The sequence below is a fragment of the Drosophila guanche genome, unplaced genomic scaffold (assembly GCF_900245975.1).
Source record: "Drosophila guanche unplaced genomic scaffold, DGUA_6, whole genome shotgun sequence".
Lineage (NCBI taxonomy): Eukaryota > Metazoa > Arthropoda > Insecta > Diptera > Drosophilidae > Drosophila > Drosophila guanche.
In genome coordinates this window covers 6007489-6145227 of record NW_022995747.1, presented here as the reverse complement: position 1 = coordinate 6145227, position 137739 = coordinate 6007489, and the positions used below count along the sequence as shown (strand labels likewise).

Below are 137739 nucleotides of genomic sequence, written 5' to 3'. Positions count from 1 at the left end.
GGGGGGGGGGGGGAGGAGGTGCGGAGAGTGCTGTGTGCTTCTATGTGGCATGTGCTGTTGCAACACCGCAAAACAATTGTCGCCGCAAACTTTTGCGCAAAACAAACAACAAGTAAGGGGACAAATTACAGGGCCAGGGACCAAGTGCCGGGCAGGACATTGCCACTGCTTTGCTGAACATGTGTTTCGTCTGCCACCGAATGGACTGCAGCTAGAGTCCTGGAAGCCCCATGTGTGTGTGTGTGTGTCAACGACGTGGGGGGTCGGCATCAAGCTCTGTGGTCGGGGCTAAAAATGAGTTTAAAGTTCGATGCTGAACCGCATTAATCTTGCAGTTGCAGTTGCTACATGAAACCAGAAGTTGCCATTGGAGTGGGCAATGATTGCATCAGCAAACGGAGTGGTAGCAGCAGAGTTGTGCTGCCTCGAGGGAGCTCAAATTGGATGTGGATGAAGCAGCCGTGTGTGCAGTGATCACTCTTGGATAGTCTCTTGCAGATCTCTCGCCTGTGCCCTTGATCAGAGCGGACCAGACTCTGGGCCTAGTTAATGAATGTCTGAGTGGGGACCAAGTGTCAGTGACACGACACTGCTGCCACTGCCACTGCCACTGCCACCACAGTGCCACACCGCCAGCCGACTGGGTGAGGAGGGAGGCCACGGTGGCCACCCCAAATGAGTTAGTCAGGAAATTGCATTATTTGTCTTTGCCATTTGCCATTGCGGGCAAAAAGCCCGTACAATGCTGCCGGCGACTCAAACTCCACTACGGTACGGTGTGCATCCGTGTGTGTGTTTGTGTGTGGACAATGCTGTGTCGCCTCCCATGAGGCAGTAACTAGTGTGGCTGCCCCTGTCTGATGCGACTGGTGGTGCTGCTGCTGTTTTGCTGCCTCGGCAGCCACTTTAAAATGGCGTGGCTATCTCCGGTCGGACCTCTGTCCTCCCTCCCTTCCCAGCCCCCCCTGGCACCGTCACACATGCGAATTTTCAAACGCTCCGAAGTCACAGCAATCTTTCTGCTCCATTTCCGCCCTCTCCTACAGCTGTTGCTGTTGCTGTTGCTGTTGGTGCTTCTGCCCCCTGTTTCCGGTGCCCCTTGTTGTTGCATTTTAATTGCATGGCTGCCTGGGCCGCTCTGGCCATTAATCCTGCACAAGTTTTGTGCAAAAATTGCGAAAAGGGATTTTTAAAGTCACAACTGTCGTATGTTATCAGCACACCCGGGGAGAGTGCCACAGAACGAGTAGAGGAGAGGCGCACAGAGCCGGCGAGAGTGTCACAGAATGAGGCAGAAAATCAGCACAGACGGAGCTCCACAGAATGAGGCAGAGAGAGAGAGAAAGCGAGAAAGAGTTGAACGGAAGAGTGCTTGAGTCGAGAACTTGGGCCTGTAGCTAAGAGCCTGGACTGACGGCTCAGCGGTGCTTGGATTTAATCGAGTTTACAATTGTTTTGTGGCCTGGCCAGCTCTCCGCCACTGCGACTGCACTCCATCCCGATCTCTCCTTCAACTTTGACCAGTTCGGAGTTGTTCTCCGCTACATCAGCGTTGACCCATTGCCTGGGGCTGACGGCGACTGTTACTTTAATTAAGTTCTGTGTGCTCGCTGCATAAATAAACATGCCATAAACATGGTTGCGGCGCAAACATGTCTGCGACAGCATGGCGCATACGCAATGTGCTCAAAGGCATGCCACAGTTTTTCCACTCTCTTGCCGCTATTGTTGTAGTGCCTTGGCGCACAGGGACCACCACTCTCTAGTGGCCATAATTGGCATTTTTAGACCCTGCCCCTGCCCCTGCCCCTGCCCCATCGAGTGGTGACAGTGCACCGCGACACCCTTTCCCTCCACTGCCTTTTCCTGCTGCGGCTGCCGTTGAATGATTTTCCTGTGAGCGCATTTTCGCGCTTGAATTGTTTGGGACTCGGCTGGGGTAAGGGGCCAGCGGATGGGGGGCACAAAGTTGGCTTAAACTTTTCCACTTGAATGGCAACGGAAGGTTTTATGCGCCTCAGTTCCAGTTGCACTTCCCAGAAACATTCGAGGACCAGCACCAGTTCCACTTTTACACCGAGAAAAATGAGTTATTAAGTATAATGAAAATCTACGGAAACCTAAGAAGACTCGTATTTAAATCATAGTTATCGATTGCTTGCTGTGCTTCGAATAATTTGAACCTATATCCATTTGAAATGTTATCTAAATTTTGCTCTGAGTGCAGCGTCCATCGCGAATTGTGCCACATTGTGCTTCAGCGGCAGCGGCGCATGAAAGTATGCTGAATAAAATTTGTGCTCGGCAACAAATAAATATTTGCCCCCCAAGCCCAGCAAAAGGATTCCATGCCATTCCTCTCGCAGTTTACTGCGCCGTTGAATTTATATTTGCACTTAACAAGAGGAGCAACAAGAAGAGTTACAAGAGGAGCAAATAGCGAAGGAGGAGCAGCAGCATCAGGAGTCACAGGAAGAGCAACTGGAACTGGGAATAGGAACTACTGCAACGACGACAGCTACAACAATAACCACAGACCGGCACCACTTTTCAGAGCGAGAGAGGGTAAAGTTTGTTTGGCTTATTTTTTGGTTACAAATCAAATCCAAAATCGCATTAAAATTGCATGCAGCGGAAAAATTGTGCACCCAAGTCGAGTCGCGAGGAGTTGCATGCGAAAGGAGCCGCAAAACCAGCACCGAACCGCATCGCGTAACCAGAACCAGAAGCCCTGCCACAATAAGAACTTGGAGTGGCACTGTACCAGGAGCTGGAGGAGGTGGAAGAGCTCTGGTGGTGAAGTGGTTCAACTGCTGTGGCTCCTTCTGCTTCTCCTCATCCTCATCCTCCTCCTCCTGATGTTGCTCTTGTTGTGTGAGACATTTTGTTTGGGGGGGAGGGGGGTTTTGTGGTGCTTCAATTGAATTTTTGCGAGACGAAATCACTTCAACGCCTTCGATTTCAATTTCCGCCACATTTCAAATTTGAATTCTCTCTTATTGCATTTTGCCCTATTTCTCACTCGTTGTTGTTGCTCTTGCTGTTGTTTGGGTCCCCCTGACATTTGTTTCCTTTGCGGTTGAGGGTCGCTTTGAAGGTGTTTTCATCGGTACAAATTTAATTTCGTTTGTTATTTTGTGCCCCCAAAAATGTGTATGCTCTGGGACACATTGTGAAGATATTGATCGGTAAATGGCTTTCAATGCATGAGGAGACAATTTTTGGATTGTCTGTGCAGCTGATTAGCTTTGGGGCTACGAAAGTGGTGTCTGAATGTAGGAGGAGGCCTTACAAAAAGAAAGCCAAAGCTGTTCCATGTTAAAATTCGAGTAAAAGTTTATTTATCAATTGTTTGTGGTAAACATACAATACAATAATTCCTATCACAGATTACAATCTCCAATTAAAGATAACTCTTCCATCAAAAGTGGTTAATTTTTCTAAAAATTCTACCTTGTCTTGGCTTTGTTTCTTCATTTCTTTTTTGGTGTTGACTTTTCCTTGTAAGCTTTGCTTTTGCAGTCCTCTTGCTTCCTGCCTTTCCTTTCCTTTCCTTTCGTTGCACATTCCTTCATTCTCTGTGAGTGCCTTTGATTGCTTCATGATTGGACACGCACATGGTCGGAGAGGCTGGGCTTTCTCTCTCATTTAGCGTTGCCTCTGCTCAGGTTGCGTAAGTGAACACCGTATGGAAATGGCCTAGCTGGTCTTTGGGTCTTGGGCTCTTTGGTTGCAAGGGGGAAGCCGCAAGTTAAACAATCCGTGTCCATGTCTACAGCCCCTGATGCGGGGCTTTGATGGCCGCCTATTCCATTATGGCTACTGCTCCTAGAGCTCCTCCTGCTGCTGCCTGCCTGCCTGCTGCTCTTCCTGCTTTGCTTGCCGTCACTAGAGGATGTCTGGCTGGCAGGCTGTCGAGGCTGCTGTTGTAATGGTGCGGCATCAATATATCATTTGTATAACATATCGCAGTCAATATGAGACACGTGTATAAGTATCTAGTTTACTTTGGTTGTGGGTGTGGGTGTGGGTGTTGGCTGTATCAGATTGGGTTTGGATACGAGGGCGTGTGGCATGTGTCGTGTGTCGAGCCTGGAACGTCGTCGACTCTGTGTGTGGCCCGTTGCATGTCATTGTAATGGTATCATGCTGTAACAGATTTCTGTTTACCTTGATTTACATATGCATATATGGATATAAGCAGGGAATAGATGGGAGAGCTGAACCGTGGGAGCGTGGGGGAGCGTGGAACAGAGACAAGCCACAACGAGCGCTGCTCACTCCAGCGTCGCAGCGTTGCACGTAAATGGAAAAGAAAACACTTAAGCATGCACTTAGTCCTTGCGCCTTTCACTCCGTGTCGATGGGCATGGCCGTAAGGGATGGGCAAGAGGCGCTGAGCGATGTCGTGTGGCATGGGTGTGAATAAGCACATATGTGTGACTGTGTGTGTGTGTGTATCTAAGGGTGTGATTGCGGTTGTGTGTGTGTTTGAGGGTGTATCCATGTATGTGTGCTACCAACTGCGATTTATGCAAATTTGTTTGGCTGCTGAGCCAACCCAGGCTGTCGACTTTTTGTTAACAGTTTCTGTTGTTCCTTCCCTTTGTGTTGGCGCTGCTCCATGTCCCATGCCCCATGCCCCCATGCTGCTGCCACACCCTGCCATTTGTGCCCACCCACTAAGCAAATAAAGTTATTTGCATGCGCAAGTAAATCGATTTGTGTATATCAAATTGTGGGGCTTCAAACAGTACGAAAAAAAAGAAGCAAAACACTCACAAAGCACAAATTCAAACAAAACACACACTCGTAGATTGTGCCACAGCTGTGTGTGCTTGCCACAGTGTTGCAGCAACACCAACAGCTTTACACAACAACAACAAATACGAGTAATCTGGCACGAATTTCTATATTGATTGTACGCCATAATCGTACTCCAGGTCGCAGCTCGCAGCCCCACATTTGAATAGTTTTGTTATAATTTTGTTTGCCATTTTCATAATGTATTTAATTCCCGCTTAAACTAAATTTGCTTGCGCCCAAATAACCATTAAAATTGGCTCAAATTTAACCCAAAAAGAGTTGCATAACAGTGGCTACGTTTTGATATAAATTTGTGCATGGTTTTTATGATATTAATTAGTTGATTTAATGACACAAAAGCAATGCCACAAAATAGTTTGCATGCAAAGGAACTGCAACATTCGGCACATAGCAATGCGCTGGCTAATTGCAAATTATTAAAAGTGAGCGCAAGAAGTTAAGTCCATGTGGCTCGTGGATGCTCCACGCGCCATGGACACGGCATTGGCAATGGCAATGGCCATCATGTCAATTTACCAAATTGCGCAAACAAACAGTGTCCAATGGTAGCTGGACACCGCAGAGTGGCGCTACTACACACTCCCCACTCGATTGTGTGCCTCCATCGGTGGCAAAGTCCTCACGCACTCTTCGTAATTGTTGCACGTATGGCCTACAGGACTACAGGCACAAACGAACGCAAATCCTTGCCGGCATCAACATGCTGTGCTGTGTGCCCCATGCCAGAGGCCTTCTTCCGTAGCGCCAAAGCGGCTTATGTCCACCCCTGCCCCCACCAATCGCACTGTGCATAAATTAGCAGCACACTGCCACGTCGCGGAAAGCGCTTTTTAATTATATTTTCGACAATTTGTTTCAATACATGCGCCATGTTTTATTTGCGTGGCTTTGTGGGCGGCTCCTGCGGCTCCGTCCACTGCCAATCCTTCCATGCCACACACCGCTGCGCCTTGTCATAGTAGAGCTCGTTGGCGGGGCAGCGCTTCAGCTGTGCCGCCTGCGCCTGCTCCTTGGAGCACTGCCAGTAGGCAGTGGGGTCCCAGTAGTGCCGAAAGGATTTGCTCAGCTCCGCGAGAGTGCGGCAGCCAGGCTCGCCATTGTAGTCGCGCTCAGACATGGCTGGAAGGGAGAAGAGGAAAGAGTTTCTATAGCTTCGATTTGGTTACAGTTTTTAACCATTTACTCGCTTCGAAGAGATGCTGCGGCCTGATGCTAACTTGATGCAAAGACTGACTCTATGGCAGTTGAATATTATTACAAATGAGCTGTAGATACTGTAGATACGAATGAACTGCTAGCTAAATCGCCTCAGCTGCTTAGCACTTATCAGGTACGATAAAAAGTTACTACAGACAGAAAATAAGTGCGGTTTCGGCAGTTGTTGGCTCTTTGCTTTTGCACTTTATTAATTTCAGATTAATTTTAATAACATTTTGCGGATCTGTGTAGTCCTAGGCCGTGGGCAGAGGCTCGCTGGGTGGCAGGGCAGTGGGCGTCCAGTACCACTCGGACCAGGGCACGCAGCTCTTGGCCGAGTCCAGCCAGGCGGAGGGAATGGGGCAGGCGGCCAGTGTGGCGGGCACACCCTGAGTGCTGCAGATCCAGTAGGAGCTCTTCAGGTAGAAATGGGGATACGTGGCCACGGCTATCTCCTGCTCGGTCTGGCAGCCTGGCTGTCCCGTGGGTTTGCCCACAGATGCGCCACTGCAGCAGCGGCTGCCCAGGCAAAGGACGAAGAGCAGGGCGAATAAATGCAGGAAGTTCATCTTGGTTTTCGAGGTTTGCTTCGAGGTTTTCCTTGGACTGACCTATGCTAATCGCTCCACTCCTCTTTTATACGCTCCCCATGTCGGGGTTGTAATCTTATCGAGCGGAACTGAGGTGCGATGCTGTGGCGGCGATAAGACCGCCCAGTATCTGGCTTTACAGGCCCGCTTTCTGTGTTTGCAATTTGGCAGGCAGTTTATGGCGCTGTTTGTTTGCCCGCCGCTCAGCCGTTCGTTGTTTCTTCCGGCCAAGTGCGCTCCAGGTGGAGCTCCAGGTGCGGAGGACCCAGTTGCGGAGCTCCGCAGCGCACTAATTCCACCCTCTTTGGGCCGCCTTTGCCTGCTTGCATATTCATGACATCAACGGCAGCTGTAAATTATTTTCCAACAGAGAGATAGCCAGACATGGGCATGGGCAGGCCGCAAACAGCGTTCCACAGTCGCTGTCCATGGCACTGCCTCTGCTAATTAATTCAAAACACTGCCTCAAAGGCATTTTTGGGGCTGGGCCAAACAAATTTCACCTGACGACTGGCTTTGGTAGCGCCTTAAGGCATATTAGTGCCTCTTGTCTTGTGTCCCTCCCCCTCTTGAGTAATTGCCGTTGCACTGCCGAGCCTTGCACTGCACTGCCCTGAGCCACGTTGCGTCGAGCCTTCTTCCGGTTGGGGCTTTGGTATTCCCTTTTGCCTTTGTTGCTCATTTTGTGCTCATTCGGCTTTTGTTAGTTTTTGGGCCATAAATTAAATCGGGTTATTAATGTCTGCCATTAAATGAAGCTACGTAGCGGACTGGCTTGCTGGCTGCTTGGCTGTAAAATCCTTGCCCTTGCCCTTGTCCCTGTCCCTGTTCCTGTCCCTGTCCTTGTGCTTGCCTCTTTCTCACACCCTTTCTGCTGTGATTTATGTTAATTCGTGTGGCGTTTGTAAGTATTTTGTAAGTATTTTGAGATTGCCAGGTTGAGATTTCTGGCACTTTGCTTCCATTTTAAAGCCGCCTGAAGTTTCCCTTGGACCCCATTGCAACCATTTATGAATCAATCTTCTGCACTGTCACTTGCCACATTATTTCACGAGAGAAGCGCTAAAAGAGACACAGCCTTCCAATGCAATTAAATATATTGCGTATACGTCACGTATGCTAAAATTTCATTTCACAATTTTTACCAGCGTTTTCCCGTGTCAGTGTTTGGCCTCCGCTCTCTTCTGCTGCAGCTCCGGGGGTTGGAAAATTATTTTACATGCAAATATTTTGTTGGATCCGCACGCACTGAGGCGGGGGCTTGAGGGGCTGAGAGGATTGTGGGGGCGGGACAGGGGCCGCGTGCGGGCAAATTCGAGAAATAAAATTTGCGATTGAAACGTATTTTTTTGCCGCTTATTGATGTGCTCGCCGGCCTGACAAAGCGTTTTGACTGACAACTGCGAAACGAAATAAAATGCTGGCATTCGCACAAAGTGTACTGCATACTGCCGGATGGATCCGGGCGAATCAAAAATAGTGCAACTTATTGCGGCAGGGCGAGAGTCTGCCAACTGTTGACTGGGGCATGAGGCTGGTGGCCTCTCTGCCTCTCTGCCTCTGTGGCTGACAGGCGCGGCATATTGATTTATGACAAATGCTTTGGCGTCAACCGAAAACAGTTTTCCAGCCACCCGCACAGACAGGTGGCAGCGGGGGAAGGGAGCGTGGTCTTAACTGCTGTCAGCAGACACACGTTAACAATTGGAATTGTAATTGCATCTGGCCCATCAACAGATCGTTTAAATATTGTTTTTGGTAACCGCTGGCGATAATCACTGAGAGAAATATTGAGGGAGGAAAGCAGCTGAGACAGCAGAAAAGGCTGCAAAGTGTTTAAATAAAAGCATACAAATGATTCACTTATAAAAGTTTACACAAGTTCATAAAAATGAATCACAGCAGCACATCCATAAGTTCCATCCATCTCCATCATAAGTAGGGTATAAGATAAGTCTCTGCCAACCCAGAGATATGCAAGTACTTACACATTTCCGCTTATCGTTTTCTCGCTTCTTGCGCTTGACATTGCAGACGAGTGACGAGGGACGAGCAAGGGCAGGGCTGCAGCCACTTGAGAACGAGGTGAGAAGCTAATTATGAGCATTGAGAGCACTGAGCTGTCCATCTCTGTGCCAAAGTTAACAGATTAAAGAGAGAAAAACTATTATTAAGTACGATGAAATATATAATAGAAATATGCCCCATGGGTATTCTCAGAGACGGAAGCATTTCTCGCATCACAAATTGTTTTGTTAAATTCCAAACACATTCAAATATATTTCCCACTGCTTTGCAGTTGATTTTTCTTATTCAACTTTATTGTTAAAATATAAAATGCACATTTAATGGGTTTATTCTAGCTCAGGAGTGGTTTTCTCTTCGTCCAGCATGCAGCAATCAGTTCCTCTTTTGTCAGTGTATATTCCCCCATTCGACTAGCACGCCTCCCATCCGGGTGGACGACTGACGGGCTCCTGGCAGGGCTGCCACACCCATGCGATCCAGGGCACGCAGGCATTGAGATCCTGATCGAAGCCCATGTTGGGGCGACAGTACTTGAGCTGCGCCGGCTGGCCCAGGGCCTTGCACTGCCAGTACTTGGTGGGATCAATGCAGTGCCGCTGGGCCATGCCCACCTCTGCGGGATGCCGGCAGCCCGGCTCGTGGGTGTCGATGCACTGCGCTGGCAGCTGTTGGGGCAGCAGCAGGAGCAGCAGAAGTCCCAGGCAGGAGGCGAGCAGCCGAAACAGAGCTGGTCAAAGGGAAAAGTCTTACAATTTGCCAGGCTGTCTGAAGACAGAGATGGAGATGGACAACTTACTCGTACTCGTGCCTTGCTGCGGCATGGTGGCGGTGGCAAGTGATGCGTCGGCAGCGCCCAACGGTGGCATTTATAGGCCCACCTCCACCTCCATCTCCGACCCACCTCGCCAGCGTTCGGGACTCAAGTGGTTATCCTTATCGCAATTGATTCGGGTTCGATGCGCCGCCCGAGGTCGCGGCTTGTGTGATTGCCACTCGGAAATGTTTGCACGCCCGCCCCCGCTCTTGAGGGGCTAAGCTGCCAGAGAAATGGCAGACAGCAGATGTCCGACAGAAGGGGGCTTAAGCCCAAAGCAGAACAAAGGCAGCTTCCTCTTTCGCTGCAAAATTCTACTTTGCTGGCCAATTCCGCTGGACATGCCAAATGCATTTCCAAGCGAACAGACACAATCCGCACAATCTGCGCGCGAGAGGGCAGGGCCAAGACATTGTACTACAAGCAGGTCGTGGCCAGTTTGCATTGCCATTGCCATTGCCATTGACAGCGCAGAGCCAACAAATGAATAAAATTCTCAAACTGTTGCTATGGGTAAAGTGGTTGTTGGCATGGGAAATGGAACGAACTTTTCTTGCTGTCTAAAACACTTAAATTTCAGCTTAAATAACATTTATTTCAATATTTGTTGAGTTTGCTATTGAGTTTGAAATTCAAATTCAAATTCAAATTCAAAATTGCAGCAGTGCTACCCATCATTCGCTAACAGATTACCCACTGTTATTAACACACGGATCCCACTGTTAATTCTAAGAGTGCTGTTAGGCGCAACAGCTGTCTGTACAGAACCAGTTCAATGAGAACCACCAAATGAGCTGGCTCGAAATTTCACGTATTTTATCGATGGCTCAAAATGGTGCATTGGTCGAGAGGGTGACGCATAACGCATTCATAAAAATACTGGAAGACAGAGCAATAATCAAAAAGTTAAGGAATATCGCAAGGTGTGTGACGATGTAAAATGTTCTTTTTGAAATGACCGGTCACCTAAGGCTCCCGCCACAGCCCACTGATTCACCAATAAGATAAAATAATAGCCTAAAGCTAAGAGTCTTGCTTTGGTAGTAACATTAAACAGAATACCAATTTCAACGAATATGACTTTCATCGGTATATTTAATGTATAGTTTGAAAATGTGCAGGTACATTTTGGTATATTTGCGGGGGTCTGGTGTTATGTTTTATCTATACATCCACGGTCACACTGCATCACTATAAAAATAAAATAAAATACATTTAATTAATTGCGGAATAAAAACGAAGCGTGCGGTCAATTTGCAGCGACTGACAGTGACGCAGACGAGCGCTAAAATGCAGGAACCGGGCTGCCCTTGCAACGAATGTAAAGTGCAAAATTCCGCAACAGAAAACAGCGCCACACAAACTGAAAGTGTAGTGTAGTGCCGTGTATAGTGACAGTGAAGACAAGGGGGAGAGAATAAATCTAATTATAACAAAAAGAAGAAAAGTGCAAGCGCAAAGCGAATCCGATCCACACACTCACACATCCCACGAACACTTGGAGCGGCTAATTAGTGGCACAAAAATTAACGATTTTTAGAGGAAAAACACACAAAAGCAAAGGCAGCAAAGGAGAGTCAGCGGCAGCGGCAGCGGCAGCGGCAGCGCAGCGGCAGGTAGAAGCAGTAGCCTTTGCGTGTGTGGCGCGCAAGGCATGGGCTGAGAAGAGGTGTGGCGGAAAGGCAGCAGCAGCAGCAGCAGCATCAGCAGGAGGAGGAACACAAAGCAGCAACATTACCGCACAGCCAGCCAGTGGACGGCTGACGCCTACGTAATGGCAAGCCAATTGGATGCCAATGTCAAGGACGATCTGAAAACGCAATTCGTAACGCGCGAGGGCACCTACCGACTGCTTACCCTCTCCGAATACTCCCGCCCCAATCGTGTCGGCTACAGCAGCAACCAGAGCTCGCCGCAGGTGCGCGTCTCGATTGTGACGCTGCCGAATCCGGCGCATGGCAGCAGCACCAATGCCGGCAACAGCAACACCAACAGCAATGGCAACAAGACCAACAACGAGGCGGCTGCAGCGAGCGGTGCATCACCCACAGCAGCAGCGGCGGCGGCAACCACAACAACGAGCGGCGGCAATCGCGGCACGAACTCCACGGCAACACCTGCAGCATCCACCAGCAATACCACCACGCCAACAACAAGCACATCTGGCGGGGGAGGTGGTGGCGGAGGAGGAAACATCTCCAATGGCGGTGCGGGCGGAGACAACAACTACAACAACAGCAATAGCACCGTAGACGCCCGCCTAGGTGGCGGCATCTCCATGCACTCAATGATGAACGGAGGAATGGGAGTGACGGACCAGAACGGAATGGCCAGCAGCCAGGTCATGGGCGGGGATCGCATCTGCTTCAACTTTGGCCGTGATCTCTATGTGTACTCCTTTCGCGGTGCCAAAAAGGTGAGTGACGTGGCCCCTAGCACTCCCTCCGCTTCTCAATCTCTGGAGGAGCAGTGCATTAGGTCTTATCAGGCCACCGAAGGAGAGAGGAGGAGGAGGGGCACATGCTCTACTAGAGAGCTGCTAGATAAGCGCGCAATTGCATTCTGGGCAGGCGGCGGTGGCAGATTGCACCAGATTGCAATTGGCACACCAAATGGGTTCGCGGATACCCATGCATGCGGGAGGGGGGGTGTGTGCGCTCTTTCATTTCCACTCGTGTGTGCATGTGTGTGTGTGTCCCGCCGAGTGTCCATGTTGTCCGTGTGTGTGTTGGGTCCCCCCTGAGGGTCGCTTAATTTGCTCTACTTCGAGCGGCGTTTGATCAATTCTCCGCTTGTTTGGCGTTTTTATGAATGTTTATTGCATTCGAAGGTAGCCCAGAGATGCACATCCATGCTACAGGGGGTTGCCACAAGTACGCAACTTTCATTTAGATACAGCGAACAGGTGACTATAAGTCATTAAATGAAACAGGTAGAATATCCTAAAATTGCCAGAGTGGCAGATGATCGTCTGCAACGTGGAAGGAATTCGTATTTGCTGAGGCGTAGGCAAGGACAGTTCCTACTACAGTTCCGTTCCGAAGCTCGAGAGATAATCGAGCCCAAAACAATCATAATCTCCCCTCTGTTGGGTGTCTCTTTAGGGGCTACTTAAATCCGATAGAAATCCATCAATTATCACCGTCAGATACTCATCTGTGTGCGGTTTGTGTAGCCAGATATAAAGTACAATGGAAATATTCCATTCCCACCATCATTTGTACTTAGTTAAAGGTGGAAATATCAGCCATCAATTATCAGCTATCTATATCCCCTAAGCCCAGTCTACTCGGAGTGACATTCCACTATACTCATTTGTATGTCTGATTAGTAAGTGTGTGCCATGTTCGTCTTCAACTCAAAGGCATTCCTCAGCTCAGCTCAGTTTTTGTGTTTGCAATCCGTGGCAGCAGCAGCAGCAGCAACCTTCCTCCTTCCGTTTTAGCAGCTGTTCCTATCCAATTCTTTTGGCTTTGCTTGCGTTTCTTTTGCATATTTAGTTATGCCCTTTTGTTGTTGTTGATTTAGTTGCTGTTATCCGCTGTGCTGTCTGCTGTGTGTTATCTGAGAAAACTTGGCAAACGTTTGGCGTTCCGTTTTTATTTTTGGTGCCGCCTGATTCCGGCAACGAGCTGCTAATTTCCATGCAGCCTCTGCGATGTGTTAATTTCTATGTGGATTCGGTTTTCCAGTGTTTTAGCGTCTCAGCTGATAGTTTTTTTTGCAGGGCACGGAGATGAGCAAACCGATCGATAAGAAGTTCTACAAGGGCACCAATCCCAGCTGCCACGACTTCAACTCGAACTCGGCCACGCCCACGGGTGCACCGCTGCTGGTGGGCTTCACCACGGGCCAAATACAATTGGTATCCCCACAGATGGGGCCACGGGAGATGCGGAAGCTGTTCAACGAGGAGGTAAGTGGCGAGTCCATGCACACCGACAATAATTGATTTTAAAATCCAACAAAACTCCTTTACCCAGCGCCTTATCGACAAGACCAAAGTGACCTGCCTGAAGTGGCTGCCGAATTCTGCCCATTTGTTTCTCGCCTCCCACTCCTCGGGCCACATGTATCTGTACAACGAGGAGCTGCCGTGCGCGGCCACGGCGCCCAGCTACCAGCCGTTCAAGATGGGCGACGGCTACACGATACTCACCTGCAAGTCCAAGTCAACGCGGAACCCGCTCTACAAGTGGGTCTTCAGCACCGACAACTGCTGCATCAACGAGTTCTGCTTCTCGCCGTGCGGCTCCCATCTGGCGGTGGTCTCGCAGGACGGCTTCCTGCGGGTCTTTCACTATGACACCATGGAGCTGCTGGGCATTGCGCGTTCCTATTTCGGTGGCTTCCTCTGCGTCTGCTGGTCCCCCGATGGCAAGTACATTGTGGTGGGCGGCGAGGATGACCTAGTGACGGTGTGGTCGCTCCAGGAGCGTCGTGTGGTGGCCCGCGGTCAGGGCCATCGTTCCTGGGTCTCTGTGGTGGCCTTTGACCCCTACACCACCTCCTACACCAACTGGGATGGCGGCGACTTCAGCGACGACGAGAATCAGCTGAACGAACAGTACACGGCCTCGCGGGAGGCCCGCTTCTCCGGAGACTCCACGGCGAACGGCGGCTTCGAAGGCTTCGAAAGGAATTCCACGCCCGTGCATGCGGCTAGGCATCGTCCCCACTCTGCCTCTTTCCGGTCGGATGCCTCGTCGGCGGCGCTGGCGCCGGATAAGCTGGCCATTAGCTACCGCCTGGGCTCAGTTAGCCAGGACACGCAGGTCTGCCTGTGGGACATCACGGAGGATGTGCTGCGGCATCCGCTGGCGCTGCGGCAGCGCGTGAACAGCACGCAGCTGAACGACACCAGCTTCCTGAACGGCGGCATCGATGCGGACGGCATCAAAGTGATACGACCCATTGCCATGGGACATGGGGCTGGAGGCGGCAACGGTGGCAATCATGCGGTGGAATCGGACAGCTGCAGTCCCACCAGAGAGGCGGCGGGTGGAGGAGCCACCGAGAATAGCAACAGCAGCTCCAGCAAATTCTCCACCGCCAACTGCACGATATCGTCGCAATCCTCGAACGCCAATACCCCGCCCGAGGACTGCGAAACGGAGGCGGCCACACCGGCCTCCACATCATCGAATGCGGCAGCAACAGCAGCGGCTGCAACAGCGGTGGCTGCGACAGCCGCTGCTGCACCCTCCAATAAGCAAAACAATCGGACGCATGGAACAAGCAACTCGATCAAATTCCCCAACTGCATCAGCGCCACAAAGTCGGACAGCATCGATGGGAATGTGAGCATCAGCGGAAGCGCCCAACGGACATCCTATGCCACGTCCGGGTACAACAGCAAGACTTCCAACAGCTCGAACAAGTCCTCGAACTCGGGCAGCGGCTTCAGCGCCTTCAACAGCCTCACGCAGCGGCTGTCGAACTTGAATTTCCTGAGCAGCTCGGACAAAAAGTCGTCCACCGTTGGCCACGAGGGCAGCAACTCGACGGCGCATCGGCAGCACCGCAAGGCCATGAGCATGCTGAAGAGCTACAATCAACACAACAATCACAGCAGCAATAACCACAGCAACAACAGCAGCTCATCCAACTTTGGGCACTCCAGCAACCAGGAGTCGGGCGCCGCCATTGGCAGCAGCTCGACGGCGCACAGCTTTGGCTCGCTGAAGCTGAGCAAATCGTCCCACAACGCCTCCTCCCTGGTGACGGCCGCCCAGTCGGCGGCCAGCGTGAGCAGCTTCGATCCCATGAAGCTGATCGGGACACCCGCCTGTCCGCGCTTCGACGAGTGCCCGCTGCTGGAGCCCCTCGTGTGCAAGAAGATTGCCCACGAGCGTCTCACGGCGTTAATCTTTCGTGAAGACTGCTTTTTGACGGCATGCCAGGATGGCTTTATCTATACATGGGCGCGGCCTGGTCATGCATCAGTAAGTTCTCTAACTTACCCACTTTTGTTTTGAATTTTATTCATGTGGAATTTTCCCTCTACTTTTTGCAGCACACCAACCAGCAGCACTTGTCGCCCGGCCAGTCGGTGGCACCTGGTGGGACGGTGATTTAGTAGTGCAAACAAAAAACTATCAGCAGCGTAATCTTGTCAAGGAGCAGAAGAAGCTGGAGCAGGAGCGAGATCGGAAGTGGAAGTGGATGCAGCTGGTGGTGCAGTGCAGTTGGTGATCTAGGTTTAAAAACTAGGCGATTGATTTCGATAATTTATTGATAGGAAAGAGAGTTTTAAAGGTTTTTTATGTTGCGTATTTTGTATTCCAAATGTAGCCTAAATGTAGCACCTCCCCCCTACCCTTCACACACACCCACACATACACACACACTCCTTTAATATATATATATGTATACATATATATATAGCTATGTAAAACATAACTACGATTTATATGCAACAGAACAGAACAGAACAAACCACCCACCCGCAGAGAGCGTGTCAGGTGGAAGGAAAAAAGAAAAACCTAAATTATTAGTTGTAAATGTATTATTTTTTTAGTACGTGGAATTTGTTGAAAACAAATGCAAAGCAAAGCATGTTTATAACTATTTACTAAGCGCCTAGCCCTACAACACAAACACCTACACACAGAGAGAATAAAAGCGAAAAACATAAAGCAAAAGTCATGCAAAAAATATCGAAACTGCAGCAGGAGAGCAAAACGAATGCTGATTTAGCGAATGATTTTCACATTTGTGCTATGAACTGAGGCCCCCTACTAACGTAGCGTAACGTAACGTAAAGAAAGATCGAATGGAAAAAATAAAACTATGAATATGAACTGCATGCATACATACATACATAAATACATGCATACATTTATGTAAACAACTCACGAGAGAACTAAAACCTAAAGCGTAGGAACTGTTATACCTATTACGGACTATTATTATTATTATTATTATTACTACTATTATTATTGTGCATTCTTATGCCTTTTATTTTGATGAAATACCCCTCCCAAAGGCTGGGCTGGGCAGGGGGTTTTGGCATGCGAACAAATTAGACTAAAAAGCAGACGACAGGAACAATGGATATAGGAATATATATCCGTTACATCAGCACACAACCATACACATACACACACACACACACACACACACACAAACATATATATTTTGTAACGAAATCAACAAAAACTAGCGACAAATTGGCAGGGGATCAGTCCCCCCCAACTGAAGGAAGTCGAGTTAAGCTTGTCCGAGGAGCAAACAGCGAGCAGATCAGTAACAACAGAAGCAAACAAACAACAAACAAACCGAGCAACCAACCAGCAACACGTTACAGTAAAGAAAGACTAAAAATTTCAATAAAATTATATATAAAAAAATAACAAAAAGCAATGGATAGAGATAAAGATGATCGATCCGAGAGAGGAGAGATCGGAGAGCATCGATTTCATAGCTTGTATTTATTTATTTTATAAAATGTGCTTCGTTATTAACAAAAATATGTTTCTCTTACGCAAATCTCAGACGCAGACGCTGGCACGGGCATGCGCTCGCTCTCCCAATCCTTAAGTAACAGCTAATCATTCATAAACTACGAAGATTTAACATTCTGGAAATGATTTCGGCTCCTCCCCGGTTTTGTCTGACAAAATTAATCTATCAAGTTGTAAAGTTACAAGGCCTTGGGCACCGATAAGAGTACATCCGATTCGGGTAGATATAAATGCTTTGAGAGCAAAAACGCCAACACTGCCTGACCGGCCACAACCATGAAGAGAAAGTAGAGTTTCCGCTTGCGTCCGCCGCTGTAGTCGAGCTCCTGCGGATTACTGTACGGATCATAGTTGATGGCATTGCTGGAGACGGCAGGCGCGCTGTCTTGCAACAGTTTCGTTCGTAGCGTTCGCAGCTGCAGAGGAAAGGGATTAGATCACAGTGCTACTCCCAAAAGAGAGACTCACCAGAAAGAAACCAAAGGAGAAACTGGTGTAGGTCAAGGCTATGAAGTAGCCAGATCTGTAGAAGAGCGTGCTGAACATCAGGCAGGCCACAATGTTCACGTACTTGTAGCCAGTGAATGCCAGCAGATCCAGGGTCTTGAGACTCGTCTTGATGTTCATCACATACAACGCTATCGAGTAGATGACCAGCTCGAAGATGCTGTAGGCCATGGCGCTGGAGGCCTGGATGCCCAGCTGCTCGGGCGAAAATCTCTTCTGCATACCCAACAGCAGGCCGGCCACAATCACGTAGGTGATGTACCCCATCGTTGGAAGATAAAGATCGGGAGCATTCACATCGTACCTGGGCTGCACGGGATGCTCTTGATCGTACTTCAAGGACCAGTCCTAAAGAGGAATTCAATCATTTACATTAGGGATTTTTCCATGTATGTTGTGCGCTTCTATACCTTGTGTATATACGGAAAGAAGAGCAATCGCAGCTTGCGTCCCACGTAGGCATTGTCCACGGCAAAGTAGTACCGCAGCTTGGCTACGGGCACCCATCTCTCGAACTGATTCTCCACCATCTGCCTTCCCTGATCAGCCAGGCGTTGACCGTACTCCATGGCCATGTCCTGCACGATGGGCTGCTGCAGCATCGCGAACTGCGGAAACTGTCCACCAGGTCCTGCCTGCGGTGCTGGCATTCCGTATGGGGGCGGTGCCCCTCCCTGTTGCGGTGGCGCATAACCGAAACTCTGCTGCTGCTGTGGCGGCTGCTGATAGTTTTGTGGCGCCTGCTGCTGCTGTGGCTGATAGTGTTGCTGTGGCTGCTGAGATGGTGCCACGTTGAAGCCGTAGCCAGTCGACGGAGCAGCAGCAGCAGCTGGGGCTCCGCCATACATGTTGGGGTCCAACATGCCGGGCCCAGCTGTCGGGGGCATGAAGGTTGGTCCGCCCATCATGGGGGCCGACGGTCCCATCGCATTCATGTCGCTGATGCGCTTGTTTGGCCGAGGGCGGCCGCCACCTTGTGCTATTTTCGGAAAGAGGAAAAAAATTCTGATTAGTGGCAGGGCTCGAGAGCAGCGTTGGCACAAAGGAAACGTGGGGAAACAAGTGATGGAAACAAGTAAAATCAAGCTACAACGCAAACAGCGGGAAAAAGGCGCAACAGGACGGATTGGGTTAGTGCGGGATAGAAACAGAATAAAACATTTAACGTTCAGCTGCAGGCGCGGCCCGTTCCGCCAGTCTGGTCTGCAGCGATTCGGTGGAGCGGCGCGGCGGCGGCTGGTCTCTGCCTTCGTGGTATACTTGCTTGCCGTTGCTTGTTCCTTACAGTTTTCCCACTTACGATTCCGCATACCCGCATTTGGATTGTAGTTCATCTTGCACACTCCAAACTCCGGTTGGTCTGCTTATTGGATGCTATGTACTGTTCGTGTTTTTTGATACAACTATTCAAGATTCTATAATTTATGAAATTTTATAAACACCACATCACCATCAGTGCGACCGCTGAAATATCGATAAAACATACCGTCAGACCCTGAAAGTATACCAAAAAATACCATAAACATACGTAGTCTTCAATTATTTGCCTCGATTTTTATGTTATATTTGATATTACTAGCTAGTTAGGAGTCTCAGTGCTACAACTATAATTTTATCAGATTTATCAATCAATTCTACACAAAATTGGCTAGTTTTCACGACTTCCTTTTTGTTGGAATGTTTACAAATTAAGTTTAAAGCAAAAAAAAGGTCAAACAAACAAAATAGCATTAAACGATACGTGAGTGGGAAAGGATTGCTTCGTGTTTCACAATTCGTTGATTGCCAACCAGAAGGGCATTTGTATACCCTACTTTCATATATGAATTTTTAAATTTTAAATCGGGGTCGTCATACTAGACAACATCTGAATTTCAAAACAGGCAAAGACACAGTCAATATCGATATTTTTAATATATCGGAACGTGAACTGTGGTTCGACTGTCAGCGGTGTGTATCGAACCAGCTGTGCCTTTGATTTTGAGCGCATTCTGCGACGCAAAGTAAATAAATGTAATTAAATGGAAAACGCGTTCATAAAAAGGCGCACGCTGACGCTTAGCACGCGGCTGCTGCACAAACGCCACAGCGGTAAGTTTTTGTACGGACCTGGCATGTCTGAGGCATATATAAAGTTAGTTTTTCCAACAGCCTCGCCGCAAAACTGCGGGCGCCCTGGCGGCGGACACGATGTGTCAACAGATGCACCTGCCTCTCCCTCGTCTATTGTGTGCCCACTAGACGATGGGGAGTGTACGCCCCCCAACAAGAAGTCGCTGAGTCTCGACGATAGCGTCGACTTCTCGCCTCGCATGGACATCAGTCTGTCGCCCAATTGCCTCTTCTCGCAGACGCTGGCCACCGAGAGCCCGGAGGTTGGCTGGCGTTGGAACCGCTACAGCAACAGCAACGCCAACGCGAACGTTAACCCCAAGAAGATAAACACGACGACAGACAGCGGCTTTGATTCCTCAGAGCTGGCTGCTGGCAAACTCAAGGACGGCCGCAGGCAGCTGACGAAGGGCTGCGAGGATCGACGGAATCAGCAGGACAACGAGATGTGGCGTGCAAAGCAAATACGCGCACGAGAGCTGCTCAAGGAGCGATGCGATAAGCTGCACCGGCAGCTGGACCAAGTGACAGTGTCTGAGACGCCCAAGCCAGCGATGGCAGCTCCACCCGTGGCGGCACGCACTCGATCTGCCAGCAAGAGACCTGCTACGGAGCCGGAACCTGCGGCGGATCCAGCATTTGCAGACTTTCTCAATGACTCGGAGACGGACATGTTCCTATTGGAGGCCTCGCAGCAGCTGGAGTCGAAGATGGAGACCCAAGTGACCGGATCGACAGCGACAACCACAACCACACCTACCAGCCATCACAAGACAAAGCGGCCCTCCTTCTACATGAAGTTTCTCGAGGATGAGAGCGAGAGCGAGGACTGGCTGTCGGCTCTCGAGGAGGCTGTCGATCAGGCGACCAATCCCAAGAAGCCGCGCACCTCGCTGCAGCGCTACAAATCGATGCCCACCACGGGCGACTCATCTGCCGCGAATAGTTGTGGTGATGGCAACGATGGCAAGGGAACTGCCGCAGGCGCCAGCTCATCGTCTGGTTTGTCCAGTCTGGCAGAGACGCCTCGCATCAAGCGACATGCCAGCTCGCACGCGCTGTCCCCAGCCACGTCGCATGGTAAGTGGTAGCATGAAATCCCATTCCCAAAGGCACACTAACTTATTATAGCGTTCCCTGCAGCGCGCGGCAAACTTTTCGGCAGCCGGAAATGAAACTCGATACTGAATCAGCGCTCCTCCACAAGCGCACATCCCACCAGCCCACCAGCCCACCAGACCACCATCCCACCAGCCTTACGTTCCCCCCACAGCGAGTTCCAATTGTGATGAGAGCAAATGTTAGGTTTTAAGTTTTCGCTTCCCCCAACTATTGACCATTCGGCAGTACTGAGTGTATACGAGATATATAATTGAATTTGTGCAGCTCTGAAGCTGCTTTTGTAAATTTGAATTTAAGGCTAATTAAGAGTTAATTGTAATTGAGAGCGTTACGCGGCCATTCGCCCGCCCATCGACAGTCGTAATGTTTACGCGGCCGTTACCGTTACCGTTTCCACAGCGCATGCGACCGGCCATATGCTCGGCATTATGGGGGGGTGGTCAGTAGGATGCCGCCCACCTGGTCAGGTGGCTGTAACTGATGCAGTTGGCTGCTCGAAATGCGGAGGATTCGACTCCCCTCGGGTTTTAAGTTTAAGCCTTCCTTTGAGTAAAATAATTGAGATGTAAGCAAAGTACTTAAGTTTTTTTTTCTTACACTTTTCGTCTTTAGGGAATATGTAATGTTTATCTTTAATTTGGAATACCCCGAAACCTCTGCTTACATATAATTAAAGTTGGTTAAATTATGTTTACATATAAATGTGGATTGTGCTGCAGATAAATCCCATAAATGAGATGGAAAGTGTGTGCGAGGGAGTTATTGGGAAATGAAATCAAAATGTACTCCCGCCTCGAGCTGCTGCCAGACAATCACAAAAGGCATAAAAGTCGAGAAAGTTTGCTCCGGCTGCAGCTTAAAGGGGTTTTGTGCCGGGCAACAGTTTATGAACGTATTTGGGCTAAGGTCAAAGTTGAAGCCCTTTCGCAGTAGTACTTACTAGCACTCGTAAGAGGGCCAGGCAATTGCGTACGAGGAGAGGGAGTCCCCGTCCTTTATGAATTGCCGTTGCAATGGAGCTGACAAAAGCCAAGTATGCTGCCATATGTTGACGGAGTGCAGCATAAACCAATGGCAGCCGAGCCACAAATCCGAGGCAATAACAGTTTTAGAAGTTTAGAACTCAGTGGGGCAGGGCAGGGATGGGGGATGGGGGGTGGCCCAAATGGTGACGTCTACAAGCTACGAAAAATGCTGCAAAAGCAAAGGCAAAAGCCAGAATGGAAGAAGAGCCAAAAGCCAAAGCTAAAGCCCTGCAAAAAGCAGCTGAGCCAGAGCGGGACAGAAGCAGCGACGAATGGAAACGCGTTGAGTGGGCGCCCAGCGCCCACAGCGGGCGGGAGCCAGAGCTTTCTCAGGAGAGCTTTCCTCCAAGCTTTCTCTTGTGCTGGACATTCATAATGGCGTCTGCTCACGGCGCTGGCAAACAGTTTTCAGCGCGCAGCGCCCAAGTGAAGTTCGTGGCAGCGCACAAAAATCTGCAGGAAGCAAAACACCACCACCGCCGCACAACAACAACGACCATTCGCAGAGAAAGAGAGAGAGAGCCAACAAAATAGGAAAACAAATCCTCAACCACAACAAAGACAAAACTGATTTTCGGTGCATTGCTCCGCGATTCGCGTGGCAGCAGGAATCCTCTTTCGTGTGCAGTGAAGCGCGGCCTTTAATTTTGACATTTACAAGCTACCCAGCCCACCACATTCCGCCGCCCCCAAAAAACGACGACATCGAACGCGTGCTGTTAGCGTTGCCCCATCGTCAGGAAACCATAGAGGAGAACAGACCGGGAGGATATCGCGTGAGATGTTCATTGCCGCAGCCGCCTGGAGCTGCACTGCTGCTTCATGGCGCCTGCTGAGCACCGGGCTGCTGGCCCTCTGCCTGCTCCAGCTGGCCGCTGAGACGGGTGCCGGATCGAGCAGCGGACTGGGCAATCAGGCCGTCTTCACCAGCTCGTTCCTGGTGCGCTTCCGGCGCAACGTTGACAATGACTTCGCCCACCAGGTGGCCGACAAATATGGCTTCGACAATCTCGGGCCGGTAAGTAAACCAACCAACAATCAATCCCCAATGCCATTCCCATTCCCTGTGGATGGCACGGCAGTACACCTGCACTGCAGGCTCATTATTGTATGTTCTAGGAGCCCGCAAGAGTGCGAAAAATCAATTATTTTATTGCCGTCGGCTTGGGCTTTCTGGGCCTGCTTCTGCTGCCAGCCCAAAAAGATGCCGAGGGCGATAGCGGACAACACGACATTGTGCTAACACGCTGCAGTCAGTTGTCAGGCACTACTGTGACTACTTAGGTGTCACAGTGTGTGGGTGCCACAAAGCAAGAATGCACTAAAGAAAAGGGAAACACTTTTATATTGTTGTTAGCGTAAAGAAAGTATAAAATGCCATGGAAACGCTTTAATTTTGTTTTTTTCACAGAATTTTTGTATACCGAAAACACATACAAATATAATTTATAACAATTGCTCAAAGGGAGAGTTTCTTGAAGAAAGAAAGAACATTTCTGAAATATTTTCCCTTGTGTTTACCAAAAAAGTTCAGACAGAAAGAGTTTTTGGAAAGAAAGAGAAACAATTATTTTAACAGTCTGCAGAGGAGAAAGGGACCTGCCAAAAGAAAACTCGAGACCCTTTTTTGTAGAGTGTAGTTTGTGTTTCACTTACAGAGAAACAACCGCAAAAGTTTCCTGGCTTTGGCATTTACAAAACTTCCGTCGGCCGAGAACAATTTCCACTGCATACCCGGCAGGCAAAAATTGTGGCAGAAAATTCGCGTATTGCATGCTAACAAGCCATCGCATACGGGACAAGGTCGCCAGCACCACCTCCACCACCAGTACGAGTTGGGGAACCACCTACATGATTACATATGAGAGAGCGAGCACTTTCCCTTGCCTGCCGCCGAGTGGCAGACAGCATTTTGGGCACACCCCAGTGGGCAGAGACGGCGACGTAATGTGTCTACCGTTTAGAAACTCGTGTCCTCGTCAAGGTACTGCATAATAATACTCGAATGTTGTGAATGGGAACTGCCATTTGACAGCTATTACGCTCACTTGTTGCACACACTGGGATCGGGCCATTACAGCTCCATGGAAAATGGGAAAACTAATAAGTGTGGGTGCCATTCATTAGGGCCGTCAAATAGCATTGCAATCCATCAGGGTCAGTGGAAGGAGCTTGTATTAGGCAAGCTTTGAAGCCAATTACTTTTTTTCTCCTACAAGTGCCACGGCCCACGACCGGCTGATTTATCGGAAAGTTGATACCAAGGCCAACACCTGAGAGCCACTTGGTGGCTCCCCATTATCCATGCGGGAGTCGTCCTTGTTATCTCGGGACTTTATTGCGACATCGATGCTATTTGCAGTGGCGCAATCTCATCTGTGTCGCCCTTCCCGCACTCTAGCTGATTGCATGCCACGGTTGCCATGCCACTGCCACTGCCACTGGGTGTGCATTGCAAAAGATAGCACAGAGTCCGGGTCTGTGAAGAGCGAACCTTTCTGCCACTAATTGCGTGGAGATGTTATGCAGCCCACATCCATGCCACTGAAAGCAGCCCTGCAACAACAGTGGCAACTGCAATTCGACTTTAATTAAACGCCTGGCCTGGCCTGGCTTGGCCTTAGCTCCCCATTCCAGCTAAAGAGGGACATTTAATTAAGCTCGAGTTGAATTCTCGCTTGTTCGTTTAATTTTCGAACTTTCAAACGCAGGGATTACTACTAGTTTATTTCAAGGAATGTTTTATTCAAGCAACCGGGAAAGAAAGTAGACTCCCCAGAATGGCTGAGAGACACACACATCACTGTCAGCAATCGGGACGTGCACGTACTTGCAAAGGGATACACTCAGCGTTTCCATCAATCATAATGTACTTGCGAGTGAATCAGAGATATACATTACCCCCACACCATCAATCGTATTATAGCATAGTGGCAGAGGACAAGTACCAGTTATACAGAAAACGTGTCCATCAATGGCTGAGTTAACTGATTTGGGTGGTACCTTTTTTAAAAATAGACCACAAATTTAATTAGAAATTGCTGCTTGTTGGCTCGTTTGGGTTGCCTTTCGTTTTGGGCTTTAGATAATTGGCCAGCAACTCCCTCGACCCTTGTGTGGGCCGGGCGGCGCGCGTGTAATGAAATTGCGGCACATGTAGCTGAGTTGCCAAAAAAAAGGAAGAGGGAGGGAAGAGCGAAAAAAAGCGAACCAAATCTGTTGCTCCTACGTCAAACGCTATCTACAAATACAAATCAAAATGTATCCTAAACAAAATATTCGCTTTTCAAAGGCAAACACATGGCAGAGAGCAGCGCGGCAGACAGGAGGCAGGAACACGAAACACACTTCAGTTCTCATTCCAATCGATATTGCGTATACGCCGCTGAGTCTTATCTCAGTGTGTTTAGATTTTATTGCCTTTGATGTTACGACCTTATCGGCAGTAAAACGTTAGATTCCGTCAGCTATGCGATTGCCCTGCTGGTGCGAGCAGACGTAGTAGACCCACACAAATCCATATAAATCTCGATCTTCGATTAATGTAATTGCTGTCCGTCCGGCAATTTGAATAAGAAACGCGAGAATGAATGGAGCAGCAGAAAGCGAAAGTCAATTTCGTGCTTAGGTAAATACATATGCTCCCTGATTGCACGCCCCCAGAGGATTTGGCCATGATGATGGAGGATGGAGGATGTAGTCGGATAATTGTATGCTTGTATGTTGCTTGTTTCCTTGTTGCCACAGCATCGGCTAATGCCTCAAAGCGGCTCTTTGCCTTTGTGCTGCTTAAAAGTTTACCTAGGACTTACTTTGTGGCATCGCTGAGCCTTTCAGCATGCACCATGTGCATACAGGAGACAGGAGACACTCGACAGGACACAAAAGACAGGTGTTTGTCTGCGGCTCGGCGTGTGTAATAACTTTAAAAGATAACAAAACCCATCCACCTCGCAGCACCCCCCTTGGCGGTTTGTGAGGCTGCCTCATGAGCCGCTTGTCGTCATTGCGGTGCTGTTGGGAAAATCCTAGCATAAAGCGTTAAGTCAAGGCTTGCCTTGACGTGGCCACTGGCAACAGGGAGCAGGCAACAGGCAACAGGCAACAGGCGCTAGTTCTTGCACTCCATCCAGGCTCCAGGTTCTGCTGTTTGCCGAGCGGTGCTAAGCCCCAAGACTAACCCAGCGACAACTTGTCAGGTGAATATTTATGACAGGACTCTCCTCTCTCCGTTTCCGTCTCTCACTGTGGCATTCAGTTGAATAGAAAGTATCTCCTCAGTGCAACTGTCTCTGAAATGTCAGCGCTCATCAAATATGCATAGCTTTATATTGCACCACAAGTTCTGCTCATAAATTATGCAAGACTGTTGTGACCTTATTAGCAGAGACGACAACTCGTCATCTTGCATGGATACCCCATTTGATTGTGGGACAGAAGCTTCCTGAAGACAAATGTTCCAATGACTCGGTGGCTTGACATTGGGGCATTCATCTCCGTTTCGCCGATCAACGTTCCGTCTTCGTTTGGCTGTGTTTTCCTTTCATTTATTATGCCAAATGAAAAACGAGTTTACAAACTCACTGTGGCCTGGCCACAGCTCGTTCAGAGGTTTGCAAATTAAAGGCACGGACATTTGTAACCCAGGGCGAGCATATGTTGGCAAATACAAGACAAACAAAAGAGGCGGCACACCCTCTCCCGCACACAGATACCAGAGTATTTTTGGTGGACAAACAGAGACGCAGTTGGAGTTGAAGATGGCCAGGGAAAAAGGTCTACCCAGGAGAGAAAGAGAGAGAGAGAGAGAGAGAGAGAGTGGGGGAGAGGGAGAACCCAAAGCCACAGGCACACAATGCCCCTACGCACACACACAAAATGCTCGCTCTATCACGTATACGCAGTGGTGTGTGTACGGGACAAGCCAAGGCGCATTATTTATTTATTTTTAGCTCTGCGAAACTGCTCGACCATCTACTGCCGGACAAAGGCAAGATGGACTCCCCTTGCTGCCATATGACACCAATTTTCTCACAGATGGAAGTCTTACGAGTGCGCGTATCAGCTGGCCTTGAATGCTCTTTCAATAGTTGCGCTAACAAGCATAAATGTATCCAGAAGTAGAGCTTAATAGTCGGTGAACTGGAAAATGCACACACATTTGTATGTGATAGATCCTTAGAAAGGTACATTCAATTCTGTTCCAAATTGAAAGGTGGAATAGGACTGAAATCATTGAATGAACTTCTTCCATGTTCCACACCATTTCCGACATATGCCCGATATATCAGTCATGCTTTTTGTTTGAGATTTCATTCAATTTAGATCCCATTATAAAGTTGATGTTTGCCCAATGTAACTCCACTCTCGGCACATTAACCTGCCTGCACCCGATAACTTTTCACTTTTCCATGAGTCAGCAGTCGCAGTGGGGAACATTTGGCAAATATTTGCCAAGTTTTGTTTGCATTTTGGGATATATTAAATTACATTACGCAACCTTGTCCCTACTCCCCTCCCTTCCTGTTGAACTATAATTTCATAAAATGTGTTTTCAACTATACATTTTGACACAAAGAGCTGGGAGTGGATTTCATTAAGCCCTAATGATAATTAGAAAGTTTTTGGGTTGCGTCTGGGTCTGCCCTGGCCAGCCACAAATAAATGCTACTCATAAATTCCATTATTTTGGTGTCACAGCATTTGGGCTTTAACCAGTTTAGAGACCGGTCAGGAGCAGCTCCTGTGTTGACGAGGTGTTTTCAGGGGCATTATTTTATTCGAGTTGCTAAAAATAGACAAGCGGTAAACAAGCTCAGCTCGGATCAGCTCACATAGTGGAACCAATGGACCGTACTCCACGAGAGGACAGCGGACAGGTGTGCTCCTGTGTGTCGCTTGGAGGTGTCGCTAATGCATGCTCGGGGCCCTCTGGCTGGGGGCAAACAAACCCGTCAGCCGACACCTACCAACGCTGACAGGCTGCCATTGCTGATAAACAATTTAATGTATCAACACTTGAGCTGAAGTTCTGTCAAATATTTTGGCCACGCAACGGCAATGGCAAAGGCAAAGAAAATACTTCAAATGCCATCAAATGCTGGCCAAAAGCGAGGCAACAGACAACACAAAAAAAAACAAAAGTGCCTCGTGCCGGTTCTAAATAATTAAAAAACTTTTTTTAGTCTCCCACTCGTGGCTTCAAATCTCCTCCCATCGTTTCCCTTCCCAAAATGTCTGCAGTTGATAAACGAGTGTGTGAACCGCATTCTGTCTTATATACTTTGTGCAAAGCGGTTTGTAGACATTTTTTTTGGCAAACATTTTCCATTTTGCGTGTGTCTTTTCGGGGAAAATGTCAAAGGGCATTGGGTAAAAGTTTTGTTTGCCATGCGGCAAATTTCATTTTGATAAAAATTAGATGAAAATCTCGAAATTTCATTAGCAAACTGCCAGCTGGCTGAGAGCAGTGGTGAGCCAGAGCCACAGCAAGGAATTACGGACTCCCTTTGTTTGCTTTTGCATAAATATCGCTCATACGCAGTCGCGCTGCCCCCGCGCCAGCATGTCAATGTCACACAGTGCGCTAGATAATTATGTGGCTGGCGGCGGCGTAAAAGCTGTCTTTGTGCCAAATAGTAAAGCATCTTAGGGGTTTATGAAGGGTTGGGTCACACTCTGCTTCCATTTCTGCTCGTGCACGTGGCCTTACATTTGACCCAGTTGCAAATTGTTGCCCGATGGCAGTGTAAACGCTTTTTAATTACGAATATTATAAGTTTCCCCAGCTGCAGTCGTAAGCCTTTACTTGCTATAAAATTGAATACAGTAGGCAGAAGCTTTCTTGTTTGCCATGGATGGAAATGCAGGCGCTCCACCCACTGGCATAATTATTTTTAATTCAATTTTCACTTGAACAAACTCCAGATAGGGGAAACTTTTCCGCAACTTTTCCCATTGTGTGCTCCCTGACAACACAGGTAGACAGGCTGCCTAACCTTCTGGGCTTCTGTCAGCTTCGGGGCTGGCTTCGTGGCCAGCAAATCAGATGCCACAACGAGCGGCACATGCCAAAAGCCTCAATCAGAGCTTATTAGTTCGGTTTCGCGCAGCTGTTTGTCTTTGGTTCCTTCACCGCCATTGTCCTGGCCTTTCAGGCGCATCCTGTTGAATTATTCAGCAGCTCCCTTCCCCTTGGCCCAGCACTCATTTGCATTTCTATCAGTCGTAAGTCGAGACAGTCGTCTAATTCCGAGGCTACAAAAATTTGCATGCCATTTATTGATGCCTTGGATTTGCTTTGTGCTCGGGTATTTATTTATTTCCATTGTTTTTCAGACGTTGTTTTGCATGGAAATCTGACTGGAACTGTCAAGTGGCGGTGCCCTGAATGGACTACAGACAGATTTTCCTTGTGCCCTAAGCTACTGATTTGATTTCCATTGGATCACCAAACCGACTCGTCAGTGGTGATAATTTATGCAAACACTATACAGTCTGTTGCAATGTATTTGCTTACTGATTGATTGATTAATTGCATTTGATGGGGGAGGGTGCGGGCGGCGCTATCGGCCAGAGCGGACAATTTTTCTTAATTAGCGCCATTGCAGTGAGGTCCGGGATTCCAGAGACACGTACACATTTATCACATTGTAACGCAGCGCGTATCTATATGATATGTGTATGGCAGAAGTTATTGGCGGCTAATGCCACCAGAAAAAAGTTCACCAGCTACTGATAAAGTGAATGCCACATAGACCTTGATAAAGTGCTGCTCATGCCCATGCCGCTGACGTCGAACCACTGAGCCGCTGAGGCAGAAATTGATGAATGGTTTTCCCTTTTCGCTGTTCAATATTGGATGTGAATATAAATGCGTGCATGCAGGGATTGTGTAATATTATTTTGTATTGTGGCTCTTATGGAAATAAATGGAAGCCTACTTTTCACTGAGAAGTGCACACACACTCCCTGATTGCCTGATTGATTTCCTGACGTATAATTTTCTGTTTAAAAATTCCTTTTAAGCCAAAGGCTTCTCCGGCAGGATGTGTGTGTGGATTGCACAATTTTCATATTTATGAGCAGATTGCTTTTGCTCCATGCCATCCATGTGGAAGGTCAAACTTAGCACTTCGAATGCACTCTTGATATTTATTTTTAGATGGAATATTCCTTGTGTGGGTGAATCTCAAAAATAGTTGACATTTTCGCAGAAATTTAAGCCTCAATTTCCCTGTAAATATTTCGATACTCTTTCTATGCTTATGGTGGAAGCTTAGGAATTCATTGCTATTTCTGGGAACAAAAGCTAGTTGTGTTTTTTCAACTTGTTGAATGGCCGTCCAATAAGAATTCGATTAAGGCATACAATGGAGAGACAGATTTGAACGAGTTTAAGCTCTTTTTGTGTGTGCACAAGTCCCGAGCCCTTGGGCACACAATAACAATCGCCGCAGCATTGTTCCACCCACTGAAAAATACTCGTACTCCCATCGGATGTATAAATATATCCGTCTATATATATACGCATCCATGGACCCAGGGACATCCAACTATTGGAGGGTGTCAGTGTCATGTACAAGCGCTGCTGCTGTCGTTGCTATTGCTGTCGTCGCTGATGTTTTCGCGTTTCGTGCATTCTGGCACCATTTTTTCATTCATTCATTCACCTTCCATGAATTTTGCGACCAGCACAACCGACCCGACGCGAACCGAACCGAACCCTAGTGGGAATCCATAAATTTCTGTTGCTGACAGGAGATGAAAGATGACGTGTCACAGCGGTGGCGGCTGCAGAGATGTATCCAGTGAACACCCACACAACGTCGAGAAGAGAGAGCATGTTCCTGTGATGTAACAACACGGCCAACAGCTGGCTGGCACTTTCTTTGCATGCAAATGAAAGTCAAGTCTGCGATAGTGTTGTGCCTGTGTGTGTGTGTGTGTGTGTTTGTAGTGTTCCAATCAACAAGTGGCGTCGCTGGCAACGGCTTCTTGACGCTGCCTGATGATCATTAATAAAATTTGCTATTTAAATGCGGCAAGCAACTAATTATAGACACCATTTTGGCAGACCCGACTTAGTGGGGGGAAATGGCGCCGTACCCGTCGTACCCGTTGTACCCGCCACATGAGCTGCTGTTGGGCAAACTTTTTTTGCTAAATGCGTGTGGGCGACGTTGAGCTTAAATAACTCACATAAGCAGACAGAAGCCAACGTTTTGCTGTGGCACAAAAAAGAACAGCTGCCACTTGCCACGCAGTGTCTGTTGCTGTTGCTGTTCAGCTTCTGGGATCACTCTGGCTGCTGGCTGCTGGCTGCCATCCCCGTTATCACCCATTGCGACACATTATATTTATAATGGCGAACCATACACACATTCATACCAACACAACGAGAGTACCAACACAGGCAGACACAATGGCAACAATATGGCTACATTAGAGACCGCTGAGCCTGGTCTGCCTGACTTTGCTGCCACATTCTTCTGTTTTCGCATTATTCTGTTCTGCTCGACCCAACAGTTTTTGTTCTCTGCTGTAATCTGTTTCCCAGCTCCATATGTTGTGCTCATGAAGAATAATCCAAAAATTATGCCACAGCCAGCGCTAAAAATACGTTGGCAATTTATCGGCATGTGGCCACCGTCGCTCAGATTAATTTACTTGTGTATGCAGAAAGTTCCCCAGCGCCCACTGTGCGTATGCGCAATGTTTTCGTTATTTTCTTGGGCATTTCGCGTCGGCCGTTGCTCTATCTCCAGTCTATTCTTTTGTTCTTGTTCCTTTTTGATGAGTTACTTGGGAAGTCCATTAAACTTCGATGTTGGACGCACAGCTGTTGCAGTACCCATTCAGTAATTTACGCTCAAATTAACAGAACATAAAAATAGGCAAGCTCCTGCTGCTGCTCCACTTCCCTCATTAAAGAGGAAAGCGCTCCACGAATGGAGCGAGTGTCAAGCTGTCAGTGGGCTCTGATTGACAACAGTCAACGGATTGATGGCCCTTGAGCTTCGTTTCGCGCCTTGTTTGTCGCCTTGTCAACTAAGTAAACCAAAAAGTGGTGGCTTCTTCTATTGATTTGCCACCCACTTGGGCTTGGCGCGTCTGCTGAATGGCAGTAAAAGTGTCTTCTTCCGCACAATTTCTGAAATATTTGACAAGCAGAATGAGCGCAGTTCTCGTTCGCTTGTTGATTTTACTCTTCTGCATCATTTTTAATTTTCTTTCTCAGAATTACAGTCCCCCTTTTAGCTCGAAGGCAAAAAGTGTTCAGAGTTAGTATGAAAACTGCTGGTCCGGGGTCATCGCTCAGCAGGATAAAACCAGCAATAGCCGAGATATCAGTCGGACATATCCCAACTCTCTTTATTAATATTTAATCCCGCGAGCTGAGGCAGGGCGGGGCGTGGCTCGAGAATACTTTAAAAGGCTGCGTGGGCACACTTTTGCATAAGCTCACGTTGATGGAATCCTGTCAGACAGTAGTCCATCCTGTGGTGGAGTTACTCATTTAGTTAGTCAGTCTGTCAGTCAGTCACTCAGTGGCTTGTCTTAGACAATAACCCGCGTGTGCTTAGCGGCCCTTTTGCTTCTCTCTTTCTACAGAGTTGGTTCAACAAAAGCCTTTCAAGTGCCAATCTACATAAATTCTGTTCTTGCCTGGTTAATGAGTTGCGTCATAAGAATAGACCAGGGAGCAGGGACTAGGGACACCAAGTTCAGTTCGAGTTCGAGTTACTGTTGCCAGGAAATTGATGGTTTTGTCATCGTTGGGCGCATTAATGGATGCTTTATTGTCGCGAATTTGTGAGAGTTAGGTATTAATGGCACTCAGTGCCACACAGCTGCTAATTAATCTCAGTATAAGCCTGAATTATGCAGCCAGCGCAAATAGACGCACAAAAGGGCAAAGTTAAACGAAGCCCAGCAGCTGGGCAATGGCCATTCCAGTTTCCAATAGCAATCAGCCCCAAAAGAGCAACAGTTCCAAAGGCGGAGCACAGGCCCCCAGAACTATGGCACACAGAGAGAGCGAAAGCAAATCCCAAGGGCTTGTCCATATAGACTTTAGCTTGGAGCCAAGTGTGTGTGTGTGTGTGTGTCGAAGGCCATGGAACAGGCCCAGGCCCAGGCACGTTTCGTGGTGAAACTAGAGATTCCTTTCACTGAAATTGCACTAGGGCAAAAAGGAAAATTACTGGGAACTGGCACTGCCTCGAGGAGCGAGGAGCGTGCCCAGCGGCGGGCACTCAATTTACCAAAGCCAACTAATGATGAAGATGCGGCAGATGCTGGGCTTGCTGCTGCTGCTGCTCTGTCGGATCATGATTATGACTGGCAATTTAGAGCAAAATTATGGACATGCACCCACGCAGGATACATATGTGGCAGTCTGTGTGTGTGTGTGTGTTTATCGAGTGGCGAGGGAGTAGCTCCAGCTAAACTCAATTAGAGCGCAATTAAGGGTCACGCTTCTAGGCGTAAAACAAGCTGAGAATTAATGTGTTTTCCTCAATTAAAATGCTTTGGGGTCTCATGTAAGGCTACTTTGTATCTGGATTCATTACAGCTGGTCGGCGCCGACGGACACGAGTATCATTTCAAGCACCGGACCCTGCCGCACGCCCGCTCCAGACGCAGTTTGACGCACACGCGTGCCATCAAGAGCCACCCCTCGGTAAGTCGATTTCCTGCAGCATGAAAAATATGTGTGTATGTGTGTGTGTACAGCCAATCTACTTGACATACTTATTGTCAGCGGTGGGTTGAACATGGCAGCCGTAGTGGGTCATAAAAAGGTGTCCAACGCTAGCAACATTGTGTCCTGCCAAATGCCAGAGTTCAGCCAGAGCTACGTTTCATTTCCTGCTAGAGATGGTTCCCAAAACAGTCCACCTGCCATTACATGGCACGAACATTCAGCTCCGCTTCAATTGCCATTTTCACAGTGTCCGTCCGAACTGCAGGGCGGAACATCGATTGCGTTGCATTCAAATGGGACGTGCGTCCGTTTGCTTTGGGTGGAACGTGCCATTAGGCCATCGACGATAATTAAAATGCAGAATGCAAATGCAAAATGCCGAGGGCAAACAGAGCGTGACAGAGGTAACAGGTTACAACGGGCAGGACAGTATGGAAATTGGCAAAGCAAACTGGGTCGTAGCCACAGCTGCCAGAATGCCAGCAAAAGTTTACAAGTTCGACAGGCATTCAGGCATAACAATCACCCATATGGCCCTGCTTTTGATGTGATGTGTATCGGAATGGGGTGCTGATTGCTGACGTTTCGTTCTTCCATTCTGATGCCACAGGTACACACGGCTGTGCAACAGCCCGGATTCAAGCGCGTCAAGCGGGGGCTGCGACCGGCAGTGCCTGCCATTCATGGCATGAAATTCGATTTGAAGCAGGGGGAGGCCAGTGCCAACCGCATCGATGAGGAGCCCACGGACCCCTACTTTCCCATGCAATGGTACCTGAAGAACACCGGCCAGAACGGGGGCAAGGTGCGACTCGATCTGAATGTGCAGGCGGCCTGGGCCCAGGGCATAACCGGCAAGAATGTGACCACGGCAATCATGGATGATGGTGCGTACTCCTCGAATGTGCACATAAAAATTACATTTACAGCTCTAAATAAATTCAATTTTATCGCATCCCATTCCTGCAGGCGTGGACTATATGCATCCGGACCTCAAATTTAATTATGTGAGTACGAAAAACACACACACAAAACACGGGAGTTTCATGAAGATTTCGTTTATTTATGACTGTTCGGTCGTGAGGTCGGTCGTGGTCGCTGCACTCTCCCTCTCGCTCATTCCCATTCATTTTGAAATCGGATGTCACGGTCAGATGGTCACTTTTAAAGCGACATTCATGCCGGTGATGAGCGTCGCTCCGGGCTTTAATTAAATTTCGGTTTGCTGAGATATTCAATTACAGCCATGTGGCTGTTGCAGCTGCAGCTAAAGCTGTACCTGTATCTGTGTGGAAATCAATACTCAAACGAGCGGCGTGCAGTCCATCAGGATGGCTTGCAGAAGAATAATTGCGCCACCCAATCGAGTGTAAGGCAAACAATCCAACTTTTAAACAGTTCCACAAAAGACTTTCTCCGAAGCCCTAATAAATGTGCACGCAAACTTTGCAGCAAATTGAAGCTGAAAGTTGAAACTTTCCGTCATTAAAACTTTCCAACCTGTACCTTCCGTCAAAGGATCTGCTCCGGCCTATATCCTTTGTACCTTTAAGCCATACTCCAGCTAAATGGAATAATTTAAATACATTTTGCGACTGACTTAATCGACTGTTACATCAAAATGCACTTACCCCGCACAGATACACGGCATACAGACACTTACACATGTTGGATGCTCATTTTCCCGGCTTTTTTTTTTTGTTGCCTTTCAGAATGCCGAGGCCAGCTATGACTTCAGCAGCAATGATCCATTCCCCTATCCCCGCTACACTGACGACTGGTTCAACAGGTAAGTGGGAGGAGCAAAGGCAAATGTGGAGTACCCTTGTCAGACAGACACGAATACACGTAGGCAGAATTATATTGAACTGTTCTGGCATTCCAAGAATCCAGGAGAAATGTACACAAATATTTACGCAATCCGCTGCTCAATGCCACAGCAACAGATTTTTCATTCATTTTCATTTTTCATTTGCATTCTCGAGTTGCACTCTCTGCTTTAATTGGCTCAAACGGCAGCAGCAAACTGAAACTGGAATACTCAAAGTTGTGTAATTGAGAGCAATAAAGCGTACATAAGAGAACTATTATCCATTGGATGCACTTGTCGATTGCGCGTAGATAATAAAGTGTTTAAATGTAATCAAGTTAGCAGCAACCAACCCACAAACTCCTTCAATAGAAGACCATTTCTGTATGCTTGCTTCGTTTGGCTCTTCAATCCCGGCTATTATGATTATTGCATAATGAATAGAGAGGGCTTTTTATTAAGCTTCTTACCACGTAAATACGTAAATATATAACCCCTTGTTTGTGCTTCTCTATCTGCAGTCATGGAACTCGTTGTGCCGGCGAGGTGGCTGCTGCCAGAGATAATGGAATTTGCGGTGTCGGCGTTGCTTATGACAGCAAAATCGCAGGTAAGTGGCTTTTCACAGATGCCAAAGGATTAATACTCTGACATTGACTGTACCCATTACGCATATGGGTGTGCCGCGTAAATCTCAACTAGGGCCGAGGGTAAATCAATTTACGGCCGCAGCTGCGGATACAATCTTTTTTGGGGTGAAAGTAATGGATCGCATGTCGTCATTGAAAGTTGAGCTTCAGAAATGATTTTGCATAAACTTGGGTCACATGGGGACGAGGCGTACACTAACACTCCAAGGACGAGGCTTCGGCAAACAAGTGTGGACATAAATCCTGTCGAATTATCTGTCATTTTTATAACCCGAGTGGGAAAAATCATGTGAAAAATCGTGGAATCGTGGAATCGTTGTGCTCTGGGCCTGTCTCTGTTGCACTGCAACTTTTACGATTGCCATAAAGCTGCGAGTGAAAGTGCCAAGTGGGCCATCATATAAATATTGATTTATAATTTCCGCCATTAGAATTAATGCATACTTATCGCATTCGCCGCAGGCATACGCATGCTGGATCAGCCATATATGACGGATCTAATCGAGGCCAACTCCATGGGCCATGAGCCGCACAAAATCCACATATACAGCGCCTCCTGGGGCCCCACGGACGACGGCAAGACGGTGGATGGTCCCCGGAATGCCACCATGAGAGCGATTGTCCAGGGCGTCAATGAGGTATGCCATTTGCGAAATAATGCTCCAATCCAATGCCCAGTCATTAGTGCTAATCTTTGCCACCACCCGCAGGGTCGAAATGGTCTGGGCAACATTTATGTCTGGGCATCGGGCGATGGCGGCGAGGAGGATGATTGCAACTGTGACGGCTATGCCGCCTCAATGTGGACGATTTCCATTAACAGTGCCATTAACGACGGCCAGAACGCTCACTACGATGAGAGCTGCAGCTCCACGCTGGCATCCACGTTCAGCAACGGTGCCAAGGACCCCAACACGGGCGTTGCCACCACTGACCTGTACGGCAAGTGCACGACCACTCACTCGGGCACCAGTGCGGCGGCGCCCGAAGCAGCGGGTGTCTTTGCTTTGGCCTTGGAGGCAAAGTGAGTAGTCCCCACACTCTCTAACATTATGAACTTATGCTAATCCAACCCGACTCGCCTCGACTCCATTTCGCTATCCGAATCCACGTCCCACGTCCCACGTCCACACAGCCCACAACTCACTTGGCGCGACATCCAGCATCTGACGGTGCTGACATCGAAGCGCAACTCTCTGTTCGATGCCAAGAACCGCTTCCACTGGACAATGAACGGCGTGGGTCTGGAGTTCAACCACCTCTTTGGGTTCGGAGTGCTCGATGCTGGTGCCATGGTGACGCTCTCCAAGCAATGGCATGCCGTGCCACCGCGTTACCACTGCGAGGCGGGCGCGATAACCCAATCGCAGTGAGTTTCCCTATCGTTGCGTGGATTAGGTCAGCCTGTACCCATCTCTCTCTCTCTGTCTCTTTTAGGGCAATTATCATGGGCCGCTCACTGTTCTGGGACATTAAGACCGATGCCTGCAAGGGCACTGACACAGAGGTCAACTATCTGGAGCACGTTCAGGCGGTGATCTCGGCGAATTCTTCACGACGCGGCGACCTTGAACTCTTCCTCACATCCCCCATGGGCACCAAGTGAGTTATCTAACCTGAATCACTGTTACAAGGAGGTTCACCTTATTTCATTCACAGATCCATGATCCTGTCGCGTCGAGCCAACGATGATGACCATCGCGATGGCTTCACCAAATGGCCCTTCATGACTACCCACTCCTGGGGCGAGTATCCGCAGGGAACCTGGAAACTGGAGGTGATATACGAGCCATTTCGACGATAGATTATATTATCTAATCAGTTCCATTCCCCCGCAGGCACGTTTCAATTCACCTCAAACCCGTCATGGTAATCTGCTGGAATGGTCTCTCGTTCTGCATGGCACCAAGGAGGCGCCATACCGCACTCTGCACCCATCCTCGCCGCACTCCAAGCTGGCCATCGTGAAGAAGGCCCACGAGGACAAGAAGATGAAGTAGGGCGGTGCTGGTTCTCCAACCGGCAGGTCCGTAGCGGTGACCATTAGGCAGCTTGGCGTTTCATCAACGAGTGCAGAGAGAGAGAGGGGAAGAGAGAGGTAGAGCTAGAGGGAGAGAGGTTCAATAAAAGTGCTGGCTGTGTTTTATTTTGGTATAGAATTGATTGAGATTAAACTATTGATTTCTTTTACGTATCTCCAATTTGATTTTGACTACAAACTCTGGCAGTTCTCGTGCTTTTGCTTTGCTGAACTGAAAGTTCATGTTTCAATCCGAACTTCCTTCCTTCCTTAAGTGTTTTCAATCTTGTCATATTAGTTGATTGTTTATTGATTCTCTGTCTAACCTTCATTTATGGAACTTGCAAAGCGCACAGTAGAAAATCTATTAAATATACTAAGCTCGAGCAGAAGATCAGAGCAAAACTCCTCATTGAATATCAGAGAGAGGGAAGCCACAATGAGAAACAGGTATAGCAGTTTATAATGTACGCGTATATATATAGCTGAGCGATCGACGGAGGAGTAGGAGGTGTAGAACGAGTATTTAGCATAATAAAACGAAACGAAAACCCTATGTAAATGTGTAATATCTATATGTATACATACCCTAAACTAATTCTAGCTGTGTCCTATGCTGTTAGAATCCTTCCTATATATTTATCTAGTATGAAATACGAGTGTTTACAACATATTTTAAAGCTGCGTATTTTGTTTTTCCATTAAGTATATAAATATATATATACATATAGCCACACACGCATATGCATATTTACCTAAAGATCTAACTAAATCTTAGCTAAAACATACAATGTTAGTCCCAGTAATCGCCAGCAGAACAAGTTTGTTGCCGCTTCGTTTCGATTCGATTCGATTTCGATTCGGTTGCAACTTCCAATGCCGGATGATTCTGATTTCCTTTCGAAGCTCGTACGTGTGAGATGCATTTACATACATAGTTTTCCTTTCAGTTTCTTTCGGGGGCCAAAACCAAACCAAAACCAAAAACAAAACCAAAACAAGCATACATAATGATATAATATTACGAGTAAAGAATTAACAACACGATAAACGATAAAGCGATAAAACGATAATGAGATCACAAAGCGATTGTAACGTTGAACGGAGCGATGGTTATGTTTGAGACATACACAGGCAGAGAAGAGAGGTGTTAAAGTACAAGTTCAGAACAGAGTGTTTAGCATGTAACAGATACAGATAAAGATAAAGATAACGATAAAGATATAGATTGTTTTACCTAGTCTAATAACTAAACGTCAGCGCATTGTTAAAGTTTATGGAGAATGTGCCGTGGAATGGATACAAAATATATAGATATATATATACAACAGCATACACATACTATATGAGTACGTACATGTGTAATTATTAATCGATAAACCATATGCGCAGATGTGGACAGAAACATTATATACATACACCAAATATATAGCTAAACATGCATAAATATATGATCCATATTTATATATACCACAAGAAGTTGATCTTTGATGTTGTAGAGACATAAACACAAGTGCGGTACTCACCCACAGATACAAACCAAACACATTCAGTCATAGATAAAGATGTGTACTAGATGATAGATGTTTAACACACACGCAGAGAAAACACCGATATTTGGGTACATATTTTATGATTTTCCATAGCGTTCAATATGATTTCCCTTCTCTTTTCGGTTTTACCATTTCCATGTAATTGCACAGGAAGATCATTTAAGTTTGTAAATAAAAGTTAAAAAACGGATTGAAATGTGTTTGAATTGGATCTAAAAATAACTTGAGAGCATTTAGGTATGTGAATGGAGACCTTAGATATCCTTGCCAGTAATTTGGGAAGCTTCAAAGCTTCGCACTTTTACAAAGCTATTTTCTCTCCAAACAAACTCTACAAAAAGTGTATGGTAAGCTTTTGTAGTGCTTTTACCAGTTAAATTGCTGACTTGCCGCCTTAGCCAAGTCTCGGGTTCGAGAGAAAGCACAAGAGCCTACATGCAGAAGTGCTTTTCAAGCGATTTCCTGTACCTCAGCAAAAGCTTTAAATATAGAGAAAATGGATAACCTTTATACACATTTCCTTAATATTATCAACATCAATTAATTATGCAGCTCTATTTTGCCCACGTCCCGGACACGCTTTCAAAATATAATTAATGAAAGCCAATTAATATGCCAGAGCAAGCATGTGATAAAGGCAGTAGGATGTGTGCGTGGGAGGGAGGCCAGTGGGATTACTATTGCTATCCATGCCACTGTGCTGTGGCTACTGTTGGGGTCTAGAACAAGTGTCCGGTATATGGATACCATAATTAAGGACATGACGCAATATGCAAGTGTATCTGTCTATTGATCGTGACAGCCATTCATTTCAGTTTATGGCTTATTGATACGCTGGATATTCTATGGATTTTCTATGTTCTATGTCTGTCTATATTTAGAACCTTATGCAAAAAGAACAACAGAACAGTTTCAGTTGTTGACACAACTAATTGCGCTATATCCTGGCAGTCATTTGCGGGCGTGTCCCTCCAACTTCTTGTCCTTTTCCTTTTTTCGCTGTAGCCGGAAATATTTATTAACTAGAAATTGCACAGCACAATGGCAACAAGCAGGCGCACAGGCCGACAACAGGAAGGAAGGAAATGAGCAAACATATGACGCAGCCCCCGACGCACCCACACACACCCACACACACACCCTGAGGAACACACCGACAGGCGCCAAAGAAACGTATACGCAATGTTGTTTTTAGCCATCGGCTGTATAGGCCTTCATAAATCATCTGGCTGCGGGCATATGATAAATTGTCATACTAATTGTTTTTAGCGTCCAAGACAGGCTACGTAGCGGTGCGGCCACTGACCGGGCTGGCCGGGCAAAAAGGAAACGGAAGCATGGAGGAGCAACCGTAATAATATTGTGGGGTTCTCCTGTCCGCCTGTTTTAAAATGCCGATGGCCAAACGATTTTCCAGCTCATTTACTTGCCCTGTCAAATTTTGCTTATCATTTAACACAGCTCCCATTGGTTGAAGAACTTTCCACTTAAATTGTCGAGTTTCTGGTGAAACATTTGGCCGTACACTCGTCACTGCAGATGCAGCAAGTGCAGGCAGACGGTTGTGGTCCTACGTTCAATCATCAATCATAATTAGCCGCTGCAACTGCATGTGCTCATCGATGGTTACAGCAGAACCACAGCCAAGGGCACGCCCAGCAGATTTGCGTAAAAAAAAGGTTGGGTTACATGTAGGCTTCACTATTATGCAAATATTTGTTGGGCTTTTGTTGCTGGGTAACAAGTTTTTGATTTATGATACATTAATAGTGACAGCTAACCCGGTTTTAGGGTCAGCTGGGCGTCACGTCGTCTCCACTAACAGCATCAGCAGCAGCAGTAATATGATGAGCAGTAGAAGCATCCGAAACAACAGCTTCCCCAAAGAGGCAACAGGTTTTTGGTCGAGGCTGCTGCTGCTTTTGACCAATTTCTTTGCGGTCTTGGGACTTGGCTCGGACATGTCTGCTGGACAAAGTATTTGACACTTTAATGAACTGCCGCCCGGGGTCGCGTGTGTGAGCAGTTCATTAATATTAATGCTCTGGGTATTTTGTTTTCTCTCACTCTTTCTTTTTCGTTGCTCGGCGGCTTGCGACATGCGAAAATTGTAGACCAATTCGCTCTGGGCCAGACACAAACGACGATTGCCGGCCATTAGCTAATATTTAGTAATTGCTCTTTAATTGACCTCCAGCTGCACCTCCACCTCCACCTCCCTCTCGCACCATCCATATCCACTGACAAATTGTCCTTATTTGGCTGACAGTCTAATGTGTGTAATAAAGGTCTGCTGACCTTTTGGGCACTCCACTTCAAGCCCTAATTCCGACCGATCTGCTCCTGTTAATGCTGCCATGATTTGTGTATTTGTTGTCCAAAGTATTTTCGTATAATTGCCACGATTATCTGACGGGGACTGCAGTCTCTCGATATTGGGTCAATTTCTGCTGCTGATGTCATGATTTATTACCAAGGACCGGCCAACAGGGGGCGCGCGTGGCTCTAAAGAATTTTAATTAACACAACCACAAGCGAAAGCCCACCCTCGGTGAAATTTGCACAGCCAATCACTCGATTTTGGGGCGAAAAACAAATCTTATCATTCTCGAAAACTTTCGACATGGCGAATTGTTATTGTCATTGTTTGGTCCTAGTTCTGTTTGTCTTCTGGCCAAAGATAAACAGTAAACAAGTGACGGGGGGGCTTTGTCACAGCAACAGCGCCCGATACCCATGGCCAAGGACAACAAGAGTCCTGGCAACCTGGCCAAAACTGAAACCTGTGTGCTGTCCTGGGGCAGTGTATTTACTTTTGGATACGCAGCTTTTTGCGGGTGTCACTGTCAATAGGCTGTTAGATTTTGCCGGTCCCCCCGATAGACAGATACTTTTACAACTTCTAAGCGCATTTCGAATCTTAAAGAACTTGCCATCTCCTGGGCACAAATTAAATGAATTCTCTTAATGGCCAATGGCCAAAATGATTAAATTAGGTGAACGCTTGGCCGAAATACGCCTCAAGACGAAAGCAGGATTAAATTTTTCCTCTAACAAATTATGCATATTTATAAATGTAAATGAAAATATAAATGCTGCCCAGTGGCCATTGTCGACCCCACAAAGACAGGGAACGGCCTCCAAGATCTACGCCCATCTGCCGGATGATCAGCCGTCGGCAGCTGTACTCGTAGTCATCCCTGATGGATGACTCCTCATTATGTGCATAAATGGGTATTGTCCAGACCATCCTCCCTCACACCATCCTACTAGCCTGTTGCTCTGCTGTTGTTCCTGTTCTGCCATTTGGCCCTGTCCTGGCCTGCTTTTCTCTTCTGTTTGATGGAATGTTTCGGTTATTTAGGCAAATAAATCTGGCCATAAGCCCACTGGGAGAAAGTACTTATTGGATTTTCGAGTGCAGAACAAAAAGGGAAGTCTCCCACTCTTTCGAGTTACAATGTGAATGATGTCTGACGATACACCAATTAATATTTCAGCATCGTTTTCCGAGTGTATCCAAACTGGTTTATGATCCATTCAATTGGCAGCCAAATAGCTGCTTGGTCTTTAGCCTGGCCGCCTTTATCAATTAGAGCACATCCTTAACGCCTCTCACACACAAAAACATGAGATTTATGTACAGCAATCAGAACAATTAACTGGACCAGAAACCCTAAACAGAGGAAGTGTGCTCATGTCTGCCGTCCAATGTCCGATGTCTATGTGTGTCTGTGTGTTGTGTTTTTGTGTTTGTATTTGTATTTATTGTTAAATATTGCTTATGCAATGCTCTTCATTTGCGGTGTGTTCTTGTGTGCGTCTCCTGAGAACCATTTATGCCTAATTCATGAGCATTTGTTACCGACTAAACGGAGGCAGAGAGCAAAACCGTATGCCAGATACACAACAGACTCGTCGTAGTCCTAGGTAACCTTGGGAATATCCAATTAGCACAGCTTGACTGGCACTTCTGTTAAGTTTCCTACTTCCAACTGTTGCTAACGAAGCTCCAAAGATAACTGGAGATGGAGTATCAGAGTTGATGGAGATGCCAGATGATGGAGCTGATGGGGCTATTGCTCGGCGTGGATTCACGCTGCCGCAAGAAATGCAAATCGCAATCTCTTCGACTAATTAATTAATTATGCATTTTTTGCATAGTTGTTTTGTGGCAGAAAGCATCGCTTTGATGTCTGTCCGCCCAAACACGAGTAGTTCCGCAGATTTATGTAAGACAAGCAACGCCCTAAGGTTGCAAGCGGCAAACAGAGAAAAAAGCATGAAAATACAAAACCAAACAGGTTGAAAGAGAGCCCCGTGGAAGTGGGGACCGTAACCCAAGACGGGGTTTTGTGTCAACGCTTAAAAGCTCATTTATCTTTGATTAACTGTTGGCAATGCTCGTGGCTCGCCGTTGCAGCAACCGAAGATGAAACCCAAATCGATGCCGATCCGAATCCCGATATCATACTCGCATCTTGCAAGCGTCTCCCATCATTTGTCATATTTTCAATTTCCCATTTCGCTGGTCCGTATAAATATCTGCGAATTCCAAATGCTCAACGCCAGTTACAGACTTTACAGAGTGTGAAACAGATCCTCAGCACCATCAAACAGGCATATACCGAAGCGAAAGATGCGTGGATTTGTGGTAAGCAATTTGAGAAAGTTATAAGTTACCAGTCCAGGAAAACTAAGTTCAGATTTTCCCTACATCTTTTGCAGTTACTTAGTTTCGTTGCTGTGGTGGCAGCTGGTAAATTGGGCTACAATTACCAGGCAACTGCCGGCGACCGCCGCTTTGCTGGACTCATCGATGCGGAAGCCACGGGATTTAGTTCTACAAACGGGGCACAGCAGCAGCAGCAGCAGCAGCAGCAGCAACAACAGTTGCAACAGGATAACCAACAGCAACAGATTCCAGCAGCTGCCGAAGAGTTTAGCAAGGAATTCTTTACTTATGCCGCCCCCGAGGAGGAATTTACAGACCACGATGCCACCGAGCAGATAGCCACCATGTTGAAGCGGAATCTTCGCGTGCTGTTCATCAAATCACCGGAGCACCAAGGCCTCACCAATGCCGCCTTGCAGCTGGCCAAGCAGGCCAGCGAGCAGCGCACGGCCGTCTATGTTCTCACCAAGCAGGCGGACATCGGGGAGCTGGCCCAGCGGCTGCAGAGCGAGAAACAGAGCCTGAACAGCAAGCCTGAGGTGCACTTCGTCAAGTATCGCACACCCGAGGAGGCGGTGCGGGCGCAGCAGCTCATCCAGCAGCAATTCGATGCCCTGGGCGGCTCCTCCCGCAGCTCCGACGAGGGTGTGGCTCCTGTGCTGGACTTTAGCTCGGCTCCCAACGAGCACGGACAGAGTCAGGGTGTGAATCAGGGCGAGGTCGCTCCGCAGTCAAAGTATTTACCATCGGCGTCGCTGCGCAGCAGATAGATGGATAGTAAAAGCTACTAAGATAGATAACCATAGTAACTTAATCGTAGGTCATAGTCTCTTAAGCCTAGCCCTAAAATATACACAAACAAGAAAAGAAAAGAAACCCTTAAGCGACTATAAAGTTTCAAAAGGACACATGGAAACAAACTTTAAGAGGAATTATATTATAAGGACAATGTGCTTCAAAGTACGTGACCACCCATCTGGCGGTGTTCGGTCCTGTCATGTGCCCTCCTGTGCACCCTGGCCCTCTGCCTGTCCGACCACGACTCTGATTTCTATCTCGCATGTTTCTGTCATATTTCATATTTTATGGGCCCGCCGGGCAGATGGCGATGGCCACCCACACTCATGAATAATTTAATAATATCATAATAATTTCGAGTATTGAAAACAATTTACAGTTTGGCCCCCTCCTGCTAATGGCCCCCAGGCTCCACAGGATTGATAAAATATGAAATATGGCCAGTCGTTTTAGCCTAATTAGGGGGCCGTGAAGACAGCTGTCGCTAGCCGAGAATAAAGTAAAGGTGTCTATATATAGAAAAGGTAATTACCCATTGCCAGAAGGAGTGGGTCTACTTGCTGTTCATTTATACGGATTCCAAACACAATTGTTGCCACAGTCGTCGGGAGGCTGGGGGCATTAGCCACGTCTTGTGGTTGCGTAACTCATGGAAACGCGATATAAAACCAAACAAGACTCCTCCGAGTGTGCGGAAGTAGAAATAAAACGCAGTGCTGGATATAAAATGAAGTGCCGACAAAATGTCTGCCATTTGGCTGGCGAACAGCGTCCATATTGGATTAAAGTGTAATTCTTATTCAGTTAATACGAATGACCAGAGCCAGAGGGTCAGCTCATTCGTCCATAACTAAAGCTATCCCAACGGGACAGAGAGAGAAATGCAGAGAGCGACATAGAAGGAAATGGCAGAGTAGAGAAATTGTTGTTTCTATTTGCTTTTGCAATTTAATTAAACAAACAGTCGGCGCTGCTGCGGTTTCAGACAGCAACGGCAATTGGCCAAGGGGAATTGTAATTTGCAGCAAAAACAACGACAGGGCAGGGCAGGGCAGGGCCAAGTGCCGACGTGTTGCCGACAGCTCTAATCCTTTGTGAAAAATTGTTATTGTTTCGGGTTCTCCAGGGTACGTTCTACGAGTGGTGAACAATACACCCGTCCGTCCGACCATCCGTCCGTACGGCCTTTCGCTCTAAATTTAATTGTTCTGAGGTTTGAGGTATCATATCGATTATTTTTAATTGCTCTTTGACATTCCCTCTCCTGCAACCCTGGGGGCACATACTCGTACACAAAAATGTTATTAGTTTGATATGTTTATGAGAGTTTTGTGCCCGAATCCGGGTTGGAAAAACTCACATTAAAGCCGGCAAATTAAAGAGCACAAAGGGGATGAGAAACTGAATCCCCAGCCAACTGTCCACGGTCTACTGTTTATGTCGTTAATGTGACAAAAGCCCCGATTTCTCATCCCCCCCCACAATGGGAGACAGAGCAAAAAGTGCAAAATGTAATTCCGGGCGTAGGACAAAGTGAAAACAGAATGTTGGAATCGAAGTCGGAATTCGGCGGATCACGACAGATTGCCCGGCTGCCACATCATTCATGCCGTTTGCCTCGGAAAGTAATGAAAAACTCGCATAAAACTAAAAGTGGATCGTAGGCCACAGGGGAATGTGTTGAGGTGGCATAAAAATAGTGCTTCCTCCCACTTGTGGGTCTGCCTTCCACTTTTGGGGCTGCGTGAATGATTTGATGACGCGGCATGCCGTGATGACAGCAGCTGCTTGAGTGTGTCTGTTGCTGTCATATCCCAGCCAATTAAGCCAGAAGAAAGGCAGAAAGGCACAAGGCATGAAGGAGCACCAAAAAGGAAAGTTGTGTGTAACCAAAAGCCATCGAAAGCGTGGCCAAGGAGTGTCTGGCATGTGAGTGTCGTCCAGGGGAGATTGCCCTGTGAGTATTAGTCAGGTATCCTTCAGAATCTGCTGCGTGTATCATTATCCCTTTTGTTCTGGCCACCATCCACACTCACCCCCCACAAAATTGATTGTGAATGGCGATTTCCATGTGCTGGTAATTCGGGTACGCCGGGGAGGCCATTACAGGTGTATTGTGTATCTGATTAACTGCATGACGGACAGTCCCCAGACAATTAGCCGCCACAAAGAATCGATTCGTTAATTCTTTAATTCAAGCACACACACACGACAGTCCTCTACTGACACATGAAACATTCAAAGGCCATGCGGCAGGTGGCAAGTGGCAGGGGCTGGGTCGGCTGGGGATCGCCCAAACACTATCGAATTATCGATGACAATAGACTGACCCTCTTTGACACACAAGTCAATCATAAATCGCTGCCACATGTGGCATGTGCGGCAAGGTGGCTTGTGTATTCTGTTTGGCCTAATTTGCTGGGTAACCACTTGACTGCCGACATCAATCGACAAACCCCGAAACTCAATTGAACCGCAATTTCCAAATCGCACCCTAATACACGTAATAAACGAGCAAAGGCCGGGACTGGGACTGGGACTGTGGACTGGGGACGAGGGGCAGCCTTGCCTTCAAAAAGCCGCAATGCAAATGGGAGCGGCTGCATAGAGGCAAGATGCGGGAACTGCCAGCCGCAGAGGCATGGAGCATGGAGAGGGGACGGGGCACAGGCGGAGAGGGCTACAACGAAAGGCAGGCACAAAGCGGAAATGAAACTTATTAAAAGATTTGAATCTAATCGATTTTCGTCCGTTTTACGCCGAAATGAACTTTGCCGTTAGTCTCGTTTGTTCGGTTATTCGGCTCTAACATTAAAGTGGAACCTCCTTTCAAGGCTCTGGCTCTGCTCTCTTACTCACTCACTCTCTCTCTCTCTCTCTCTATCTAGCTTTCATGCCGTTGCTTTTCTCTAAACCAATAACAAACCCCTCCTTGCGATGACCAGCCATAAATTTAATTGAAAACCAAACTGGAAATGTTGTCTGTGACAGAAGCAAGCACATGTGTGTGTCTGCCTGTGTGTCCTGCATGCCTGTCCTTGGATGTGTGGCAACTAGTGACTTTTACTAAATTTGATTTAGTCATGCTGCCAGCTTAAAATGCTGCCCTGGGTAGGTAGCACCGGAAGACGGACGGATGAAGGAGCTGAAGACACACGCGAGACAAATGCGATTTAAAGTAATTTGAATACCGAATGGATTGTGTGCACTTACCGCCACTCACACACACACACACACATTGAGTGCCTCGCATTCGTTTTTTATTCACATTCGCATTCACATGCACAAATCGAGGACAGAGTCACGTCTGGGCAACTGGCAGGACTTAACATCAGTGCCAACCGATGCAGAGGAGCATCAATTGTCTATCTGACCAGGGCGTCCCATCTGACCATCTGAGGTAAACGGTTAAAGCATCGACAGCACTCCTACACTCCTGCAGTCTTGCACTCCTGCTGCTCCACTGATGTTACGCTGCGTTATTGAAATCGCCCGAGCAGCAAAAGTGTTTCAGTGCACTCAAGCGAGCAAATCCACCCATCCCACGCTCCACCACTCCACACAGACTCACTCATTCATACGTACATCGAGCACGTGCCAGCGGAACTCAACTAAAAGGCGGCTATAACCATCCCAGTTGGTGGAAATAGCATTTTTATTTGCATTAGCATACGAGTGCCAGCTGTACATGTACCTGTACGAGTACGAGTGAGAGTACCTGTGCAGGCAGTTAATTAACACGCACAGTTTCCGCAAAAAGTCATTGCATTTGGCATTTAACAAAACAACATTTGTCATTAGCAGCAGAAAAAAACACAACAATCAAATGGAACAACGCCAATTGAAGTGCCAATCAGAATGTGAAATGCGCATCAACTTCGCAGCTTTGTATTTCCTGTGGCATTAATTTTTTGGGCCTTTATCGACTTGTTGCTCATGTGCGTACGGGGAACATAGTTTTTATGGCCCTGAACTTTGGTTACATTCTGTTCTTTTGATTTCATCTGAAACCAATTCGATTTCGAGAATATAATTAACCTTAAATGTACAACACGCCACAGCTGTCTCTGTCTCTGTTTCTGTTTCTCTGTCTGTCTCTGTATTTTTACATGCAGCCTTGTGGCTGTGTGGCTGCTTTTGCCAATCATTTCTTGCTGGCATCGACAGTTTCATCGGCAACCATATAGCTGTGGCCAGAAAAAGGATACACCAGGCTGCGGGTCAATGCAAACACGAGCCATGTGGCTCCACCAGTAATTGAAAAATCCAGCTGCCTTAAATGAAATTAATTTTAACTTAAAGCTATTCAATTACAGAAGAGAACTCATGCCACACAGGGAATAATTTAAATGCGTTTAACAAAAAAATACCACGTACGAGTACATGCAATGACGTCTGATATTTGCTGAAAATCAATATGTGCTCGATAAGCGTGTGTCTATTGTGGCAAGGTTGGCATCTATACATACTCATATATTGTGTGCTTGCTAGTGTTGCGTTAAGACTCCCGCTTAGTCGCATTAATGTCATTCAAAAGACGCGTCTAAGCCGCCGGCACCACCATGCACGATTGCATCCCGCCGCTTACACTTGAGCGGAGACGACTACGAAGACGAGGACGACGATGCTTTGAATTGTTGCTGATTTTGGAGATTTTGCCCTAAATGCTGCTCCTGGGGCTTCTCCAGCTACTGCTCCTAGCTCCTGCTGGCTGCTGGCTGCTGGCTGCTGGCTGCACAAATGGCATACAATACAAGCTGATGTGATGTCGCCGTCACTTGGCCGTGTTGAACACGTTCTCAACACATGTTCCGCATATCGTCTGTGACTGGAGGTGGCACATGCGACCCCGAGGCTGACAGCGAATGAGGAACAGCAAGCGACTGAGCGACTGAGTGAGTGGTTCTACGGAAGTCAGTTTGTATAGCCAGAAATCATTCTAGGACCAGACAAAGCCAGCCATCGCCTCATATGTGCATTCGTTTTTGAGCTCGAAGCCCCCCAGTGGCAGCTTCAGCTTCAGCTTCAGCATTTGCTTTTTGCTCTTCTCTTCTCCGCCATTCCTCTTAGTGCTGTGAAACTTCTGCTTTGTTCGATTTCAATTACTACAAATGATTTCTCTATGTGTGTTTCGTTTCTCCCTTGCAGCTTCAGAGAAGCTTCAGGGTTGCCATTGGGCTGGGGTTTTAGCTCAGTGGCACTTGATTTTCATTGACTTTGCACCTTCATCTGGTTTCTGCTTTCTGGGGTTTTTTCCCCCTGCCTTTTTCAATTGCTTCATTTTGCTTGACTTCTCTACGGGCCATAAAAATTGTACCAATTTGTGTAACAGTGGCGGAGGGGCGTGGGCCGAAGCTTAATAAATTACCTGGAAGCAACTTGTTTACTTTTATGTTGAAAATCACAAACTTTTGTCCCTTTTGGCCATTAAGTTAAATTGTGTGTGTGTGTGTGTTTGTGTGTCTCTCTGGGCTATGTGCTCTGTAATATGTGTATCTGTGAGTGGCATCAAAAGTTGCCCTAGCCTTTGTCCTGGGATCTCTCTCCCCCGCCCCAAATGGTTATCTCATTCACCCGCTTGCCTCTACTTTTTAATTATGTATCACTGTCAGGACACTCGCACACACTCTCGTACACACTCTGCCACACGTACAGTTGCCACAGGACCCAGGGACCCACACGATGTCAAAGTGGCCTGTCAACAGCCGTTGACCACTCGCCCGGGCAATCGAGCGGCCATCGGTGCAAACTTTTGATGAGGGTTGTCATCATCAGCGTCAAACAAATGAAAACATATGTAGCGGCAACATCAGAGGCGGCAGCAGCAGCAGCAGCAACACCCACTGGCCAGAGAGGGCGTCTATATTAATATCAAATGAACTGTAAGCACAATGATGAGGTCGGGCAGTGCGGCCGGCCGTGGCCCGCATGTGGGTTCGACTCTATGGCTCTGATGACTTGGCAGCAGACAAAACTTCATCGTGACAGGTGATAGTGCCCAGCAGTGGCAACAACAATGAAACTTAATAAGATTTTACAAGAATGAAGCCATCATCGAAACGGTCCCAAAATCAACAAGCTAATGTCGAATGAAGTATCATGAGCAGGGCTCTTCTCTGCCGAATGAATGGCTTGATTTATCACAGCTTTATGGATTGATGGAACCGAGATTGCCACGGGTTAAATGCGGATTATATGTGAAATGTATTAATAGGAAAGGGTTGGCTTCAGTGAGCAATCAATAAATTGATTTGAAAATTAATATATTTAATGACAGACACAGAGATAGACATTGTCACGCATGGAGCGGCGATAATAACATTTTTAACGTGTTCATGCATAATAATAGTGTACTCGAAAAAGTACTCGAATGTAGTTTTAGTTTGGGGCCTTGGGGAAAATGCCAATATTCGGAATGTGTTTGAACAACTCTTGACTCTGCCGCAGTGGAAAAATAATTGCGGCTGGCTGCTCAATTTGCAGCAGCTGGGCGTTGCACTCACTGGCAGCAGCAGCACCCGTGGGAGTGGTGGTGTCCGGTCTCTGTCCGGGTTTGTTTGTGGCACATAAATAAAGCAAACACTCGGACAACTCCGGCATCGGGTTCACGCAGTACACAGACACAGACACAGACACAGACACAGACACTGAGTCCGGATTGCGTCTGGTGTGATATAATCAAAGACTATCGCATGGCATACTCCACCAGGCCATACTACTTCCTGAACGTTGCCAGCTGCCCATCCAGCCCATCAGTCGTTCAACTGGTGTGCGAGTGCCGGATCCGGGTGCTCGCTTTAACGCACCTACAACTGACCAACGACTACCCTGACTCTGACTCCCAATGCAAAGTCAACTGCTGGACGGAGGTAACTTCATTAGCACGGACCCTGTGATACGCAGCGAGTAAATTGCTCGTGAAGTTTCTGGACGGACCATTGGCTCCTGCACCGGCCATTCCTCGCAAATCTTTAGACCTGGATCTTTGACTCAATTACTGGCAAGCGGCAAGCAGGTTGTTGATTTTGTCAGCTGCAGTTGACTGCCACTGCCACTGCCACTGCCACTACCATATTCCACGGCGGAAACTTGGTGCCCCATTTATGCATATGAATTTATTCAAATCAGAACCTGGACAGAGGCGAACGTTGTAAGGCGAAAAGTGCCTTCGCATTTGTTGTGGCGCTGGCAGCGTTAAACTATTTTACATTTAGAGCAGCCCCAAAGTTTGGTCCCAAAGCCAGTGGCACCGTCGAAGCCATCGTGGCCACCGAATTCGAGTATATGGCCTGCCACATGCATGCCACTGTGTGCGTGCGTGCGTATGGCAGTGTGTCTGTGTGTGTGTCTGTGTGCTGGCGCTTTGTTCACATGTTTTCACTTTGTGCTTAATTTGCATTTAAATGGTTTTTGCACTTAGGCTATTTCCCGTGTAAATGAGCTTTGTTTGCCGTTGCTCGTTCGCCTAAGCGAGTGAGCCCCCAAAAAGCCTGAGCTGCTGGCCGAGCTTTTGTGTGTTGGTGGTGGCATGCATCGCCTTCTACATTATCCTAACCAAATACTCGTACTCGTCGTGGAGTCTCTGTGTGGCTGTGCGCTGGAAATTGCTTGGGGGCATGCCAGGCGCTTGCTTTTTTATTGGAACAAATTTCTCATGGCCGACGCGGCCAACGCAGGGGTATAACGCCCACAGTGCCCGTGCAATGCCTCCCCCTCGAAAAGTCTTTCCAATTATTGTATTCCTTCAGCTTCTTCAGCTTCACACTCGGTGAAATTCCACAGAAAACCCAAATGGGAACACACCTTTTTCCCCATTGATACGCCCGCGGGGTGGAAGTTTTGTGTTATTAAAATGGTTTTTAGTTGTATTTTAATTGCAAGACAGCTAAATGCACAGAACACAAAAATTACTCGCATTTCAAACCTATCAAATCCTTCCCCGCATTTGCATAAGCAAATATGAAATGGCAATAGGAATAAATAGTTGACTGTTGGCATTTATTCCATTTCGAATTTTCCCATTTTCCACGCTCCGTGCAGACGACCAGGAAAACTAACAGAAAACTCGTATTTGTACAGCGTGTACGGTCGGGTATGGCTATGGCCCTGACCGAGTGCTGACGGGGCTTGTGAAATGATGTGTTTTCCTAGTTTATTTTCAGCTTTATGCAAAACGTGGGGTATTCCATTTCATGGATTTCACTACCTTTTTAGAGCATTCTCCAATTAGTTAAATCGGTATTACAAATGCGAATGATCAGACAGGGATGAGCGTCAGGCAAGAGAGTCAGGAAATCCTGGCTACATTTTTGCTGGCTTATTGTATGCTTCCCTCAACGATGGGTCGCCTAAATTATTGCTCAAATTAGCAGAGGCCACGCCTTTTATGACTTAATACGTTAGACAGAATCTATGTCACATACACAAGCGCAAAACAAAAACAAACAAGAAGTGGGGACCGAGCAGTGACCGACCGTGTTCCCATTTAGCGCAATGTCAACTTTTCTGTTGTGGTCCCTAATGATGACAGCCTGGACTGGCCCGAACCCGAACCCACACGCAGACACACTCGCCGCTGAGCGGCTTTGGCCTGGCCTGGCCTGGCCTGGTCAGTGCACAATGCAGAAACAGAAACCTTGTCCAGAGACCTTGCTGTTCACTTGTCACCGAAGCTATGACAATGATGTGGCCCATGTCCGGCATCCAGCCGGACCACAGCTTGGACTACGACCATAACATGGACAGGGGGTTGATGTTTGCTGTCGTCGCGGAAAGAAGGAAACAAAAGCAAACAGATTTGATTGTTTGTAATTAAAAGTGGACAGACGCGGCGAAAATTAAATGACCATACAGCGGATATGCGAGAGGTCGTACTGCCCCGCTGTCAATAGGGGTGTCGTCCTGATCCTCGTTCGGGTCAGTCTTCCCCTCTGTTTGCGGTTGAGCCGGGCATAAAAGTTTACGGCCAGCCGCCATGGTGGGGCACTGTCGTTAATTTAAAAAGTATAAATCTAATAAAACGCAAACCGCCACCAGGTAAAACACGTGCCGGAGATAGATCTGCGCTGGATCCAAGGCCACACGCGTGGGTCTCTATGTGGGACGACTTAAATGGTTAATTAGCATAAATAATTCCGTGCTCATTTGGCCCATCAAAACTTAAATGTTACGCGAAACATCTCAAGATAGCCACAATGGCAGTCACAGTGGCAGGCCTTGAGGCAGTTCCGTAGGCAGGACCGTGGGATGCCTGTCAACATCTACGTACATACATCAGTGGGAATGAGTAATGGGCTGTCAAAGGTTATACTCACAAACAATCATGGACTGCGGAGGAAGTTGACTACAGAATACGGGTAGAATGTCATTCGTTTGTCTGGATTTTAAATTCAAAGAACTCAAAGAAAGAAACGTCTTTAACCCACTTTTATGCTATGTTTATTCCTATCAAATTTGAAATATAATAGTGTGCTGCACAATTGAGACAGAGAGAGAGAGAGAGAGAGAGAGAGAGAGAGCCATTAAAGTCAACTGCTTAACTAATTAAAAAAAATACACAGCCATTTTCCGAACGTGCCATCAACGGTACCAGGCACCAGGCGCCAGGCCACACTTAATGCATTTAAAGCGGCTGCTTTGGCCGCACTCACACCTAGTCGTACGGCGGCCAAGAGGCCTGGGCCTGCGAGCAGCCTGTTGATTCAGTGGGCACTCCGGGAGAGAGGGGGGTTCCCTGGAAGCGGCGTGGGGCGGGGACCAGGCCAAAGAACTGTTGCCGTAGCGCAACAACTGGCCGGATAACTGAGAGCGAAAGCTTCGCCCGTCCTGAGCTTTCGCTCTCTCGAGCCTCGGGTACTCGTGGGGTGTGTGCACTTTCCTGGAACGGCTCGACTCCCACGTTGGCGGGTGGTGTGGAGGCGTCTTCGTTGTGCGAGTATCCTAGCCCGTCGATTTTCCAGGCTGGCAGTGCGTTCTGTTTCGTTCCGCCTGCCACTTCAGTCTAGGATAAACGCTTGCGACGAGCACAACAAGTGCGCGCATGCAACCAGCCCCGGATCCATCCTCAGTCCGGAGTCACTCGACAGCTCCGCAAGCCTGTTGTATAGTGTAGTGCGAAAGTGAAATTTCCGAGTGCGAAATCAATCAGACGAGTGAGAGTGCCAGTGCAAGTGCAAGTGCAAGTAAGTGAGAGTGAGTGAGTGACTGGCAGGACAACTACCAGCCCCCCCACCCGAATCCCTACCTCCCGGGGATGCGCGATGCGATCTCCCCAAGTTATTTAACTGCGCGCGTGCATCAATCCGGTGAATCAAACATGTAACTCTGCGATCGATATTTGCGAGGTGGTGCCAAAGTAGAACCCCAAAAGCGAAACCAGAAACCACAAGCCACCGATTTGGTGCAACTCGAGAAAGTGTTGCCCGTGATTTTGTGAAGATAATCAGAAGAGGCCTGATCGATGGCCAACAGCGCGTTGTGTTTCAAGAGTTGTGTGTGCTTTTGAGGAAAATCCAATCCACAACCAATTCAATTGCAAAACCTAATCCGAACCCAAAAGCCCAACCCAAAATTTAAGCCCCATTGCAGAGGGGAGGTGCTGCAAGTTGTGCGACGATTTGCCATTTCAGCTGGAACAAACCAAATACAGAAATATGCATAGGTTTTGGATAATCGTTTTACTTTTAGGATTACTACACACAAAGCCAATAAGTAAGTAGAATGCATGCCAAATGAAATCACGCAATCATGTTTCGGTTTCCCATTTTGTGGCTTTGGATTGTGGATTGCTCTTCGCTTTTCGTCCTTAAACTTTGATTGCGGAATGGATTATCAAGAATTTCGGTTGGGAACAACAACAGACTCAGGCCAAGCATCCTGGGCTGGGCTGATCAATATTCTATGAATAGTTTTTCTCAAGTTTACCCAACAAATTTATTTTTACAATTTTGGCATTTAACTTGGGGGTTTGCATATGCAAAAAAAGTTGAGAGCAAACCTGCCGCTGGCTAATTGCAAATGGAGCACAGGCATTTCAGCAGCCGACTCGACTCTGAAAAGAGTCGAATGTCACGCACTAGCTGGGACATGGGGCTGGGGCAGGGGCAGCAGCCGGACACATTCTCAGCACCTGCCAGCTCTGGCTGCTGCTGTGGCTGTTGCTGTTGCTGCTGCTGCTGCTGCTGCTGGTGCCTGCTTTTCCATAAGTCTCATGAATAATTCATGGTGCACGCTTCGATTATTTACTCCATAAACATACTCGTACCGTCACGGTCTGAATGGGTGTGGGAGGGAGTGCCAGTGCCCAGTGCCCAGTGCCCATGCCATGTCCTTGGCTGTTCTACCCGTTTACATGTTTAATTTTAATAAATTGTAAATGGTTAGCTGGCCCAGTTGCAGCACTTGCAAGGCGATGAATGCGAAATGTCACTGCTAATGGGAATTGCCTTTGGCAATTTGATTTGATTAACGACCCAATGAGCGGCGGGAAGTATGCCACAAAATTCAATTTCATTACAGCTTCATTTCGGGAAAAAGTTAATCAAAAACCCAATGAGCAGCTCATAAAACACAACAGCGCGGTTAAGGAGCGCTTCAAAGTATCCCACTCCACTGGATCCTGGCTTCTGACTAACTGACTCCCTGACTCCTGGATTGAATCTATTACACGTTGTCGCTGGCAACGTAATTGCTGAAAAATTAATTCGCCAAAGGAGCGCGGCTGGAGCTCCAACCCAAAGGAGATCATCGTGTCGTAAAGCACGTTTTTGCCATTTTACCCCCAGCCCACAGCTCGCAGCTCACAGCTCACAGCTCACAGCTTCGGCAAAGGAGCTGAGCAAGGATACATGGAGTGGCGTCATATAAAATGCGCCGATGCCACAGTGAAATCAATTTCAAGTCATTAAACGAAATGAATCTTTATGGAGACCATCCCACCCGCCGACCATAGCGATGCCAGTGAAGGGAAAAGTTTCCCCGACCCGCAAAGATTAGCAGCTTCGGCTGTTGAGTGGTTGGTTGAGCTCTTAAGAATTTAAACACGTTGCCATCTCCGACTCCACTTCCTCAGCTTCTGGTACAGCTCCGGAAAGTGTAATCGAAACTGCCCGAAGACACTTGATGCGATTATTATTGATTTTCTGTACTGAAATTGTTCTGATTGAATTATTTATTGGGCGAGTGCCGGGTGTTGGGTGCTGGGAACGCAACGGTGCAGAGTGGAGTGTAGTTCATTAGTAGGGCCACTCGCACTTTTGCACTCACAGTCGGTACTCGGCTGACGGCTTAATTGAGTTGTGAAGTCTGCCGAACACTTATTTACACAAGCAACAAAAGGCGCACGTGACGGGAATACGCGATTCGCATCGAAGGCTCCTTCCTGCCGTTAACCAACTCGTTCACTGTTTGCACTGCTCTTGATGGAATGATGGCGCATTTCATTTCGAAATTAAAGCAAAACATAAATCAATTTGACTAACTAAACAGTAAACTGCATCATGAAATTTACATTTGAATAAATATTATGTCAAGCCACTGGCTAACAGCCACTTCAGCGACGAGGACGACGACAGCTGCAGAGAAGGGGAAGGAGCAGGAGCAGGAGCAGGAGAGGCAACAGCCTGAGGCAATGGCTGGCCTTCGCGTTGTATACTTAATGTGGCCACATGTCCATACAAATGTAATAATTGTGAGCCCCAGCAGTGGCTGGCAGTGGCAAATGCGAATGGTACGACCATAACAAGGCAAGTGTGTGCACTCGGTGCAACCTCAATGGCAGGGCTGTCCCTGCTTCTGCTACTGCTCCTCCTCCTGCTCCTGCCCCGCGGGCTAGCCAGAGATGTGCATGTAATGTAAATGTAGTTGTCTGTGTGGGGACACACATCACACAGGCGACAGGCAACGACAGATCGGAGGAGAGACCCTTATAGCCTGCAGCAGACTAACTGACTGCGTGGCCGTGCCGTGCCGTCCCTGGCCGCCTGCCTGTCTGCCATATGACATGTGACGACTTTGACAAAGCCAGCTCCTCCTTCTCCTTGGGCGAGGGGGAAACGTGCTGTGCAAAGACGCTTTTGGCATATCTAATGAAAGTTTTTTTTAGCAGTCTGCCCTTCGGGCCCCGGCTACAGCCACAGCTACAGCCTCGACTCCATCCACAGCCACAGCCGTTTGACATTGCACTTTAATGGACTCTCCACTCGAAAGAAAAACGCAGAGAAAACTTGGCCTTTCCAATCGAAATAAATATTGTAAGCGGTCCATAAATTGTTGCTTTTGCCACGGGCAAAGTTTCCACCCATGCCCACTTCTCTCTCTCTCTGCTGTCGAAGTTAAGTTGAGTGGCAGAAATCAGATTAAGGCAAATATTATACTCGCACATGGCAGCCAGACTCGCGGAGCCTGCCAAACCCCCCTCATGTCCACAATTTGCTGAAGCCAGCCGCAGGTGAGCGGAATTCGGAACAGGACTTTGAACAATTTTGCACAAATTTGGCGCAAAGACAATCAAAAAGTTATAAAACAAGCTTCGGTAAAAACAAAAGCAATGCTCGAGAGCCGGAAGCTGAATCCCAGACCCAGAACCAAGTTCCATCTCCAATTTGGTGGGGAACTGAGGCTGGCTGGCCTAGGTGTCTCCGAGGCGTGTGTGTATCGGGCTGTAAAAACTTTTGCTCAACTCTCGTTTTTTTTCCATTGTTTCCCAGTGTTTTGGGGCCGTGGCTTTGCAGGCATTGCGCATACGCCGCACCTCACCCCACCGTGCCGCGCGGTCTTATTATCAGCCGCATCAGCGGCGCCCTAAAGTAAATGCAAAGTGTGCAAAGTCTATAAACGAGCGTCAAACTTAAAAGCCCCAAGGTGGTGTCGCCTCGCCAAGGACGACAAGGACTTAAGCTTGTTTTTGGTTTGCCCTGAAGAAAAAGAGAGAGAGAGAGAAAGGAAAAGAGAGAGCAGAGTGAAAGCAGAGTGGAAAGCGAAATGGAGAAACGAGGAAGAGAGCCGGGTTTATCGGCCCAAGCGTGGTGCGGCCTATCAAAAAGTTGCTCACACGACAAATTGCCAGAGCTACATGAGAGGCAGTGGCAGAACCAAAACCAGAATCAGGAGCGGCACCAGGAGCGGCCCCAGGAGCGGCACCTAGGAGCGCGCTTCGAACAACGAAAACGAATTTTATATTTGTGCGTTTCCTATTATTTGTATTATTTATGGTGCTTCTGGCAATGTCGTTAAACGGAAGAGACCATTAAAAATACTTTCCACACGTTCCCTAAATTCTGGGCACAAATATGTGAGTGTGAGTGTGAGTGTGTGGGTGACAGATGCCAGCTGCGGATCACAAACAGGCAAATAAAAATGGGATGCTTCCGCGAAACAATTATGCCTAAGTGTAGGATTTGAAATATTTATGAAGCTTACTTTGCAATACACTTCCCGCACCCTCCCCTCTGCTTCAAGCAGAGCCAATTCGATTGTCAGCTATTTTGGCTGTTCGGCTGTAAAGTTGCACAAATAAAAGTCAAAGCGGCTTGGAAAAACTATTAAGATGTCAGCAAATAATTACGCATGAAAGCAGCTGCATAAATCTGGTCGCCTTCCATTGCCAAATCCGCCACTAAAACGAACTGAGCTGGAAACTGCGGAGCCACCGAGGCGTTGCCTCCGAGAATGGCCATAATGCGACACTTGAGGAAAAGCGCTTCAGCTTGCCAGTCACTGGATGCTGGATGCTGGATGCTGGATGCTGGGTGCCGGAGGTCTGCCGAAAGAAAGCACTTTATCAAAAGGGATTTGCGAAGCTGGCCCCAAACGTAGAATCGGATGCATTTGCCCTACACTTGTCCTGGGCACCCGGCCAAGGACCCGGACCCGGACCCGGCCCCAGACACTCTGGCGTCTCCACTTGGGCTCTGCTCTGACAGTTTTGTAATAACAATGACCGCAAAGGAACGGAATCGATTTGCCATTTTTCACTAAATTTATGAGTTTATGAAGAATCATCCTTGTTGTTGGCAGCCGTTGACAGTAAATCGCGCCCCAGTTTCTTCATGAGAAATGCTGATGATATTTATATTTTAATGCCTGGACTTGAGAACTTTTTTGGCCTGAACTTCAACGCCAGAGGTAGCCTTAATGAGCCTTAATAAGGCGGCACGATCCAGGAAACAACTGCAGTATAAATCTCGGCGAACCCAAATCAGTGGACCCGACCCGACCCGACCCCAAATAAATTTCGTAAAAATCCATAAATTGCCCAGCGACACGCGAGGGTCAACGAGTGCTGACAAAAACAGAAAGGAAAGGCATAAAAATCCACCAGAAAACAGCAAAATCGAAATGTAAACCGGTCGGAAATGCACAGTCGATAGGATACGATGCGATGTCCAGCGATGCGTTAATTATTCAGGACCATAACCAGGCCCACATACCATGAGCCATGAGACAAGAGCCTAGGGTGTAGCGGGCAGGCGTTAGGCCACGAAGTGCTGGCCGCATTCATCATTATACACAGTTTGATTTTTGCCACAAAGTTTTCAGCCTCAAAACTTTTGACAAAGGTCGAGAGCAGTTTAAATCCGAAGCCAAAGTCAAAGTCAAGCGCTCCCGGCCATTCCTACAAAATTAAGGAATGATCCTCCCGCCTGCCACCAGCCTGGTGGGAGCAAAGTTTCTGCTTATTTAAGGTTTTAAGGGATTTGGGCGGAAGCGCACACAAATACAGAAACAGCCGGGATCAAAGGCCAAAGTGATGGCGCATAAATTTCTGGGCACAATCCGAAACAGCTTAAGCCATAAGCGAGGTGGTCAAGAAAACAAATGACAGCAAAACGCATAAATTGAACTGGCACACGGTCCCGGTCCCGGTTCTATTCAAATGCGTAGAAGTACGTTTACATTCGGGCAGTTATGGGAAAAGTTCAATCTGTAAATGTCTGCGCTAGTCATTAGGTTTCGGGTTATGGCCCGAGTATTTGTTGGCTCTGCGGTGAGCCAGCAGAACAGAGCTCCATGAATCACCGAAAACAACATTCTCCCCACTCAGAGCAGTGTCATAACAATTTAATCACTGCCAAAGCCTGGGACAATTTAAAGTCACCGACTGAGTATTTTATTTTATTGCCGCGATACGTACACAGGCCCACGATATAAAGCCGCATGGTGCACATCCAAGCGATTCGCAGCCACCAGTAGGCAAAATTAATTAAAAAAGCCTTGTGTCTGCCTGTGTCTCTCTTCTGTCTCCACCTCCCACAACAATATCTTCCCTTCCCCTCCATCCCTGTCAAGCAAAATAAAAACATGTCTAGGCACTAAAAAGTTTATTATTGTAAGCTTGCCCAAGTAAAAAAGAACTCGCATTAAATGCCCGAAAAAAGAACGTATCTGCGAAAGAGTGGAGCGGGCTGAACGGAAAATTAAACAGAGTCGGAAATGTCACACATACACCTACATGCCGCACCCACTCGCGTCCCACACTCACAGCCACACGGAGATACAGCCAGGAGGCAGGAGAGGCCGAGTGAGAAGTCGGGCAGCCAGCAGGCAGCAGCGAGTAGTCGGGCAGCCAGGAAGCAGGGTACAAGAACAAACAAACAATAACGACGGCAAATGCCTGGAAAAAGGGCTAGCAAAGTTGGCCCACTGAGCTTCTCGCTGTGCCAACAAACAAAGACAAAAAAGACAACAAGGGAGAACCCAGAGTCGACAATGGGATACCCGCTGTACACATGAGTTTGGCCAATTGGCAGTCAGACTTTGGTCGATGGATTGAGTCGAAGCACGTTCTATAGGACATCAAAAACTATCCTTAGCTATCTAGTCTCGCTGGTAGATCCAAAGAGATTTTGAGAATTATTTCTAGACTTGGATCTGGATTTCAGTTATTCGAGAGATCATTTCTATGGCAGCTCTGATGAATATGCCCCGCATGGCAAACACATGGTACAAATCATAATACCCTCTTCAAGGGTACACAAAAATGGGGAAAAAACGAAGTAAACTACACATTTTTATGATGCAAGGGGGGCGCAAATGAAAGGCAAATGTTTTGTTTTTGCACTCGTGTCTTTTCCTTTCCCCTACAAAGGCTTGCCTGTGTGTGTGTGTAATTTTCTTTCACTGCATGGCTGTGTGTGTGTGCGCTCACTTGAAAGTATTGTTAACGGGACACATAAAAGCAGTGTATAGAAAAGGCAAAAGGGGAGCGCTGAAGCTCCACAGACCCGTATGAGTGGGCGCCCCGAAGTAGGCAATAAAACACTAGCCAAAATCTTGACACGCGCCCCAAAACGCATGACAAACAATAAGCTGGACCCCGCCCCGCACCGATTTCTCGGTCGAACTGCTTTCAGCCTTTTTTATGAACACCAGAAATGAGACAAATAAAATGTGATTACTGCAAATTGAGTGAGTCGCACGAATTGTGTGACAAGCGGCCAAAACAACTTGCAGTCTGTCATTCGCCGAATGTGTGAAAAGTTGAATATAAATCTGCAAATTATACAGAAACTGTGAATGGAGCAAGTGAGAAACGCCGAATAGTTATGCTGGATGGTGGAGCAAATCCATAAATTATACAGAATACAAAATCTTGCTTAAGTGCTGCTGTATTAACACAGATTTTCCATTTAGCCATGCTTAGGACTTGAGCAGCTGAGCAATTTAGTCTATGGCACATATCTTCGGGCATTTCGGAGCATCGGAGCATCTAAAGTTGCCATGCAAATCGGATACATGTGTCTACTTATCCCAGGGCACTTTGTGTAGTATTATGCTTTGCTTACCCCTCTAACAGAAAGCACAAAGCAGCTGCTTAATTAATTGGGCTGACTCTTCGTGTCCTGATGCCAATGATGTGGCTCCTTCTGCTCCTGGCTCCTGGCCATACTTCTGAGTGTGTGCTTGTGCGAAAGGCCAATAATTTATCCAGCTGGAGGAGGACTGTGCCGTTGTGTAATGATTGTGCGGCTCTCCTTCTCTCTCTCTCTCTCTCTCTACAATATCCAAGCCATGCAGTTAATATGCGGCAGGTGACTCAGCATATGGGTACGAGAGCTGCTAATGAGCACCCATGGAGGCTGAGTCGATGGAGTTATGCCAGTGCGTGGGAGCGCCTTTCCTAACACGATTTTGGTGTATGAATAAAATGTTTCGTGCGTTAAATTGAATTAATAATGGTATTATAGAAGGTTTATGAATATGCACTTTCGTGCCTGCTTGACTTGTGGTCCGTGAGTGCCGGCGTAAGCGTATTCTTTGCCCCTCCTCAGCGCCTTATTAATTGCCTCATTTGCGATATTTAAGCATACTACGGATCCAATTAAAGCACAGCTATTGGTATTGCTTTTCTTTTCTCAGCTATTTGCTGGCCATTTAAAATTCAGTGCCAAACACTGAACAAAATCCACGCTAAGCGTTCGGGCTGAGGCTAAGCTGCTTATTATTCCACAAGCTATAGGGCTGTTCATAGCCTCGTAGCTCCATGGCTCCTCTATGGTGCCATAGCTCCTCTCTTCATGGCTGCTTGGGAGACGGCAATCACGGCGTCGCTCAATAATTGTATATTATATAAGGGAGAGCAGAAGTAAGCAGGCGGCAAAGCGGCAAAGCACAAAGCCAAATACGCGTCAATTGGCAGCCACATGCGCACTCAAGTAAACACAATCCTCAAGGAATTACCAGCTGAATAATGGGGCAGCAACAATGGGGCTGCCTCATAATAATGGAATACGTGGATTTAGTGGGGAATGCACGGAGTCAGTGGCAGCGGCAAAAATCAAATATAAATAAATAACAACGAAATGTGTGCAAATTAACAGCAGCAATCGAGAAGGACTGCAAATGAGGTTGGCTGTAAGCAACCACCCAGAGACATTTTTCCACTTTCAAACTCAAAAACCCAAGTTGGAGCACACTCAAGTGTATGCAGCGACGAGTTGGGAAAAGGCGTTTTGGGAATATCCTTTGCCAAAAAGGAAACGAAGACAAAAGCAAGAAAAAGGGGAAACTTTCCACGAACACCGACGCCAGAGACTCACACAGACAGGGTGGTAGAGAGAGAGAAGGACTCACATAAGGACACACTTGAATGGCTGGCACTTCTGTCTTTGTAATTGCGGCCCCAATGCTAATGCCTCCTTGGGGCTGGCCAAAATGAAAATGCGTAAATTATTGATTACGATCGCCAGAAATCATGCAGTCCAAATAAAGGCCCAGCCACTCGCCATGCCCATACCCATTCCATGGCATTCCATATTCATTCTGGTGTATATATATATATAGCTTTTTTTATGATGCCCTGAGCTGATTGTTACGCCTTTTGTGCGTATTGTACACACACACAATGTGTGTATGGGGTTCCGGGTTGGATAAAAATAAAAATATTCCTGCCCTTGGCTCTGGACGAAGGACCCCGAAATCGGTGACGGGAAGCAATCGCATAATGAAGGCACTTTACATAGCCGCCCATAGCCGACTGGGCGTTGATTTTTTAATGGCGCCTCGGGCCAGCGGGGAGCAGCAGCAATTGGAATTCGGATTGAGATTGGCATCGGGATCGGAATTGGAATGCAAACAAAGGCCAGTCGGCATTGATTGTGCAAGGACTTTTGTCGTACGCGCATTGTTTCAACAAGTTCTGGCCAAGGTTGACGAGGGTTTTGCTGTCGCCCAGAGCTCCACGAGTGCGCCGCTTGGCTCCTTATTAGCACTGTGCAAATATGCCATTGCCTTTGCCTTTGCCTTTGTCTTTGTCGCTGCCTTGGCCAATGCGCCATACGTGGCTCAACTCAGGGACCAATGCGCATTTTCCGTCAGTTCAGAGTCACACGGCAAATGTCCAGAATGTCCATTCTGGATGTTCAATGTGTCTGTATCTATGTTTGTGTTTTTGTCTGTGTCGCCTCCACCACTTTGCGGCAGACATTAACCAAACAAGTTGTCAGGTAGGCAGTCGGGCAGGAGGAGGCCTGTGGCAAGCAGGCAGGCAGCAGTCAGACGACAAGCGGCAAAACCAGGTGCGGCAAAGTGTCAACGAAAATTGAGCTCAACATATTGATCAAAAAACCAGCTGAAAATTCCAGTTTTTGTCAGCCGTAGACTTTGATACTCTTGCAAAACTTTTGCATCTATATGATGAAACTCGAATTGGTTGGAGTCTCTTTACAGTGTTTACAAAACATATCGCCTCACTTTGAATCAATTTTATTGATACCCTTTGCAAGGGCAACAGAAAAATGAGACAGGAAAGAACGCTCAACAGTGGTGGGTCAAGCATAAATGTCAATATCATCAGCCCTGCTCGGAAAATGCTGCAGGCCCAGTCGCGTCATCCCCTGTTCTGGCAGGCTCTGCTCTGCGCCACTTCGGCCTCAACCCATGTTTGTGTCAGTGGCCTAATGTCTGTGTAGATTAGAGATTAGGGCAACTTCAAAAAGCTGCCCAGGATGATATTCTTTGGCCGAACTGTGCTGCGTATATATAACATAATTGTGACACTGGCTGTGACTCTGGCTGTGGCTTTGGCTCTGACTCTGGCTCTAGCTCAAACGTGATGGCGGTCAGGAACGGATGGTTTGGACAGCGCACGTGGCTGGGGCCTTGTCATTAATTGTCAAGGTGGGCGTTTGCCACCAGACACTGCCTCCTACATCCCCATTCCCCGGCCTATTGTGCTGTCCACCTGCGGTTTCCCTACAATCGTCATTTGTTCTGTGTCCTGGGGAAAAGTTTGAAAGTTTTTTGAAAAGCGGTAAAACAGCTGCGCGTGTCGCTTTTCCCACATCGTCGTAGTCGCGAACAAAATAATCAAAAAAATAAATAATTTTACCCACCCTTCTCGCATTTAATTGTTTTCAACCAGACTGGTTGGTGTTGTGGTGTGTGTGGCAGAGTCGAAATTGAATCGGATTTGGTAATAAACAAATCGTGTGGCATCCACCGAAATGTGCGGCGTGGAAAAATGTCAAATTCAGTTTTTTTGTCGGGTTTCTATGCTGCTGCTCGTCCGGCCAGCTGTCGTGAATGATTTAAATGTGTTTGCCAACCCGACCCCAATGTGGAATGTGTTTTTGTGGCACATGAATAAATGTAGGCACCGGAAATGGGACGCCTTTTGTGAGTATTTGGCGTATTTCTAAATGAAAATTGCATTTTTTCGGGGTGCGCCTCGAACTCAACTGTTCAAATGTTCAAATGCAAATTGAAAATGTTTATTACGCATCCGCGGCATTAGCCAGCGTACAAAATGATTGAAACTGAAGCCGAAGCCAAGCAGGAGCCCATTAATAATAAATAATTCTCCTTAAAAGTAATTTAAGTATATTTATGTGTGGTCGTCGCGTCGCTGGTGGCGGCGTCGTCAGGGTTTGCTTTTCATTTCTTTAATGGTCTGCATCTTTACGAGGCAGTGAGGAGGTCCAGGTCGCGTTCACTGAGTCGGCAACTGTTGGCCAGTCATGTACACACACACAAATACACTAGCAACACCAACTCAAACCCGAACACAAAGACTTTGGGTCGTGGCGCATGTCTAACACTCGTTATGAGATTCATGGCCTACATGTGTTTGCTCCATGGCCTTGTAAATGGGCGCGGGGCGTGTTACCGGGCATGTACTTTACGTGCCGGGTAGCCCTGTGGGCGCTACTGGGGCTGTGGCTGTGGCTGGGGCTGGGGCTGGGGCAGGGCCTAGGCATTAGAGGACGTCCCTGTAGCCGTAGTTGTGGTTGTAGTTGTGCAGCCGCCAGCAACAGCCCTACCATGAGGTGTCCTTGAAGCCATTTTCTTATGCTCGCACTCGTAGTCGTACACACACAAACGGATTCCCTTCCCCTCGCCATCTCCTTCTCCTTGTTCTTCCCATTTCGTCGTAGTCGCTGGCTGGCAGGACCGACGAGATAAAATTTTCAACCAGGAAGTTGGCTTCCTGTGGCGCTCTGGTTCTGCTTTTGGCTCTGCTGCTGGCTCTGGCTCTGGCTCTTACTCTGTCTCTGGCAGTGGCCCTGGCCGGTGCGCAATTTTCTTTCATATTTTGTTTTGGGCATTACATTGGCTACTTTTTGTCGGTCATGGTGCCTGAATGCCTCTGTTTGTGTGTGTTGGCGAGGGCACAGGATGGTGTGTGTATGGCTGTGGGAGACATTCGCGTTGGCTATTTTCATTTTCATTTTCTTTTGATTTTGATTTCATTCATGCAGCATTCGGCTTTGATTTAATTTCAAAAATGTGACTAAAATGTGCGAGTGAAAATTACAGAATCAAATAAAAGATTGCCTCTTGTGTACGGCAATTCAATTTGGAATCGTACGCTTAAAGCCAACGCAGCTTTAACAACATTTCTTCTGCAGCTTAGATTACCTTTTGGCCAGAGTAAAAAGTAATTTGTATTCACTGGTAGTTTCACAATTTAAAACTCTCTTCTATTCCCAGGGGATCTACTGGGGATAAAGTTTTTCCATATACTCGTTCGTTCGTTCGTTCGTTCATGGTGTATGAATATTTTTCCATTTCCAATCTGAAATTACAAGCTCTAAACATGCTCAAGGATACGCTGCTGCTGCTGCAGGGCCACGTCCAGGCATTTTTCTTGCGTCCCTCCAATGTTGCGTGTCCACCACCCCGCCGCCCCATTGTGTTGGGCAGGGTCCGCTCCTTCTCTTTTCCTCTTCCCCGCTTCAGATATTTGAATTTCACGCGCGCATACACTGGCAGGGATAAACTGGATTTATATCCGCTAATGCCTGTGATTTGTTCTATAAAATTACTTTATGCCTCCAACATGCTGGCGGACCTTGTTGGGGTTCTTTTGTTTTCGGCCCCAGCAGGGACAGCCTCTACTGTGGGCCTCCAAAGCCAGTGCTTACATTTTCTGAGCGAACGCCTCTGCAGCATAACGACTTATGGCTTTATCCTTTTTGTTGGCCAAGTGTGGGTAAATGTCGGGTAAATGTTGGGTGTCTGCCATTTTATTGTTTGGCTTATGTTCCTGATAGTGTGCGTGCCAGCCTGAAATATACTCCTACTCCTCTCTTTGTATACATATGTACAAATGTATGTATAGTAGCTCTGTTCATGTTTGAGGGGCTAGAAAAATGTTGTCTTCTGTGCGGTCAACTTTGAAACATTTGCGGACTTTTGCCGCCCGAATGGTTCTGTCAGCCATGACTTGCCGGATCATTTCCTGGGCTCCCAATCAAGCATACATTTGCATAGGAAAGCCACATGGCCGCAAATCAATTAGAAAATGGTTGGTGTCCGTGTCCTGTCAGGCTAAGACACTGGACGTTCAAAAATTATTGGCTGTCACGCTCGGACGCACAGCTCGGCCAACTTACTGGAGCGAGCAGCACACAAACGACGGTAATGAGGGCAGGAAATCAGTTTTGAAAAGTATTTGTTGGGTCGGGACGGACAGGACGGAAGGCCGGTTTGGCAGTTGCACGTGTCTAATGAACACCATGGAATGCGCTCTCCTAAGTCGTATTTTGTATTGTTCCGCTCCGTTCTGTTCTGCGCTACACCCTACCCTGTCTGCCAATCAACCATAATGGTTTGAGTCTGCTCAAAGCGCCGTGGGGCTTCTAACAGCCTGACTGACAGCTGGACGAGGTGGCAGTCGGACAGACAGACAGGAGACTGTGGTCAGTTGTGGCTCGAGTTGATATAATTGCGTTTTGCCCCGTCATTGCAACAGGCGTCGGGCATCGACCGACATATCCTGGCTGAAGTTCATCGTTCATCGAGCTTGAATCATCGATGGAGAAGCTGCCAAAGTGCAAATATTGATTGGGAAATCAGTTGAAAATGTTCATACAAATGCCCGGACAATTATCTTTACATATGTTCGAGTCGTTTAAGTGTCCTGGGGCTGTTTGTGTTTGCTGCAATTAGCGGTGTGGCATCGGCAAGGTGTCAGTGGGGCAACTCTTTAATTATTGCGGCCTGTCGCTCCTGCGGTTCGAGGGCAATCAATCACCTGACCAGCTCAATAGTTCTTAAACTATCCTCTGGCAAACAATAATTGACTTTAATAGTGCGCTCATTAATCATGGCATTTACCACTCAACTCGAAACAATTCATTCGAATGGGCTGGATAAATGCTCAAACTTCAGAGTGCCGGTCTGCCATGTTGCCAGGTTGCCCCGGGGGTCAAAATTGAAACGGAGAGAATATCGTAATCGTAAACTGAGTATTATGATTCGTATCTGTGTAATGTCTGCTGCCCTCTGGGCATAAATTGACTATGGAAACGTTGGAAAGTTCTTGCTGATGAATCTCTCCGAAGCACTTAAAATTGATATGACTTCGAATTGGATTTGTTGTTTCATTTGGCAATAAATTTCAATTGACTTGGAGGCCTAATCTAGTTGTTAAAGTCAGAATGGAGCATCCCGCGAAGCAACAAAGTTTCTGCAACAGTTGCCCAGTGCGGCTTGTCTCGGGGCTGGAGCGTTGATTAATGTTGATTGATTGATTATTTGCGTTTTTCTGACATGATGCACGCTTTATTGTCGCTCAGCGCGTGGAAAATCATCAATTTCCGCTTGTAAAAAAATACAACACGTACAACAAAACGTAGCTGCTGTCAAAGCAACCTCGTTTTTTCCATCTATCCATCCATTCATCCATCCACCCATCCAACCATCCACCCATTCAACCATCCATTGAGTCACTCAGTCAGGCAGTGAGATGGCAAACGGAGGAGAGTAAAGCCTCCTGCCAACGCGGCTCGTGGCTTGTTGCACAACCCAAAGAAGTCGCCTCCTCCTCCCCTTTTGCCGGGACATGTAATGAATTTTTTTTGTGCGCCCGTCTGGCAGGCAGTCAGCGGAGCATAATTGCGGTTGCTGAGCTCCTTGTCAGCGGCTCGTCGTGCAGTTCAAATTCGTTATTTTGCTCTGTTTTTCATTGTCTTTCCTTGGATACATATTGGCCAGCTGCCAGCTGCCAACTGAGAACCGCCAACCGAATAGCCGCCAGACGAAGTCTTCCTTCTGCAATGTGCCATCTCCCATCTGGCAGTCGGGTAAAAAATGACGTAAAGTATTGCGACATTAATGTCAAAAAAATCGACATGATTATAAAGCCTGGGGGCTGTCGATCTGGCTGATTCTGCAGGGCAGAAGCCAGAAGCCAGTGGGGTCGTAGCTCTGTGGCCCAGCAGCCTCTGGTGTCTGTTTGCTTCCTCCTTCCCGTGGTTCTTCTTGTCTGCTGCTTTTGCCTGTGGCCAGATGCCCGTGCCTCTTGCCTGCGGCTGACGGTTGCGGTTTTGTCTACCGTAGAGTCTTGGTCTGGGTCTGGCTCGGGGTCTTGGTCTGGGTCTAGGTCTGGCCGGGCAATGATTGAATTTTCGTAAATTTCGGCTCGTTAGCGTGCGGCACGAACACGTACGTCATGCTGGGGGCAACGGTGGCAGACCGGTGATGGCATTTTGGCCATGTTTATGCCATATATGGCAAGTGGCAACAAGTTGCCAGCTGTTACCAGTCCAACAATGCCCTATGCCCTGCAATCTACACTCACACCGCGCTCACACTCGTACTGGCACTCGCACTCGCACTTGACAAGCTTCATTTCATTGGGTTTCATTGTTTTTTTGGTCTCACGTTATCCGATTATTTCCATATTTTTCGCGCTGTCAGACACGTTTTTTACTTACTCAATCGTTGACATTTTGCGTGACTGACGATGGACGCGTGGTGTGAATAAATGAAAATGAAAATGGAACCGAAATTGGGTGGGCAGGGCCTCCTCCAGCCCTACCATGGCAATGTGTTCGCTAGTCCTTTGCCACTTTGTGTCTTAATTATGATTGCAAAAGGCGGAAGCTCCCTGGCGGCTGTTGCCACATGGCATATTAAATTATCGATTTCCATCTAGCAATTTTCCAAAAGTCTTGCCAAAGAGTCCATTGGGAAATTATGTACCAGGAAAATGGAAAATTTGCGAAGAGTTCACACAGATTATAGCTATGCAAAAGAGCTCATAAAATCAGTGTCAAGCTACAGCATTTAACGTACACGTTATATGGTTTGAGCACATACTAAATGTCAACAAGTGCCTGCAAAATATCCAATGCAGACATTACACATACGCAGCGGGTGTCCGGCGGAGTGGTCTGCCACGAGCGTAGAGCGTGGAGTGTGGAGTGCGAACAAATATAAATTTTTCAATTTTAAAGCTCAATTCAGTGCCGTCACCTGTCGTCGTACGTGCCGGCCACTGGAAGCAGTGGAGCAATAAGGCAGCCGGAAAAAATGTCGTTTAAATGCCACCTTGCCCCACATGGCATCACCGGAAGGCGAGTGCAAGAGACCGAGTGCAAAGCGGGGCACAAATATTTGACACCTGAGCAGCCAGCCAGCCGCTGGATAGCCTGGACTCCCCCCCTGGCATGCAGGCGTAAAAATTTCTCATGTGCACTTTGGCAAACAAATTAAGATTTATTGAGCCAGGGCGGGGTCACAATCCTGGGAGGACCATGTCCAGTAAGCTGGCAGCTCTGAGCGGGAGAGCTGTGTCTCCTCTTTTATTTGCACAGAAGAATAGTCGAAATATTTGAGGGTACGGGTCCGGCAGTGGCACTTTCAATTGCCAGCATATTCTGGGTATATGTATTCTTCGATTTCCTTTTTGTGTGGCCAAGCCCTTTTAATGGGTTTTCAATTAAGCCACAATTGGGCGAGCATCGATGTTCATGATTTTCATTGTAATTGCCTTTTCTTGCGCACATATGTACATACGTATAACCGAGTCTTTCTGCTTGTTTACCCTCTGCCCACAGATGGACAATCGGACGTGGAGGTGCAGCTGGTGGTGCCCCGGTATGTGGAGCGCGGCTCGAGCGCCACCTTCAAGTGCCGGCACAATGTCCAACCGGAAATACTCTTCAAGGTAAGTGGCAATGGATTAGAATGGGCTTAGCCCATTAGCGTGGCGTGACCTGGATGCGGCCATGCATGGATGGGTGGGATATAAATTATGGAAAGCGCATTAAAAACTTTAAATTGAAAAATAAAAACTGCAGCCCCCTCACTCACATGGAAACTTTGTTCGCCTTGTGCTATTTTGTGGGCTAAACTTTCCGGCACTGTGACAAACACAACCGAACAGAACACGGACAAATTTCAGCAAGTTTCGTGCCGCAACTTTGCGGCAGTCAAAGGCATCCCGCATCGCGAACGCTGTGCAGCAAAACAAACTTGCACTCAGAGTGCCATTCCGCGGAGCCATCGAAGGGATCGCATCGTAAACCGTTTACCACTTCCGCGTCGCAATATCGGCTCCTGGCCCATGGCTCCTGCTCGGTGTGTTGTGGCAATTAATTTCACTTCAGTTTACTTAATTCCATCACGAAACATCAGCAGACACGCACTGTCGTAGGCGAAATCATGACCAAGCCCTCGACGCCGCCTCCGCCTCCGCCTCCGGTCCTGATCCGTGTCCCGCTTCGTGGCAGCCGTGGAATTTATGGCAAACATACTGCCCCGGTCACCGAGTCCAGAGCAACTTGACCGCATAAGGGCCCAGTGGCCCACTGGCCCATGCGCTCAATTCCGCATACTTTCAATTTAGTTCGGAACTTTGTGGCAGGGGCGCACTTTGGAACTACAATTCACACACAGCCCAGCTCCAGCGGGCATTCCGACTCAAGGCCAGCGCCAGAGTACGGCCAGAGAGAAGCCTCCTCTGCTTCCAGGTTAACGTTAGCGGTTGACGTTGACGTTTTGTTCCCTCTAAGTACCATAAAAAAGCGTACAAATTTTTATGGCACATCAAGGAGAAATGTCGTGGGCAGCGGCAGCCAGCACTGGATTACATTACTCAAATATTGATTTTTTTTTTGCTGTTTCCCCCGTGAAACTAAGATGGATTTAGTGCGCTAAAGTTGATTATAGAAATGAGAGGGGGGGAGAGAGAGCTGTTCCATTCTGCTGAATGTGCTTCTGTTGCTTCGTGTCCCTTTGTCCCTTTACGAATCGGGATCCGGGGCAACTTTAAGCTGGCTTTGTGTATGTCTCATTTGCATGGAAATTTTCGTTCGTGTTCGTGCGACGCTCCGTTGGCGATTTGCCGCCAAAGTGTCAGCGAACAAGTTTAATGCGCCGCTGAGCCGCACAAATGTAAAATGAGTTCCGAGGGGTTGGCCACGGATCAGGATCAGGGAGCACAGACCACGCACCAAGGCAAACATGTACAATTAGCGGGCTAACCAAATAACCAAACAGTCAAATAGCAGAGCGACGCCTCCGCATGCAGATGTAAAAATTCGTTTATACGGCCAGTTGTGGCCAGTCGAGTTGTGGCCAATGCGATGGCTAATTAGTATAATTAACAATATGCTCGTGAGCGCCACCCGATCTCATTCGAATTGTGGACCAAAGCGTGGCAAATTGTGTGGAAGTGGCACTAAAAAGGCAATTAAAACGCAAATGCGAACACTCAGCCGCTCTACACATGTAGAGCATACATTTTTGGGTATTATTCGTACATTGTACAGCAACAAAAACAAAATATTTATGCACACAAATTAAATAAACTAATTACGCCATTAACCGGTGGGAATCGTCGCTAAAATCGGGGCCAGTGCACATTAATGTGCTTTTGATTTGACTGCCGCTTGCCAGCCACGACACTTTTCAGCATTTTTGTGACAAGAGAACTGGGAACAAAGCGCGGCTCGCACAAGTACGAGCAGGAGTATATGCGGGCTAATAAGCACAAACATCAACAAGAACAAAAGAAATAAAGTCGAGCACTGGAGCACTGACTGAATGGGTCTCCGAGCAGCAGACACGCCAAAAGCAAACACATGCAGGCTGCCGACTGTCGGCTTCTGGCGACTCCTGCGCCGTGGCGCGACTCCTGGGTTGGCAAATATTTGGAGGTGGGAGTGGGGAGAGTCCTTTGTTTTTCATTACTCTGAGAGATCCATTGGCAATATTATGACGATACGGCGGTGCTGCATGTCAAATCGAGGGAAAATGTTTGGAACGACCACAAGTGGTTGATAAAATTTGATGCGTGTCTGGCGGTCCTAGAGTGCGGTAATGGCCGCTCGGTCGCTCACCCTTGCTGCCCGCTGGCCGCAATGTTTGTGTTTGTGTTTGTGTTTGTGTTTGCCCTCTCATTATATGGCAATGGTCTGTGTGTATGCTTTATCGATTGACCCGCACAACAAACGACCCGAAAAACGCTAAGCACACACACAAAAACAGTGATCAGTGGCCACGGGTTGGCTGAGTAATGGCCAGGCTTGCGGTAGGCATTACGCATACGCCTCGCCTGCCGCGGACACATTCAATGAGCACATTAATATTATTAAGTTGCGTGCAATCAATGCAATTTGTTGGTAGCGTGTCAATCGGCCAATCAGCAGCCGCCCGGGAGACACACGTGGAATAACTGAGTGAGTGGAAACACGGACCACTGTGCAGAGACGTTGCTCCCCAGGGGGCCAGCTGGATAAGACCATGTCCAATAAGAGAAATAAATTACTTTTCAGCTTTAATCCAGCGACACAAGAACGATGCACAAATACGATTATACGTTGGGGCTGGCGTTAAAAAATATGCATAATAAATAAAAGCTCGGTGTAATTAAAAACTGGCAACAAGAGCCGCCGACGCCGCACATCCGGCCACCATCACCATCACGATTACCATTTCCATTGCCATCCGGGCCGTAGTCCGGAATGTCTCCCATTCTGTCCCTCAGTTAGTTGTAAGTTGAATGTGGAAAACTTGCGCATGAAAATTAATTTCCATTTTCATTATTCATATTTGCCGTTGTGACGTTGGTTGCTTTAAGCCTCTCCTCCCTCTCGCCATCCTCCTCCTTCATCTCTCTCCATGATGCAACTTTTTGTGTGCCATCCTTTTGCGCTGCAAGTGGCATTTGTGCGAGTAGATTTTGCTTTTAATTGCAGGGGTGACATGCGCAAAGTCCCCCCCTTCATTCCGGCATTGTGCCAGTGCCAGTGCCATTGCCATTGCCATTCCAATAAAAACATTTTATTATTTACAGTTTTACAGTTTAACGCGCAAACAATTCGCACAGCATCGTTCTGTTTGTTGCAACTTGTTGCAAAGTTAAATTGAATCGCCAGGGGACACGGAGATGGAGGTGGACGTGGACGTGGACGTGGACGTGGAGATGAAGGGGGAGCTCAGCTTACTGGCATTCGAGTTGTGCAATTTAAACGGTTTAATAATTTACTTTCGCAACATTAACTGATCCCCGCAATGTTGTGGGGCGTTCAAACTTGACACATTCCATCACTGTCAGACACAGCCATGGATTGAATTGATTCTGAGTCGAGATTGGGGTTTCTTTCCATACGTAACCGCTTTTCGGGGTTGTATATTTTAATATAAACCAAAATTTGTTTTGCTTTTGCAGGTGACATGGCTGAAGGTTGACAAGGGCAAGTTCTTCGAGTTCATAAATGGACGGAATCCGCCATTCCGCAACTCCACCATCGAGGGGGCCGAAATTGACGTAAGTACATGGCTGGGCGTCTCCGGGCAAAGTGCTCTCCGGGCCGTGCACACTTATTTACTCAATCATCATTATCGCTGTCAGTCGGCACTCTGCAGACGGGGTAATTGTCCTCAAATTAAGCATTGAAGAATGGTCTAGTAAATCGCAGCTAATTGGTAGACACTTGCCATATATCTAAGAGCACAATCAATTGATTTGCCAACGAACTCTTTGTGTCTTTAAATCACTTTCTCGGTGTCTCTCTTACAGTGGGACAACTCGAACGAGCAGCAGGTGACCCTCAAGGACGTGCAGTTTGATCTTTCTGGGCAGTTTTACTGCGAGGTCTCCACGGATACACCAATCTTCACCAAGGCCAGCGCCGATGAGCTGATGAGTGTGTTCTGTGCGTAACAATTATCGCCACCGTATCATGAGGTCCACTCTAATTATTGTCTCCTTTCCCATCCATCTCCATTTCCGTCTATCTGTCTATTTATCCACACATCTATCATGCAGTGCCCCAGACGGGTCCGCCCACAATTAAGTTTCGCAAGCGAACGCCCTTTGCGGTGGGCGAGAAACTTTTCGCACTGTGCAACACAACTCGCGGTCGTCCTGCCCCGCACATCACGTGGCTAATCAATGGGAAAAAGGTGCGTATGCGTATGATATTTGAAACCATCTTGTCCTCGTCCTCGTCTCGCTTGGAGGATCCACCGCAATTGGATTGCGTAACTGTTGCTCGCTTGTTTCCCGTAATCAAAGTCAATTTGCAATGCGATTATTAGCGGGTATCACATGTTCCGGGGGGTGGTGGCCATTTGGTTAATCAGCGGGATAATGCACTCAAAATTACTGTCAGGGGATGCGGCAGTGGCAGTGTCAGTTGCAGTTGCAGTGTCCATATCCATGGGAGTCGTATGCATGCAGATTAACATCAGTTTAAGCCGTTTTATAATTATGGCCTACACGAGCAGTCAGGGCAGCTTTCATTTTAATTACAAAAAGGCCAAAGCCAGATGCTGCTGTGCTGGCAGTAAAACAAAAACAAAAAACACAAAAGGAATACACAACCAGCGAGCGAGAAAAGGAAATGAAATTTAAATAAATTTATTATGTCTGCCAGTGGCGGATGGAATATGGGGAAAACTCTAAAATGAAATTTATTCATAAACGCGCCCCTGGGCCACCAACCAACACTGAACACTGAACACTGAACACTCACCCCATGGACCCTTCATGGACCCCAAAAATGTGCAGCAGTGTGTGGGTGTGTCCTGGAGAGCAGATGTGGAACTGACCCGCTGTGCCATGATCCATATTTAATTGAAGCTGCACGCTGGATGGAGTGGTGGCAGGTCCCAGCAGTTTGACATTGAAGTGACTTTTGTGCAAAAGCGTATTGTAGCAATTACAATGAACCGATGCCCCAACCCAACTAAATTTTAAACCCCTTGTGTTTTTGTGTGTGTGTGTGTTGTTTCGGCAGGTGGAGGAGAAGTACGTGCGCACTCATCATGTGTTCTCGTTCAACGGCAAGCACCAGCGACGCACGCAGCAGCAGCAGCAGACGCAGCTGAGTCAGCAGCAGCTGCAGCAGCAGTACTATCAGAATCAGTACTACAACCAGTACCATCAGCAGTACCACATCCCAGTGGGTCAATTCATGGACCGCTATGACAAGAGCCTCCGTTGGCCGGCCGGCGCACGTGCGGGTGAGTACAGAGGAAGAGGGAGAGGGGAGAGGGAGAGGGTCCAGCAATGGTAATCACCTTTTTTGCTACCTTTCTGTGTGTGTCGTTATTTGAGTTCCAAATTGAGGAGAGTGGCGGAGGGACACAGAAAGAGTCGTCAGATACCAAAAACTGCTGCAGCATTTACGTTAATTAGGTTGTTTGATCACTCACTGCTGACCTGCTCCTTGTGCACTCTTTTTTTGTCTGTCTCTGCAGATGAATTTCCGCACTTTGCCGCACACCATCACGAGGGGCACCACCATGGTGCTGGGGGTGGAGGTGCCGTTGGCAGCATATACAACAATCCGTTTGGCTCGCTGGCCAACTACCATGACGTGGGCGAGTTCCATGAGATACATCAGCGCAACTATGACATCAACAAGAAGAAACTCGAGCTCAAGAAGCAGCAGCAGATGGAGCTGAAGAAGCACAGGTGAGTGTCGAACGGGGGGCCGGGACGGAGCCCATTAATCACGTAACCTGACCCCTAACGGCATTACCCCAACCAGAGAACGCGATCCGAACCATATTTATGAGCTACACAAATTAAAAAGCTTGCAACTTTCAGCCACGAGCAAAGCTTAGCAGCTCCTTTCCCCCATTCGACGCAGAGTTCCTGGAAGGACTAGAAAGGAATGTGAAAAGTTTCCCTCTGCCAGACAAGCTGCTCAGTGGCAGTGCCCAGCGCAAACTTTTCATATTCTTATCAATTTCGCAGGTTGCGTGTGTGGCGTGTTTATTAAAGTTTTCTTATCTATGGTCTGAAAGGATTTTGCACCGCTAAGGCCAACGGGCTGTTGGCACATTGTTGGGTCTGCTGGCTTTGAGCTGCTTGTGGTTGTGGTTGTGGCTGTCTGACTTCCTAGTCTTCCTTTGCTTTTTGTTGTGCAGCACATAAATAAATTCTGTGGCACGGCTCCCCTTTCCGTTACGGTATTCGAAATCTTCACGTGGCGCGATTGGATGTGAAACGTAAATGAACGCAATAAATTATTTATGATCACCTGTGATATTAAAAATCAAGCACACAAACTTTTCCAATATAACAACTTTTGGCTGCAAGTGTGTATGGCAGAGGGGGGTCGATGAAGGTGTCGGGCTGAAGGCAAGTGGGCGTGGTGTCAGTTTAATGAAAGCCACAAGTCGCTGCGAGTTTCCACGAAGTGTCTGCTGGCTGCTGGCTGCTGGCTGCTGGCTGCTTCTTTGAAGTTGCCAGGTAGCGCCTGATATTACACACACGCTGCCAAGTGGCACGTGGCACGAGCCACGTCTCTCACTTTTTGGGGTATGGTGCGTGGTGAGCTTCACAAAAATATACTAAGTTCATGGCCCAAATTGAAAGCAGCCTTGGCCCTGTGGGACTATTCTGGCGACTGGTCGTTCGGTTGGTCCACTATTCCCTGACAGATGATGGACACTCGAAGTGTCAAGGCCTCTGCTGGTAATTGGTAAATGAATTTGCCATTTAAGGACTGCCTGCTTCAGCTTTGCCTTTGCCTTTGCATTTGCATAAGCTAAAAAGTTGGGAATTTCTCGAACGCCTCCGCCATAGAACTCCCAGTTTATGGCCGCAAAAAGTTCCAGCTTGCCATGTGTATGTGTGTGTGTATGAGGGTGTGCGGAATAAACCCACTTGGTTAATTTGCCATAAAGTAAGAACCATAATTTACACCCGTGCCATTTCCTGGGCGGGTAATCAGCAGACGCTAATTGCATTTGCCGTAAGCAGAAAACGAGGCAGCAGCTCCGAGTGCTCGAGCCAAATGCGAAAATGTTTTATAAATAATTTCCTCACAACTCAGAGGGCCACACTCATGCACACGTATGGTATCGTACGAGGCAGTGGCTGTGGGGAGGAACTGAAGAACTAATTTCGCTGAAAACCAAATGGCAATATGAAATAAATTATATGCAAAATTTGCAGAGGGCTTACGAGCCAGAAGCCAGAGAGCCAGAGAACCAGAACATCGCAGAAGATGTGCACTACACATCGGAAGGATTTGTGCGGAGCTGTGCAATAAATTAGATTAAATCGTTAACCTGCTGGAAAAGCCATTCTCTTTTTTTTTAGCCAGACAAACACCTGTAGACGGCTGTAGACGGTTATGGGTTTATGTGGGCGTGATTTCACACTCGCCCTTAACTGGGAAACTGTGGAAACCTTTGTGCCATAAAAGCATGTGAAAAAGAGTTGAATATTTTAATGCAGCATGCAGCAGTCTGGCGTAAACTCTGGGCAAAAATGGATACCCGTAAAGTGCATATGCAATAAAAACAGTACAAAAGTGGGAAGAGAATATATCGAAGCTCTATATACCCTGACAGATCTAAAGTTTACAAAAATGTTGTGCAATGACATAGCCATGGCAGCACATTGTTATCCCTTCCAGTTGGAATAAGTTCATTTGCTTCCTTGCAAACACCTGCCAAAAGTAAATAAACCCTTCTGCTGTACAGGCAACAGCAACAATTACAAGGACGAGCAGCAGAAACAAAAGTGGCGAAGGGGCGGCGGCAGTGGCAGTAACAGGCAGGGCAGGCAGCAGGCAGGCAGGGCTGCATTTATGTGCATGCCAATGCCAATGTGCATAAATTCCCTTGCATGTGTTTGTGTGGCTGTGTGTGTGTGTGTGAGTGTGTTTATTCATGGGTGAGAGTGTGGGCTGCTCGGCCGTCCAGGCGTAGAATAAACTGCGCTGTTTATTAAGTTTATGCCTTATGCGCCTCTCGAATGTGGGTGGCCGGGTGGATCGGTGTCGCCTCGCAATGTGCTGTGCGCCTGACTGGTGACTGGTGGCATGGCGAAAATATTCATGTTATTTTATGCAAATGCAATGCTAATGTCAAGCCCACCGCCAGACAAAAGCCACGCCTTGGGGCAGGCAATGCACTGCCTACGCCCACCGCAAGATTTATTGCCCAGCAATGGGGTTACAGCATAAAATATTGAGTATACGCTGAGTGCCGTGTGCCTTGTGTGTGTGCGAAATAAGCCAGGCAAAGTAATTAACCGCTTAACGTGATTAGTGACGACTTGGGATGCCGACAAACAGGCATCGTCGAGTGCCACTCAAAAGCCGGAACATCAAAATGCTTTCATACACTCATTGCCGCATTATGAAGCTGAATACTTGCACAACAATTCGTTATTGTTGGTTGCTCGCTCTCTCTGTCACTGGCTCTGGGAGAGCAGCTTGAAATGACTTTAAGAGTGCAACATGAAAAGCACAAAAAACAAAAGAAGAGCTACAGCCATGAGGCAGGGCAACAAAAACAAACAGCAGACGTTCTTCCATGGTTATAAAAGGCATAACACGTAGCTTAGGATGAACACTTGCCGGGGGAATGAACAACGAGGAGGAGATACTGGAATAGGGACCAAAGGATACCGAGCAAAGACCCGACACGGGCAAGGACATGGGCCGGGGAATGGCGCATTTCATGCAGTCAAAAAGTAGTTTACACGTTGTTGCACAATTTATGTTTGTGCAACACGTAAGGCCTTTTGTGGCAGAGGCTCATCTGTGCAGGCCAGCCAGAGCACAGCTGAAGCCAAGCGTTGTGCCTGGTTTGAAGGTCTGTTTCTACTTTTGCTTCTATGGAATGGGAAGTGTCGGTGTCTAGCTGCAACTTGGCTGACTACTGCCTTTTATTCCAACCGTTTGCCTGCCCTTTACACACTTCCTTTGTGCCGAACAGGTAACCCCCACACACACACACACACACACACACACACACACACACACACACACACACACACACACACACGAGATCCGAAAAGCAATCCAAAAAGCCAGCAAACGGCAAGCTAACTCGGCCACAGGAAACTCCTCTTTAATAGGTGCTGTGGCTTGCCCACTCCTGCTCCAGTCTGTTCAAATGGAGGTTAAGCAGTCCCCGTTGAGTAGTGGAGCTGGCACTCGTAGATTGCACTTTGTTCATAATGAAATTCCCATTAAAAGTAAATTTCTAAATTATTTTGAGAGATGTCTGGGCAAGTACCTAAACAGCAACTGTTCCAGCGAAGGACTTCGGCACTTTCGCCAAATAGTTCTCAGGCATCCACTGCTCGAGGAAGAAATTCCCAAGCACAAACAAAGGCAGAGCCCGAGCCGGAGCGCCCCTAAATGCAGCTGGTAATTTTCATTTAATTTCCAGTGTGCGTTTCCTTCATTCTTCGCTGCTTCCTCTATCCCCAGACCTGCCCAAATTGCCACTGACTTGACCCTCAAAAGGGCGGCCATTAAATGTCGCGACTCTGGTCGTGTATTTGCAGCGCCAGAAATTGGCTGGCCGTGTGGCTGCGGCGGTAATTAGCTGCTTTGCTGGCCCTGATCGCGTGTGTGGCTGTAATCCTTTAAGGCGGGTCAACGGTGGCCAACGTTGACGTGCCATAAGCCGCGGCAATAATAGTGCAGGGCTCCAGGGCTCGAGGGTTCGATGGTTCGAGGGGACAAAGAATTAGACAAGGCCAGCAGCTCAGACGCCGACACTGGGCCACTCGGATAAGGGACCGACCGACCGGTCACTTAAATTTACGGCAACTTTTAAACGCGTCCAATGCCAATGCGCTTTTAGTTTTAATCGCAAGCTGAGGGCGGACTCGGAGTCGGGGCAGAAAGTCTGAGTAAGTGGCTCGTCGATAGCGCGACTACAAGACGTCGAAATGGCGTGCCCCATTAATCTCAACGCGAACAGCAACAAGAGCCGCAACAAGGATAAGAACAAGCGCACACATTAAAATTAAAGTTCTATTTAATAACGAAGGGAGAGGGGCTGGGAGGGTACTCCACAATTTGGCTAATTTGTTAATAAGGCTAGAGACTTCGGGCAACTATTTGACCTTGTTCACAGGCAAGTAAGTGGCCTGAGGAGCGGCCGCCGCGGGTGGTATGTAGGATGCGGAGGGAGCCTCCAGCTCAGCGCCAATGTTCGACACACTGCCAGACGAGGCGACATTGATATTGGAGGCACGACGCTCATCCAACAACTGCACTTGCTGCTGCTGCTGTTGTTGCTGTTGCTGGAACTGCTGCTGGCGCTTGGAGGTAAAGTCCAGCACTGGGGCAACGCCTCCATTGTGAGACGCAGAGGAGCCACCGAGGCGCTCGTACTCCTGCTGGATGGTGCGCTGGGCATTCAGAGCATCCTCCGGCGTGCGGTACTTGACAAAGTGCACCTCGGGCTTGCTGGCACTGACATGGTTGAGGTTCTGCAGCTGGTTGGCCAGGCTGGAAAGGTCACCCTGCTTGGTCAGCACATAGATGGCGGTCTGCTGCTCGGCGGCCTGCTTGGCCAGCTGCAGGGCGGCGTTCTCCAGGCCCTTGTTCTCGGGGGCACGGATGAAGACCACGCGCAGGTTCTTCTTCAGCGAAGCGGCCAAATCACTGACGCTCTTGTTGTCCTCAAAGTCAGCCTCTGGGGCGGTGTAGGTGAAGAATTCCTTGTTGAATTCGGTGTTGACGGGTGCGTACTCATTCGAGTAGCCCCCAGAGGAGCCCAGCGATCCGGCAGAAAGGGAACCCCCCGAAAGGCTGCTCCCCGAACCACCAGAGAATGAACCTCCAGACAGAGAGCCGCCAGACGTGCCACTCTCTCCGCTTCCGTAGTTGTAGCCGCCCACATCCGCCCTCACTGCTGCTGCTGCTGCCAAGAAGGACAGAACCTGGCAAAAGAAATCCAATCCAATGTATAATCCAATTGATTGCTGCTTCGACCCAACTCAATTTCACTTACGATTAATCCACGCATTTTGTATCGGTTTTCGCCAAACTCTTTTTCGCTGCTAAAGGCTGTCAACGCGTTGGTGGGCACGCCTCGAGGTGTTAACGGCTAATGCTGTGACCCCTCCGTTCGATGGGCGTTTTTATAGCCCAGCCCAAAGCGAGGCCAAGAAGAGATTCGATGCGGCTGTGTCTGTAGCCATTGCCGTTGTCTTGTCTCGATTATCCGCCTCAGCCACAGTGAACCGCAAACCGTATCCGCCAGCGAATTAGTTTTGCATAAATTGAAAGCGTATTGCCAATTTCTCTGAATGAAATGCAAATGCAAAGTGGAGCTGATACTGATGAGGCTGGACAGCGATAGGCCAAACATATCAACGTTCCAATGGAGCAATGCTAATTGATTTGCATAGCTGGCTGTTTTGTGGATGCGTAATTAATTAATTACCAACATTACAGAGCAAAGAAGCAAGAGCAGAAAAAACGCAGCCCAAATAGCAAAACAAAAACAAAACAAAAATAAATAAATCATTTACAATGTCAACAGCACAGACATTGGGGCCCATTCAGTCATTCATCCATCCATCCAACCAGATATAATTCTGGAAATGATTTGCAAAACTAAAAACTAATTAATGCGGGCAGTGGAAACTGGCTACAGCGGACCACCAATCATGTTCCCCTTTGGCTGGCCACTGTACAAAATGCATGACTGTTTGAATCTATTTCGTAAAAGCAAGAGCTACAATACACAATACACATGTGGGCACAAAAAGACCTATTTATGCAAATTAGATAGCGTCGCATCGCTTGCGGCATTTATGGTTTATGGTTTATGGTGTAGAGTTTCGGTTTTTCTGTTGTTTGGTTATTTGGCTTGTTGTTTGCATATTATTGAAGCATTTATGATAACATTTATTGTGGCTGATGAGATATGACTGATTTATTCCATTTCATAACACAATTTGATGTCGCCAAGTGAGAGAACTCTCCTCCATACCGTGGTGTACAAATCGATTTTAAATTATATTTTTAGAGAGTAAATTAGCTAATTGATGGATTGAAAGAGCTCTTCTACAGCTTTATATTTTATTAGTATTTTATTTAGTTTGTATTTGGATACGAAAATATTTGGTGTAAGACTGCACGATCCTTCGGCTAAAAATTTGGCAATTGCTACATCCCAATATCTCTTTTTTTCCAATTCATTGATTTAATTGAATATTTTTTATTGTATTCCACGAAGCGGATTAGGATGTCGATATTGCTCGAACCATAAGAGATTTCAAACAGTAATTCTACATTAGATATACATACATTTTACACGTGAAACGTTTCTACACAACCGATCTACGGTGGCGCCACTCGTGTCACACATGTGTCGCCGTATGTAAACTATATGTGAAGTGAATGTCAAACTGTTAATACTCTTAAACTGTTATGCATACGCCAGCGGCATTCAACTTAATTTCTCTGACAGGTTGTTTCGTTTTGTCTTTTGCCTGGAAGCGCTGCCTGCCAATAGAAATGCAATCAAGTTAATTACGGAAATATGCATTTTTCAAGTCAAACATGAACATGCAACTCAACTGAACTGAACTCCCTGTGATTGACGATAAATGGCCAATTACGGCAATTACCCGGTTCATGGCCCCGCGGGTGCAACTTCAATGTCCGCCTGTCGCGTGCAATATGTGCAAAGAGATTGCTAGAGAGAGTAAAAGAGAGACAGAGAGGGAGAGTTGGTGTGGGAATACCAAAATATGTACACAGCATTTTAGAATAATTCGATTTAAAGTTAATTTATGAAATTGTTGCTGCTAATTGGTTGTGTTAAATGATGGAATTCTTGCATAATGAACAGCATTTTCCGCTTTGTTTGACCTCACACAGTCTACCTCTAATTAGTTGCATGCCCCATCTGCGCGTGGTTGGACTGACACGCATGCAATTAATACACTTCTAAATGAGGTTTGCCAAGGGCAAACACACACACACACAAATACAGAGAAGTACAACTGACTCGCACGCGAAATGTCCGATTCAAATGCATTTACATCACAATACCAAACAACTCGCGCGTCCTGTCTCACGTCTCTCTCTCTCTCTCTCTCTCTCTCTCTCTCTTTCACTGACTCTGGCATTTTTTGACTTGTACACGGGTACAGGCAGGAGGACCTGCCACAGTGCCAGGAAGCGTAGCGTAACGTGGAGGCATGGCCAGGGCTTGTGGCACTTTATAGTGCATAAATTATTCAATGGGCCGCATGCCACAGCGAGTCAGAGACGACAAAAGGAACTTCACTGTCAGTTATAATTTCACACGCGTTGCCGTTGTCAGTTTCTGTTGTTTTCTTTGTTGTGGCTGTGTTGGTGTTGGTGTTTGTGTTACTGTTCTTACGATATGCTACGCCACACGATGCGACGCATCTAACCCAGTTTTAAGGCCATTTCGTGGCTCACTTTTGTGCGCGCGCATCCGATCCCAGCGTTACATTTTGTACTTGCTAGGGTCGACACTGACTTTGGCCTGGTTCCTGTACGCGTTACCCGTTCCCGATGACGAAGCATTTTACACCCCTGAATAGTTAATACAAATTAGCTGGCCCCAGGCAACTACTTTCCAGCGAAATTTGCATGCGTTGTGCCATGTAATTTAGCAGAGACGGCGATAGTCAGTACAAGAGTCAGGGCCCTGCTCTTGGCCCCCTCGGGCTAAGCTTTGATTTTGGCCAACTGTTTTGGGCTATTGTAAAGTTAACCTAGCAAAAAGTTGAACTGGTAATCTGTGTGCTCTGCTTTTGCTGTTGTTTCGAGTTGGTGCTGCCAAGCGGTGGTTCGCCCAAGTTCCGGTCTCCGTTTCCAAGACCTCTTTCTGGGCACAGCCGCATAAGAAATTCATGGTCCTGCACGCCGCCTTTGCGCCCACCTAAAATGCTTTGCGTGTTCCTGCTAACTGGACCGACAGAATGTGCTCCGTCCTCTGTTCAAATATTGGAAATATATTTCGGGCTCTGCCCGCTCTGCCGTGTCCATCATAAATGACTAAAAGGTTTTGCTACCTTTGGCTCGTTTGTTGGCGTTTCGCAACTAAATTAGGTTGCGGTTTCTGCTGTGGCCCAGAGACACATAAATATGCCACTCCAGAGAGACAGAAAGGAGCACCAGCAGCAACCGTGGGAGCAACCCCAAATGAAACTACATGACTTATCAATTAATTAAGCGAATTTCTCAAATTATCACCCTGGGCCCGGTCGCCCCAAAGGCTGTTTTGCATGTCAGTGGAGAGTTAAGACATTTGGCAGTTTCTTTTCCTTACTTGAGTGGAATTTAAAGTGTCATGCCAGACAGCAGTTTCATAACTTGGGAACACACTGCCAGGACTTGAATATTCCACGACTGTACTGTACTCTGTGTGTACACCGGGGGCCACATTTCCGCCTGATTTGAATTGCTTGGCAAGTTTGTTATGTTTTGAACTTGAGCTTCCTGCCACGGGTGCTGATGCTGTTGTTTCTTGCTGCTCGCTACCCCTTCCTGTCGCTTCTCTGCCGTTGTTGTCGCTACCGGTGCTGGTGCTGCCTCTTCCTGGGAAAAGTGCGCTGCATAAGGAATTTTATTAAGACAACTGTAGCAACAGCAGCAGCATCAGCAGCAGTAACATCAACAGTAACAAGAGCTCTACGTTGATGATGCTGAGACTGGGACAGGGGCAAGGGCAGGAGCAGGGGAAGAGACTGGTGCTGCAGCTGGTGCCGCTGTCTTGGTTGTTGCTGTCATCAGCCAGCGTCGAGGAGCCAGAGCTGTCGAAGGCTTATGCGGATGATGTGCATTTGCGTTGAGTTTTGCCCAGCATTTGTTTGCTCCCTTAGTTTAACTGGCTTACTGCTGCCCCGAGCTGTCGGTTACTCCGCTACGCAGCTACGCTACAGTTACCGAGCTACCGGCTATCCCTTCGTTATTATTGGTACTCGTACTCCTACTCGTATCCGTACTGTTGCTGTTGCTTAAGTTTTGGCCAAGCTGCTGCTCCTGCTGTTGTTTGCTTTTGGTGCGTGCCAGAGTTTTGCAATGAATACCCTGCAAGGGTGTTCGAGGCATTCATGGCTTGTAAGCCGCAGTTGCAGCAACTTTTAATAGCAATTCAAATCCTATTTTATTTGAAAACCTTAAGGAATGCATAATGTACATCGATTTTTGTGTGTGCTCTTTATGATTATGCAATGGGAATGTTCTCCATATTGCTGGCAGCGCATCCATGTGCCGTCATATGCTCTCACAATTTGCATGACATTTTCCCCATCTCCTCTCTGGTTGGCAAGTGTTCTCCGAACACAGAGGAAGCATACACCCTCACACTCACACACATTGCCCAAAGATTGAAAGAGCAGCAAGCTTTCGCACACAAAAGCAACTTTTTGCTGACACCTCCTTGCTTTATCTCCAGGAGTCCTCCTTTCGGCATCCGTTGCCTTAGTTCATTCCGCTCTTAGCTCTCCCGCTGCTGCTCCCGCTGTTGCCTCTGCTGCTGCACTTTAAGCCAAATAATATTTAAATATAATTTTGCTAAAATTCTATGCCATTTACTTTCCAATTTGCATAAGCAGGCAAGTCTCACACACACACAGAGCCAGAGGATCTAATGCCAGCGAGAACGGAAGACCAGAGCGAAGTGATATGCAAATGAAATAATTGTTTAAATGTGACGGAAGTAAGCTCTGCCCTGCCCTGCAAATGGCATTCGAAAACGAGTTTGCCACAAAATCTAATGCTGTGTGCTGATGGCCCGTAAAGTGGGGGGTTCGGGCCATAAACTAACACAGCTGACAATTGGTTTTAGCAGCACATTCGATGCATTAAACTTTATGGTATTCACATTATTTGCTCAAGTGTCTGGGCACGCACGTCGCACGGGAAACGGCACCCAGGTGTATGTATGTGTGTGCGTGAGTTTGCTCAGGTAATTTCGCTGTCATTTTGCATTTGTAATAAAGCAACATGTCGCCACACACCCACCCACACATCGTCAGAGCACCGCTGTGGCAGCCTAAACCCAGCGAAGCCCAAGGTAATTACAGGGAGGGAGATCTCTCCTCGTGCCACAGCCAGCGGAACTGAACCGAGTTCATTTGTATGCCGTTCAGGTCTCTTATCAAATATGAAGCAAAGTCGTAAAAGCTAATTAGAGTTGGAATGTCTGTGTGTGGGAAGCAGAAGCTGCTGCCGCCTGAATAATTCAAACTAATCGGCCAGTAATGCAGGCGAACCATTAGAAAGCACGCCCATAGAGCGGCAAAAGTTTAATTCAAATGATCAATAACCAAACACACACACTCTTCGCTTCCATGGCAACTTGTTTGAACTGAAGAAAAGATTTGTATTTGTATGAAACTCGCTCGATTATCAATTATTCTCGGGGTCTCTGCTGGAAATTATGACAGCTCGCATCTCCATTCGCCTGGGATTCGTTGTGCAGATGTTCGTGCCTCGAATGTGCTCTTTTTTGCCTCTTATTTTGCTTTTCACGTTGCCACACATCAATCATAAAATGCAAATATTTACGATTTTATTTGTGTGCAAATTGCCGACCCCACGACCATTAAACCGAGGCTCTAACTTTCCACACTCAATCGAATGCCTCCCCTTTTTTTATTGCAGGAACAGCAGCAGCCGCAAGTATCGGCGGCACATCAACGAGAATGCCCTCGGCATCATCCGGAGCACCCTGAACAGCGGCGGCTTTGGCCCACAGGCGCCCAACATTGCCAAAGAGCTGGGCATACCCTCGAATTCGGGGCCCATGAATCAGCTGGCGGCCGGCTACCAGCGTCCGCTCTCCCATCCGGGCGGCGGCAGTGGCGTCGCAGCAGCCGCAGCGGCTGTCACAGCAGCCCAGCAGGAGAAGGGCATGTTCAGCATCAGTCAGCTGAACCTGGAGCTCACCGACGAGCATGTGGGCAGCAATGGGCGCATGGAGATCACCTGCCTGTCGACGATACCGGCGACTGTGGGCCAGGGCGAACAGTATGCCGACTACAAAACGTATTCCGTAAAAGGTGAGTGGTGGCAACACAACGCGGCGTATGCGTGATTCGCATGAATTGTGCACGTGTGTGGGTATACACATTCGGTTTATTTATTCTGTAATGTAATGCTATGCAAGCACAATACTTGCTTTGGGCCACACTCTCGCAAAATGACGAGCCGTGAGCTCATCAAAAAATGCTCGCTCCTCACACGGGGGAGGCACGCGCGACAAAATTATGAAATGTAGAAGAGAATCACGGATGGAATTTTCACAAAATAAATTAGCATGATAATGGGATGTTGCTATGTGTTAGGGGTACAGTATGTCTGTATATGTGTGGTGTGCCTATTGTTATTTCTCGGGCTGTCAGAATGTCTACCGCCAGCTGCCAAGAAATGTATAAACAAAAGTCAACTTGGTCTTTTGTCGGTTCGTCTTTTTGGCATATTTGAAATGTTTTCCTTGTTTGCATTGAAGTTTGCCGAGAAGCTTTTGGCAAGCTTCTTGTCCTGTATCTGGCATAAGACTACACTAAGAAAAAAGGCATCCCTAATTAATATTATACTTCCCCAAGTTCAACTAACATTTTCTCCGTGTGCACCGAATGTTCGTTTAATTTCGACGTACGCCCACACCTAGGGTGACAGAGGGCAGGACACAAACAGAGGTTAATTTATATATCTGCCGACAGTGTTTGCCTACAAGCCGATTGTTAACACTTGCTTCCTCCAGGCAAGTCTCCGAGTCGTTGACTCGACTCGGCCAGTCAGTATTGTAAATTGTCCTGAATTGTACGAAATAATTTACACATTACCAGGCCCATGACTCACAGCATTCGTAGGTCGCTGGTCGTCGGTTGTAGTCCCAGGCGTGGTCTAGCCGGAGGCAACTCCTTTGTCTTTCGACCTCTTTGCCGGTCGAAGTGGCTGCCAAACTGTCACTTGAACCAAGGGGCGTATGCGTGTTATTTATGTTGCGTGAAGTGCGTCATTTGTTTCGGCCACTTCGCCGCCGAGAATGCTCCTTCACACTGTAATTGCTTCTTATGCTGCCCTAAGGGGCTGCCATCAGTTGGCTGCCGCTGGTCGCCTTGTTTATGCCAAAACTTTTCAGCGGCTGATCGGCGGAGACCTTTTGGCCCTGTGGCTCCACACTTGGCTAGTCACTTTCAAGGGCTTTTCAGTGATTTAAATTATTCAGCTTACACGGGGGCGAGCTGCTTTTGCAAATTGATTTGCCTTTTTTTACGGTTTGGGCAATCATCCTGTCAGTCCTCCCTGTCGTAATGGCTTTTAGTCTCTTCAATTAATTTCGCCTGCCAGCCTTGACCGGCAGCTCCAGCTAGCCGGCAAGGACACTGGCATTTCCTTTCACCTGATCCCCGCATTGTTTATCACATTCTAAAGCCCCATAGTGTACATTATATTTATCTTCTATTTTCCGTATTTCTGCAGTTGAGGTTGAGCGACAATTGGCCTCCTCCACGTCAACGGCAGCGCCCAGCATCGGTATGGCGGCACTGGGCAACGGCAATGGACACGGGAACGAGACCTCGGCTGGCTCTGTAATGCCACATCTGTGGTCTCTGGCTCAGATTCTGCTACTCATGCTCCTGCCCCTGAGCTACTAGGGGCTACTAGTCTAGGTGCAGCAGCTGCTGGCGAGAAGCAGACCACCGACATACCAAGCCATAGTTACGCCAAAACAAAGGACACCCACATCATCATCATCATCATCATCATCGCCAGCATCAAGGGCAGTAGCTGTAGCAGCAGCAGCAGCACAAGGAACAGCAGAAGCAGCAGCAGAACTAAGTTGGGTTTTTGTATAAATTGTACACCAAATTTTTTATTTATTTCCATGTGCATGAGCTCGATTGAGCAAGAAAATTAGCACACCACAAAGAAATTAAACCAAAGAAGGGGGAAAGAGCGATGCAGAGCGAGTGGATTTAGAGGAGAACTTGTACAATTTTTGTGCGGCTCTCCTTGGAAGCCGATTTAAATAGTTTACTTGTAGATAATTTGAAATTGCCTAGGGGCAACGTGTGTTGATATCCCTTCCCCCTGGTCTTTTTTATATTTTTTGTGTGGCCAAAATGCCAAAGAAACATGTTTTTAATTAAGTTGCAGTCGGTCCGGACTGTTGGACTGGATTGTGTGTGTGAAATGGTTTGTCCATTTCCCATTCCATTGCAGTCGCAGTCGCCGACGGACATTTTTTGTAGCGCAAAGAAATTTTTGTATAGCTAATTGAACGTAAGTTTTGTGGTGAAGCTCGCCCCATCGGGCAGTCAGCTATTCCAACTGATCAAAATAAAGTTTTTGTGCTCTTCAAGGTCAGTGCACAGTGGGTGTGGGATTCCACCCACTGAATTTCCATCGCCGGCCTTGTCAGAAATTTGTGCGGCAAACGAAAAACGATTGAAGTAAAGTTTTTAGGCGTTTCCAAGCTAGTCAGTCGCTACGAAGCTTGTACCTAAAATGCATCGCATCATCCAAATGCAACAGCAAACAGATGAACAAATGAACAGAAATCCCCATCCCCCTGCCCAGAGGCACACAAACAATTTAGCGAAATGAAAGTTATTTTTTATGGTGTTTGTAGCGCTTCGGCTAGTCAAGGATGTGGATGTGAATGTGCATGTGGGTTAGGCCACTGAGGGTAAGGCTAGGATTAAGGCAAACTGAATTTAAGCGTCAGCCACATTCCACTTAAATACGAGTACCCGGAGTACCCTCCCTCCCCGGAAAAGAAACCCAGAGAAAATTAAACGTTTAAATGTAAAATAATTAGACAGTTAAACCAAGAAGCTTACAAAAACAATCAGTGTTGAAAACATTTTGAGAAAACCAAAACAAAAACAAAAAACGAAACGAAACAAAGAACACGAAACACAAGACACAAGAAAATGGCGTCTCAATGGGCGCGTCTGTGGCGCGTGGCGCGTGACGCGTGGTGAACCCCCGAAAAGGGTCAACTCCGAGTGGGTTGGACCGGCAGGGTTAATGGGTTTACCCGGGTCAGAACCAGACCCAGACCCAGACCACCGCCACAACACATTACGACGCTTATTTATTTACAAGTATATTCATTTGGTCCTTCATTCTCTTTTCGTTGTGTGTGTATAAATGGTAATCGTTGCAATGGATCGTTTAGAGAGTAGTTAGGAAAATATTTGCCATTGCAATTAATTGTGTTTGTAAACGTTTTCGTTACGTATTGTTTTTTTAGTTGTTGGATCCTAGGCGTTCCCACTTGAGAGCAAGTGCGGATGCATTACGTGTATGTAAGTATATATAGGAGAACCTTTTTCAAACGCGCTTTAAGTGTCTACGTATATTTGCTAGAGAAGAATTTTAAACACATACATGCAACACACATACGAGTAGCATACCAATGTAACTATGTAAAGCAAGAAGATAGCGACCGGTAGCAGAAACGGTAACACGAACCACAAACAACACCCAAGAAACAACACGGCAAAGTAAATATATGTAAAGCAATTAGCGGACTAGTCTATACCCATACATACTATACCATATGCCATATACCTTATACTATATACGTGTACGTACATATATGTACACACCCTACCTATACATGAGCATCTGTTTTGTGTGTATGTGTGTAATTAGGCTTATATTTTTGACTTCAAATCGACGGCGAAACGCAACCAAAACCCAAACTAATATTAGTGTATAGAATTTAGCCTGCAGAAGCGTTCTCCTAAGCGAAATCAGCTAAAACCAACCGATTGACAATTACCAATTAAATGATTGCAAAACTAAACACTTTTCCTCCCAAAAAACGGTTGTTCAGTGTGACCGGAGCTGTAGTACATAGATCTAATGCGAATTCGATTTCGATTTCGATTTCGAGTAGTTTCACGTCCATTTGGCGGCGACGGAGGAAGTGCAGGCAGCAACCGGATATTGCTTGAACGAACTACAACAATTTTTTATAAATGAAAATATACTATAGTTATGACGACGATAACGTTAAACGGTAACGGTAACATCAAGTAAAATAATATTAAAAACAAAGAGAATGAAAACAAAACAAAACCAAAAACAAAGTTCATATTACATATAAAAATATGGCTAAAATGTCTTATGCAGGTATTGACGTCTTCCTATGCTACGCTGTCTATTATTAACTGAACAAATGAATTACATTTATAAATTATACATTATGAATAGGTATGCATACAAAGTTTACTGTATGTGAAGAAGAAAAAAACCAATGAAAAAAACCAATAAAAAAAAGAATGAAATATTAACACTTATACACAAAAAAATGATAATGCTTTAAGATCAAATAATAAGTTATTTCTCTTTAAGTTTAAAACTGTTACTTATTTTCCATCATCAAGACTATTCAATTGTGAATAATTTCGCTTGATTTGTGTACGATTATCCTGGGAAGTGGTTCCCCGTTTGTTATGGGTTTGAGACTCACTCGTAAATGTTTCCCACCAATCTATAAACAAGTGCAAACACATCCTAACTCTCAGCACCTCATAACGCATCGACACATATACAGTTTGCACCTCCCAATACCCATCATAACTCACTCCTTACTCAGCACTCTCTCTTATTCCACTTGCAAACATATATGAATGTATCTGTTGTATCTGTCTGTCAAATATGCAAACTGTGCGTTGTCCACCAGTCAGTCGTCTCAGTCCGTTGTCCTAACATACATTGTCTATACATATGTAGCTCTGCATGAATATGCATAATTGGTAATGGGCCAGCTCTCAGCCATGTGTATGCTAATTATTGTATGTGCCATGCAGGCACTCTCTATCCAGCGTGTAAGTGTGTATTTATGTAAAGAAAAAAAAAGCATTCATGTAAGTGTCAAGTGCAAAGGAAACACAAAAAATTTATGATATTTGTAAAGAGCAAACTAACGTACATTAAGTGTCGCAGCAATTCGTAAAACATATCATAAATGTTGTAACATTTTCTCTATAACATATGTCAGTAACCTAAGAGAGAGACAAGTGACATTTTTCATGACTTACATATGGCTTTTGTCATTTAAATATCGTTTATCCACGCAGCCTCTCCTCCGGGAGCAGGCAACATAGAAAATTAATGTACATGGATATCACATTACATATATTTGAAACACTGTGTTTTGATATGACAAAAATAGTATTACAATGCCAGACAACAACTCGTTTCGTTCGGGGTCTGTGCCTCTCAGTTACCTACATCATTTCACTCGCATCAAAATCTTCCAGTCGCACATATCATTGCAAGAAATTATACAAAAAATATATATTTAAAATATGTATGTATACAGAAGGAGATGACAAAAAGGTGTATACAAAAAAAGATATATATATATATATTTATACATAATTACATACATACATGAATACATACGAGTACATATGTGTATAAACATTTATAAATGAAGGCAGACATAATTTATTAATTTTAAACACTTACACCACAAAAAGCTTTAACTTTATCATTTCCATTGTTTGTCGAGCATTAATATATTCCCATGCACATACACATGGACATACATACAAACACATTCAATATTGTACGACTTTATTTGACTTAACCCCATTTGTATTTGTATAATAAATATTTTACTGTAAGAAACGGTCTAGATAAATAGCATAATTCGAGGCTAACACGAGTGCGGATGAAACTGACGAAACAAAAACAAAAAACCAATGAGGAAAAAAGACAAATTAAAATTGATAAAATAACGAACATATTTATTTATGGATACAGACATACCAGTACCAGTACCAGTACCAGTAAAAGTAACAGTTAAAAAGTGTAATTGTTGAGGAGAAAAAATAAACGCAACCTATGCAGATTATGCGCGATCGTAAGCGTGGAATATTTGTGTGTATAATTGTACTAATATTAACATTAAATTATTAACAAATACGAGTGTACGTATGTACATTGTCAACGCCGAGCAGGAGGTCGGGCGTTTGATTGACGATTGTGCTGTGTGGAGCACAAACTAAATGTAAAATTTAAATGTAAAAAATACCAAAAACCCTAAGAAGTATAACGAGAACAAGAAAAATTAATTACAATTACAAACTCAACCCAAAATTATGGCGCCTACTGCTTGGCCAATCTGATACACTGAAGAGATATACAGCATATTAAATATACATACAGAAATACGAGTACGAATATTTGTGGTAAAAAGAGAACGAACTAAAAAATAAATGTTGAAAACAAGAGTCCAAAGGCGTTTCATTTAGGGACAGACCAAAGAGCCGGCAAACAAAGAGCTGAAGGAGCACACACACAAAAATGGCAAATGTGGAATAACACACAACGAAGTGGCAGCCACAGAGAGTGCCACAAAAATCGAGCTGAGTGGGTAGGGCTCTTCCCTGGGGTGGATGCCGGGAGACAGGATTTTGCGGTGAGGGACCGCACAAGTGCGTTAAACAAACTTGCGTAACTTTTTGCTTGACGAATATCCTTTTAATCCTTTTAAATGTGCAGAGAAACTGAAGCAGCAAGAGCTGGAGCCACAGCCAGGCCGGAATGGGACGTAACTGTTGTCCTGCGAAGTTCGTAAATAAAGGCGGGCCAAGTAAGGACACATAAGGTCAAAAGTCCCAGCAAAATTACCAAAGGGGGCCAACGTAAATATCCTGCAATAATCAACGAAAGGATAAGCTACGAAATAAATGGCGAATCAAGGGTATCATGGCCGTAAAACACACCCGCCCCAGAGCCTGAGCCAGAGCCTGACTGAGGACTGGGGTCGGGGCCACAAACAAAGCCCAAGACGCAATGGTCGAGTATTTTCTTGTTCCTTCTACTCTGTGATGTCTCTCGGCCTCGTCTCGTCACGCCCCTCAACGCCACAAAGGTGCAACGGTCCTGGTTGGCTCATTACGGAATCAAAGCCCTGTACACACACAAACACTCACAAGAAAGGACATCAGCGTGTGGGTGTGTGTGTCTGGTGACAGATGCGCGCTATCGATTGCGAATTCATGTGGCAAGCAAGCTGAAAGCCAAGCTGTAGGCTGGAGCAGGGAAAGGGACAGGGGCACGACAGCCAAACGACAACGTTGCATGGAAATGAGCAATTAACGCCTGGGCATCGTTAGGCCAGACCAATCTGGATATCGACGAATCAACAGATTTTCTGTGGGCCCATCAAAAGGGTTCTCTGCTACTGATCCCAGTCCTGCTTCTGCTCCTGCTCCTGTCTCTGGCTCTATCTTTGTCTCCTGTGTCCTGTGTCTGTCTTGATTAAGGTATAAATATTAAATCAGCATTGGATGCGGCAGTAGTGGGAGCTGCTGGCAGTAAGCTGCTGCTTCTCCTGCTGCTCTTGGCCTTTGCTTTTACTGTTAATGAGCCATGGCCATGGCAGCGACGGCAGCGAGGAGGGAGCCAAACAGGATGTGGTTTGTTAAGAGGCTCGTTCGTTGCTTAATTATACATGGCAGCGCCTAAAAGTCGCCTAATTAATATGCAGCAGTCAGCCAGCGGAGAGTGGCACGGTTAATGAGCCGAAACTCCCAGCATGTGTGCCACGAAGTTTCGACAGTCAGTCAAGCGTCTGTTTGTCATGCACACATTGAGATGCCACAAGGCAGAAAGCAAAAGCAGAAGGCAGAAGGCGTCCTACTAGAGCCTTGAGGGCTGCCGAGGATGTTGCCCGAAAATAACTCAATTTTCATTGAGTGGGCCGGCTCGAGTGCTCGCGTACCCGCTCATGGGAAACACCAATAAACACTTTTTGCAACAAATCCAAAACCCAAGTCCCGCAGAAGCAGGCAACCACAGGCAGGGAGCAGCGACAGGCGCAGTAAAACTTTTTGACAGCGACAACATGGCGTACAACTGCCAACTGCAAATGCATTTGGATGTGGCCACGGTTGGGGGGCTATAGTTTGGGCTTCAGCTCTCGGCTTGGGCTTCGGGACCCACAGCCCACAGCTCATTGCCACCTGTACCTGTATGGGTGGGTGGTTCAGTTGGGTGTGTGCTGTGGTTGCCAAATTAACAAAAGCGAGCTGCAGCGACTCCCGTCCCCGAACTCCAGAAACTTTGTTGCCTGCAAAGAGGAGACTAGCTGCGAGCAGGGGCCAAAAACAATAGCGACTGCAAAACTGTCTCGAGCACATTTCAATTTGCGCTTATTCCTACGATACGAAAATTCCTGCCCTACAAAGTTGCCGCCTGCATGCGGACAAAAATGTCAAAATATTTAGTTGTACAACAAAACTTTTGGTGCAGCAGAACGCGAGCGCTTTCAGAAATTGAAAAGAAATATTGGTTAGCCGAAAAGGGCGGGCAGGAGAAGAAGCAACAGCGGGCGAAACTTTCGCTCTGCGAATTAAATCGAAATAAAAATGTTTGTTGCCTGCTGCCTGCTGCCTCCTTCCTGCATGGGGAGCATTGTTTGCTTGCAATTTGCCTCTGTGCCACCCTGCCACACTGCCACACCGCAATGGCTGCTGTGTTGTTGGCTCACCGCAGCTGTCGGCTGTTGTGATTGAAAGCGGCACAATACCCGTGCTCCTGTTTTGCAAACAGTTCCATAATACCAACGATTTGTATTTGGTTTTTGGTTCTACGCGTACAAAATATGGATTTGATTTGGGTTTGTGAGCGAAGACGAAGCCCTGCAAAAAAGAAAACCCACTTGAGCGGGGCTCTGTGTAAAAAACTCAGCCCAAAATCGGGCTATGCTTTTTTCGCTACTCCAGAAACGGGCTCCGGCTCGCAAGCGAAACTTCTTTTAGCGTTTGTGCACAGACTTTTGGGCCACTTCATGCTAGTGCCCCGCTCAATTGTCATTACCGCTTTTTAATACACTTAACGCAAACACATTATGCACCAGGGGTACGCGGTAAATCACATTTATTGTGTTGCAGCTAAACAAATTTACGCGCACCCCCGAAATGAATTATGTAATAATACTTTGAAAAATATCATAAAATGTGTGATGTATAGTTCTCGCTTTGTGAAAACAGTTGTGGGGCGTCTTTTTGTGCCACCAAAGCTTTTCAACTTTGCGGAAAAAAATGTGTGATATCTTTCTGGGTGTCAAACGAAGCTTCAGCTTCAGCATCAGCATCAGCTTCAGCGTCAACTTCAGCTTTGCCTTGGCGACAGTTGAGAGCGCAGTGAATCTCGTTTTAATAATTTATTTTTGAGCGCACAGCAGGCTTCTCATTAACACACAAATACAGGCGCAGAATGACACACACACACACACACACACACACACAAACAGACACACACGAACAGACAGCAGCAGCAGCCATACGCATAGAACACGCACTTGGCAGCCTCGTTGGCGTTGATACGGTCGGCTGACTGCTGCATATCACCTTAATTACAGGCAGCAGTCTGGGCGCAGTCAGACGGCAAATGGCAGACAAGCTAACAGCGTTTATGGTGGGCCAAATTGCCATTCCCCCCCCAGCCATCAGCCCCCCCCACTCGTACAAGGCATATTGTCGTTGCCGTTACGCTTTAGCGATTCGTTACTGTACTCGACAGAAAGAGCAACGGATTCAGTTTGCACTCGACTGCTGATAAGCGTGCGATTCCTGCAGGGGCCTCCACTTAGCGCACACACACACAGAGACACAGGCAAACAGCTGCCGTGATGGCCATGAATACATGCACCGTTGGGTTGCGTTTATATCGGGCTTATGTTACATCTAAGTGAAATTTAAGGACTCCACTCAGCAGCTTACCAAATCCTCGGCATAGTTCATGGGCAGCCCTGATGTGGTGAATGGTGAATGGTGCGGGGGGCTCGTGGTGGCATTTCACATGATGAGTTTGCTTTTCACGGAAGCAGGAAGCCATCAAGGCACACACCCACTCACCGCCACACTCTTCTGTACACTCATCCTACATCTATTCACACACAGATACACAATCATGGCCGATGAGTGTCAGCTGGCAGAACAGAACAGAGAGCAGATCAGAGCCTAGCAGCCCAGCAGCCCAGCAGCCCAGCAGCCCTACAGCCAGATTCCACCTGCAACAGGACGTTGCCACTTACACGGACCATAACTGGCAATGGGCAACCCAACGAACCGGCCCCGAAAATGATACAAAAACCAGTGAAACCAGTGGAATGGCTCGAATGAGAACCGGGCCTAGACCGGGCCATTGTGCAGCCACTTCATTTCGATTCTAATAACTCCAATTACAAATGGCGGATGGGATAAAGCCATTGTGCATATGCGACCGAAAGGAGCGAAGGGTGGAATATCTGTGTGTGTGTGTGTGTGTGTGGGTTCGTTTGCCATGGTGGAGTGGGCTGGGGGCGGCTCAACTTGTTGCTGGACTTTATGCCATGCCAGCCGCTTTATCCAGGCTATTATATCAAGGACTTAATGTGAAAGGACAATGCACAGCCACACGCCAATGCCCCTGCCATGGCCATACTCGTTGCCGTTGCCATTGCCATTGCCGTGGGCTGGGATTTGCCTCGCAAAACAAATCGCACATAACAGGAACGGAAAAGGGACGAAGGGTCCACAGGCAGTGTGTGGAAATTGCAGAATGCCCACAAAGATTCACACAATTAGCCCGCCACTGAATGAGTTTTCCAGCCGCAGACCAGACCAGAGACAGGATTCAACATCGGAAATTTGTCAGTTTACAAATTTTATTCCTAGACTCTTCACTGGTAAGGTGGGGAGGGGTTGCTTAAAGCTAATATAATGGAGTGGGAAGGGTAATATTCAATGTGATCGCTTAGGAAACGTTACCGTGATGGAAACTCTAATAAGGTGTTTACTTCACGCGGAAGCGACGCAGAGTGGGTGGCAGATAGTCCTGGGAAGACACCACATTGGCGGGCAGGTACTCGGAGCTGGGGCTGTGCGACACGCTGACGGGTGCCGATTGGGCGGCTGGCGAGGCAAAGTTCAATACTGGAGCACGACCCTCGTTGGAGATGCGGGAGACGCCGGGCAGCTGGTTGTACTGGTTCTGGATGGCCAGCTGGGCATTGGCCGCATCCTCGGGCGTGCGGTACTTGACGAAGTGCACCTCGGGCTTGTTGCTGGACGTGGACTTGAGGGCGTTCAGCTGCTTGGCCAAATTGGCCACATCGGCCTGCTTGGACAGCACATAGATGGCGGTCTCCTGCTGGGCGGACTGCTTGGCCAGCTGCAGTGCTGCACGCTCGAATCCCCGGTTCTCGGGTGTGCGGATGAAGACGACGCGCAGGTTCTTCTTCAGCGAGTTGGCGATCTGCTGGTTGTTGACACCCTCATCGAACTGTTCCTCGGGCGCTGCGTAGCTGTAGAACTCCTTCTGAAACTCCTCGATCAGAGGCGCTGGCTGGGGAATGATGGCCTGTTGGATGGGTGCTTCGATGGGCAGCGAGAGCACCGCCTCACCACTCTGCACCTGCTGCAGCTGCTGCAGCTGCTGCTGCTGCTGCAGCTGCTGCTGCTGCTGCAGCTCGATGGGAATCTGTCCGCTGCCTGGCAGGAACGAGAGTCCCTCATCGGCATGGCCCACGGGCTGGTAGTTGTAGCCCAACTTATCGGCACTGCAGCTGGCAGCCAAGAGGCACAGAAGCTGTGGAAATAAATAATAAATCAATTCCATGATAAAATCCACAAATATTTGACTTACAATGAAGGCGCGCATTTTGTGTGTTTGGGTTGCTGCTGGCTTGGAGGTGACAAGATGAACTAATGCTTCAAGTTCGACAGAGTCTGGCTTTTATAGGCACAAACCACGCACTGAGAGAGGGAGAAAAATTCATCCATGCATTGATTCCCCCCACCCACAACCCCAAATGAGGGGAACGCCTGGTGCGGTGTGACCTTGCCGTTGTTTTCGATGCCATTTGAGGGTCATTAAAATGCCTCAACCATTTAAATATGCAAGCGTCTTCCCTTACCTAGGCTTAGGCCTAGACCTGATCCATGATATGTCTTTGACTTGCCTTTTCTTTTGATTTAAATGCACTCTACGACATTTATAAATATGCATGGATCGAGCGATCTGCGATTGCGAATGCTGCTGCTGCTGCTGCTGCTGCCACTGCCACATTATCTAATTGATTTGTGTTGGCTGCGACAGGCCATAAAACAGACTTCACAGTCGATGCTCCACAGCATCGGAGCAGGCAGCAGCAGCTGGCTGCCACTCTGTTGAAATGCCGTGGAAAAATAAACAGCTACTGGCTTTGCCGATAATATCTGGAAGTTTGCTGCTGGCTTTGAGTTTTTTGGGTCCATGCCGCTGCCCAGGCCCAGGCACTTGCCTGTCGACTCGACCCGACTAAGCCGGTAATTATAATTTTCATAATTTTCCACAACTTGGCTTTTTCACTGTGCTGGCTGCTAGCTGCTCGCTGCCGGCTGTCTGTTTGCTGTTGCCTGTTGGCTGCTCCCATTCGCCGCGGACGTCAATCTCTTTCGACGGTTCAGTTAATGAAGTTCCTTAACTAATTTAAACTTTTTGGCATCGTTTGATGGCCAAGCAAAGAAAGAATTTAACATTTATTTTTTATCAACAGCTGCGTGGGCCGAGGCCTGTTTTGAAGATACAGATACAAAGAGATAAGAGATACGGCGCAATACGGGGAACACCCAAAACTCATAATTACAATTTCCACTGTCAAGTCGCTGACTACGAGTGGCACTGATTTCATGCCAAAGTTTGGTTTAAGCAGGACTGGGCTTGGTTGATTGAATATTGATTCGAAAACACTCCTCTCTGCTCCCACTTGTTCTATTTTCTGTGATAGTATATATCACATATACTCGAGGGAAAGTGAATCTATAAAGTTTCGGCTACTCATGCTGCTTATTATCCCCCCTGTAACCCCTGCCAGCAAATATGGCGCCAAACTGCCGCCTAATTTGGGGTATGGCGAGCTCTGTAAAAACGGAGAAAAGATTGAAAAACACGCAAACTTGGCAGCTGCTGATGCTGGAGGGAATCCGATCCAAGAGTTGGACCTTGGACACACCTGTCCCAAAACTGCAGCCAGCCATGAGTAGTCGTCCTGGCTGCCACCGGCCTCCGGCCAGGATTAAAGCAGTTCGTTCTCGCTCTCTGGCTCGGCGAGGAGGTTTCTTCTCAATCTGCTGCTGTTCCTGCTCCTCTCAAGCAGAATGTGAGACCGGCAGCTTTGACGTGACTGGCAAACTTTTTGGCAGGCACCGCTAACGAGCGACGCTCCGACTGCTGGCTCGAAAATGCTTAAGCTAAAACTTGCTCAACAGATTTGCAGTGGCGGCGGGTGCCTTTTTTTACGGCTGCACTTCAGCGTGTCATATGGCAATGGAGGTGGAAGTGTGTGTTTGACCTTTGGCACTAAAACAATTTGCAAAGCGAAATGATGTCAGCCTCAGTGTCCTCCAGCTCCTCGACAGGCTTCCTGCTGTTTCTGCTCCTCCTCCTCCATCTAGTCGTAATTTAGTTGAAACATTCTTAAAGAAGCGCCTGTCGTAAAACCCGTGGCGACACCCAAGTTGGGGGCCAGCGGATGCGATAGCGTTGCGGCAGCTCATGTGGGTTGTGGGGGGGGCCGGGGTGCGGGCTAACTCCGAGCGCAGCTCATTAAAAAGTTTCCCAGCGACAACGGCAACAGCGGCAGCAGTGGCAGCAGCGGCGACATTTGCACAAGAAAACGAAAACATTTGCATGGTTGGGCGTTGGAGGAGTTGGATACCAACACCTTAATGATTATCCAAGAGATACTTTGAAGATACTCGGCATAATCCACGAAGTGTGTGTGTGTGTGTGCGGGCACTGGGAGAACTCAAAAGTAAAATGTTACGGTCTGGGGCCAAGCCGTGTAATTAATTATTCATAATAGCAACAAGAGCTATAGATAAACATCGGCCACCCACTGGGCCATCCTTTCGCTTGGCGCTACAACTAAATGTTTTTTGATTGAAATTTCAATTAAATTTGTTTACCAAGAAATGCAAAGCGAATCCTATCCCCGAAATACATTGAGTAATTTATGGGCTTTGCGTTGTTTTTGGCGTTGGTTTATTTTCCCATAAAGCAAGGGAGAATTTTCACTGAAAACTGAGTAATTCAAACGCCTCAAAAGTTTGTTTTTATTTATTAATTACAATTAAAATTTAATTTAGTTTTTTTGCAGTCTTTGGCAGAGGCTCTTTTCTAGTCATGTCCTAGCTTGAGTACCTTCCTGGCGGCAGGTATGCCCGGAACAGCGCCTGCAGCCGTGCCATCTCCAGTTCTGTGGCCTCCTCGTGCACTTCATAGTCGGAGCCACCTTTCGGCAGGATCTTGAAAATTACTGGCTCTGGCTTTTGGCTGATCTGTGGAGCAGGCTGTTGGATGAACTGCGGGGCAGGCTGTTGAATGAACTGTGGAACCGACTGCCGTGCAGTTTGTTGCTGCTTCACCTCGAAGACATCGGCAGTCTCGATGGCATGGCTAATACTGTTGCCGGGCAGCCGATCGTAGCCGTTCCTCAGGCTTGCCAGTGCCCGTGTGACATCCGCAGGCGTTCGATACTTGACAAAGTGCACCGACGGCCTGTGCTCCGCCTGCCGCTGGATGTCCGCCTGCTGTTGGGCCAAGGCTGCGGTATCCGCCTGCCGCTGCAGCACATAAATGTCCAGTGGATTCTGTGATGCCAGCTGCTTGGCCGTCAGCGTGAAGAGATTCGTCTCCGGTGTGCGAATGAAGACGACCTGCTGTGGTGGCGACAGTGCCTTGGCCAGCTGCCGAGCTGCCTGCCAGGGCGCTGACTGATCCTCATCCGGCGGAGCTGCATAGGTGAAGTATTCCGTGGACAAAGGGCGCTCCTGGGGTGGCAGATAGGCGTTGTTCAGGGCATGGCTAATGCCAAAGAGCAGTGAAATTGACTGTGGAGGGGAATGGTTATTCTCTGGTTCGATTTCATGGCCTTCATCCCATTCCTACATACCATTAGGGTGCGCATTGCTGAGAGGATATTTGAGGTATGGTTTGGATGGCGGCCTGCCGCGGCTGATTTTCACCGCTCGAAGCTCTGTTTGGTTATAGTCTAGTCACAGCAACAAAACCATCCTTATATACGACACAAACAACAAAATGTTCGAAAAAGAGCTGACTTCTCGGCAGCGTCGTCGCTCTTTATGATTATTTCGTTGTATTTAATTTTTTTGCATTCGTTTTTCTTTTTATTTTATGAACTTATAAAAGATTTTTGCAAACGTTGCCTCTATGGGCTCTGGCTCCAGCTCTGCTCTGGTTTTGTGTGTCTGCTGCTCCGATTATCCATGTTAATGTCGTTCAATTTTGAAATGCAAATTCCCCGAGACAAAAGCCAAAGCCAACATACTATGTGGAGGTCCGAGCCGGGCCCGACGTGAACTTGAATTTAATTCGCATAAAATTTACAAATGAGCTCCCAATTTGAATTAGTTATCAAATATTTTCATATGCTATTGGGGCACACCATTGTTGTCGCCTGTCATAGACATAGCCATTTGTTGTGACTGCTCCCCCCCAACTCTCTGATCTCTGGAGGCTTACACCTTCGCAGCTTTACTTTCACTTGGAAGATATTTTTATGGTCAACGTTTTATGGCTACCTCATTCGTTAATTTACACGTCATTTTTATGCCTTTTTTCTTCTTTTTCAGAGTCTTCTTTTTGTCATAAGCAAACGAGCAGCTACTAGGCCCGGTTCGGATCTGATAAGCCGCTTAACGAACAATTTACAACTCGAGCCGAGCATCGATCGCATCCGTTGAGCCCTCGCTTAAGAAGCAAAAACACTGGTGGCAATTCATTGATCTCTCGAGTTTTATTTGCAGCTACAACTAGATACACACAGGGGCAGTCTTATGGAACTATTTTAATGTCTTAATTAGCGGAGAAGGAGGGTTAATATCTAGTGATGAGCGCGTCTGCGGCGCCTGGAGGCTTGCTGGGAGCGGTAGTAGTTGGAGGAGCTTAATTCTGTGGGAAAGACCATGCGACTGCCCGAGCGGCGTCGCTCGTTCGCTCGGAATCCAGTGCGAAGCGATCTGCCAGATCGTTCGTCTAAATCGTCGTAGTTGGAGCCGAGATCCTGCTGCGGCTCAGGCAGCGGTGGCAGATCGATCTGCCCCAGTGTGGACCCAGCTCCCGCCGCATTGTAGCCCTGAGCAATGGAGGCATAGTTGGGCAAAGACGGGAGATATGCTGCTGCTGGTGGTGGCAGATAACTCGATTGTGGAGCTGGTGGCAGGTAACTCGACTGAGGCCGAGGCAAGTAGCTTGGTTGCTGCGCTGGTGGCAGGTAACTCTTTTGCGGCAGAGGTGTCGGCAAGTAACTGGTCGATGGGGAAGGTGTTGGCAAGTAGCTGGACTGAGCTGTAGATGCTGGCGAGTAGCCAGGCGGCAGCCGCGATGGCGGTGATTGTGGCTCTGGATAATAGCCCTGCTCCTGCTCCTGCTCCTGTTCCGGCTGTGGCTGCTGCTCCGGATAGTAGCCCAATGAGGATGCCTGTGCTGCGACCTGCGGGGAGCCCGTCCCGCCGTACTGCGCCTGAATGTGCTGCTGTGCCTGAAGTGCCTCCGCTTCCGTCCTGTATTTGACAAAATGAACTAGGGGCTTGTGTTTGTGCTGCGTCTTCAGGACGCTCAGTTGGCTTGCCAGTTCGTTCGAGTCCGTCTGCTTGTTCAGCACATAGATGGCGGTCTTATCATCGGTGGTTTGCTTGGCCAGTGCGTTGAGGGCACCCACCACGGCCTTGTTTTCCGGCGCCTTGATGAACACCACCTGCAGGTTCTTCTGCGAGAGGGAGGCCAACTTGGTCTCCACCTGGTCCGCCTCCTCGCTGGAGTCGTAGGGCGCCTCGAAGGCATAGAAATGTTTGTGGAAATCGGCATGGTCCTCGTAGTGTTCATTAGCTAATGTTGGATAGCCAGCATCCCCAGAGGCTGCTTCGTTGCCATAGTCCTGAGCTGCAGCTCCATAGCTGTTGAGCGGAGGAGCATTGGTCTGCTGGTACTGGTAGCCCAACTCTGCCGAGCAGCAGCAGATGCAGAGAGATAAAAGAAACTAAAATATATTATATTAATAATCAAATCTTTAGCTGTCATTCCATAGTGTTCATTCCGCTTACCACAATTCCCAGCATGATATAACCACTGCGAAGAGCAACAGGCATTTGTCGTACCATCCAGCTGTCCCGAAGCGTTTTATAATCTTAGCTCGTCTCTGAACCCCCACCAAATTCGGACTAATGGTCGCCCCTCCTTATAGGGTAAATAGTTCAATGTCGCACTACGAATTTCGCCAGCTATTCCCAGACGATTACAACATTTCGCATTAACATTATTGTATTTATTTATATTTATTTTTCTTTTGGACTTGTCTCGAAAATCGCAATACTGACCATTCAACAGAGATGGTAATCTCCACATGGAGAGGGAGATGGGTCGCAGCAAGTGCGTAGGAACAGTGGGAAGGGAGGGAAGGGTCGTTCGGTTCTATGCCCTACAGACAAAGACGGCTTACAGGCGATGACGCAGCACCGATGCGGGCAGGTACGAGTTCTTGGGAGAGGATGGAGCAGCCACTGGGCGAGCGGGTGCCCGAGAGGCAAAGTTCAGCACGGGGGCAACGCCGCCGTTCTGGATGGAAGAGGATCCTCCGAGCTGATCGTACTGTCCCTGGATGGCCTGCTGGGCATTGGCAGCATCCTCGGGTGTGCGGTACTTGACGAAGTGCACCTCGGGCTTGTTGTTGTTGTTGTTGCGGATGGAGTTCAGCTTGTTGGCCAGATCTCCGATGTCAGCCTGCTTGTTCAGCACATAGATGGCAGTATCCTGCTGGCCGGCCTGCTTGGCCAGAGCCAGGGCAGCGTTCTCCAGGCCCCGGTTCTCGGGTCCCTTGATGAAGATCACGCGCAGAGCCTTGTTCAGGGAGCTGGAGACCTGCTCGGAACCGGCTGGCTCATTAAATTCGCTCTCATCGGCGGTGTAGGTGAAGAACTCCTTCTGCAGCTCGGTCTGGGGGGCAGAGTAGTTGGGTGCGTCAGCCGAAGGAGCGGCTTCGGGTGCGCTGCCAAAGGACTCCGAGGGGGCATTGTATGTGGGCTGCTCCTGGGTGGCAGCTGCCGCTGGGCTGTAGGACTGTCCACCAGTTGCTGGAGCGGAAGCAGCCTGATTGTACGATGGTCCGGCCGCAGACGGCGCATAGGAGGAGGGGCCAGTGGAGGCGGATGGCTGATAGTTGTAGCCGAGCGAGTCGGCGCTAACAGCAGCCACAAGGCACAGGGCCTGAAGAAGAAGGATGTTATTTATAAGTCTCTAAATGTTCGCCGAATAATTGAGAAGGACTTACAATGAGCAAACGCATCTTGTGGGACTTGTGTAGGTGGATAACTCCGATCGGTTTGCTGGGTAAACTTCGAGTATGCTGATGTCACAGACGCCCACGTCTTTTATGCCAAAAAAGTTTGATTGCAGTTTGCAACTCTCCTAATTAGCATTTTTCCCATTTATTTTTGCACCTCATTTGGAGCAGGTCGAAGCTGCTTGTCGCCATTCGCTGGTCTTTCTGGCCAATTCCCACTCGCTTTTTGCTCACTTTTAATGTTTACTCTTTACTGATTTTGGAGTATCGCTGCCAATCGTTGGACTAAGTCTTAGTCTCAGTCTTAGTTGTGTCTCTGCTCTGCGCATCGTTATCGGTTTTTCGTGCTTCTCTTGGCTTTGTTTTTTTTTCTTTTTGCATAATTTTATATGATTTTTCTAACAAACTCTGCTGGTGACTCTGCTGCTTATGCTAATCAGCCGTAGTGGGTGCTCTTGAACAGAGCTGGCGATGTCCACTTTGGCTCTTTGTTATTGGCTGGCTGGCCATTCATCCGACCGCTCTGTTATCACTCATACATTATGTATTACCACGATCTGGGCTTGAAGCATCTTGGTTCCGTCTTGCAGTTGCCATAAATTCACGCGCTAATAGTTTGTCTAACCTTTTACTTCGCGCAGATTAACATTTTAATTATGATAAAAAAATTTCGTCGATTGTTTTGCTGCCGCCTGCCTGCTGCATTCAAGACAACAAAAAAATGTAAATTTGTTTTTATTGATTTCCACTTGTATTCCATTTGGCGCCGTCGCTTGGGAGTTTTTATTGCCACTCAAGGCATGTAAAATACGCCGAGATCTGCAATTTTTCAAACCAATTTCAAGCGAGTGACTAATCAGCGTCCACCCATCGACATTCACTTTTGACACTGACAACTCCATTTCCACTCCATATCCCGCACCTTTCACAGACAGTAAAACACTAGATTGCTTTGGTTTAAAATATAATTGTATTTGGGTCGATCGACAAATCAATAGATAACACAAGAGCTAACAAATGGCAGATGGAAGAGCTCCAGAGGCTGGAGCCAGGGCTGTGGCGGAGGCTGAGGCTGTGGCCTTCCTAGTAACGGAAGCGCAGGCGACGCAGCACCGACGAGGGCAGGTACGAGTTCTCGGGGATCTGGGCATTGGGCTGACGCACCTTCGAAGCGGAGGCGAAGTTCAGGGCTGGGGCAACACCACCATCGGTGGCCTGAGAGGATCCACCCAACTGATCGTACTGAGACTGGATGGCGCGCTGTGCGTTGGCAGCGTCCTCGGGGGTGCGGTACTTGACGAAGTGCACCTCGGGCTTGTTGTTGGTGTTGCTGCGAATGGCATTCAGCTTGCTGGCCAGATCTCCGATGTCAGCCTGCTTGTTCAGCACATAGATGGCAGTCTCCTGCTGGGCAGCCTGCTTGGCCAGAGCCAGAGCAGCGTTCTCCAGGCCACGGTTCTCGGGTCCCTTGATGAAGACGACACGCAGACCCTTGTTCACAGAGCTGGAGACGCGCTCCAATGCCTGGGGCTCATCGAAGTCCTCCTCGTTGGCGGAGAAGGTGAAGAATTCCTTGTTGAGTTCAGCAGATGGAGCAGGGGCGTTGTAGCTGACGCCGCCGCCAAGACCGGAGGAGCCAAGGCCGGAAGATCCCAGACCGGAGGATCCCAGACCGGAAGATCCCAGACCGGAGGAGCCAAGACCAGAGTAGCCAAGACCGGAAGATCCCAGACCGGAGGAGCCAAGACCAGAGTAGCCAAGACCAGAGGATCCCAGATCGGAGGATCCAAGACCAAGTCCAGACAGGTCGCTGGAGCCACCGCTCAGACCGCTGTCCAGGCTGCCGTAGTTGCTGCCGCCTCCTAGGCCGCCTCCTAGGCCGCCTCCTAGGCCGCCTCCTAGGCCACCTCCCAGGCCACCTCCCAGGCTGCCTCCAAGTCCTTGGAGTCCTCCTCCGATACTTCCACCGCTAAGGCTGCCGCTGCCAGGAGCAAAGGAGAGGCCGGCGTTGGAGTGTCCCACCGGTCGGTAGTTGTAGCCGAGCTTATCGGCGCAGGCGACTGCCACGAGGCACAGGACGATGAAGGCGCGCATCTTTGTTCTGATGTTCTACTTGGAGCTCTCGATTGAGAATGATGTCGGAGGTGGTCGCTGGGCCATTTATATACATGGATGTCAATCAGAACAAGCGCTTGACAATCATGCTAGAGATCACGATAAGGTTCGCTTTGTTTTGGGGCCAACCTGTTTTTCTTTTCTTCTTGTTTGGCGGCGTCTATTTTGGCCTGGTCGCAGCTCGCAGCCCAAGAAGAGCCACAACAACAACACCAACAACAATAACACCAAAAGTACAAGCAGCGGCAGCGTCGCTGGCATCGTTGGCGGTGGTGGCGTTGGCGGCGACGGTGTTGATTAAAATTTGATGAACTTGCAGCCTACAATCCGTCGAATCTTTATGCAAATCAGCTCAGTCGAGCCACAAAGGGCTGGGCGTCGGCAGAAGCTCCAAATTGTTCGTCTGTGCAGTAGCCAGGTTCCTTTGTTCATTCATTTTGTTATGCAAATCGCTTAGCTGCCCCGTGCCCGAGCGATGATTGAAAGTAAGACTGAGTCTGACCAATGCTTTTGAGGCTAATTTTCCAGCTTAATATTTTTAAATTGCTCCCCACCATGGATTTGGCCATTGTCAGCTGTCGTCTGCCGTCTAATGCAATTTGTCAAAAGCGGCAGATTCAATTTGCCGAATGCGTGGGCCCCACTCTGAGTTGGCAGCCAGCAGATACGCGATAAGCCGTGTGTTATACACCGGGTTATACAAAACGCTGCCAGCGAACATGTTATATTTCCGCTCATTTGCAATTTTCATAAACAGCCTAGCCGGCGGACTCATAATTCAGCACCCGTCGGACTCGTTTGCCAGCCCCACCCCAGCCCCAAACTGCCGAATGGAGTTCAACAAATACGACAACACGGAATCCATACATACCGGCTCGGAAACTCGCAAAATACATTCCGAATTTCCATGCTGAGGAATGTTCGTTGAGCTGAGAAGATCCGCAAACTATTTTTTGGCCATTTAGAATTAACAAACAAATTTATTTTCGTATCATTAGCAAAAACAGAGGAACAATAAACAAAGGAATGTCGGAATGCCCAAGACTGAGCTTCGGACTGAGAACTTAGAATCGCAGACGACGCAGAATGTTGGCCGGCAGGTAGGTGTTGCCAGGCGTCGGGGGTTGCACATAGGAGGAAATTGGAGCAGTGGCCTCAGGCAGGCCGACGGGCACGAATGGGCCCTGAGAGATGCCAGCGCCTGGGGCAGCGGCAACTGGAGCTGGCGCGCTCGATGCGAAGTTCAGAGAGGAAGCGACGCCACCATCATGGGCCTGGGAGGATCCTCCGAGCTGATCGTACTGTCCCTGAATGGCCTTCTGGGCATTGGCCGCATCCTCGGGTGTGCGGTACTTGACGAAGTGCACCTCGGGCTTGTTGTTGGTGTTGCTGCGGATGGAGTTCAGCTTGTTGGCCAGATCTCCGATGTCAGCCTGCTTGTTGAGGACATAGATGGCGGTCTCCTGCTGGGCAGCCTGCTTGGCCAGAGCCAGAGCAGCGTTCTCGAGGCCACGGTTCTCGGGTCCCTTGATGAAGACGACGCGCAGAGCCTTGTTCAGGGAGCTGGAGACCTGCTCGGAACCGGCTGGATCGTAGAAGTCACCCTCGTCAGCGGTGTAGGTGAAGAACTCCTTCTCGAGCTCAGCCTGGGGAGCGGCATAGTTGGGGGAACCCGAAGAAGAGGCTCCAATGGGACCATCGATCGGTGCAGCGAGTGCAGGAGCAAAGTTAGGTGCCTCGTTGCTGGCCAAACCCGATGGCTGGAAGCTGCCCGAACCCGACGGCTGGAAGCTGGGGGCATCATTGCTGCCCAATCCCGATGACTGGAAGCTGGGTCCCGCTGCAAATGCGGGCGCCTCATTGCTGGGCAGGCCGGATGGCTGGAAGCTGAGTCCGGAGGGTGAGTGGGCCACCGGCTGGTAGTTGTAGCCCAGTTTGTCGGCGCTGGCCACTGCGGCGAGGCAGAAGCAGAGGATGAGGGAGAATTGACGCATGTTTAGCTGGCGGATTTGCGGTGGAGTGTGGTGCTGGTGGCAGATGATTCTTTGGCTTTTATGCAGATGGCTATGTGAGGCATTTACTGTTATGCAAAAGCTCTCGCATAAAGCAGTCTAATTATGGTCGCCAAAGAGCCCAAATATGCATGAGATCCGCTTGAATGCACTGCTCAGTGTTGGTATCCGTGTGGCTTGGCAGGAAGAGGCATGGTGTGTCCATGCTGTCGCCATAAAATTCATATTAAATTCAATATGCGTATGTGCTGCTTGAATTAATAATTTTGCTTATTCTTATTCGCGGGTCAACCTTGCCAAAATTGGCAGCTAACACAGCCTTATCGTTGGAATCAATAAATTCCAACTAGAAACAAAAAGATATGCCAACAGCGCATCGTAAAAAACCGATTCGGGTCAATTTCATAGCCTCTTACTCAGCTGCACACCCACACCTGTTCCCTCTTGCCCCTAGCCACAGGGGACAGCCCTCGGGGGAATGACAAGTGTCGCCCACAATTGGTCCGCGAGCAAACAAAACGTTTGGCAGACCGTTTCATATGCAAATGAGGCGCGCCTAGTCGCGTTTTTGGTTTATTTGTTAGCTGTCTGCCAAAAATAAATATTTTAACGATTCGCGAAATTATTATTGCCTTTTTCAGCGGCTTTGTTCGCTTTGTGTTTTTTTGTCCACTTGTATGCTCGGATTTATGCAAATGTTGCGGGTGGAGGCGACCTTCCGCAGTCGCAGTCGCAGTCGCAGCCGCAGTCGACGCTCGTCTGCGCCGGAAGTGCGACTTCGACTTCATCGCTAAATATAGCCGCCATCTCCTTTCTGCCCCTCAGCATCTACTCCTAATTAACAACTGCACTGCAGCGACTTGTCAGCGTCAGACAAATAAGACAATCTGATAATTGGGCGATAAAGCGTATTAATAAATTACTTGGCGTCATCTGATTTGGCAATCGGAATCGGAATCGGAATCGAAATCGACCGTTCTGGCTATCAGCTAATTTGCATTCCGCAGCCAGCCTTCCACAAAACATGATTTCATATCGCGAAAATGCTATGCAAAAATGTCAAAAATTCCATGCAAAAATTTGCAGCCGCAGCAGCAAATGGCAGCGTGACAAATCATAAAATACAAATACATATAAATATAATAAAGAAAACGTTTTTTAAGCAGTTTATTTATGCATTTTTAAAGCAAATTTAGACTCTTAATATTTCATATCTATTATAATGCAGTTTTAGATCACGAATTTCGCCGTTTTTTGGCAGTTCGAAAAATTGAATCTTGCACTTATAAAAGCTCAGAGGGCGCCCAACAAAGGCAGTTACAAATCATCTCTCCAATCCACCAAATCACCAGTCGCACACCACAATCCAAAATGCGTGCCTTCATCGTCCTTTGCCTCGTGGCCCTGGCCAGCGCCGACAAACTGGGCTACAACTACCAGCCGGTGGCCCACTCACCCTCCGGACTCAGCTTCCAGCCATCCGGCCTGGCCAGCAACGAGGCGCCCGCATTTGCAGCGGGACCCGGCTTCCAGCCATCGGGATCGGGCAGCTTCCAGCCTTCCGGATTGAGCAGCTTCCAACCGTCCGGACTGAGCAGCTTCCAGCCATCGGGATTGGCCAGCAATGAAGCGCCCAACTTTGCGTCCGCACCCTCTGCACCGATCGATGGTCCCATTGGAGCCTCTACATCCGGTTCCCCCAACTATGCCGCTCCCCAGGCTGAGCTGGAGAAGGAATTCTTCACGTACACCGCTGACGAGGGTGACTTCTACGATCCAGCTGCCTCCGAGCAAGTGTCCAGCTCCCTAAACAAGGCTCTGCGCGTCGTCTTTATCAAGGGACCCGAGAACCGTGGCCTGGAGAACGCTGCCCTGGCTCTGGCCAAGCAGGCTGCCCAGCAGGAGACTGCCATCTATGTGCTGAACAAGCAGGCTGACATCGGAGATCTGGCCAACAAGCTGAACTCCATCCGCAGCAACTCCAACAACAAGCCCGAGGTGCACTTCGTCAAGTACCGCACACCCGAGGATGCGGCCAATGCCCAGAAGGCCATCCAGGGACAGTACGATCAGTTGGGTGGATCCTCTCAGGCCCATGATGGTGGCGTCGCCTCCTCGCTGAACTTTGCCTCGCAGCCAGCACCCGCACACGAGAATATTGGTGGCTCTGCCAGCGCTCCAGGCGCCAGCTACTTGCCCGCCAACATTTTCCGCCGTTACCGTTTCTAGGTTGGAACTCAGAACTTGTTGATTTGTTGCTTAGTTGTCTTGTTGCTTTATTGTTTAAATAAATGAAAATTTTAAAGAAATTATGAATTAGTTTGTTCTGTTGATAAATGAGTCGCAAGCGTAAGGATTCGGATGGAAGCACCTAAAATGTATGGAAAAGATTTTGGCACTCTTTTGTGTTTATCCATGAAATTTCGTATTACTTGGAACCAAAAATAAAACATCATTCCTGTCTGAATGACTGAATGGAATGACTCCTAAACATATGCTTCAAAAAAACATCTTGCCACCAATTTAAAGCTCGAATAAAATGTATTCATATTTTATTTTTGTTTATTTAAGATGACTTAATAGGATTGAAATCATAAAATATTATCATAAAATATTGCCGGATCGAGGTGATGTCAATTCTGACATGGTTCCTTTATAAATAGACCAGAGAGTTGTGGCGACTGAGACTCGGAGAGACTAATGATGTAATCTGAGTTTTCGTCCCATTCAGAACAGAATGATGTTACCAGGAGAGGTCAGGTCGGTGTGCCAGTGACGCAATTTGATGTTGATGGCACTTATATTGGGGACTAGTGTGGAATTCCCCAGCCGATACGAAACCAGTTTCCAGTCACATACGTGGCCGAATGGCGAGTTCAAAGAGCTCTTCCGACAGCATTCTTTCTGACGTTGAACCGCGAGCAAGAAACTTGTTCGAATTCCAAGTCACTTTCGATTCTTGGCGAGGCAGAGATCCATAAACAATTAATGGAATCAGCATATCTATAGATTAGTGTTATGGACTTGTAGGCGGAACTCCTAGAATGCAACGCATTGTTGTGGCATTTAACGACCGCGAAAACATTTATTGCCGGCTATTACTTTTTTTTCGAAACGAGTTCGATAGTTTTGCAGCATTTTCCCAGCACTGTCGAATGTCAAATTCCAATTCCAAATCAGATCGCCCAAGAATAAAAACAGGCGCCGGGAACCGGTCGTCCCAAGCGCCTCTGCATTTGAACAGAAAGTCTGGGCACGACTGGCTGACTGGATCGGCTCTCTATGGAGGAATTAGATAGTTTTGCATAATCATTTCATAAGCGCAACACTTTGCATAAAAAACTAGTTGAGTTATGAAGCGAACCCGATCGGGAACCATTTCGTCTATTGTTCTAAGCCCGATCCCGCTGCGGTTCTTCCGTATAAAAGGTGCTCGCCGCAGCCTCAGGATTCAGTCTTGGCTTTTCCTTTGTCTGTTCACTACACCTCAATCCACCTCAATCGACAATGCGTTTCCTTATCGCTCTCTGCCTGATCGGCGCAGCATGCGCCCAGTACAACTACGGTGCCGGACAGTACACTGGCTCCGCCTCCGAAAATGTTCCCAGCTACTCCGGTGGCTCTGACACCTCCTACGATGCCGCTCCCAGCAGCCAGAGCAGCAACTACGCGCCCTCCAGCGAGCTGAACAAGGAATACTACACCTTCCAGGCTGATGAGAACGATTTCGAGGATCCTCTGGCCGACCAGAAGATTTCTGGCTCCGTGAACAGGGGTCTCCGCGTCGTCTTCATCAAGGGACCCGAGAACCGTGGACTCGAGAACGCTGCCCTGGCCCTGGCCAAGCAGGCTGCCGAGCAGAGGACCGCCATCTATGTGCTGAACAAGCAGGCCGATATCGGGGATCTGGCGAACAAGCTGAACGCCGTCCGTCAGAATGCCAACAACAAGCCCGAGGTGCACTTTGTCAAGTACCGCACACCTGAGGATGCTGCCAACGCCCAGCGCGCCATCCAGGGACAGTATGACAACCTGGGAGGATCCTCGCAGTCCATCAACGGAGGCATTGCCAATGCCATCAACTTCGCCTCCCAGGCCCCAGCGGGTCCCTCCCGCCAGTCCGGTGGCAACTACTCGCCGCCCGGTGCCGTGAGCAACTCCTACCTGCCCGCCAACATCCTGCGCCGCCTGCGCGTCCGTTAAGGAGTTGAGAAGGAGCTCCGCCCTGATATTGTTGTTGTATATAATGCCCCGTTGTACCAATTTTTAAACGAATAAAGACAAAAAACGATGTAAACCCAAACACCCAGTCGATGTGTTCGTGATCTTGTGTAATAGTTGTGGCGGTCGCATTCCTCGCATTCAACATTGCCGGCCGCATTGTGTGCGGTTATTGCATTTTTATGCTCATGTTTTTTATTTTGATCGATTTTCCTTATAATAACGTTTATGCAAAGCCGAATTGCTCGGCTCCGATCGCACACAAAGGCCGAGCGCGCGCGCTGCCTACTTTGTAGGCGGAAAAAAAACATTTAGCCGCGTCATCGCTTTGTCTTTGAGAAGCTGCGCAGACAGCCTCGAAGACAGACTTGTATAAATAATAACCGCCGTCGCAGAGACACTCAGAAGCCAACCGTGCCTCAAAGCAACAGAACCAAAGCAGCAGAATCCAAGATGCGCGCCTTCATTGTAAGTTTCCCGGCAGGATCAGCGCCCAAGAGCTGTTACTAATGGATTACTCTCGCCCACAACTTACCATAGGTTATGTGCCTGATCGCAGTCGCCTGCGCCGATAAGCTCGGCTACAACTACCAGCCCGTGGGACACTCCAACTCCGGCCTGTCCTTCGCTCCTGGCAGCGGCAGCATCGGCGGTGGCAGCATCGGCGGTGGCAGCCTCGGCGGTGGCAGCCTCGGCGGTGGAAGCATTGGAGGAGGACTCCCAGGAATTGGAGGCGGTCTCGGTGGTGGCAGCATTGGCGGTGGATCCCTTGGCGGTGGATCCCTTGGCGGTGGATCCCTTGGCAGTGGCAGCATTGGCGGTGGATCCCTCGGAGGTCTGGGCAGCCTTGGCGGTCTGGGCGGCCTCGGTGGTCTGTCTGGCGATTCCCTGAACGCTCCCCTCTCCTACAACGCCCCTGCCCCAGCTGCTGAGCTCGAGAAGGAGTTCTTCACCTACTCTGCCAACGAACAGGACTTCGATGAGCCCCAGGAATTGGAACGCGTCTCTAGCTCTGTGAACAAGGGTCTGCGCGTTGTCTTCATCAAGGGACCCGAGAACCGTGGACTCGAGAATGCTGCTCTCGCTCTGGCCAAGCAGGCTGCCCAGCAGGAGACCGCCATCTATGTGCTGAACAAGCAGGCTGACATCGGAGATCTGGCCAGCAAGCTGAATGCCATTCGCAGCAACACCAACAACAAGCCCGAGGTGCACTTCGTCAAGTACCGCACCCCCGAGGACGCTGCCAACGCACAGCGCGCCATCCAGTCTCAGTACGATCAGTTGGGTGGATCTTCCCAGGCCACCGATGGTGGTGTTGCCCCAGCCCTGAACTTCGCCTCCGCTGGCCCAGTGCGTCAGGCTACTGCCCAGAACCCCGACAACTCCTACCTGCCATCTTCGGTCTTCCGTCGCCTGCGCTACTAAAAAGTGATTTGCTGAATGGTTTCGAGCCATCGAAACTACTTCTGGTCCTTGTTAAAGAGTTATTGTTGAAACTTATTGATAAATTTAAAATAAAATAAAATCGAAAAACAAATTTAAACAGTTTTGAGTAATTAGAAGATGAATCGTTTGGGTGGTTTCATCTGCAGAAATTTGATTCTCATTTACAGCCTACTTATTTACAGCCGACTTATGGCTCAAATAATCTTGGAAAATGTAGGACTTCGAATTTTGACTGTTTTTTGCCAAATTAGTAAGGGGTAAGTCGTGATTGGGTTTCGGGCAGGCTAAAAAATATTTTGAGAAATTTATTTTTACTCAAAATTAAATTGTAAACAATTTATGGAAGTTTTTGATTATAAATAAAATGAATGATTCATGTCTATGGCATGTTCTAAATAAGTGCCTTTTCATGATCATTGAGTATACTATTCAGGAAAAGATTTTATGCATATTCTTCCGTCTTGCAATATTTTGGAATTCGATTGTCCTTGGAGGTCGATGATCCAAAAAATGAGTATTATATTAAGCCAAATCATTATCGTTCAAAGTTGAAGCGAAACTCGAACTAAAAATAGCTGGATGAGTCAATAGATAAATCAGAGAGGCGGCAGCTGAGACACCTCATTAGATGCACCCACTAATTATGGGGCTTGTGTCATGCCCATAGATCAAAACCATAAAGATGTGTCGAAATCGATTATGATAGCTAAACGATTGTCGGTTTGCGGGAAAACCAAGTGCAGATGTCCTACATAAAACAAGCCGATTAGCCTTGCGGAAGAATTTGAGGCAAGAGATATTTATTTCATATAATACATAATTATGACCCATCTGCATGATAAACTCATTCCGATGTGCTCGCGACATATTAATTTTATAATTTTATATTAATTCTTGTAAAATTATTGAATAAAAACTCGAATATTTGAATAACCCAAAGCCACCACCAGCTGTCGCTGTCCAATCGGCAGCGCCACTCCAAGCCTCTGCGCTGCCCATCTAAACGCAACAAAAATTCCATTGCGACCATAAAACCAAAGAGGCAAAAACCTTTGTAGGCGGCAAAACACAGTGGCATCAAAGCGATCTCCGTGCAGCGGCGACGCCGCGTCGGCATCTTTGTCTTTGTCAGCCTCGAAGATGGATTTGTATAAATAATAAAGATCGCTCCCATCCAAATACAGAAGCAGTTCATATCTCGCATTGAAAGAACCAAAAAAAGAAGCAGCAAAATGCGCGCATTCATCGTAAGTCCCACAGTCGCCTCATCGCCTGGATAACCATGGATAACCCTTCCCCTCTTCTTCTCTTCCTCTGTGCCACAGGTCTTGTGTTTAGTGGCAGTCGCCTGCGCCGATAAGCTCGGCTACAACTACCAGCCCGTGGGACACTCCAACTCCGGCCTGTCCTTTGCTCCTGGCAGCGGCAGCATCGGTGGTGGCAGCATCGGCGGAGGCAGCCTCGGCGGTGGCATCATCGGCGGAGGCAGCCTCGGCGGTGGATCCCTTGGCGGTGGATCCCTGGGCGGTGGCAGCATTGGCGGTGGATCTCTCGGAGGTCTGAGCGGCCTTGGCGGTCTGGGCGGTCTCGGTGGTCAGTCCAACGATGCTATCAGCGCTCCCGTCTCCTACAACGCCCCTGCCCCAACTGCCGAGCTCGAGAAGGAATTCTTTACCTTCACTGCCAACGAACAGGACTTCGATGAGCCCCAGGCTTTGGAACGCGTCTCTAGCTCTCTGAACAAGGCCCTCCGCGTCGTCTTCATCAAGGGACCCGAGAACCGTGGGCTCGAGAACGCTGCTCTGGCTCTGGCCAAGCAGGCTGCCCAGCAGGAGACCGCCATCTATGTGCTGAACAAGCAGGCTGACATCGGAGATCTGGCCAACAAGCTGAACTCCATCCGCAGCAACACCAACAACAAGCCCGAGGTGCACTTCGTCAAGTACCGCACCCCCGAGGATGCTGCCAACGCACAGCGCGCCATCCAGTCTCAGTACGATCAGTTGGGTGGATCCTCTCAGGCCACCGATGGTGGTGTTGCCCCAGCCCTGAACTTCGCCTCCGCTGGCCCAGTGCGTCAGGCTACTGCCCAGAACCCCGACAACTCCTACCTGCCATCTTCGGTGTTCCGTCGTCTGCGCTTCTAAATGGATTCCCAGGACTTAGCTTAAGTGTGAACCGTCTGAAGAAGCGACTCACGACCGACTCTTATTGTTAAAAATTGTTGACTAATGCATAATTAGACGAATAAATGTTATATTTGACCCCGAAAAAATCAGACAAAGGTGTTCTTTTAATGTTTCGTTAAGTGCCCGTTTTATTGCCGGTCTCTGCTCTGAATTTTAGTGATACAATAAAATCGGAGTCGTGATCTCGTTTGCAAACGGATTCGCTAAAAATATAGACAATGGCCTTCAAACTATAAATAGTTGGAGTTAGTTCGAGCTAGAATTTAGAGTGGCTTCATGGACAGGTTTCTGCGAAGAATGAAAAGAATTCTCTTTGAGCTAAACGCTATTGACAAATTCCTTTCCTGCCGTTCCGAACAAATTAGCTACAAGATTACTCGGTGATCAACGCCCACCAACCTAGGCGCCGGGGAGACATTAATTCCGTACTCCCAGTTAGCCGCTTGACTAATTCCCCGCCGGTGACAGCTGAAGGTCTTCGAGCTGCCAACAACAGTTAGGTGACCTGGTTTCCGATGTGGTGGTGTGGTGTCTGTGTGGTGGCCCCGCCGTGTGTCAGGTACAATTAGAAAGGAATCTCAAGTGCAACCCACATACGAAGACAAAGCGGAGAAGATTTATGCTCGATCGAAACCTGATTAGCCATAAAAACAGAAATCTAATCATTAATTTTATTAAGCTGACGATCACTTTTTTGTTGAAATCATTAACAAATAAGCGGTTCTGTATACATATTCAAGCATATTGCGTGAGCCGATCTCTGTCTCTTATGCATGAATTATAAGCCAAATATGGGTGAATCACGGCTAACCAATCACCGCTCGCAAATCGCACCATCGCATCACCTCAGAGACTGGACTCGGAATTGGAATCGGAATGGGAATGGGACTCGGAATTGAACCTCCGAGTGCAGGTCGCATTCGGGCTAAATGGCGGCGCTATTGAAGCTGTCTCTCTGCTCAAAACAATGTGTTAAAAGTGTTAAGAGCGAAATGATGTTAGCAGATTAACAGCATTCCGAAAACCCGATGGCCACTGGCCTTTGGCCATTCACGATTCGCGCTCGGACATCGATCGATCGATGCTCGTCGTCTTCAGGCCAGAAGCGACGGGAACGCAGCTCCGACCCGACCATACACATGCTCAACGACGGCTCAATTCGACCAGACTTTCTGGTCTAAATTAGACTGCGCGTTGGCGGTATAAAAGCTAGCTAATGAAGATACATCCCGCATTATATTAGAACAGTTCGGCAGCGATAGGACAACGACAACATCAGAATGCGTGCATTTATCATCTTATGCTTTGTGGCGGCTGCCAGTGCTGGACGCTTGTCCGGCTACAACTACGGACAGGGCACAACTGATGGCAACATTGGCGCCCTTGGAGGTATTGGAGGCATTGGAGGCATTGGCGGCGGTAACATTGTCGGCGTCAGCAAGGGACTAGGTGGTCCAGTCAGCTATAATGCTGCTCCCCAGGCCGGAGTTACCAAAGAGTTCTACAGCTTCTACGCGAACGAGGCTGACTTTGAGGATCCAGATGCACAGAGGAAGATCGCCGCCTCCCTAAAGAAGAGTGTGCGTGTCATCTTCATCAAGGGACCCGAGAACCGCGGCTACGAGAACGCTGTCCTTGCCCTGGCCAAGCAGGCCGCCGAGCAGAAGACCGCCATTTACGTGCTGCACAAGCAGACGGACATCAACGAGTTGGCCAACAAGTTCAATGCCGTTCGCCAGAACGCCAACCAGAAGCCCGAGGTGCACTTTGTCAAGTACCGCACACCCGAGGACGCTGCCAACGCTCAGCGCGCCATCCAGTCGCAGTACGACAACCTCGGTGGATCCTCCCAATCCATCAACGGAGGAGTGGCCAAGGCCCTGAACTTTGCCTCCCGATCTCCTGCTCCAGTCCGTGCCGGTCGGGTGCAGGCACCCAACAGCGACTACCTTCCCGCCTCGATCATCAATCGCCTGCGCCACTGAAAAGCTTTCCACGAGTAGGATCCATTTGTTATTATAGGTTGTTTTCGAATAAAAATTGATAGAGTTTTGTTTTTAGTTTAAATTATATTGAGTTTATTTTAGTAATTAATTATAATATTTGAGAGATTTGCAGTGTACAATTTATACGGCAGATCAGCGTTCGGCACGTCACATGTTTTCGTGCTTTTGTTTGCACAGACAACAGAGCCGAAGTCAAAAACGTTTCTTGCTTCTCTGCCGCTGCGGCAGCCGAAGCAACTGTGCATAAGCCATCCACGAAGTTCTTGTTGTTGTTTCTCTGCCGCTGCGGCGGTTCTCTGCACATAGGCCGAAGCCACACGAACTTTTTACGCTGTGCGTGCACCGACTGCGCTGCCCGAGATGTTTTCTTATGCATAGCATAAACATGGCATACGACGCTACCGGCCTCTTATCTAGATTATCTCTTACTTACATAATGTAAAGACAAGGCGGTTCGCAGGCATCTACACCAGGTAGAAACTTTGGTTCTTCTTAGATTCTTGATTTAGAGGCTGCTCTGAAGGTTTCCCCTGAGTCCACTTTTCATCGTTTGTAAAAATTATTGCCCAAAGTCCGCAAACCTTCTAGGGTGTTTAAATAAACATTGCTTTTAAATGGTAAAAATTGAAATTTATTTATGCATTAGTCAACAATAACTAGGATTTAAAATCAGTCAAAGATCGCTGGAGTTTTCGATTCAGAATTACAGAATCAAACGAGCAACTTAGACGCGACGGAACACCGAAGACGGCAGGTAGGAGTTGTCGGGGTTCTGGGCAGTAGCCTGACGCACTGGACCAGCGGAGGCGAAGTTCAGAACGGGGGCAACACCACCATCGGTGGCCTGGGAAGATCCACCCAACTGATCGTACTGACCCTGGATGGCGCGCTGTGCGTTGGCAGCATCCTCGGGGGTGCGGTACTTGACGAAGTGCACCTCGGGCTTGTTGTTGGTGTTGCTGCGGATGGAGTTCAGCTTGTTGGCCAGATCTCCGATGTCAGCCTGCTTGTTCAGCACATAGATGGCAGTCTCCTGCTGGGCAGCCTGCTTGGCCAGAGCCAGAGCAGCGTTCTCGAGGCCACGGTTCTCGGGTCCCTTGATGAAGACGACGCGGAGGGCCTTGTTCAGAGAGCTCGAGACGCGTTCCACAGCCTGAGGCTCATCGAAGTCCTGTTCGTTGGCTGTGAAGGTGAAGAATTCCTTCTCGAGCTCAGCAGCTGGGGCAGGGGCGTTGTAGGAGACGGGAGCGCTGATACCATCGTTGGACTGGCCACCGAGACCGCCCAGACCGCCAAGGCCGCTCAGACCTCCGAGAGATCCACCGCCAATGCTGCCACCGCCAAGGGATCCACCGCCCAAAGATCCACCGCCCAGGGATCCACCGCCCAGGGATCCGCCTCCAATGCCGCCACCACCTAGACCACCTCCCAGTCCTTGGAGTCCTCCAATGCTGCCACCGCCAATGCTGCCACCGCCGAGGCTGCCACCACCGATGCTTCCACCGCCGATGCTGCCACCGCCGATGCTGCCGCTGCCAGGAGCAAAGGACAGTCCGGAGTTGGAGTGTCCCACGGGCTGGTAGTTGTAGCCGAGCTTATCGGCGCAGGCGACTGCCACCAAGCACATAACCTAGAGAGGAGGAGAATCGTCAGTTTAATCCTTGGATATCCTGCAATCTGGGGCAGTCCTGGATACTTACAATGAATGCACGCATTTTGAATTTAGTTCTTTGACTTCGACCACTGAGTTGTGTCTGACGTTTGCATCACCGAAAGGTCCAGTATTTATACGAAAACCACCGATCGGTGTCACTAGACTGCGCTCAAGCTCAAGTTCATGCAGACATTTGCCGTAGCCGGAGCAGCCTCCGTGGCTGGCCGTGTGTGTGGTTGTTTCTGCCTTTTCCTCAGCCGCTGCCGAACGGCTCAGCCCGGTTCGGTCTTGGGCTTGGGCTTGGGCTTGTAGCATTTTGCAGCGACTTCTTCTGCTGCCTTTGTCTCTCAAATGACTGGCTATCCACCAGAGTGATAAAACAATGGCGCCATCGATGCGGACAAAGCGCATTGCCATCTTGCCGCCCTATTCTTGCAAATGTTGCTGCCATCGTTATGGTAATTTTCCAGTCTCACAGACAGATACAGAGCCAGAGCCAGTACCAACTACAAGCCCTAGCTGGAGCCCAAGAGCGAGTCGCATTAATGCGACAACCTTTGGCGGTCGCTCAGATTGTAAATCGATGGGCAGGTAGGCTCGGGTCGTCATTAGAGCAGCGCAGATCAAAACTTGTTCAGCAAATGCCACTATAAATGGTCATGCTTTCAATAAAAGAAATGTTTTTCTTCATATTTTATATGCTAAAACATTTGGCGGAGCATCAAAACGAGTTCGAGTTGTCCGAGACGAAACTAGACGAGAGACCTGCTCGGTTTTTCTACACTTTTTAGTTTGTATTCAGCCGCATATTTCTAGCTGGGAATTCCCAAACGATTATTGCGTCCGCTGTCCACTTTTTGTGGTATTCGATGTTCGATATTTGGAACCGGCTGGCTGCTCTCTCGCTGGTCTTTCCGACTTATCAAGTTACATTGAACGGAATGCTGACTGGGTGGCTGTGTGGCTGTGTGGCTGCTGGCTGCTGGCTGGGGAAACAATGGATGAAATCAATTTTCGCCAGCCTTTTTTGCCCATCCATTCATTCATCCATCCATCCATCTCTCTGCCCATCTACCTGTCCGTCATCTCATCCATTTAACCTGTAGCAAAAAACACACGGAGGTGGCTCTGTTCGGACAAATAGAAGCCATAAAGTTAACAACCGTTGCGACCTTGAGCATTTTTTACTGTTGACCAGAAATAGCCTGGAGCCAAGCGACGCGGCGGTAATCAGCTGGCGCCAGGTGACCAATTCATCTGATCAGCGATTATCACGTTTTTCATCATGGTTTATTGATATCATAAAAATTATTGCCTTTGCGTATTGATACACAAAAATTTCGGGTGTAGAAGGAGCGAAATAGCAACAACATTCGCAGAAAACTGATTCGATTTGCATAATTAAAGAGTTTCGGCAGAGAAGATACCCAAGATCCATATTTAAGATAGACGAATAGTTGGTGACTATGCCAGGCCGTGCTTATGACTAACATATTGATTGATATCATGGATAACTATAGCTGGTATGAGTAACCCGAGGATGGGGGTCATGGAGCAGGCCTATGCCGAGTCATTCATGAGGTCACATCTTTCGTTCTATATCTTCCTAGGTCCCCCTCCCAGCGTGCTCAGCGGAATCTAATCAAGGTTCAAAATCGAACTCACAAACAATTTGTCTTGTCTTTGTCTAGTCCAAACAGCCCGAAACCCAACCCAACCCGATCCCATCAAAGCGGCTACAACTGTTTGCTGATCTACCACTCTCCATGTCGCTGGTGGCAATGTCATATGCAAACTAAACAAATGTAAACCTAATAAAACAAACCAGCCACAATTTCAAGGTCTCGGGCGCCACACGCACATAAAAGATGCACGCAGCAGCGACATAAAAATGGACAAGATGCGAGGGGAGAGACACCGCTCCCTCAGATAATAGCGGTCCGACAACGTTGGCGTATCAATAAATAAATAAAAAACAAAAATCGACCCAGCTCCGGGAGGAAACCCCGTAGTCCGGAGTCCGGAGTCCGGAGTCCGCAGTCCGTACAGCGCTTTATGCAAACGCCCTTTGGGGTCAATCGATCTATTTACAAAATCTGTCACTGTTGATGTTGTTTTTTTTTGTGGCTCCCTTTCTTCTGAACAATAAGCCTGCCCCCTATATTATTTTATTGCCATTGTAGCGACAGAAACAAAAGTAAAATTCGAAACAGAAAACTCAAATTATATGGCATAATAGCTGTCAAACAGGGATGGGACGTGTCGGGGCGGGGCTCGTCTGTGTCTTTCAGGTGCAAAAACCACTAAAACGAAACTGTCATCTCACATCATAAATTGGGTCATTAGTAAGTTCCGTAAATCACAAGGTTTATGTGCAATAATTTGCACTTTGTCGACTTGTGGTCCGACCAGTTTGTTTGCTTCTTGACTTTCTTTTGCAGAAATATTTGTGAGGCCGCCTTTTAAGAACATTTGATTATATTTCAAACAGATATTTCCGCATACCGCACCAAAAAAGGCAAAACAAAAAACTGTTTTGTTTCGCTAAAAGACGAACAAAAAAAAGACACAGCCAGTTGCCAGTTGCCAGTTGCCAGTTAGCCATAAAATTGGCCGCTGTCTGCAGAAAAAAAGAGATATGCAAATTTATTAAATTTGATATGCAAATAACGCATGGGATAGCAATTATTGCAAGCGAAAAAAAGTAAAACGAAACGAAACTAAAACTGAAACTGAAACTGATAAAAGATTTTAATAACTGACCGGCCGAGAGTGCTGAAAGGAATAAATCAAATCAAATTTCACCGAGCTGGCCAATTTGTTTAGCAAATTGTATTATCGTTCAAAACTTTTTGTATTGACAAACGAACTGCAACAACGACAGTTGATGATTATTATCTCTCGGTTATTGGTTTTCAACGCCAGATTATTTATTAAAAAGCAGAGCGAAAAGAAGATTTCTGAACTAGTGAAAACAGCAAAGAGAAGGTCTCTGCAAATTGGCAACAGAATTGATGTGCCGTGATTCTTGGAAGTTGATTTGTCCTTATTATCGCTGTGCTGTTCTCCTTCTGACGGGTACGAACAGGAGAAACAGTAGCAGAATAAATTCCAGGCTTATTGTTGGCGCCCACGGGGAGGCAATAGATTATTTTCGAGGCCTCCTTAGTGCGCGTCTTAAGCCCAGATGTAGCTGAAGACACAGTGCTCTTATGTCCGTGTATATGCAGTGCATATTGTCGACGACACTTGAGCTTTGCTTTTTATTTTAATTGCAAGCATGCCTCTTGTTAATGCCGGCATTATGTCCTGGTTGCCGCTTTACGAGCAGCAACAGACAACGGGAACAACGGGAACAACGAGAACACAGACAGCGGATTTTAAAAGTGCGAATTGTCGTTTAATTTATTATGCAGCGAGTGGCAACGGCTTTTAATATGAATATTAAACGTACAATACAAAGCACTAATTACAAATACACATGCATACACACACACTAGAACAGTAATTAGAACACACACAGACACATAGAGCCATGCACATTGTAGTGTGCGCCCATTCGCGTCTCTCTGGTTGACATAAATTTGGCGCTACACTGCGTATGCGTATACGTAATGAAAGCCATAAAGAGAGCACTAACAATTAAGCAGGGCGGACGCACCATTGGGCTGCATAAACAAGAACAGACTGTTGGCCTCAGGCCAGAAACGGGTTGGCCATATACTGGCACTGTAGTAGAAACTGGTTGACTGTCACCTGGCCGTTTCCCCCTCAGAGATCGCACGCACACCCGCAACCCACGAAATTTATTGGCAACTTGAACTTGAAGATGTCGCCAGGCTGATTTGCATTTCTAATGAATGTCCACAGCAGCACAAGAACTCTGCCGTCTGCAGTGGTCAAGCGGAGAGCTTTGTAATCAAACAGTCAGGGGATTAACATATTTCATGGCTCGAGTGGAGGCATGCACCCCGTCGAGACTGTAAGGCTGTGGGAAGGCTATGTATGTTGACATAAATTCACCAAATATTTGCCCAGCTCTAGGCTGCTCTCTTCTTTTAAACACTGGTAATTGAGTTAAATATGTTCACAATTAAGCCAGGCGATGGTGGGGGACTGTATTCTTGTTACATTCTCAAAGACTTTCTCCCGGGAAGGGGCTGAGGCATCTAATGTTTCGACAATGTGCTCGAGTGTTTGCCTGTTGACAACAATTTGGATTTTTAGCATGCTTCCACTTGAGTTGTTAAATATTTCTCTGCAAGTAATTTCATCAGCCCGTTTGGAATTTGATTTTACGGCAGGCACGACTTTAAGTACGAAGAATGAGAGGGAGAGTGAGATTACTTGATATCCAAGCGCTTTAAGGAGCGACCTTGCTGGATGCTGTCATCTTGCTTATTCCTGGCTGCCACTCACCACTAGCTCCGCCCAGTGGCTCATTTATGCGTTACACATGACAATGAGACGCAGTCCCTGCCAGTTCCGGGCACATTGCCCGCACTTGTCACGTTTGAGTCAATGAACATGGGGTTAGCTACCGGGCTGGGCTGGGCTGTTCTGGAGTTTAGGGATGGAACAACAGTCTGGAGCTGGGACCGTGTTAAGTGCTGCCGTGTTGTTCCGTTAAAAGTGACTTTAGCACGTGTGCCGTCAACGTCAGATCAGCATCACCATCACCATCAGCTACAGCTACAGCTTGAGTCCCGAAATCAACATGCAGAAGGACTCGCACCATGGCAACCGTTGGGGGGAAACTAGCAAACGATCTAATAACAATTCCTGGAACGTAGTTGATGCCGTTTGAAGTTGCTGCTGCGATGTTTGCGTGGTTTAATCAATCAGCAAACTAGTTGCACGTGCCAGCCAACACACACTCACACAGTCCCTCGCTGGCCCAGCCCCACATTAGGCAGAGCCCTGGCTAAGACTTTGGTAATTTATGAACTTGGTCAATGCCGACGGAAATGGAAACCCTTGGCTTAGCCCCCCATAGGCTTATTATTGGAAATTTCATAAATTATTAGCTGAGGTTATCATGTTTTTGCTCAAACGTCAAAAGGTCTCCTTTTTTCCCCTTACCCCATCGATGGCTTATGTCTCCCGTACGTGAGCAGGTGACAGATCTGTCAGCGGTGGCAGGGAGGGGTATCTATGTCTATCCAGGAGACGTACAGGAGACTGTTTGTTCCTTTGGATACTTTTTTTGCCCTATCAATAAGCCTCACAGGTCGCAGTTGTTTTTCTATTTTACCGCGTGTCACGTATCAAATTTATTACACACAAAAATTCTTCAATTTAGCAAAGGACCTCGCTGAAACAGAGGGGTTAGACTTTACCAAAATATGCGCTGATGGAGCTGTGGCGGTGGAGGTGGAGTTGGAGATGCTTTTCCCCAAAGACCAGGGTAAACTATTTAATTAGCTGACAAGACAAAAGCCATTCGATGCGCCGAAAAAAAAGCATCGATTGAATTAGTATACGACTCGGAAACTAGTAATGGAAGGACGAAAGTCAAGTTTGTGTGGGATGCTCAGGATTACTGGTGGCTGGATGTGACTCGGTAAGTGCCAGTCCCTAATCTGGCCAGCATTAAGCCCTGGAGAACAAACAGCCGTCGAATGTCACTTGACTGTCTGTCTGATTGCGAAACAAATAAAATATTTGGCCCAAAAAGAATGGGCAACATCGACCGACAGCCGGATGGCCGTGACTGACGCTTATCAATATTTGCACAGTAACGAGGCGAGAATTTCTGGCTCATGGTGCACGGCTTAGTGAAAGGCAAATAAGAAATTTCAAAGTAATCAAAAACTCATTGTGCTGCCATCTCACTCTCCCTGCGCTGTCTCTCCCTCTCTGTTCCTTCAGGGCTGGGGAGATGCTGATGTCGAGCGTGGGGTGCCCGCCCAGGCAACTATATTTTTATGGCCATGCTTTGGTTATTGCAAATTGCAAAAGTAAAACGCCTTCGCACACATTGCCACTTAGCTCGGCATTCAATTGCCGTTAAGCGTTCTGCCTGTCCCCCTGCAACAGCAGCAGCAGCAGCAACAAACAACACCACGAACAGAACCGAACAACGGGGAACAACGAGGAACAACAGTAATGCCAACAATAAGTGTGTGTTCTCCTAAACACGCCTAACGCGTCTGCCACGCCTCGCCAAGTTTTTAAAGAAAGCATTTCTCTCTGTGTGTGTGCGTGCGTGTGTGTGTGTGTGGCAAGACATTTTTATGTTTATAGTGTCCGCCCCACCACCACCACCATTGACACTTCTTACAAGAGTGTGGGCGGTCGGCCTCGGATGGCATTTTGTACTTTAGATTTCTTCGTATTTTGTATTCGCTTTGTTCGCTCGCATTTTCGTACGCTTTTATATTTATTTATATGAAAACTTTGGCCAGCAATTTGTGAGTACATAAAAGAAATTTGCTTTACGCTCAGCTATTTTATAAAATTGCCACTTAAACTTAAAGCTTTGGATGCTCCCAGCCCCCCCACTTGCTACTGGATACTACGTGACGACCTTCGTCCTTACTCGTCCTTGGAGTTTAATAAGCAGTTAAAAAAGTGTTGCCCGCCAAATGACATTTCCGCATGTCAACCGCGAGATACGAGCCACCCAATTTATTGCCAGATACGCGGCACTCCCGCTCTCGAAATTGCAGCTGCTGTGATTAGGCTCCCCGAATGGATGTCATTTGGGTTTGATGGGTCTGGGTCTGGGTCTGTCGAGTGTGGCAGAGCCTAAGCGAAAGATTGGCACATGGTAATGACTGTATTAATGCGCTGAGAGTCGCGTTTGCCAGACATGATTAATGTCACCCCCCACAATTGGGAATAATATGGATACATTTGTGCCTAAAACTCGGCTGGAACTAAAGACTGAGTTCATTGAAACACAAATATCATTTCACTCGACAGTTGGGTGTTCCAACTGACCAACCGAACAGCCGATAAGCCGACCGAGCGAATAGACGACAACTCGACCACTCGACCGCTCTACCACTCTACGGGTTTTGTGCGGTTCTGTTCGAGCGTTGAGCAAATATAAATTTATTGATCCAAGCAATTATCGTTAATTGGGTAAATAAACAATATTTCAGCGTTCGCTCTGCCATGTCCCGAAGGCAGGTGTGGTGTGTGTGTGTGTGTCTGAATGTGTCCCCTGGATCTGTGTCATTGGCCTGGTCTCGACTGCCCTGCGGTGGCATTGCAAGTGGCAAATGGTGAATGGGAAAAGGGAAAAGGGCGGAAGGGACAAAAAGGAGAGAGCCAACAACAGGCAAAACATCATTAAGCTCTGGCAACGCCCTCAATTGCCAGAAAATTCAAGTGTCTGGCTGGAGTGGCTTAAAGTTGAGGCAAGCGAAAAACCGAGCAACGAGCAGCATAGTTGTCGCAAGTGGCACTAAATCAAAACTGAAAGTAGAGTACGCAACCGAGACCAGAGACCGGAGAGAGAGAGAGAGAGAGAGCGACTGATGAAACGACACTGCCACTGGCCAGTGTCTCGAGTTGTGTCTCCCCAGAACTCGAGTTACGGACACATTGATGTATTTTATGTGCGTGCCAACCAGCCAGCCAGCCAGCCAGCCAGGCCGGGTACGGATGCGGATGCGGATCCGGGAAAGACAAACTGAGACGTGGAAAGGAATTACAACTACAAGTTGGCGTAATTTATATGCAGACATGGACATGGCCATCGACATGAACATGGCCATGGTTGGCACATTGCGAGACACACAATGCTGTGCAGCAGCAGCAGCCGGAAGCAGATCGAAGCAAAGTGCTCTCAAAAATATTGTTGCAAAATCTGGAGTACGACTCCCGAGAGCGTGAGCAAGAGGACTATATCCCCGGGAAATGAATGCCACTTACTGCTTTTAATGCAATGCAAAACTTTGCGGTTCCTCAATTTAAAAAGTATACAAAAAAGCTTCAACATGAATTTGTATGACATGCAAATGATCCACCGCCGACCCCCCACTGGCGCCGACACTGTCTGTGACTCTGAATCGGACTCTGTACCGTATATACGCACTCTCTCCGCTTGACTATCACCCACTTGGCTGACCTGTGTCTGGGGAGGGCATATGCAAATGGAGTTCCGCACGAAAAATAAATGTTTATTTTTGGAGAATACTTTAGTAAAACAACCACAAATAAAAGTCAGAAATATTGTGGCAGCAAACAGCAACAATTAAATGTTGATTAGCCACAAACTGAGGGAGTGACACGCCTCAGACGTCGTGCACCATCAATTTGCGTTGACAGTGCCATATGAGTGTCCTCCTGGAGTTCGCCTGTCAGCCAAAGATTACGTGCCACTGGCCTTGTGCCTGTTCTACGTTCTTCATTCTCCATTCTTGGTGTGTGCAAATAAATGAAATCAGCAGTCGATGCTCAAAGAACTGCGACTGCGACGTACATGTGGGCGGCACCCGCACAATCATGCCTCACCCTCTGTCGCTCGTGCCTTCTGCCCCGCTGTCTCTGTGCCACTGTGGTGCATAAAATAAAGAAGCTGCCACGCACATAAAAATGTTCTCTTAACGCAAGCCTTAAATTGTTTTATTTTTTTCGCACACACTTTGCCAAGGCGAAGACGACACACAGCGTGCTCAATAAACTTTACGCTGTGTGTATTAAGTTCTGCAAAATGACAGGTGGAAAATGCAGGTAGGGTAGGTAGGTGTTCCTGTGTACATACCTCGAGTATGGATTGAATTTACAATTCCGAGTAGGTAATTTAAGGAAAGGCACAAAGGCTACCAAATGGCAGGGGAATCCCATTTCTCTCTTGTGAAATTGTGGACGAAAGTGTGAAAGCTTGTATAACAATGGCCTTGGACAGCTTCTAATTGCACAAAATTTATGAAATGCCATTTTTAGCCGAGTCAAAGCACCGGCCGGCAGCAGAAGCCCCAAGCCCCAAGTCCCAAGCCCAAACCCCTTTGCTTTCTGGCTATGTGGATGCTGTTGCAAATATTTTGTGGCTGCGGTACCTGTGCCAGTCCCCATACCCCCATCCCTTCCTGGTTTGCGGAACACGTCAACAGCAGCAGCTGCATGGCTGCAGTCTTAAATAATTAAAAGCCAAGTGTTCCAGCAATGAAATATCTGGCAGGCAGTGGCAGTGGCATGTGCCCTGCATGAGCGTGTTATCTGCCACTAAGTAATGGCAACGCCCACAACGCCAAACAACTCAAACAATCTTGACAAAGAAAACAAATGAATCTCATTTCCGACAAATTTGAGCTTGAGCAAAAAGATTTGCCAAACGCCAGCGCCAGTTCCAGTTTCAGTTCCACTTCCTACTGGGGAAAACTATGAAAATTGCTTAACTTAAGTCCGCTGACAACTTATTTGTTGTGCGTCGCATTTGCTGGTTTACGGGAAAGCCGCAACTAATTACAACAAAATTGTCATTAGTTTCAACTTGTCGGCCGCCGCACAGCGGACAAAGTTTTTGTTCATGTTTTGCCACTTAGTAGTCTCTCTCTCTCTCTTTCTCCCCATCGTTGGCACTTCCTATCCTTCCACCCATCGGCGCCGCCATTGCCATTTTGCAGCCGTAATTTTTTGCGCGCTTCCGTTTCCGTTGCCATCGCCAGAGTCAGAGCTACCGCCTGCGCTTGGAACATTGCCAGAGCCACTGCCTGCACTTGACTTTTATTGGGCAAGAGGAGGAATCGCACAGCTACAGTCACAGTCACAGTCAAATTCACAGATACATTTATAGAGTCATTCTGGCTGCATCCTGCAATTGAATGTCTGCCCCGCAACAGTTGGCATTGACCACATTAGCGTGCCTGGGCACGGACGCGGCTCGTTGACAAATGAATTATGAACCTTCTGCCGTGCAACAAGTTATGAAATCACCTGCCCGATAAAATGAATTTATACATTTTTATTTCGCGCCAGCATTTGCAATTGTTTTCCGCAATTGCTGTGGGCACAAATCAATTATCTTTTGATGCGAATACAAATTAGATGATGGCTATATTCCCGTGTAAGCAGAACCGTATAGGTGGGGGGGGCGCTGCAAATGTGATTCATGGCCAGAGGGGTTTCAGCTGAAATATTCTAAACGATTTTTCACTTTTGTTCTTTTGGGTGTGGAGTGCCTGAAACAGCTGCCGATTTTACGCTTAAATTCGATTTGGCGAGATTCGTTTTAATATTTCAGCAGACACTGTGCACTCGATCAAGATGATTTATTTTGTAGCCCCAGCGAGCAACTAGAAATTCCCCAACTAAATGGCAAGGAAAGTGCACTAAAGCCGGCAATGTCGCCGCTTTTTATCAGCCAGCATCCGCATCCCAGCCCGCACTGCCTGCTAGTTCTAGTCGTAACCCAAATAGTTTTAGAGACGGGCGGTGGGCTCCATGGGCGGGGCAACAAGGTTGCGTTCATGCAAAATCAAAAGCAAAGTTTTTACGGGCCAAAATGGAGCACAGCTTGAGGCTAGATGGGGTGGTGGCCATGTGGTGGATGGTAGCTGGTGGCTGGTGGCTGGTGGCTGGCGTCTGGTGGCTGTGCGCCTGCATAGGCGACATTTGAAAACTTTTATTTGAAGAGTGCGGGCGCGTGTGAGCTTAAGACACTTTCAGCACAATCCATCATTAGGTGGGAGCAGCGGGTGGTGCATCCCAAGGAGCAGCAGCATCAGCAGCACAGCAGCTGCTGTTGCCTTCTGTCGTCTCCTTCCGTTTCCTGCGAATCCTCCAGCGACAATATTTTTCAATTTTCTCCAGCAATCGAGCGTTGATAACAAACTAATGTTGAGTGCAGTTAAGTTGCTGCTGCTGCTGCTTCTGTGGCTGAAACAGACAGCAAACAGGGCTGAAAGCTGATGAGAAATGAAAGCAGCGGGTTATCGGACCTTCATCGCAGCATTTCCCACAGTCGCAATGGTCTGGGCTTCGCTGGGTTCATTTTTCCAGCATTCCTTTCAGCCGAATCGCAAGTGGGTCCACCCAAGTAGGAGTCTGTTTTTGTGTTCGGCTGACTCCATCCGATATCCACGTAATAGCAATCAGCGAATTTCCATTTTCATTCATTCCCAAAACTCGTGATATTTAAATGCGCGCAAATGAATGCACGACTCAGTTGGGCAGCGAAATGAGTGTAAGTGCTTTCCATTTGAACTCGCTTAATGTTGGTTTAATTAAAAAGAGAAAAGAATTTACAAAAATATATGTATATGTATAAGTATACGTACAAGTGTGTCGTTTACCAATGAAAAACAATGAACATTAAATGGACAATGGAAAAACAACGAGTTCGTCATCGCAGTTGCTGCTGCTCTTTGGTGTGTTGGCTTCCCTTTCCTTCCCTTCCCTTCCCTTCCCTTCCCTTCCCTTCCCTTCCCTTCCCTTCCCTTCTCTTCCCTTCATTACCCGCATTTAAATCAGTGGCCCAGTATAATCACAATCAAAATGTATGCAAATTGCGCTGAGTGGGGCATGGCTCCATCCAATTTAACTGATTTTTTTCCAACCCCCCTGCCAGTTGATGAAGAGCCGGGATGAACAGGAATGCAACTCCAGACAACGCAGCCAATCGCGCGAAAGGTTTCCACGTATGTGTGCATGAAAATTAATTAACAGCGTTAAGTTGGATGGAAACGAAATGAAAGGAATTTACGTTGGAATAATTAAAATGCTGCCACAGTGCAGGGAGCTGCAATAGCTGCAGGAATAGAATAAGGAATTGTGCTGCAGTGGAACTGGAATCAATTTTGGAATTTTTGCAGCTAACTGCTGCTCACCCATGAATTATGCTTGGCTGCTTCCGTGGCCGTGTCCGTGTTCCTTACTGTTTCTTGCTGCCTGTCGACGCCTCATTACCAACGGTCGCTCATCTCTGTCCAATCCTTGCCAACTGCACAAACACAGATAAACTTTTACGGTGTGAGGAGCAAGCTGTGCGCTCTCTCTTCTTTCGCGTGTCTGGGATCCGGTTACGGATACGGGTGCCTGGCTCCTAGTCCTTGTTGGTGTTTGCCTTTGGAGTGCACTTTAAGCACCGAAGTTTGTTAATGCGAATACGTGAGCGTTGCTCAGATTCACGGAAAGCGGCCCATCAACTTAGAACTGGCAGCTCCATCGACACGTGGTCTCCACCTCCTGCCTTAGGATTAGGAGCAAAAGTTCGAGGTGCTGGCAAAACTATTCAGAAACAACAAAGGAAACGAGCTGTCTATTTTCATTTTCGTTGAAGCAAATGTCGGAAATCTCGTAATGCCAGAGATGCAGCAGCGGCTCCTGCCCTCACCTGGACACACAGCCAGCTCCTGGACTCATTATTAATGTTCCAACTTCGATATGCCTCAACCTCCATCCATCCCCGTCTTAGCTTATGTAACCCAAAATGGGTGGCATCATTGTTACGCCAACTACTACTACCATGGCCGCCAGCTAATGATGGCGGAGTGGGCCTCTCTCTGCCTATGCCCAAGTGTTGGGTGGGTGGTTGGTCTTGGTCTTGGTCTTGGTGTCAGCATTAATAAATTCTGCACGTACTGAGCCCTCCATATAAATCTGTTTCAAGCATATCCTTGAAAATTGCAATTGCAAAGCAGCAGTTGCCGCCGCAGTGGTGCGAAAAAGAGGAACAGCGCAGAGCCAAGACAGGCAGGCAGCTTAGAAAAAAAAATAGATTTGGTGTGGGGCACAAATGCAGGCAACAAAACAAAAGAGAAAAAACTGAACGCGCCGCTTTCCAGGCTGTGAAAGAACAAAAAGCAAACTTCCAGTCAACGGAAACAACGGACACGACGACGAGGACAACGACGATGTCGAAGACGCCGAAGTCCCTTTTGGGGACCTGCCCCACGCAAACAAAAGCAGAGACTGGGTGTGTGGTGTGTGCTCTGTTGTGGGTGTGTGGATAAAGCCACGGATAAAATGTCCTTTGAAGGGGAAAGGCCAACTGCAACAGTTTGTGCTCACTTCCAGCGCCTGCGCAGCTCTAGCCACCAGCCAGAAACGGTCCGAGCAACAGCAACAGGCTGAAGAGCAGCTCCACACACACACACACACACACACCAAAATAAATCTAACTGAGAGAGAGGGGCTGTGGCTGTAGCCCTGCCTGTGGCTGTATAAAAATTGCAATGCGAGCTATGCATTTATATGCGATAGTCCATGCCCCAATGGCCTGTTCATGGTAGATACGTTTATTCGCTCTCCGTGAGACCGAAAGTTCATCGAATTTGATTATTGTTTTCCATGGATATTTCAGTGTCGGAGTGGACTGCTTCTGGCGCTGATAAAGTGCTTGATAAATGAATCTGCCCGTTAGGCGCAATGGAGCTGCGCTCCAATGCAAAACCAACTAAACTTTCAAACAAAACGGAATATTATGCAGCGGCACAAGTCCGTGTCCTCCTTTGTCTTGGGACTTGTGCTTGGTGCCCGATCCACGGCTCTCTCTTTGTGGCACCAGCCAGCTGCTGCTGCTGCTGCTGCTGCTGCTGCTTCTGCTGTGCTGTGCTTATTTAATATTTATGAAAACGCATCATCTGCACAGCACGTTCCATTATTTGCCAGATAACTCAGCAACGGGCGGCGGCAAATAGCACGCCAAGCACGCGTCCAAGCACCACCGCCACAGTCTGTAGACTCGCAGACTAGCTGCCACCTCTACCTGGTCATAGGTGGTGTCGCCGCCTTCTGCGTGTGTCTCCGCCATGTGTGGCGTGGCTGTGTGTGCTTGCTGCACAAACAAACAGTGGACATTTTTCAAAAGGTTCGACGACTAGCAGCAGCATCCCTACAGGATTTATGTGTGTAATGTGAAAAATTCTTAGCAGCAAATGCTGTAAATTTATGTGTGGCACCCACTCGACCAGAATGTGTGCTGCTGGTGCCTGGAATGTCTGTGTGTGTTTGCCCGAGGATATTTGTGTTTAACCAAGCATAATCCTATTAAATGTGACAGGGGACGACAATTGGCCGGATTTTTGGCCACGACAGCGATGCTTGTACTCGCCCTTGCAACCAACATCCGGAGGGGGCAGCCATCAGCTGCATTGTCAGACCACGACCACTGGACTGTATTAAAATATGACAAACTGTTTTTGTTATGTCCCCCCCCCCCCCCACAGCTACACGTCTACACTGACAGAAATAAAGGGTTACAGTTGGACATTAATGGTGCTACGCATTAAAGAAATTGTTTCAAGGGGAAACTCTTACTTTTCCCGAGTGTATTTAATGGACGATATGTCTGCGTGTGTGTGGCTGCCACCCCCAACATCCGAAATGAGATTTTGATTAATGCGTCGAGCAGGGGTTGGATGTTGCGGCGGTTGCATTAGCGTCATTGCCGAAATGCCCGCAGCACTGGAGGAGCAGCTTCTGCATGTGAAGGGCTCCCCAAATGCAAATCCAAATGCAACTGCATCAAGTGGCAAAAGAGGGGGGCTCAGGACGGTCAAGGGCACGCGGAGGGAGACTCCCACATTCATTTGTCTTACTCATCGCAGCGCAGGAGAGTCGAGAGCACCCAGGAAGCTGCCAGGCACAGGAGCATTGCACTTGGCACATGCAACATGCAGCAGGCAGCAGGCAGCAGGCATGAGTGCAACATCTACGTCAGCAGACTCCATGCTTTCCTCAGAGCATTCAACAGAGCTTAATTCAATTGGTGGGCATGGAATATTTAAAATGCTGACGCAAGTGCACCTCAGTGTAAGTCTCTTCCCCTCTCTCTCTGCCTCTGTCTTTCATATGTTGCGCACTCCAAATCGTATTATGCAGCGTGCACAAAGTAGGCAACGTGAGTTGCCCCCATCCCATCCCTTTCCGCCTGCCCCAGGGACTCTACACGTTTGCTTTCCGCTCCAAACTTATCCTACGCATACTCGCGCACTCGT

The 137739-nt window shown here is 47.8% G+C and overlaps 21 protein-coding genes across 27 annotated transcripts; 9 read left to right on the top strand and 12 right to left on the bottom strand.

Moving 5' to 3' along the window:
* Positions 1-5622: 5622 nt before the first annotated feature.
* Positions 5623-8024, bottom strand: LOC117583434. Its single transcript, XM_034271733.1, has 2 exons — positions 7760-8024; positions 5623-5946 (listed from the first exon to the last, which is right to left on the bottom strand). Exon 2 carries the CDS (start codon positions 5942-5944, stop codon positions 5702-5704), a length of 243 nt encoding a protein of 80 aa, XP_034127624.1. The 5' UTR covers positions 5945-5946; positions 7760-8024; the 3' UTR covers positions 5623-5701.
* On the bottom strand, positions 6197-6652 carry LOC117583433. Its single transcript, XM_034271732.1, has one exon. The coding sequence runs from the start codon at positions 6591-6593 to the stop codon at positions 6279-6281; it is 315 nt and encodes a 104-aa protein (XP_034127623.1). The 5' UTR covers positions 6594-6652; the 3' UTR covers positions 6197-6278.
* A 1008-nt stretch (positions 8025-9032) lies between the features above and the next one.
* LOC117583122 lies at positions 9033-9469 on the bottom strand. Its single transcript, XM_034271313.1, has 2 exons — positions 9439-9469; positions 9033-9369 (listed from the first exon to the last, which is right to left on the bottom strand). The coding sequence occupies exons 1-2, from the start codon at positions 9461-9463 to the stop codon at positions 9053-9055; spliced, it is 342 nt and encodes a 113-aa protein (XP_034127204.1). The 5' UTR covers positions 9464-9469; the 3' UTR covers positions 9033-9052.
* Positions 9470-10624: 1155 nt separating this feature from the next.
* LOC117582772 (WD repeat-containing protein 20) lies at positions 10625-16217 on the top strand. The gene is made up of 4 exons (XM_034270737.1): positions 10625-11872; positions 13184-13372; positions 13440-15401; positions 15473-16217. The coding sequence occupies exons 1-4, from the start codon at positions 11231-11233 to the stop codon at positions 15533-15535; spliced, it is 2856 nt and encodes a 951-aa protein (XP_034126628.1). The 5' UTR covers positions 10625-11230; the 3' UTR covers positions 15536-16217.
* A 653-nt stretch (positions 16218-16870) lies between these two features.
* LOC117582773 (protein YIF1B-A) lies at positions 16871-18896 on the bottom strand. Of its 5 annotated transcripts, XM_034270740.1 has the most exons (5): positions 18694-18890; positions 18170-18408; positions 17840-18136; positions 17391-17777; positions 16871-17338 (listed from the first exon to the last, which is right to left on the bottom strand). In XM_034270740.1, the coding sequence occupies exons 1-5, from the start codon at positions 18761-18763 to the stop codon at positions 17102-17104; spliced, it is 1230 nt and encodes a 409-aa protein (XP_034126631.1). In that variant the 5' UTR covers positions 18764-18890; the 3' UTR covers positions 16871-17101. The 5 variants fall into 5 exon arrangements, with proteins under 5 accessions (XP_034126631.1, XP_034126634.1, XP_034126629.1 ...); XM_034270743.1 differs by having other exon boundaries at positions 17840-18408; positions 18742-18896; XM_034270738.1 differs by having other exon boundaries at positions 17840-18408.
* Positions 18897-19366: 470 nt separating this feature from the next.
* LOC117583426 lies at positions 19367-21237 on the top strand. Of its 2 annotated transcripts, none has more exons than XM_034271723.1 (3): positions 19367-19520; positions 19581-20621; positions 20673-21237. In XM_034271723.1, the coding sequence occupies exons 1-3, from the start codon at positions 19451-19453 to the stop codon at positions 20714-20716; spliced, it is 1155 nt and encodes a 384-aa protein (XP_034127614.1). In that variant the 5' UTR covers positions 19367-19450; the 3' UTR covers positions 20717-21237. The 2 variants fall into 2 exon arrangements, with proteins under 2 accessions (XP_034127614.1, XP_034127615.1); XM_034271724.1 differs by having other exon boundaries at positions 19368-19520; positions 20685-21237.
* Positions 21238-22105: 868 nt separating this feature from the next.
* On the top strand, positions 22106-39615 carry LOC117583282 (neuroendocrine convertase 2). Its single transcript, XM_034271515.1, has 12 exons — positions 22106-22706; positions 33267-33374; positions 34009-34285; positions 34368-34405; positions 35111-35187; positions 35730-35818; positions 36321-36496; positions 36569-36882; positions 36994-37227; positions 37296-37460; positions 37518-37635; positions 37697-39615. Exons 1-12 carry the CDS (start codon positions 22470-22472, stop codon positions 37856-37858), a joined length of 1995 nt encoding a protein of 664 aa, XP_034127406.1. The 5' UTR covers positions 22106-22469; the 3' UTR covers positions 37859-39615.
* Positions 39616-44070: 4455 nt separating this feature from the next.
* Positions 44071-44876, top strand: LOC117583228 (basic-leucine zipper transcription factor A). The gene is made up of 2 exons (XM_034271447.1): positions 44071-44085; positions 44160-44876. The coding sequence occupies exons 1-2, from the start codon at positions 44071-44073 to the stop codon at positions 44874-44876; spliced, it is 732 nt and encodes a 243-aa protein (XP_034127338.1).
* A 10027-nt stretch (positions 44877-54903) lies between these two features.
* On the top strand, positions 54904-93160 carry LOC117583307. Its single transcript, XM_034271551.1, has 9 exons — positions 54904-55614; positions 71688-71797; positions 75305-75403; positions 75656-75791; positions 75905-76041; positions 76878-77103; positions 77341-77557; positions 88506-88903; positions 90330-93160. The coding sequence occupies exons 1-9, from the start codon at positions 55557-55559 to the stop codon at positions 90503-90505; spliced, it is 1557 nt and encodes a 518-aa protein (XP_034127442.1). The 5' UTR covers positions 54904-55556; the 3' UTR covers positions 90506-93160.
* On the bottom strand, positions 81901-82945 carry LOC117583308. The gene is made up of 2 exons (XM_034271552.1): positions 82861-82945; positions 81901-82789 (listed from the first exon to the last, which is right to left on the bottom strand). The coding sequence occupies exons 1-2, from the start codon at positions 82873-82875 to the stop codon at positions 81959-81961; spliced, it is 846 nt and encodes a 281-aa protein (XP_034127443.1). The 5' UTR covers positions 82876-82945; the 3' UTR covers positions 81901-81958.
* A 6362-nt stretch (positions 93161-99522) lies between the features above and the next one.
* On the bottom strand, positions 99523-100648 carry LOC117582941. 2 transcript variants are annotated; one of them, XM_034271047.1, is made up of 3 exons: positions 100512-100648; positions 100330-100454; positions 99523-100296 (listed from the first exon to the last, which is right to left on the bottom strand). In XM_034271047.1, exons 1-3 carry the CDS (start codon positions 100524-100526, stop codon positions 99660-99662), a joined length of 777 nt encoding a protein of 258 aa, XP_034126938.1. In that variant the 5' UTR covers positions 100527-100648; the 3' UTR covers positions 99523-99659. The 2 variants fall into 2 exon arrangements, with proteins under 2 accessions (XP_034126938.1, XP_034126937.1); XM_034271046.1 differs by having other exon boundaries at positions 99523-100454.
* Positions 100649-103016: 2368 nt separating this feature from the next.
* LOC117583227 lies at positions 103017-103815 on the bottom strand. The gene is made up of 2 exons (XM_034271446.1): positions 103801-103815; positions 103017-103738 (listed from the first exon to the last, which is right to left on the bottom strand). The coding sequence occupies exons 1-2, from the start codon at positions 103813-103815 to the stop codon at positions 103037-103039; spliced, it is 717 nt and encodes a 238-aa protein (XP_034127337.1). The 3' UTR covers positions 103017-103036.
* Positions 103816-104751: 936 nt separating this feature from the next.
* On the bottom strand, positions 104752-106015 carry LOC117583226. The gene is made up of 3 exons (XM_034271445.1): positions 105994-106015; positions 105257-105869; positions 104752-105094 (listed from the first exon to the last, which is right to left on the bottom strand). The coding sequence occupies exons 1-3, from the start codon at positions 106013-106015 to the stop codon at positions 104752-104754; spliced, it is 978 nt and encodes a 325-aa protein (XP_034127336.1).
* Positions 106016-106228: 213 nt separating this feature from the next.
* On the bottom strand, positions 106229-107858 carry LOC117582883. Its single transcript, XM_034270956.1, has 2 exons — positions 107194-107858; positions 106229-107129 (listed from the first exon to the last, which is right to left on the bottom strand). The coding sequence occupies exons 1-2, from the start codon at positions 107206-107208 to the stop codon at positions 106362-106364; spliced, it is 783 nt and encodes a 260-aa protein (XP_034126847.1). The 5' UTR covers positions 107209-107858; the 3' UTR covers positions 106229-106361.
* A 298-nt stretch (positions 107859-108156) lies between these two features.
* Positions 108157-109327, bottom strand: LOC117582882 (spidroin-1). Its single transcript, XM_034270955.1, has one exon. The coding sequence runs from the start codon at positions 109297-109299 to the stop codon at positions 108289-108291; it is 1011 nt and encodes a 336-aa protein (XP_034126846.1). The 5' UTR covers positions 109300-109327; the 3' UTR covers positions 108157-108288.
* A 1057-nt stretch (positions 109328-110384) lies between these two features.
* On the bottom strand, positions 110385-111314 carry LOC117583116. Its single transcript, XM_034271301.1, has 2 exons — positions 111145-111314; positions 110385-111063 (listed from the first exon to the last, which is right to left on the bottom strand). Exons 1-2 carry the CDS (start codon positions 111312-111314, stop codon positions 110385-110387), a joined length of 849 nt encoding a protein of 282 aa, XP_034127192.1.
* Positions 111315-112668: 1354 nt separating this feature from the next.
* LOC117583225 lies at positions 112669-113561 on the top strand. The gene is made up of 2 exons (XM_034271444.1): positions 112669-112844; positions 112938-113561. Exons 1-2 carry the CDS (start codon positions 112704-112706, stop codon positions 113559-113561), a joined length of 765 nt encoding a protein of 254 aa, XP_034127335.1. The 5' UTR covers positions 112669-112703.
* A 1238-nt stretch (positions 113562-114799) lies between these two features.
* LOC117583467 lies at positions 114800-115625 on the top strand. Its single transcript, XM_034271775.1, has one exon. It carries the CDS (start codon positions 114840-114842, stop codon positions 115533-115535), a length of 696 nt encoding a protein of 231 aa, XP_034127666.1. The 5' UTR covers positions 114800-114839; the 3' UTR covers positions 115536-115625.
* A 314-nt stretch (positions 115626-115939) lies between these two features.
* LOC117583205 (glycine, alanine and asparagine-rich protein-like) lies at positions 115940-119146 on the top strand. Its single transcript, XM_034271411.1, has 4 exons — positions 115940-116021; positions 116094-116975; positions 118163-118246; positions 118325-119146. The coding sequence occupies exons 1-4, from the start codon at positions 116007-116009 to the stop codon at positions 119144-119146; spliced, it is 1803 nt and encodes a 600-aa protein (XP_034127302.1). The 5' UTR covers positions 115940-116006.
* Positions 119147-120323: 1177 nt separating this feature from the next.
* Positions 120324-121209, top strand: LOC117583045. The gene has a single exon (XM_034271207.1). The coding sequence runs from the start codon at positions 120469-120471 to the stop codon at positions 121171-121173; it is 705 nt and encodes a 234-aa protein (XP_034127098.1). The 5' UTR covers positions 120324-120468; the 3' UTR covers positions 121174-121209.
* A 593-nt stretch (positions 121210-121802) lies between these two features.
* Positions 121803-123041, bottom strand: LOC117582940 (putative mediator of RNA polymerase II transcription subunit 17). Its single transcript, XM_034271044.1, has 2 exons — positions 122895-123041; positions 121803-122824 (listed from the first exon to the last, which is right to left on the bottom strand). The coding sequence occupies exons 1-2, from the start codon at positions 122907-122909 to the stop codon at positions 121919-121921; spliced, it is 921 nt and encodes a 306-aa protein (XP_034126935.1). The 5' UTR covers positions 122910-123041; the 3' UTR covers positions 121803-121918.
* Between the last annotated feature and the right edge of the window lie 14698 nt (positions 123042-137739).

Bases quoted from the DNA above. Each gene is read 5' to 3' on its own strand.
- LOC117583426 (XM_034271723.1), top strand. From the start codon at position 19,451: ATGGAAAACGCGTTCATAAAAAGGCGCACGCTGACGCTTAGCACGCGG. The intron at 19,521-19,580 runs GTAAGTTTTTGT...TTTTTCCAACAG, and splicing joins GCTGCACAAACGCCACAGCG to CCTCGCCGCAAAACTGCGGG. The intron at 20,622-20,672 runs GTAAGTGGTAGC...AACTTATTATAG, and splicing joins GTCCCCAGCCACGTCGCATG to CGTTCCCTGCAGCGCGCGGC.
- LOC117582772 (XM_034270737.1), top strand. From the start codon at position 11,231: ATGGCAAGCCAATTGGATGCCAATGTCAAGGACGATCTGAAAACGCAA. The intron at 11,873-13,183 runs GTGAGTGACGTG...TTTTTTTTGCAG, and splicing joins CCTTTCGCGGTGCCAAAAAG to GGCACGGAGATGAGCAAACC. The intron at 15,402-15,472 runs GTAAGTTCTCTA...TACTTTTTGCAG, and splicing joins CGCGGCCTGGTCATGCATCA to CACACCAACCAGCAGCACTT.
- LOC117583122 (XM_034271313.1), bottom strand. From the start codon at position 9,463: ATGCCGCAGCAAGGCACGAGTACGA. The intron at 9,370-9,438 runs GTAAGTTGTCCA...CCCTTTGACCAG, and splicing joins GCAGCAAGGCACGAGTACGA to CTCTGTTTCGGCTGCTCGCC.
- LOC117583226 (XM_034271445.1), bottom strand. From the start codon at position 106,015: ATGCCTGTTGCTCTTCGCAGTG. The intron at 105,870-105,993 runs GTTATATCATGC...GCTGCTCGGCAG, and splicing joins GCCTGTTGCTCTTCGCAGTG to AGTTGGGCTACCAGTACCAG. The intron at 105,095-105,256 runs GCCATCGCGGCT...GCCTCAGTCGAG, and splicing joins TATCCAGAGCCACAATCACC to TTACCTGCCACCAGCTCCAC.
- LOC117583434 (XM_034271733.1), bottom strand. From the start codon at position 5,944: ATGTCTGAGCGCGACTACAATGGCGAGCCTGGCTGCCGCACTCTCGCG.
- LOC117583282 (XM_034271515.1), top strand. From the start codon at position 22,470: ATGTTCATTGCCGCAGCCGCCTGGAGCTGCACTGCTGCTTCATGGCGC. The intron at 35,819-36,320 runs GTAAGTGGCTTT...CATTCGCCGCAG, and splicing joins TTATGACAGCAAAATCGCAG to GCATACGCATGCTGGATCAG. The intron at 37,461-37,517 runs GTGAGTTATCTA...TTTCATTCACAG, and splicing joins ACATCCCCCATGGGCACCAA to ATCCATGATCCTGTCGCGTC.
- LOC117583467 (XM_034271775.1), top strand. From the start codon at position 114,840: ATGCGTTTCCTTATCGCTCTCTGCCTGATCGGCGCAGCATGCGCCCAG.
- LOC117582882 (XM_034270955.1), bottom strand. From the start codon at position 109,299: ATGCGCGCCTTCATCGTCCTGTGCCTCGTGGCAGTCGCCTGCGCCGAT.
- LOC117582773 (XM_034270738.1), bottom strand. From the start codon at position 18,763: ATGAACTACAATCCAAATGCGGGTATGCGGAATCGTAAGTGGGAAAAC. The intron at 18,409-18,693 runs GCAAGTATACCA...TTCCGAAAATAG, and splicing joins TAAGGAACAAGCAACGGCAA to CACAAGGTGGCGGCCGCCCT. The intron at 17,778-17,839 runs GTATAGAAGCGC...ATTCCTCTTTAG, and splicing joins TCTTTCCGTATATACACAAG to GACTGGTCCTTGAAGTACGA.
- LOC117583205 (XM_034271411.1), top strand. The intron at 116,976-118,162 runs TAAAAAGTGATT...TAAATAATAAAG, and splicing joins TCTTCCGTCGCCTGCGCTAC to ATCGCTCCCATCCAAATACA. The intron at 118,247-118,324 runs GTAAGTCCCACA...TCTGTGCCACAG, and splicing joins GCAAAATGCGCGCATTCATC to GTCTTGTGTTTAGTGGCAGT.
- LOC117583045 (XM_034271207.1), top strand. From the start codon at position 120,469: ATGCGTGCATTTATCATCTTATGCTTTGTGGCGGCTGCCAGTGCTGGA.
- LOC117583116 (XM_034271301.1), bottom strand. From the start codon at position 111,314: ATGCGTCAATTCTCCCTCATCCTCTGCTTCTGCCTCGCCGCAGTGGCC. The intron at 111,064-111,144 runs GTCATCGGGATT...GGGTTTGGCCAG, and splicing joins GCAGCGGGACCCAGCTTCCA to CAACGAGGCACCTAACTTTG.
- LOC117583433 (XM_034271732.1), bottom strand. From the start codon at position 6,593: ATGAACTTCCTGCATTTATTCGCCCTGCTCTTCGTCCTTTGCCTGGGC.
- LOC117583225 (XM_034271444.1), top strand. From the start codon at position 112,704: ATGCGTGCCTTCATCGTCCTTTGCCTCGTGGCCCTGGCCAGCGCCGAC. The intron at 112,845-112,937 runs GCAGCGGGACCC...AGCAGCTTCCAG, and splicing joins GCAACGAGGCGCCCGCATTT to CCATCGGGATTGGCCAGCAA.
- LOC117583307 (XM_034271551.1), top strand. From the start codon at position 55,557: ATGCATAGGTTTTGGATAATCGTTTTACTTTTAGGATTACTACACACA. The intron at 71,798-75,304 runs GTAAGTGGCAAT...TTGCTTTTGCAG, and splicing joins AACCGGAAATACTCTTCAAG to GTGACATGGCTGAAGGTTGA. The intron at 77,558-88,505 runs GTGAGTGTCGAA...TTTTTATTGCAG, and splicing joins ATGGAGCTGAAGAAGCACAG to GAACAGCAGCAGCCGCAAGT.